Consider the following 114448-nt stretch of genomic DNA (forward strand, 5'->3'; position numbering starts at 1 on the left):
CCAGGCTGCGCTGGGCCCTGGGCCACGGCTGTTCTTCTCAGATGCGATTTCTGATGAGTCTCTGGGTTGGACGATTTGTCTTCTGCTGCACCGAGTTCCGGTGGCAGCGCTGGGAGGCGGCCTCCGTGCATCACCTGTGAGAGACTGCGGGACGGGGCCACCTGGGAGCCCTCCACTCCCAGACGAGGACCGCCCCGGAGCGGTGGACTGTGGAGCAGGGCGCACACGCCCAGGCAGGGAAGTGATGCCTCTGGTAGTCGGGGTGGCTCGCTGTGCGAGGAAGGCACGCACCACGAAGAGCGTGTGGAAAAGTCGCAGAAAGTCTGAAGACGCAGACGGGCAGCCTGGCTCCCTCCCCGCCCAAGAGCCGAGGATCTCTGCGGACCTCTTGGCGCATTTCCTTCTAGTCTTTTCTCCTCCGCTGTCTTTGCAGAGGGCAGATCATATGCGATGTGCGATTTTTGTCCTCAGCTGTTTTCTAAACTGAATGTTTCTTAAGCCTTTCCTTCTAACGTTAAAAACTCCCCACCTGTAGCTCTAGAACGCTCCCCCTACCCCCAGGAGGCCAGTTTCAGGAGGACAGGGGTTCTCATTTGTTCTGGTCCATCGCCAGCGCCTGGGGCCAGGAGCAGGGCTGGGCACATGGGTGGCGTCAGTAGGCGCGTGCTGCCGGGCTAGAGGACGGCAGGGCCGCCACCCCGCCACCCTGCCCCACGCACAGGGGCGCTGGCTCTGTGCTGTTGTCAGGAATGTTGACGGGAACAGGTCTGGGCCACGTCATTGTCCGCACTTGAATTAGGGGAAGAACTGAGCGTGTCTCTCTGTTCCAAACACCGGGGCCACTGCGGACCAGAGTAGGGGGCTGGGGCTCTGGCTCTGTCGCACGCTCTCCATTGCCCCGGGGAGCTCTTCTACTTCTCCAGGCCTCGGTTTCCCCCCAGGCGGGTGGGTGGCATCCCCCCGGTCCCTTCCAGCAGTGCAATGCTACCACAGTAGCCCTGGGAAGAGAAGGTAACTGAGCTGGCCACACAAGCTCTCACCTGGCCCTGCCCCCGTGTTAGGGACTGCATGGTGTCCCCCACAAATCCATATGTCGAAATACTAGCCCCCGGGACCTCCGAATGTGACTGTATTTGGAGAGAACGTTGTGGAGGTGATTAAGCTAAAATGAGGTCACTGGAATGGGCCCTGATCCCGCACGCCTGGGGTCCTTATAAGAGGAGATCAGGACCCAGACACACACAGAGGATGACCACGTGAGGGCACAGGGAGGAAAGGCCACCTACCCGCCAAGGAGAGAGGCCTCAGGAGGAACAGCCCTGCCTGCACCTTGACCTTGGACTTCCAGCCTCCAGGGCTGGGAGAAGCCAACTTTCCATTGCTCTAGCCCCTGTCTCGTTGCAGCCCTGGCAGGATAGTACAGCCCTCCACAAAGCCCTGACCCCTGGGGGATCCTGCCTCTGGGGCCTGCAGCCCCCCGGGAGCACAGCCGGCTTGGAGGAGCACGGGTCTTGCTCAGGGACCCGGTGCCCATTGGCGTCAGAGCTGGCACTGAAGCCCCTCCCAGCTTGGGTTCCTTCCTCTGCCCCTCTTTGTCCTATGGTGGCCACATGGGCTGCAATGCCATGAAGCCGCCACCACACTCATCCTCATCTACTAGGGACTCACAGCCTGCAGGCTGGCACTGTAGGCCAAGCTCAGGGCATTCCCTCCACACAACGGGGAAACTGAGGCAAGGGAGCCCGCAGCAAACGTGCCACACCTCGATCTGACTGGTGCAGAAGGCCGTCTCCTGCAATTTCCCTGCCCGCTCAAAATCAACATGCACAACACAAGGAGGCAGCCACCCGGGGCTGCAACACCACCAGAGCCTTCGCAAAGGCGTCCACGTCCTCGGACGGAGGGAAGACACTCCCGCAGCCCTGGCGGCACAAAGGCAAGGGGAGGGGGAGCGGGTTGCCTCGGGCCTTGCCTCTCCCCAGCCCATCTGGGCAGCTGGAGACCAAACCACATGATGACCAGCCACACCTGCTGGCACCGAGCTCCAGAATGATGCCGGCCTCCCATGGGGGTGGCCATCAGGGGACCTGCCCTTGTTGACAAGGGAAGCCCCGATTTGCCAGAGGTGCACAGCAGCCAGACAGTCACCAGGTGCAAGGGGCCACACCGCTCCCTGCCCCTGAAAGTGTGGTGAAAATCATCGCTGTGCAGATAATGGGCTGGCGCCAGGTCCGGGGCATGAGCAGCAGGTGCACAGGAGAGCATGCTCAGGGCCCGTCCCTACGGGCCGGGTACTCAGGGACGTAACCGTCTAGCACGTCCGTCACGAGCTGCTGAGGACCCACCACATGCAGAGTTCCTCCCTCACACCTCGTCCTCTCCAGGTAATGCAGCCAAGCCCAGGACCACCAGGGGGACACTGGGGTTCAAACCCCGGTCCCCTTGCTCTTTCCAACCATGACCCCCATGGCCTCAGGTGCCCACGTAGCCCTTCTCCAAGATTAAAAACAATGGGGGGCAGGGTTTCTTCCAGGGTTCTCTCTAATTACAGGAGCGCAGGAGGTATCAATTATGGTCCCAGAAATCCCCCAATTACCCTGCGTGCACCCTGCCATCATCCCCGCCTCCCATTAGAGAGATGTGTCTGGAGGTCCTGCCAAGTCTGGGGGTGCCCTGCTCCCAAGCTACCTCCAGATAACAGGTTGGTCATCTCAGAAATCCTCTTCCAGAGAATTCTGCCTCCCACTACCTGCCATTTGCTCTCAGCCACTGTCCCAACAGCCGGTGTGTCAGCCTCTGGTCCTAGGCTGGGAGGAGAAGGGCACGGTTTCCCTTTGGGGGAGGTGTTCCTGGAAACACAGCCCTCTCAGGACCAGAGCACACAGCAAGAACCCACTAAATGCACACTCCCTCTGCATCCCAACGCTGCTCCCCCCTCCCCCCCCCCCCCACGAGAAGCAGCTGTCCCCATTGGTTTTTGCACTGTGGCCAAGGGCCATACCGCAGTCTGTGGAGAGGCAGGCTCAGAGGAAAGAGCACAGGAGTCAGGAAGCATCAGGTTCAAGTCCCCACCCCGCTTTGGGAGCTGAGCAAGTGACTCAAGTGTGTGAGCCTGGGTCCCACCCTCAAAAATGGGGTGACGGCCCCTCCCTGCCAGGGAATGTAAGCGCAAGCCCTCCGCCCAGGGCCGGGACCCAGGCAGGAGGCTGTTAAAGCTGGGGCTCTCAGTCTGCTGTCCCGGCTCATCTGCCAAGGCCTCCCAGCTCCAAATCTCAGTTTCCCCAAGCCCCCTAAGCGCGGCTGGCTTGCGGAGAAGAGGGATTTTCCAGCGCCGCGCAGAGGCCGAGAGAGAGCTGGTGGGTGCGGCGCGGGAGGCAGCAGTGGGGATGCCCAGGGGTGAGGCCACAGAGACGAGCAGAGAGACGGGCGAGTCGGACACACCTGCAGGCTCTGTGCCCCAAAACCTGACGTGGGCGAGCCCAGGGTACTGGGATCGGTCTTAAGCCCCCGACCCAGGACCTACCTAGGCGTGCGAGAACCGCGCAAGGGCGGCGCCCCCTGCTGCAAAGCCCCCATGTCTTCGTCGCAGCTACGCGTCAAGATCGGCGGCGGCCCCGCATCCCTTGCGCGGATCCTGGCCGCCTCCTGCAGCCTACGATGCCCCCATGCCCCACTAAGAGCAGAGGAGTGGCGCCTTCCAGACCGCCAAGAACAGCCACTCCAGCCGGCGCGGTAGCAAGGGGGTGTCCAGCCCGTCCAGCAGAGCTACGTGACCGGGGCTCAGGACCAGGGGCTCGCGCCGGACACTCGAGACCACAGGACTGTGGGGCAAAAGTTGGGAGGAGCAGCGGGGCGATTTCCCCCTGTGTTGCAGGTGCAGCTCCCCCAACCCTTGCTGCGCTGCGACCCCGCTCGGGAATGTGCCGGTCCGCGGTCCCCACACTCACCTGCACTCATCTCAGCGGCAACTCGGAGTCAGCGGTCCCGGCGCTGCTGCAGCCCGACGCTCCTGCTCGCAGGACACGGGTCCGCGGGTCAGCGGCTCTGCTCACGGCAGAGCCAGCCCGCAGAGCCGCCGCAGCCTCCCGGCGCGCCAGCCCCGCCCCATCGTCCCCGCCCCATCGTCCCCGCCCCCAAGCTGCCCCGCCCCACCCCGCCCCCATCGCACTGCGGCGGGGCGCACCCTGGGAAGTGTAGGCGCCGCGCCCCTGTTATTCCGCCTTCATGCTTCAATCACCGCGCGGACGGACTACAAGTTCCGGCAGGCCGCCCGACCCGCGCATGCGTTAACAGGCAATGCCGCTGTGGCCTCCCCCAGCCGCTACGAGGTCTCTGCGGAGCTGTCACCGCGGCCTGACTGGTGGCCTGGCTGGCGGCCTGGCTGGCGCCAGCTCTTGATACCCCGGGGATGCCGAAGAGGACGTCTGAGGGAAAAGCGAACTTGGTGCAGCTCTTGTTGAGCCGTGGAGCTGTAAAGGTCCTTGAGCATCTTCTTGGCCAACCCTCTCCTTCCCCAGTTTGCAGGGGGGAAACTGAGGCGGCCGCAGGGCACAGCAGGATTTGCCCACTCCCCCTGGCGAGGCTTGAGCAGGCTGCGATTCCAGTGCAGGGCTCCTAAATCCAGGTCTAGGACCGTGCACCCCACATTCCTGGAATGCAGCGCTCATCTGGCTTGGTGCTCGGGAGGGAGCTTCCCCCACCTCCGCCCCCAGGACAGCCCCAGTCCCCAGCCCCCCTGCAGTGACCGATTGCCTTCTGTGACGTCAGGTGCCTAGCACAGGGCAAGGGTACAGGAAAAGGAAGGCCCCTGGGTGGGAGCAGGTGGACCCCACTGGGGCCTGTACTAACAACAGGGAGAGCAGAGGGCCTGGACTGGACCAGCATGTAGGGGGCAGAATCTCCAGGACCTGGCCCTGCTGTAGAGAGGGTGAGGCTGCTTGGAGATGCTATCAGCACAGGATGGAAGGCTGGGCACAGGAACTGTGGACACTGAATGGGACACCGAGACAGGAGATGTTCTTCTCTGGCCCCTCATGGCTCCTGGGGAGAGCTGAAGTCCTGCAGAAGCAGCCATGGTCAAGGCCAGCTGGCCCCAGCCCCACACACTCTGGAAACCTGGGAGGCCCTTTCGGTGGGTGGACCAACCGGCAGCTGCAGGGCCCCAATGTCTGCCTGCCCACTGGGGCCTTCTGCCCAGAGCACACGTGTGAAGAGACAGAAGGAGCACAGGGAGGAGCCAGATGCCCTGTTCCTGACGCAGCTGCCCCCTCAGCTGGGTGGCCGTCAGCGAGTCCCTTCCCCTCTGGACGTCAGGGTCCCATCTGAGCAGCGGCTGAGTGAAGGCAGAGCACCCTGGGGTCTGACCACCTGTGGGGAGCCTGGCTCCTCCACCTGCTCTTGCGGGGCACCTAACTGACCCCGTGTTCATCACTGGACATGATGGCCATTACCCCACCACCCCACCCCCATGTAGGATGGCTCTGAGCCAATGTGTGCTGTGCCCCAGCACGAGCTGACACCCACGAATGTCTTTGATGTCATGCTGTTCTTATTCTTATTCTCAGTGCCTCACACTGCGCTTGGTACATGGGAGGGGGGCTCCACAAACATTGGCTGACTAGAGGGAGAGAGCATGGAGGGGAGGGAGAGGGTGGGCACCCCTGCCATGCTTCACCCTCTGTAAGCAGCTCTCCATTCGGCTCCCCGACAGCCCTGCTCCCTCCCTAGCAGGAGCATCCTCCCTTCCATGTCTGCAAAGGCTCCTGTGACCCCATACCGCCCCCCCCCACAGTGGATGGTTCCCCACACAGCCTGACGATGGTGGCATGGAGATGCCACCACACCAACGGCCAAGGGAGGCACCCGGGTGTGGATGGAAACTTGCTCCTGAGTCCCTGCAAGTCAGAGGGTAGACAAGGGTGGCCCGGTTCCTGGCTGGTCCCAGAGCTCAGTCACCCTGGCCTCCCTAGAGAGCCCGCCCTGCCTCTCTGAGCAGGTGCCTTCCAACAGGGTCGGGCAGGGAGTCTCAGCAGTTCTCAGCCTGGAGGGACCTCAGGATCATGCAGTTCCAGCACATTCTTTCACAAGGGTAGAAACTAAGGCCCGAGGACGCCCTGCCCAGAGTCACCCAGCAGGTTAGTGAAAAGGGAGGGGCCTGCCCCAGATCCTGTAGGGGAGCTGCCACCCCTCTGCCCCCCTCACTCAGCTGGTTCCCCAGCCAGGCGAGCCCAGTGGGGGCAGGCCCCTCCCTGCACCCCTCCTGCAGAAGAGGCCCCCCGGGACAGGTTGGCTTGCTTTTTATCCCAGGTGTGACCTTGGGCGACTTGCTTACCCTCCCTGCACCTCAGTTTCCTTATTCTTCAAATCACAGTACCTGAGCCGTCGAGTTGTTAGCCAGATAAATGGGTGACAAAAGTAGAACACTTCCAAATGCCTGGCAAAAAGTCAGGTTCCACAAATGACATAATTATTGTTATTGAAACAGATCAGGTTGACTCAGGTGCTATCACCGGCCCTTGGAGACAGAGCCTTCTCTCACCTGTCTCCTCCGTCCACCCATCCATCCACCCACCCACCCACCATATCCTGAACACCGTTAGTGCACTGGGCCCTGGCCTGGGGAAGAAAACAGACAAGAATCTGTTTCACAAGCCACGTGATTGGTTGTAGAAAATGCTGCCAGCTGCTTTTCAGCGGGCGCTGAGGCGGGGTGTTAGAGGGCCTTCGAGCAACTCCTTGACACTGGAGACCCCAGCCAGGCTAACAGTCCTTTCGACCCTTATTACAAGTGCATCTAGAGGAAGCAGCGCCTCGGTGGGTACAGATGCTGGAGAGGCCACGGGCAGAGGGACCTTCCCTTGCCTGCCTGCTGCCCTCTCCTCCCGCCCAGCTCCCCCTCCTGCACACGGATGCCCTGCGTGACCCTGGTTGCCCCAGGAAGGCAGTGTTGGGGCGAGCCGTGCCCTGCCCTGCCCCTTCCACCTCTAGTGCTTATGGAAAATTCCCCTCAGGGGGATCCCCCATCTCATTTTGTTGGGGAGTCCTTTCAAGCCTCCCTCGGGAGGGAGTTCTGGGCAGGGGCGGCTCTCTTCCCCCTCTAAGGGTGACAGGCAAGTTTCACTTGGTTCAGTCCTTCCCACGACCCTGAAGTAGGGCCCTGGCCTCGCATCCGACAGGCTTGGAGATTCACTCCAGAGAAGCGCAGGAGGGGTGGACTGGGGCCCTAGAGGGATCCCCAGCCTGCAGCACTGGCCCCTAGCTAGTCCCGGGCACGGCCTGCTGCCTCTGCCACGTCCACTGCGGGGATTAGGAGGAACTGGGGGTGGCTCCCCCCACCCCTCTGCCCTGCCTGATGTGCGGACTTGTGCTTTGCTCCTTCTGACCTGGGCCCGGCAGCCAGTGATGTCAGTGACAGCAGGAAGTTAGAAGAATGGCAGAGCTCCACACCCCTCCTCAGTAGAATGTGCATTGTTCCGGGACCATGGGGGCAGGATACAGGGGCCACCTGCAGACCCCAGGCCCCTCCTCCAGCGGACTCTGCTCTTCTGCGGGAACCAGGTGACAAAGCTGGGGTCCATTTCTGGGAGTTCAGAGGTGATCATAAAACATAGAAACAGTACGTGCAACTGTGTGCCTCTGGGAACATCTTTAAGTCTAAAAAACAACCTGCTTTGCTTCAAAGCCCCACCACTCACGGCGTGTCTTCGCGGACCAGCTCCCTGCCCAGGCTGGGCCGGGCCAGGCTCCCTAAGAAATGGTCCCCGCGGACTCTTTCTGGGGGACCAACGACCCCCTGTGACAAGTACCGGCACCCGGCACTGCTCCATGGGCTTGCAGATTGCTTCACAGTTGGGGTCACTTGTCCTGGAAATGTTTGCTGCCCCTTCGGGAGGCTTGAAGGTTGTGGGAAGAGCAGGCGATGAGTGTGGGGTGGGGCAGGGGCCGCCGCAGTGCCCACCTGCCAGCAGCTGCTCAGGTGGGGGCTTAGGTGGGCTTCCTGGCCAGGGCTGGACCTGGGAGGGGTGGGGCCGGGGAGTTGCTTATAGGAAGCAGAGGAGCCTGGGTGCAGGAGTTTGGTTTGACCTTCGGTGGGGCCAGACTCACGCTCGGGAGGTGGGAGCCGAGGGTAAGCATGAAACTGCACCTGAGGAGCATGCCTAGGGCCACACCAGGGCCCCTGTGCCAGAGAACCTTCATCCCCACCCCCACCATCATCATCGTCATCGTCCCACTTTACAGATGTGGAAACTGAGGCTTTTACTGAACCTCGAACTATCGCCAAGTGCAGCGGCTGGGACGTACACCCAGGTCTTCCTGAAGAGAAGGGGGTGAGGACCTCTGCCCAGAGGGACCTGTCCAGCGGAACTGACCCTTGCCCTCTGTCCCCTGGGCTGTTGGGAATGCCCCACCCTCACCGGGACAGTTCAGCCTCACCCTCGACTTTGCTGCAGACCCTGCAGTCAGAGAAGACCCCCTGGCCCCCAGCTAAGCCATAGGCCACCTTTGCTCCCAAGGCTGACTGTTGCTGCCACATGACTCCATAGTCTTGTCACTTGTCCCCTGCCTGGCTCCCTCCCCAGATGTCAGGCCTCCAGGTAGGGCTGGGTCCATCTCATGATGGGGTCCCCAGCACATCCTGGGGTCCCCAGCACACCCCGGGGTCCCCAGCACATGTTGAAATCTTCAGCACAGAGAAGAGTAGCCAGTGAACTGCGGGTCGGCGTGTGCCCACTGCAGTCCCCTCCGATGCCCTGCACTCAGCAAACCAGAGGGAAGAGCCAGACCCCGGAGCCCCTTCCCAACACCCCTGACGCTGCCCTATGTCTGCGGAGCCTCCAGCAGATGGCTTCTCCTACGGAGTGACGGCAGGGCTGGGCTCCCCCGGGGCTGGTTGAGAAAGGGGCCACCCTGAGAAAGTCTGCCGGTCACAGGTGCATGGTGGCCACGGGAAACTGACAGCTCCCAGGGACCTGGATGACCCGGGGCACCTCTGGGCATTCTCTTGCCAACCTGCAGGCTTCTCTGTCCTTTCTTCCCCTCCAAAGACGTCCCAGAAATGTATTTACTTCACAGCCAAATGGAGAATCAAATGAAATATGATTTCATTGTGGGATCTTTCCAACCACTCAATAATTTAAAGCATGCCACACGAAACCAGGAGTAAAAATAACATGTGACTCACATCTCGGAGCCTCGCTCTCTGTGCGCTGGGCCACACACAAGGAGGACACAGCTGTTTCGGGCCCAAGCTCACCATCATCGCACACCCACGGCTGAGCGGGACTCTGCAGGCAGGTGAGCCCACGACACGTGCCAGAGTCGGGCAGCCGCACATCGATTCCCCATAGTGGCCGAGTCTGTGCCATCCTTTCCACTGCCTGGGTAACTCCGAGGGCTTGAGGACTCGACGACGTTTGGCCATCACCGAAAATCGAGAGATGGTTCGTTCCAAGTGATGCAGGGAAGCAGACAGAAAGTACGGCGCGACGCTGGCAGTGACTCGCGCTGGGAAGACTGGGCTTTGGCTGGTGCTCCGAGAGCCGTCCTTGTGAGGCATGCTGTGCGTGCGTGTCGGGGTGAGGGGGACAGAGAGGGAGGGGAGGTGAGGGCTCAGAGGCAAACATCTGCTCAGCCCAGGCCCCGTGCTGGGAGCAGGAGACAGGACCTCCTCTAGGCCCTCGGGAGTAACGACAGTGTCTCTGGGCCAGTATCCCAGGGCTTTGGAACCACCGAAGAGCAGAAATTTGTCCTCTCGCTGTTCTGGGGCCCAGACACCTGAAATCAAGGTCTCGGGGGGCAGAGGTCCTCGATAGCTCTGGGGAAGGATTATCCCTCTCCCACCAGCTTCTGGGGCCTCCCGGCCTTCCTGGGCCTGTGGCTGTGGCACTCCTGTCTCCGCCCTGCCCGCCCTCCCAGGGCCTTCTGTTCTGTGAGTTGCCGTGTTTTGCCGCGTATGCTGTGCCCGTTTGTGCCCAAATTTTCAAGGGAAAATTAAGGATGCACATTATACATGGGTGTTACTAATTCCTTATCTATATACTGTAAAATGAAAGATTTTTTTCCCCTGAAAGTTTGGGCCAAAGACATGGCTATGCATCACGCACAGTGAACCACGGTAATCCCCTCTTTGCACGAGGCCAGGGGTCCTCGGGTTCAGGGCCCGCCCGCCTCCGGCAGGGCCTCCTATGAACTAATTACACCTGCAAGGACCCTCTTTCCAAATAAGGCTGCATCCACAGGCCCCGGGGGTTGGGACCTGAGCATATCTTTTGGGGGGACACAACTCTACCCAGTACCATCCCCCACTGAGAGCCTGGGAGGGAAGATCGGGCAGAGGGCCTCCCAGGTGGAAAGAAGAAAGCTGGGGCCTGGAGAAGCTGGGTCACCCGGAACCAGCGCCCCAGAAGGCCAGGATGCACCGGGCTCTCCCAGCCACGTGGCGCCAGTTTCTTGTGTCCCCACTTATCCGTGACAATCTGGGGACAGGCCCAGCCGGGGACTCAGAGTCAGCGAGACCAGCTCTTGTCCTGAGCCTCACGCAGCGGGGACCGGACTCTCCCGACGCTGCTTGGCCAGGAAGTGATACTGGGATGGGCTTTCAGGAGACTGGTCGTGAGCCTCACCCGGGAAACCGGCCCTCCGCTTCTCCATCCCGCCCCCACCCTCATGTTCCCTGATGGGTGGCGAACAGCGCACTGGTCTTAGGAACCAGGGACCTCATTAAAGGACTAATACTGTGGACAGAAAAGGGGCCACACACTGACCCTGACACGCGCAGGGCAGGCCTGTGTGGCAGGTCTCACCAACCCAGAGACCAAGGTAACCGCGAGGAGGGTCTGAACACAGGAACCCTCACCGAGAGCATGTGGTGGTGAGTAGTCACATGCAGGCCTGTGGCTTCCTTGACAAAGGTCGGTCTTTACCTTTGAAACTGTCTGCAGTCTTGGTGCACCTAACAGAACACACCTACGCCTGTGTCTGTTCTCTTGTGCGTCTCAGATGACATTCCTTTGAAATGTCAGAGCAGCCTTGCCCAGGCCCCTCGCAGGCACAACCAGGGCACCAGAGCGGGGACCACGTTACCAATCCGCCGCCCACACACCATCCCCAGCTCTGTAAGTGGTAACTGCCCCGTGCCCACGCACGCAACAGACGTACGTCTTTCTCTCTCCAGTTACTTTCTCTCTAACCTCAGAGATCTCCCTGCTTTGCTTTCTCCTGCCCCGTTCACCTGCCACCCACGGATTTCAAGTAACCTCTTACGTCTCCTCCTGATTCTAGCGGATGAAATTACCTGCAAAACTGCCATTCTCCGGAGCATTTTCCCAATCCGTTGAGAATTTGTAATCCATTTCATCAGTTTGGCTCCAAAAAGCTCCGAAGACTTTTCTGAGGCTGGACATTCTGTCGTAGGCAACACTCTTACAGGATTAAGAATCGAGAGTCTAGCAAGTGGGGAGAGCAGGGGAACCCAGGTCACCACCCCCTGGGAAGGCCACACCCTTCTCCTCCATGGAGGGGGAGACTCAGGGAATGTGGCCCCAGGCGCTTCCACTGAGCTGGCCCACAGGCGCCTCACCCCACCCGGGACTAGAGCACGTTGTGGTCAATCTTCCTCTTCCCCACTAGAGGGCAGTGGTGGGCAGGAGCAGCTCCTCCAGGTCTGGAGGGAGCAGTGTGCACAGGGATACCAGGGCCCAGAAGGGGAGGGACTTGCTCAAAGTCACAGGGGAGAGCTGTCACCCATCCAGGCTCCTGGGGCTGTCACAATGCGGCTTCAGGGAGTGGGGGGAGACACACGGGAGCAGGTGACAACGCCCTAACACCTGGCAAACGGGGGGGGGGGGGGGGGGGGGCAGAGTCGGGGGGGCAGAGGCCCCAGGAGCCTGGGCTGGAAAGCTGGCTCAGAAACAGTTCCGCTGAGAGAGAATCTTGCATCCGCAAGATGGTTTCTATTATCACACTTTTTCCGATTACAAACATAAGCATCCTCTGGTTAGCAACGCAACGCACACAGAAAATACAGGAGGAGCACCGTGAGTGCCTGGTCCCTGCCCACCACGGCCCGGCTACCACGGCAGGCGGCGTGTGTTCTTCTTTCTGCCCGGCTGTCTTCCCCTAACGAGCGTGTTCAAGAGCAGAGGTGGGCTGCGAGCCTCCATGCTGCTGGGAAATCCCTTCCTCCCGCCGTGGAGACCAGTGGGGAGTGTTTTCACAGCCGATTCATCCTGACCCACCTCCTGCCCCTGGCCCGACCCGGGACATGGTGAGGACAGCCCCTGTGACCGAGTCAGAATCAAGTTCAATTCCTTGTGGCCTTGGGATATAGCCCAACCCCCTTTTCACACGTGAAGCTGTGGACGGGGCCACGCCTGGCCCTGTCTGGCCCGTTTCTGTCCCCTCGGGCGGCCGCTCCAGGACTGAGTCCGTCTGTTCAACGCAGAGCTGGTCCCGGGGGTCTGGGCCTGGCGACACTCACTCGTCTTCTAGGATCTTCTTGCTCCAGTGGCTTCACTCAGAGTGCTCCTGTGCGTCCCTCAGGGCCACCGTCCCCTTCACTGCGTCACTCACCCAGGCTCCTGTATGGGCGGGAAACTCTTCTTGAAAAGGGCCTCCATCGATCAGGCCCTGTCTTGGACGCAGGGTCACAGTCAGTGGGAGGAAGGTGGTCTTGTCTTTATTCTTTTAAAGCAACATTTCTAAAATGGTCTTTAAAAGGATCAGATGGCCCTGGCTTGTGTGGCTCAGTAGACTGAGTGCCAGCCTTCGAACCAAAGGGTCACCAGTTCGATTCCCAGTCAGGGCACATGCCTGGGTTGTGGGCCAAGGTCCCCAGTCAGGTGAACACCAGAGGCAACCACACATTGATGTTTCTCTCTCTCTATTTCCCCCTCCCTTCCCCTCTCTCTAAAAATAAATACATAAAATCTTTTTTAAAAAGGATAACACAATACGTCTAGGGTTAGGGTTTGTTTGTTTTGAAGTGAATTCTGGACTCCACAGCACCAGTCCCCAAGGCACGATGATGCACACATTGTCCACGGCCAGGACACCCTTGGGGCCAAAACAGGGGCCACGTGCGAAACCGGACAAGCCCGGAGGAGGCCCGCGTGGTGGGCCCTGCGAACTCAGAGCCCTAAAGTAACCACACAGGGTGGTCTGAAGTAAAAATTCTCTTTAAATCCTCACCCGAGGGTGTATATTTACTGATTTTATTTTATATTTTAAGATTTTATTTATTTATATTTAGAGAGAGGAGAAGGAAGGGAGAAAGAAAGGGAGAGAAACATTGATCGGTTGCTTCTTGTTCGTGCCCCAGCCGGGGGCCAAACCTGCAACCCAGGCACGTGCCCTGAGGGGGAATTGAGTTGGTGGCCCCTCTCTCTGCGGTATGACGCACAACCAGCTGAGCCACACTGGTCGGTCAGGGCAATATTTATTGATTTTAGAGAGTAAGGAAGGGAGAGAGGGGGTGGGGGAAGAGGGAGAGACAGACAGAGAGAGAGAAACATCAATCAGTTGCTTTGCATACGCGCCCCCCTCCCCCAGGGATCAAACCGACAACCCAGGAACGTGCCCTGAGGGGGGACCCAACCAACTGACCAGGGCTGACCTGAAAACTTCTTGACTGAAAACAAGTCACGGCGGGCAGTCCTGTCCTAGGCCCGCAGCGTCCTCGACAAAGGCCAGTCTGTGCCGTGACCGAGCCTGAGGCCTTGGGGCATCTGTGATGACAGAGCTCTAGAATGTCTCAGTGATCTCTTCTCCAGACCCCTCAGGGCACAGCCTCCCACCAGGGCAGAGACTGGCGGAGCCCCTCGCGTCACCTCGTCCCCCGCACACCCTCCCTGCGAGCCGGACAGGTTCACCGTTAACCGCCCTGTGCCCGCCCGCGGAGAAGAAGCACGTCTCTCCGTTCTACTCTTTATCTGGTCTCCGACGTTTCCCCGCTTTGCTTCCTCCCTCCTCCGTGATCTACCACCAGTAAGGGGGTTTCATGGGACCCCCTTACGTCTTCTCCTTTGGTTCTGGTGCATAAAATACGTGGTAAAACGGCCATTTTTCACAGTTTTCTCCCAATAGGTTTGAGAGTCTGCTTCCCGGCAGCTGTCATCAGTTTGCCCCGATCAACTCACAGAAATTCTCTGCGGTTTGGACGTTTCTCACGCGGACGCCTCGCGCCTCCTGCACGAACCCTAGCCCGGCAAAGCGGACAGCAGGCTGCCGTGGCCCTGAGGGCTTCTCACCTAAAGAGAAGGGGAGGCCAGGACCATGGTGGGGGGGCGGGTGCAGAGGCTCCTCTGTCACATTCACCCACAGTGAGCCCCAAGCCCAGCCCCTCCCAGCTGACAGATGGGGACGCCGTGGACTAGAGAGAGCTCTGCACTGTCTGTGATGGAGCTGTGATTAAAAATTCAGGGCTCCAGCCCTGGCTGCTGTGGCTCAGTGGCCAGGCACCCTCCTGAAGACCGAGGAGTCCCCGGTTCAATTCCTGGTCCAGGCCCAGGCCTGGGTTGCAGGCCAGGTCCCCAGTAGGGGGCATGCGAGAGGCAACCACACATTCATGTTTCTCTCCCTCTCTTTCTCCCTCCCTTCTCCTCTCTCTAAAAATAAATAAATAAAATCCTTTTTTTAAAAAAAGGAAGACACTTGCCTGAAGTTACACAGCCAGTGGGGGAGCAGTGGTCCTGTCCCTGGTGGTCCGTGGGTCTTTGGAGAGGCCAGGGAGGCGATGTGGGTCCCAGGCCCCAGGTGACTGCCCACCTGTGTGAGTCGTCAGTGGGAGAAGCACCTGCAGGACAGAGGGCTCAGACTCGCCTGACTGAGGCAGGTCTGTAAGAAACTAGTAAAATTCCCTCCCGAGCGGAGTGAGGAAACAGAAAAATGGCTCAACGGGAAGTTTTTTGGGGTATGTATTGGGGTGGGGGACAGCTGAGCAATTAGCAGCCAGGTAATAAATCGCAAGGCCCGTCCTCCCTGGAGGTGCCTGAGAGCAGACAATTTAAGTCCCCTTAGTCAGGGGCCCAGGGCCAGACAAACCCGCCAGACAAACCCGAGACAAAGGGAGCCCTAGCCGGAGCAGGGCCCCGAACGCCTATCCGCTCCTTGTAATGCGTCAGCATGTCCACCACTCACCCGGAAAGCTCATGAGTGTCCTGCTGAGACCCTCCCGGAGGCTCCCCCAAACTTCCTGTCCACGGGGAACAGATAAAACCCTCAGGGCAAAGGAGGCAGCAGCTCTTCTCCGAGCACACACACACCGCCCCCACCCCACTCTCCTCCGGAGTCGTCTTTGCTGCTTCTGTCCTCTGCTCTGGGGGCCCAGACACGACCTGCGCCAGGGAGCAGGGACAGGGGCAGCACGTCCCGGGCTGGCCCCGACCCTGGCCCCGGGGGCCCTGCCTTTGCGGCACTGATCTCAGCCTTAATAAACTCACTCTTGCTTTCACCTGCACTCTTGCCTCAACAGCTTCCCTGCGCAGCCAGGAACCTGGAGTCGCCTGTCCGAGCTGGGGCAGGGCCAGCCTCTGCCCCCCCGCCCCTGGTGTGGGAGTGTCCCGGTAACAGGCAGACCCCTTGGGGACGTGTCATGAGCCCAGATTCCTGGGCCTGTTACCCTAAGGACACCCCAGGGGAGCCACTGTGAGCGAGTTTAGGACGCAGTCTCTCTGGACGCCAGACGGAGAGCAGCACACGTCTGACCCACTGCGGGCGTCACGCTGGGTCCAGCATGAGGTGCCTGCTCAGGGAAAGTTCTCGAAACTCCAGCCAGCTGCCCTGTGGACCCCGCTGCAGGAGCCGGCCCAGGAGAGATGGCCAGCTCTCCTCAGCCCGGCTGGGGGAGGCCCTAGCTGCTGCCCAAGGGCCCAGTCGCCCTCCTCTAAGAGGCTGTGACCAGGGTGTGGCACCTGTGCCCAGGTGTGGCCAATCCGCAGCCCACTAGGTGGCCTTGGGGGCCCAGCCGGCCCCCCTGAGGCAGCTGGCTCCTCCCCGCCCTGCTCGGGAATGCTGGCTCCTCGGAAGTGCCGGCTCCGGAATGCCGGCCGGGAATGCTGACACTTCCCAATGGCCCCTGGCCGGACGATAAGGAGGAGAAAGGTCAACGAGGAGACTTGGCCCCTTCCTGGTGGGGCGGGTCAGCCAGGCGCAGCCAATGACCCCTCGGACTGCTCAGGCTGCCCAATTGGAGCCAGGAGGGCCAGGCTCGCTGAGAATGTGCTCCTTCCCGTCCCTGTTCCGTGCGGCACTTTGGGGACCCTCGGAGGGAGCCCTGAGGAGCCTCTCTCCCTTCCTCAGCAGCGTTTGCCCCTGGCAGGGTAAGTTCTAGATCACTGGTCTGGGTCTGCCCCTGGGGGGGCTGTCCCCACACTGCAGCCCTGAGCCCCACACTGGGTCACCTGTCAGAACAGGTGGGGTGCACCCCAAAACTGAACTGGCTGGGGAGCAGCAGGGCTTAGGTGGCCAAGAAAGGGCCAGCCTGCTGTCCCCACTTCTGAGAAGGGGCCGAGAGCCCGGCAGGTGGAGCTGGATGTTGTCGAGGTGTCAGCTGTAAGGTGGGGAGGTGCTGCGCCACGGGTCCCATCGAGAGAGGAGTGTCCCGCTGGGTCAGTGTGGTGTCCACACGTGGTCAGCAGAGGCTGCCCAGCAACCCTGCAGAGGGGCAGGAGCCCTGGGCTGGGGGCAAGCTAGGATCTGGCTTCCCCCTACCCCCGCTCCCTGGAGGTCTGCAGGGTGGGGAGGGGTCTCTGCTCCTCCTTCTCCTTCCCTGGCCCCCACCCAGGTCCCCCAGGGGCCAAAGTCCCAGAAGCCCTGGGAACTGCCCCTTCTTCCCTGGGTGTGGGCCTGAGAGTGGGTTTTGAGCAGGGTGTTCCCTGACCTGGAGGGGGTGAAAGGGAGGCTGGCTGTGGGTTCTGCAGGAGCTGGCTGGTTGGGGGGCAGCTCCATGGCCCCGGGCAAAGCCTTACCCCTCTGAGCCTCGGTTTCCCCACAGGCACAGGGAGCCTGCTGATCGTCCCTCCCTGCCCACAGGGCTGTGGGAATCGACTCCCCGCGGGGGCAGCCGAGGCAGAGCGCGGCTCACAGAACTTCATCTACCGCCCAGTCGTTTATTTGTATCAGACAGATGTGTGGGCACTCACTGTGCGCTTCGGGCTGTGATCTGACCTAATGGGTTTTGCTGCTCTGGTCTTTGCCACCTCGGCCACTGGGAGCTCTTCCAGGGGCTCCTTTGTCCCTTGACACCCCATCATTGCGGGATCTCACTTATTCTCCATCCGTTCACTTACTCACTCACTCACTCCTTACCTTTCCGGCGCGGCCCGCGGGGCTTGTCCTGTGCAGGTTCTGGCCAGTCCGAGAACCAGTCGCTGGCCCGGAGTCCTGACTTGGGCGGCGGGAGAACGGTCTTAGAGAACCTTCTCTGTGCCCTGGGCGTGCTCGCCGCTCCCTGGCGTCTTTCGTCTTAGGGCCTCTCAGCCGGCAGGGCCTGGACACAGAAGCGTGTGCACAACCTGGGCATGCACACGTGTCTGTAAGTGTGAAGTGCGGTCACTCGTGTCCACACGCATATCTACAAGTTAGTGTGTTGGGTTGGCCAAAAGAGTCTGCTTCGTTTTTTCCATAAAATAAAAGACACATTTTTCATTTTCACCAATAGCTTTATTGATCAGTCGACTATGTCCCGCTACTGGCTTCCAGTGGGGAGAGGCCGGGGGGGGGGGGGGCGGGGGGCTGCTGAACACCTTCCAGGGCATAGACGGCCCCGCAGCGAAGGGTTGTTTGACTGAAATGTCAACAGTACCAAGGAGCTTCGCAAACCACTTTTGACACGTTCGATCACTCAGAGCACCTTCTCCGTACGTAGCACAAATCTTTTCTTGTGCTTCAGGTGCGTTTCTACATTTCTTGAACTAATAAAGCATAATACGCCAAAAACGTTGCGTATTATCTTCCATCTCCAACATTAAAAGGGCTGCACAAAAATTCACCAATTTCGATAAGTTTCTTTTAATGCACACTGATAGGACAGCTGTCGCAGCACAATCTAACAAAATCGTTTTGAATGAAGTTAAGGACGGCTAAGCGCTGTTAGAGGCATCCCACGGAGAAAGCATAAGGGACTTTTTGGCCACCCCGGTAGATGTGCACCTACCCCAGGAATACGCACACATGTCTGTAAGTGTCCCAGCCCATGTACACACATATCCACGTGCACGCATGTAGCTAATGTGTCTTTATTTGTCACACGCGCACCTGCGTGAAGTGAGCCGTGAGTTCGCGCTGCTGTCTCCAGCCCCACCCCTCAGCTCAGGGGGCCCTCCAGCCTCTCTCCTTGGTTTCTTGTGCCGCCTCCCATTCCGACAGCAAGGTCTCGGGCTCCCGCCACCCGCCCTCCTCGCTGACGGGTTCACATCCAGCAGTCTAGAAGGGTACAGCAGTGAGGACTCAAGAACCCAGCCCCGCGGGGAGCCGCGCTGTCCGCTGCAGCCCAGGGCACGGGTGTGGTCCATCGTCCTCCATCCCCGACCCCCCCACATCCTGGGCTGCCCGGGGCACCCGCCCCCTCCCGGGAGGCTGCTGCGTGCACTTGTCCACCCTTTCCCTGTCTCGTCACCCTCTGTGTCCACCCTCGGGCTCCTCTGCTCCCCAGAAAGTGTTACTTCCATGGGTGCCGTGTGCTGCCAGGCTCGGTGTGGAGTGTCATGTGCCTCCCCGCACAGCGTCGGGCGAAGAGCTGCCCTGCCCTGCAGGGTCGTCCCCTGAGGGGCCAGCACAGGGCAGGGGTCCTAACCTGAGAGCCGGAAAGGGGGCCAGACATGCGGCCACCCTGCAGCTCGCTTCTCCCCACTTCCACACTGCCGCTCTTCCCCTGCTGGCTCCGCCTCCTCGTTCTCTATCACAGAGGCTCGCTCTGTGGGGCATGGCAGGAGTGTGGATGACTGACACCCCGGCTGTTCCCAAGGCGCTGCTGCTGTGAGGCGCATCCACACCCCGCCGCCCTGCCACCTGCAGAGTGACTTCCCAGAGGCGGGGCTGCTGGTCAAAGGGTGGACATATGTGTGGTTTGATGGCCGCTGGCTGGCGAGCTGCCCTTGGCCTGGCCCGGGCATGGTTCTCCGCTGCACCAGAGGGGTGCTGACATGCCAGGTGCGGCCAGGTGGGGTGGGCACATGGTCGTGGGTCAGTCTGTGCCTCTGGATGGGGGGATTGAGCATCATTGCACACACTTTAATAAGGCCACAGACAGGGGGCAGTGCCTGCACAGCTCTCCCATGGAGCCCCTGGTCCTCCCTCCCGGCGCGGCCTCGGGGTCGCCTGCGCAGGCTGGTCTAACTGAACTCCGCTGCCGGCAGGGGTTCAGCCCAGCCAGGTTCCAACCTGGAACCAGCAGCGGTCTTGTTTGTTAAAAATTAAAAGTAAAACGGTCAAGAACACCAGACAAATCCAATGGCAGTGCCCTGCACAGAAGGCCTGGCCAGGCTCCGCCCACTCCCTGAGGCCGGGAGGTCTGGGGACACGCCGCCTGGCCCAGAGCAGAGCAGAGCAGGGCCGGCAGGTTTAGGGCTGGGCGATGCTGCCAGCCCCGGCCCTGCCTCCCTGGATGATATGATAATGACGTCTCTCTGGTGCGGGACCCCAGCTCCACTCGGGGGTGCTGGGCCCAGGAGCTGCCAGGACAGGCACTCAGAACCAATGATCTTCCTCACGGTATCACCCCTGACACGTGCCACGTGCGGTCAGTGTGGGCATGTGGGATGCGGGGACTCCGGGGCTGTGCCGGGGGCGGGAGGGGGAGGACGTGCCTGTCCCGCAGTGGGTGCTCTGGCTATGTTCCCCTCCCCCCGTCACGTGACCTGTGAGGCCCACAGCTGGGCGGCTGGCGTGGAAAGGGCACAGGTGTGGACGCCAGTTTGACGCGGCTGCTGCTCCGGCCCGTCCAGCAGCCTCTGCCCCGTCCCCAGAGGGCAGAGTGCTGTGGCCAGGTCCCGCCCAGCAGGTCACAGCAGATGAGACCGGGAGAGGCCCTGGGGCCCGCTGCCCGCTGTGTGACTCCCTCTAAGCCAGCTGCCCCCTCCCTGGAGAGCCAGGAAGAGAGGGTGGGACCGGACCCTGGGGGCTGGAAAAGGGCTGTCATGGCGTGTGACTTTGCGTGATGGGAGGCATGCGTTGCCCAGGACTCCCCTTCTGCAGGGTCTGGTGCGCTCGGTTGGCCTGCTGCCCCCCTTGCTGGTGCTTCTGTTCATTAGCCATTCAGCAAACATGTGCCAAGCACCCCGTCCATGGCTTTCAGGGTGCTCTCGACTTCACCAGGGGGCAGCCTGGATAGAGACCCCAGTCACAACTTGGTGTGAGCGGGGCCCGGGGGTCAGGAGGGACTGGCTTGTCCTCCGTCTGCAAAGGCTGTGGAAGGAGGTGACGTGTGGGGAGACCTGTGGGAGGTAGGCAGGAGCTGAGGTCAGTGCCTGGAGGAGGTCACTAGGAAGGGGGATGTGCACAGGCCAGGGCTGTGGGGGACATGTGGAGGCCAGAGCCCAAGTGCCCCCACCGTGGCATTGGGCGGGGGCCCAGGTGCGAATAGGTTGTGGAAAGCGAAGGACCCAGAGCCGAGTGGCGGAGGGGCTGGCTCCTGAGGTTCAGGGAATGAATGGCGGGAGGGCTGGTCACGTCAGGGACGGGGTTGAGGCAGTTGTCCAGCCCCAGCCGAGGGGAGCGCCCAGGAGTGCGGGCTCAGCCCTCCCCTCCGAGGTGGCACCCTGAGTTGTCAGGGTGGACGTGGATGGCTCTGGAAGTCCCACCTGGCCACTGGGAGGTGGTCTGGAGGCAGGAGGCGGGGTTGGGAAGGAGGGTGTGGCCAGCTGGGCAGGGTGATGCCTGGGAGGCTGGCGGGAGAGGCCAGGGAAACGACCCTTGCACTGAGGGGCAGGGTGGGTGCTGGTGGCCCCGACAGGACAGTTTCAGGGATGGGGGTGAGGTGAGGCTGAGAAGGGGGCTGGTGAGGATATTGGGGGAAGGGAAGAGAGGGATGGGGCTGGGCCCTGGAACCTGCGGGCAGCGCTCTGAGGATTGACAGCATCCCCAGGTCCCCACACAGCCTGTGGGGACACTGAGGAGCCCTGTGGCAACTCCCCCCAGCCTTCCTGACCCCTGGGTTCCTCTATGACGGGTCCTGGGGTAGACAATAGGCACAGCCCCCAAGGCCTTCAGAGTGCGCGCTTGGTGGGGTTAATGTTTGCACAAGCCAAGTTCAACACCCCCCACCCCATGGCTGGACTCCAGAGAGAGTCCAGCATTCCAGCCGTGGGCGGGAGAATGTCCAAGTTCTGGGGAGTGAAGGTTGGTGGGGTCGGGGTTTCCCTGGGGCTCATTATTAGCTGGGGTGACGTCTCAGGCTCCCAAGGGAAGTGGCAGTTACAAAGCATGTGCCATGTCCCCTACTGTCTGCTCTGTGCACCCCCTCCTGGTCGCCCCATGACCTTGGGTCTGCTGGCTACAGTGTGAGAAGTGACAAGGAGGAGGGACCAGCCTGGGCCTTGTGTGGGGTAAGGGCCCTGAAAACAGCCTCTACTGCTTTTCTGACCAACTTCCTCCCTGTGCCCAAGCGCCTTGCACTGGGAGGCTCAGGAGGAACAGCCCTTCTACGGAAGCTCTGCCCCAGGTGGGGGCGCAGACACCCTGAGCACCCCCGATGAAGGAGCCCCCTACACAGACAGGCCCAGGCCCAGGCCCTCCTCCTGGCCACTGTGCAGCAGTTCCCCGCCAGGAGGGCCACACTGCCCGGTGGAGCCAGAGCAGGACAGAGGCCCAGGCCAGGCGGGGGTGGGCCCAGGCCGCAGGAACTGCCGACCGCTTCCTGCAGGCCTCGACCCAGCCTGGGGTGGCCGTGGGTCATCTGGGAGGCCTGTTGGTCCCGGTGCCCTTGTTTCGCAGAGAGCAGTTTCTGCAGTCATGGGGCCTAGTGCCCGCTCCTCGTTGATCCGCAGGGTTTCCGCCGCGAAGGCAAGAGTCGCAAATGCACAGAGGCCTGTCCTAGCCCTTCCCATGGGGTCAGGTTCCAGGCCAGCAGCTTCTGCCTCTGTCCCCGAGATGCATCCCCACTCAGGCTCTGGTGCCGAGGAACCCGCTGGAAAAGGCCTCTCCAGGCCAGTTCCTTAGACCCAGGGGGGCGGGGCTCAGGAATGTGCTCCTTGGAAGGTGGTATCTGTGTCCGTGTGTCTTTCTGGGAAGCTGCAGGAGGCCGGGTCACATCTGTGTGTCATGGATGTTGCACCAGAGACCAGGAAAGACAGGGGTGCTGCGGGGGCATGGAGCCAGGGCAGGGTGAGTACGCACACCCGGCGGGACCTGGGCCGCGCCGCCCCCTCACAGCCACCCTCCCCACGAAAGGGCCCAGTGACCCTGGGCGAGGGCCTGTCTCTGCCTGAGCCCCCCTTTGCCCCGTGTGAGCCTGTGGGGCTTTGCTCCCGTCACCTGTCTTCGGCTCTCAATCCCCTCCTTTCCACGCGTCAGTTCCAGGAATCACAGGTAACCAACTAACGCTGACCTGGGTTCACGGACACAGCTGTGACTAGCGGAGGAGGGGCAGCAGCGACTTCGTGATGTCCTGAGTCAGCTTCAGGCACAGGAGGGTCTGCAGCAGCCTGCCCGTGGACGCCTATCCTGCCCTCCTGGGACGTTCTCGTGACCTTGAACCCTACACACGCCTGTGTGCTGCCCGCTCCTGCTCTGGCAGGCGATCCTGAGATCCGCCTCCACCAAACCCACCCCACTCTCTACAGCAGCCGCCCCCACCATGGGCATGGCCCGCCCACTGACCACAGTGGGCTGTGTCTGCTCTCATGGCAGAGGCCCGCCCCCTGGCCCTTCACACAGAGCGTGAGCCCTGGGACAAGCCCCTCCCCCGCCCCCCCCACAGGCCTGCAGGTGGGGGTGCCTCACACCAGCCGTGGATAAGACCCTCAGGGGCAGGGGTCACCCAGGCCTCTACTCAGCTCCCACTGTCTGCTGTCACCTAGAAGTGGCTGTGGAGGCTCAGCCACTGACTGCTGGGAGCTGGGCGGGCCAGGTGAATGAGGGCAGGCTGGGCTGTCCCAGCCCCACCCCCTCCCTCTCCTAAGGCAACACAACCATGTCAGGGGCAGAGCTGCTGAGCTCGAGGGCACTTAGGGATCGCCAAGCCCAGTTCCACCATTGGAAATGGGGAAACTGAGGCCCAAGGAGTGACAGGCCCACCCAGAGGGGCACAAGGCCAGGCTGGGCTGGGGTTGAGAGCAGCCTCTCCCAGGTGGGGCTGTGGATCCACCCCAGGCTGCAGCCTCCAGGAGGGACCCGTGTTTGGAAAGCCCTTTGACCTGGAAGGCCCGTGTTCTTCCTCTGGAAGCCTGTGGGGGACGCACTGCGCAGAGTTGGGGCGCTCTGTACAGAGTGGAGGAGCACTGGGCATGGTTGGGGAAGCCTTGGGAAACCCCCGCTGGCCTCGGGCCACGGCCACAGCTGTGGAGACAAACAGGACGCGGGGTCTGGGCGGTGGGGACAATGGCCAGGAGAGGAAATGTGTCCAGACACTTTCATGGAGGTGGGGCCTGCCTGGGGCCTCTTTCCACACAGTTTCCAGCAAAACAAGGCAGCAGGAGCCAAGCCTGTCGTGTGCTGCACAAGGTGGGGTTCCGGTGCGCGGGCCGCAGCCTGGGGCCGCCTCGCAGACGGGCCCGAGGCCAAGGGCAGGCCTGCTGGAAGGAGGCCTTGTTGCCCTCACCCAGCTCCTCCCCGCAGCCTCCTGGGCCTCACGGGACAGCAGGCCAGGCCTGCACAGTTGGGGGGGCGTCCGGGCCCAGGGACTGGCCTTCCAGACCCACTCGTCTCTGCCCGTGCCCACAGAGCTCTGTCCCCTGGCCCGGGCAGGTGAGGGGGCGCAGAGGGGGCCCGGACACTGGCCTTTGTTACATGAACAGTAACTAAGTTTGGCTGCATCATGCGCTCTGTGCTTGGCCGGCTGCCGAATGCCCACATTTGCTGGCTCCCCATGACAGCCCAGAGCGAGGGCACAGGGAACCCCAGCCCCACCTGGGCATCCTCTGGGCACACAAATGCCAGTGTCGGGTGACCAGCACCGCAGTGCTGCTGTTCACACTGAACGCAGCGGCCACGGGCTGGGCCGGCTCCTGCCCTGTGTGCAGGTTGTGCTGGAGACAAGGGGACCCAGGGCTTTACCCCCGTGGGGAAGGCCAAGAAGGCGGCTGGAAGGCCCCGGGCACAGCAGAGGAGAGCAGGGCCTGCCAGGAGTGATGTTGGCCCACCTGTGCATCCCTGGGCACCTACCTCTGGACAGGGACAGCAGGCTGGCCCAGGAGAACGGCCCCACAGGGGAGCCCCCATGGTATGAGGAGGGTCCAGGAAGGTCCCACTGCCAGTGCTGTGCACGGGGTGGTGTGTCCCTATGTGAGGGGAAGCGGGGAGCTGGACAGAGGGCCCACCCACTGGAGCAGGCGGAGGGGAGGGGACATGGAACCACGGGTGTCTGTGAAGGAGGGTGTCGCGGGTCCATGTCCCAGAGGAGCTCCGAGATGGGCGCCTGGGCCTGCTTAGGGCTCCCGAGGCCCGAGGCGTGGGCAGCGGGAGGACACTGGTGTGGCTTCTCTTAGGCCTGGAGTTGAGCAGAGAAAGTCCAGGCGTGGAGGTGGTGGGGACCGGGCCGTGGTCAGGAGTGGCTGGACCTCACCCCGAAATAGCTTCACCTAGAGCAACGGTCCTCAACCCAGGTGACATTGCCACCCCCCACCGTGGACAAATGTCTGGACGTGTGTTTGGTTGGCACAGCTGGGGTAAGGCCACGGTGCTGCTGGAACCTGCCCGCGGCAGGCCCTCCCCATGACAGCGGTTGGAAGTGCAGGCCTTTGGGCTTCGGCGTCCCTCAGACGGGGCTCCAGCCCCTCTTCCAGTTGTCACTGGCCCTGGGCATGTCCCATGACCTTGCTGAGCCTCAGTTTTCCCGTCTGGCAAATAGGCACATTAGCACTTCACCTAGAGGCTCTCCCTGGTGTTACCAGGCCCTGTGTGAAGGTCCAGGTCACCCTCCCTTTCCTTTCTTTTCTTTTCTTTTCTTTTCTCTTTATTGACTGATTTTCACAGGAAGAAAGGAAGGGGGATAGAGAAACATTGGTTTGTTATTCCACGCATTTATGCATTCACTGGTCGCTTCCTGTGTGTGTCCTGACCGGGAATATATCCCACGACCTTCGTGTATCAGGACGACGCTCCAGCCAACCGAGCCGCCCAGCCAGGGTCACCCCCCTCATGTTGATTTCCAGGGCTGGGCAGGGACCAGGGAGCAGACTGAGGGAAGGCAGGGCGCAGGGCTGCAGGCCCACCCCAGCTCGGTTCCTGCTTTTGGTCTGAGCCAGCCGCAGACCCAGTGCGAGCTCCCAGGCGAGCAGGACAACATCCCCTGTTCTCACACCCAGGCCAGGGCTGAGGCCAGCCGCAGAGGAGGGAAGGAGTGCCGGGGGCTGGCCCCTGCCAGCCTGTCCCCAGTACCCTTGTTGCAGGGGGACCTGTGGGAGAGAGCTGCACCTGCTTCTGTACGGGTGAGGGTGAGTGCATGTGCACCTGAGAGCTCGTGCGTCTTCGTGCACGCGAGTGTGCCCTACGTGGAAGAGGAACAGAGCAGGGCTGAGGCTGGCAGGGAGGCCTGGCAGCTGGCTGACTTCCCCAATCCCCAGGGCGAGGCGGGAGCCTGGGCGTCCTCCGGCCTCCTCCCGGCACCTGGGGGCCGGGCAGCAGGCTGGCAGGAGGGCCTGGAGCTGGCCCAGGAAGCAGCTAATGATCAACCGGCTGTCTTCGCTGGGCCTGCCTCTCGCCACTGGCCCCAGGCGCAGGGAGGAAGTGGGGCAGGAAGCAGGGGGCGGTGGCCGCTGTGGAGCAGTCAATCTGGCTGAGGGCGGCCCTGCCTGCCCTGGCTGGCAGAGACAGCCTTCAGGGCCAGCCAGGGAGGAGCCAGGAGCAGCGACCTGACCTGGCGTCTGCTGTCCTGGGAGCCGCCTCTGAGGAGCAGGCGCAGGTATGGGGGTGCCGGGACAGGCAGATCACGGGGCCAAGTTGGTGGGGAGGGGGTGATGGTGGTGAGGACCGGCCCGGCAGGCGAGGCCAGCAGAGCAGGGCCTGGCCACAGCTGGATCGAAGAGTCTCGAGTCCTTCCCTTCCGGGGAGACGTTCCTGACCCTTTGGGGGTGGGGGAGCAGACCTGAAGTCTGGGGAGCCTGGGGGGTGTGGGCCTAGGCTGACAGGTCCCCAGAAACACTGCCTGTGTGCTCGCCAGTGACAATGTCACACCTGACAGAGAGCCATGCCCCCCCACCCCGTGACCTCTGCTGACCCCGCCCCCAAGGGCTCAGCCAGTGGGTCCCCAGCCGGCAACAAGGGGGTCCATCTCTGTGGAGGCTCATGTGGGATCTCTTGCTGGGTTGGCACCAAAAGGTCCCTGCCCTGGGTGGCACCATAGGTGTGGCCTGGCCACTCTGAGGCCACCACCTCTGGGCCTCTTTCAGCCTCAAAACAGGGTGAGTGCCTGGGCCAGGGAGGGGCACCCGCCAGGAAGGACACAGACACGGGGCTCCCAACCCCAGGTCCTGCCCTGGGCGTGTAGTCTGTGGACGCCACTGAGACCCAGTTCCCAGGGGCCCCTCCAGGAGCCCCAGACCCCTGCCCTGTCTGCGGGGATCCCCGACATTGAGCAATCTGAGGGGCTCCTAGAAGTGACGACCAGCAGAGCAATGTCAGGGTGTCCACGGTGCCGGCCCCGCATGAGGTGTCCTCCCAGAGTCCTGTCCAAGGAGCTGTGGCTGAACTCGTGGTCGGAGGCAGGGTGGGGGTCGAGGCGGTGCGTCCGGGTTAGGGCTAGTGCTCCGGGGCTGGACATGGGCCCACCTGGACCCAAACCTCGCCTTTCAAGTCCTGCAGAGCCTCGGGCTGACCACCACCCTGCCTGTGTTGGGGGCGGCGCCGGAGCTGGATGAGACTAAAGTCCTTTCATTCCGCTCCTGAGGGCGCCCTGATGCGGGTGAGGCTGACCCTGCCTGGCAGCAGGCAGAGTCAAGGCGCAGAGTCCCGGAGCTGCTGCGACCCGCTGTGACCGAGGCCCGCATGCCGGGTGACGGCAGCAATTCACTGCCACGGGCTGGAGGCAGACTTCTGACATCAAAGTGTCGGCAGGACCACCCCCTCCACAGGCCCCGGGGAGGCACCGTCCTGCCTCTTCCAGCCCTGGGAGGCCCCAGGCGGCCCTGGGCTCCAGGCCTTGTCAGTCCCGCCTGTCCTCTGCAGTCATGGGGCCACTCCCCGTGGGTGTCCCTCCCCTCGTTCTGAGGACACTGGGCACTGGGCTCGGGGCCCAGCCTCCTCCAGGGTGGCCGCATCTCACCTTCATCCACCAAGACCCTATTTCCAAAGGAGGTCAACTTCTGAGCTTCCGGGGGGACAGTGTGTGTTTGCCCCAGCACAGGGGGCAACCAGACAACCCTTGAGAGGGGCTTCCTGGGGACGTGGGCTAGGTCTGCATGGGCCCTCGATGTGTTTGTCCAGCACGAGCTCCGTGAGAGCTCCGGCCAGGCCCCCAAACCCGCTCAAGCCTGGACTGGCACCATGTCCTCCCCTTCTGTGGGGCCCCCACTTATTAAGCGCCAGCTGTAACCCCGGGGCACCATTCATTCAGTCCATCAACCCTCTTGCAGTGGTGGACGTTCTCATTGTCAACTGAGGCCTGGAGCCAAGAGGACCAAGGCCAGAGGAAGGAGAATCTCCGCAGGGTGCCCGAGGGCGACCCGGCCAGCTGCCCCTGGGAGCTCGGGACAGCCCCTCTGCAGTCAGAGTGGGCAGCCTGTGACCCAGCGAGGCCATTTTAGCAACCGAGGCGGGGGGGCGGGGAGGGAACACTTCCGCAGAGATGGCACCCACTTCCTCCTTGCTGGGAGGTCACCAGGGGCTCCATGCTTACAGTTGTCCTTGGTGGCCCCGCCTGCCTGGCAGGCCCCTCAGGGAGCCGGTGGGAGGGCCCCCGACACACACGTGGAGGGCTGGCCCTGCTCCCCGGGAGGCCAGAAGGATGACAGGCACGTGCCTGGGGCGGGTGTGATGGTGCCAGGTGCCTGTCTGGGTGAGAGAGCTGCTTACCCAGATGGGGCACCTGTTCCACCTCAGGGGGGATACCAGGCCTGGCTCCTGAAGGATGAGGCGGCAGAGAGGGAGGAGGACGAGGATGCAGGTGGGGACAGGCTTCAGGACTGCAGAGCCCACAAACAGGGGCTGAGCCAGCCAGGGACCCAAGGGCTCTGATGGGATGCCTTGTGGGCCACAGCGGGATCAAAGGCACACGCTCTCTGGTCGCAGCAACGCCCGCGGAGGGGGGATGTGCCACAGCCCGAGGCTGGGGGTCTGCCCGCTGTCTCTGTCACCCCGTGCCTGCATTCCCTGCCTGAAAGGGGGCTCTGTGTTCTCCTGGGTCCGCCAATTGTGACGAAGCCCCTAACCGGGGAGCAGGGTCTGCCCGCTGCAAAGGGCCTCTCGTCTCTGGCCCAGGAGGATGAGGCAGGTCCACTGGCTCTTGGTGGGGCTGAGGGTACTCCCGGGTGCAGAGAAGTATCGCTTCTGCCTCGGCCACTTCCACTTCCCTGCCCTCTGTCACCAGTTTCCTTCCGCCCGGGGCCTGGGGCCTGGCCCGTTTCCTGACCAACAGGACCCATTGGGAGACCCGGCCAGAGTCCAGGCCCCTCCCATTGGGGGGGACGAGCCCACAGAGCTGGTTGTTCCGGCAGCCCCGGGACCCCCAGGCATCCTAGCTCGCTGAGGCCGGTGGGACAGGGGATGATGTAGTCACCTCCCGGGGATGAGTATCTCGGGGGGGTCCTCGTGACGTTTCCGCCCGGCCAGCCTGCATGCAGGGGCCTCGTCCCCGGAGCACGGTGCCACGGGGTGAGGCAGGGACGTCACGGCTCCTATCCCCACGAGGCACCTTGCTCACACGCTATCTGGGCATTTGCAGTCACATCTGGGCGGAGAGGGTGTGGCAGGCTGTGGGCTGTTTCTGCGGATCCTCTAGTGACCCCTGCCTGCCAGGATGACTCCCCAGCTGGCCAGGCCACCATGTGAACTTTGGCATGTGGCTCCAACAGCCTGTTCCAGGAGGACCAGTGCTGGTCAGAGGGGGATGACCAGCAAGCAGACCCATGAAGGCTGAGTAGGGCGCTCGGGCACAAAGGGATGGAGGTGGGGGGCTCCTCTCCACTTAAGCCCAGCTCTGGCGGCAGGGTCCACACGTCCCAGCGGCCTGTCTTCATGGGGAGGTCATCACTGCTCACCACCACCCTCTCTCTCCACAGAAGGCAGCCCGGCATGCCGAGCGCTGGGCGCTGAGGCCGCCGTCTGTCCTGAAGGACCCAGCAGAGGTGGCCATGGAGGAGCCGGCCCCGATGGAGAGGGTGACTGTGGCGGGGCTCTTGGGCAGCAGCAGTGGCGACGAGGTCCAGAGAGAGGCTGTGAGCTCATCAGTCAGCTGGGAGCAAGCCGGACCTGAGGAGGCCCAGGCTGGGGGCAGAGATGGTGAGTGCAGGGAGCGGGGGGCGCCCCTGGTCCTCCCAGCCGGGGTCTGGAGCCCTGCCTGCTCTGTCGGGTGTCCACTGAGTCCCCTGCGGCCAACTGTGGCTTTCCAGGTGCCCGTCAGTAATGAGCACACTGCCGTGGAGAGAAGGGAAGGGCCTGGAAATGCTGAGCAGCTGCCCAGATGCGCTGAGGGCTCTGTTCAAACTGTGGGCTCCTCCCTCCGCCTGCGTAGTTCCGGGGACTCAGGGTGGGCGTCCCTTGGTCCCTGGCACAGACTAAGGCCCAGGCAGGGAAAGGGCGGGCAGCTGGACCACGACTAGGGCTTTTCCCTCACTCTCCCCTCTCTTCCGGTACGTGTTGTTCGTATGTGTCCTTGGCCCTCATCCTTCAGTGTATTTCCTAAAACTGGGACACGCTCGTACAGAAGCGCAGTGCAGGGGGGCCCGGGTGACGGCCCCCGGCCTCGCGCTGGCCCTGCCACCTGTCCCAGTGACATCCTCCGCCGTGGAGGAGCCTCGGCTCTGGGCGATACTTAGAAGGACACAGGCCAGTTGTTCTGCAGAAGGGCCCTCCCTCCGCGTGGACACAGCCAACGACGGTCCACTGTGGCAGCAGGTGTCTGGGGCAGGACTGCCCCCAAGGGCTGTGTCCCTCAGCACAGCGGGCATCCGCGGTGACGATGTGCCTGCATGCTGGGGGACGTCCACTTCGACCCCTTAGTTGAGGGACATTGAATGTTCCCGCCTCCCATGAGGTCATTATCTTCTTTTGTCACGGCGACGCAGCCTGTGGGGAGACACTCGGAGACGGTGTCCGTGCCTCATCCCTCCTGAGAGTCACACGGCGGTACTCCGTCACCCGTGCCTGGTTCCTGATGGAAATAATAACCGTGGTGATGGCGACTTGCTCACACTGTGTCTCTACTTCAGTTGGCTTTCTACCCTGTGGAGGTCCGTCCCCTCTCCCCGCCATCCAGTCCATTCATTCGCCTGTGGGCTCGTCGGTCTGGACTTCATTCTCTGGACCACATCACTTGCCATCATGGCATGTTTCATTGCCCACATGACCCCAGCTTTGGCCTTTTCACACGTCCCCACCACACTGTGAGCTCGCCCTGCACTTGGGCCCACAGGCCTGGCCTGCTCCCCGCCCCAGCCCCAGACGCCACTGAATTGGGGGATGGTGCTTCACCCCCAGAGCTGAAGGCCACCTGTTTTCCAGATCAGACAGGCCTCACCGAGTCCCTGCTGCGTGCACGGCTCTCGGGCAGGGCCTGGGGCACAGATCGAGGGGGCCCCGGTGAGGGCTCTGGCAGCACAAGGCGCAGGGCCGGTACACTGAGGTGCTCGAAAGGCGCCGATGGGAGGAGAGCAGAAATGGGCGCCCTTGAGTTACCCAGCCCAGGGCCGCCCGGCAGTGCCGTGTCCATGGCTCTGAGCAGAACGGCCAGGAGGCGGTGGGGCCCAGTGGCCCTGGAGGTCACACGGTCTGTGACAATCATAGGCTTTGTTCAGTCAGATCCCCCTTGACCCCAAGGCACCAGCCGCTCACCCCATTTTACAGATGGAGGAGGAGCAGGGCACAGAGCAAGCATGCTGGCCTGGGTGCGCACTGGGAGTGGCCTCGGGATGGGAGCTGCGGGAGGGGGATGGCAACAGAAGCCTGAGCTGCCACTCAGAGTCAAGAGCCCGCCCCTGCTCTTCCTCTGACCTTGAACTTTGGGCTATCTCGCTAGCCCTCACTGGGCAGTGAGCCATACCCCACGGCCTCACAAGGCCTGTGTCACCCCTGGCAACAGACTGAGGCAGCGGGATCAGGATGCAGCTTTGTCCGCCCAGACCCGAGTTCCTTCTGGGTTGTCACCTCTGCATGTGGTCAGCAGAATAGTGACTCTGGAGTAGTCCACACCCTTATCCCAGCCCCCACACGCATTGCTTCCTGTGGCAAAAGAGGCTGCAGACGGGATGATGTTTAGGGTCTCTCGATGGGGCCATTCTCTGGAGGTCGGAGTCTGGGGAAAACCACCGTGGGGGCGAGCCAGGAGCCCAGCGATGCTGGCGCTGCCAGGAGCTGAGATAGGCGAGGAGCTGAGATAGGCCAGGAGCTGAGGTAGGCCAGGAGCTGAGGTAGGCCAGGAGCCTGGAGAAGGAAGCAGCACTGCCGGCACCTGAGTTAGCCCACGAGACCCTCTTCACACTACAGAGCAGCGAGACAGTGCTGTGCCGCGGTGTTTTCTGAGGCCACCAGGTTTGCGGCGGTTTCTCACAACCTCCTGTCCTTGCTGGCTTCTGAGACCCTGGAGGAAGGGACTCCAGCACTTGTGGGGGTGTGGACACACCTCTTATGTCCCAGAAATAGCCAGGGGCTGGGGCCTGTGTAGGTGACAGAGGCCTGTTGTCACCTGAGTCACACAGACCTGCCCTGTTGTTCCAGGTGCCGCTCCTCCCCCCGGTGTCTCTCCTCCGCAGTCCGCCTCCCGGACCCCTCCCGGCCAGATGGGAGCGTACCCAACAGGTAGACATCCTCTGGTGCCCCGCCACACGGCAGGATTAAATCAGATGGGGGCGTGAATGGGGGATCCCTGGCCCCTTCCCTCTGTGGGGGCAAGAGAGGGGCTTGGTAAACGTGGAGGCTGCAGGTCCTGTGCCCACCCGGTTCCATCGCTGGAGTGGGGCCCAGGCCTCTGCATTCCATGGGGCAGAAGCCCGGGATCACCTGCATTTGCAACGGGCTTCCCCGGACAGTTCATCTGCTCAGAAAGGGGTGTGGCCCTAAAAGCCACATGCCGGGGACGGACACTCTGGGGAGGGTGACGGGGGACGAGGTAGAAACTGGACAAAACAGCCCCAGACAGAGGGGAGGGCCCTCCAGGAGGTGTGGGGGCGGATTTCTGCAGGGCGTGGGCGGTGGGCAGCCCTGGGCTGTAGGTGGGGAGTGGGGAGCAGAGTGCACTAAGAACCTGCCCCCGCCCCTGTCCCCTCCACTTTCCTTTTGGGTGGTCAGTGTCCTCTGTGGCCATCTGGGTTGACCAGGACAAGTTGGGCAAAAGGGCAGAGGATTTTGAGTTTGAAAACGCAACCCCGCCCTTCTGCGGGCATGGGAGGGGCCGAATCTTAGAATCAGTTGTGAAATACCACACCAGCTCCCTGCCAGGGAGAGGGCCTTACCCCAGATTCCAGAACTCCCCAGAACCTCTGCCGCTGGCCTGCCCCACGGGAGGGGGAGGGGTGTTTGCTCCACGGCCCTTTGCTGGAAAGTTCTAAGGCAGACGCAAGGCTTGTTCGAAGGGCGTGGGAATCTCTCCCTCACCCCTCCTCTCTTTCTCCTTCCCCCTCTATACACCCCCCACACACACCCAGAGCAGCCCCTGCTCCGGGCACTCACGTGTCACAGAGGCCTCCTCGCAGGACGGGGTGGGTGCATGGGTGGCGTCTGAACCAAGAGCTGCATCACAGGGCCGCCAGCCAGGCCTGGCATTGCCGGGACAGTCCATGGGGCTCACTGTGGACCCCCGGGGCCTGTGACGGAGGCAGGTGGGGGTGGCCTGAGCTGGGCTGGGGAAGGGAAAGGAGGGAAAGGGATGGGGGTCTGTCTGTGGGGCAAATGCTGCAGGTGGGGTGCCCCTGCCTGAGGCTGAGTCTCAGTGACTCAGGACACCTGCGGAAAGCTCACTTGGGGCCGTCCTGTCCTGGAACTGGGCCAGGAGTCCCCTTCCTCCCGTCACTCTGGGATGCAGGTGGCATGCACCTCATTCGCCATGGCTGGGGCTGGGGCTCAGGGGCACAGACCCCTGAGCAGGGCTTGCACTGGCAATGCCGGATGCGGGCCCTGAACCTGGGTACCCCGATGGTGCACTGGGGGCTCGAGAGGGAGGCAGGCTGCCTGACCTTGGCCTGCCCCCTCCAGACCTGACCTTGCAGCTGCTGGCCGTGCGGAGGAAGAGTGGGCTGCCCGACCCTGGTCTGCAGCAGGCCCTGCGGGCCCGGCTCCGCCTGCTGGAGAACGACAGCTGGGAGGTGGCCCTCACGCTCGGGGTGAGCCTGGCTCCTCTGGGGCCCTGGGGCACATGGGGGGACGCACCTGGGCGAGCACAGGGCTGGGGTCCTCAAGTGACCATGAGACAGGGAGGGACTGGGCCGATCAGACCACGTGGGAGGAGGGCCCGGGAAGCCCAGGCCTTCAAGGGCCAAGGCTGTGGCCAGGGAAGCTGCCCTCTGACCTTACCTTGTAGCTGCACTGTGACTTGTCTCCATCTGCTCTCCTGGGTGCCTGGCTCCTGGGACCACCCGTCATCCCAGCAGACCCAGCCACAGGAGGGCCACTGTGTCCCGCATGTCCGCCATTCCTTTCTCCCTCTGCCCTCCACCAGAGAGGGTCGCAGAAGTCTCTTTACGGGGAGTAAGAGACCCCGTGTGAGCTGATCTTCTTTGATTCTGAAGAGGCCCACCCCCTGTTGGCTTCCAGAGGATGGACAGTCTGTCTGGCAGGAGGCGGGGCTGGGCCTGGAGACCTGCCCTTGGCCTGGGTCCTGGGGCGGGACCCACAGCCACCCTCTGACCTTGCAGTCAGCCTGGTCTGACCTTGGCCCTGGCCCCTCAGCCTGTGAAGCCAGCTCCCTGGGCTGCTTATGGGGGGCTTAGAATTATTACCAAGGGAGCTGGGGGGAGGATCCGAACACAGCACCCCCGAGCCCGGTGCTCAGCAGTGGCCCCCCCACCCACTGATGACCCCAGGCAAGAGCACTGTGGTCCCGCACGGTGGCTCTGGACTGACCGGCCACCGAGCCATTACTGAAGGTCCAGGAAACAGGAAGGCTGAGAGCAGGCCTGAGCTGGTACCATGCCACGTTGCTCATGGGAGGGGCCGAGGCAGGTGGAGCAGGTGGTGCAGTGAGGGAAGGGATGGGGGTGTCTGCCCATGGCCATCCCAGGAGCCCTGGAGGGCGGGACGCAGTAGAGCACTGGGGAGCCGGGAGCGGTGGGGGGCGGCCTGAGTGCCGGAGGGGAGCAGCCTGGGCTGGGGAGCTCCTGCTGCTGCCAGGACTGTGTCTGATTCCTGCTTCTTCCCCGTAAGGAGCTCTCAGCCCGTCTGCTGTCCATCCACAGTGACCAGGACCGAATTGTGGTGACCTTTAAGACTTTCGAAGAAATCTGGAAGTTTTCCACCTACCACGCTCTTGGTAAAGCCGTGCCCTCCCAGAACCGGTGACGGGGATGCCCCTTACTAGACACTGATCACACACCAAGCATTTACGTTATGCATCGGTGGTTTAGGGTAGCTGAGTGCAGGGCGGTGTCTCGGGGGAGCTGGAGGGTCAGTGTGCGCCCCTGCTGTCACACAGGGGTGCGGCAGGCCGTGACGCTCCCCACGCTCTCCGCCTGTGCTGCCTGCAGGAGCTGCTCGGGCCAAGGGTCCGAACTCCTTCCCACGCAGCGCTGCCCAACTTCGCCTGACTGGCCCGACTGCCCTTTTCCTGGCCCTAGCACAGGCCAGGAAACTGTTATTTTACCCTCTACCATGGCGCTTGCTTTCTAGAACATTCCTTGTTCTATGGGGCGGTACCGGCAGGGTCTGCTGGGGAAATGTGCTCTGCTTCCCCCAGTCTGAGAGCTGGGGGTGTTTGAAATAACAATCAGGGGGACAACCCTTGCATGCCTGGAAGGGCACCCCTCCCACCCCGCACACATGACCTTGAGGATGGCCCTGGCCCCTCTCACAGACGAAGAGACTGAGGGTCCTAGAGGAAGTAGCCTTCCCAAGGCACAGGGAGGTCAAATAAGTGGTCCTCAGTCACCGCTGGTCCTCTTGCAGCTCAGACAGGTGGCCAGCCTAGGGTGGGGACGGCCCTGTGAGTCCCCAAGGCAGGGCAGGGAGTGCCACTGGGCTGGGCCAGGCCCCTCCCGGATCTGAGGTGACTGGGGCCTGCCTGCCCTCAGGCTTCACTCATCACTGCCTGGAAAACCTGCTCGTGGACCAAGCCTTCTGGCTGCTGTCCCCTGCTGAGGAGGAGGAGACGGCCATCCAGGTCCATGTGGACGAGGAGGCCTTGAGGCTGACGCACGAGAGCCTCCTTGTCCAGGAAGGTGAGCTCTGCGTGGGCAGCCACGACCTCTACCGGCTCCGTTCTGTGCTGGGTCCCCACGGGGTCTTGGGTGGCAGGAGGGCTCTGGAGGTGCCGGTGTACACGTGGAGACTGGAGGTCAGCTCCCAGAGAAATAGCAGGTTTTGCAAGGGCCACCCTCACCTGCGTCCTCCCTGTCCTACTGCATCCTACCCTGGCCATAGAGGAAGAGAGGTGGCCAGCCGTGGTCAAACTTGCCTGGGGCTGTCCAGGCAAGGAGGGCCCTTGACCCCTCACAGCACAGAAGGGGAGACTGAGGCCCCGAGAGTTTTCAGTTGAGTCAGGCTCCCAGAGAAAGTCCAGGCAGAGCCAGGACACCAGCCCAGGTCCAGCTTCCCAGTGGAGCCCCCTGCGGCTCCAGGGTCTGGGCAGCTGGTGTCTGTGGGTGCAGACACCCGGGCTGGGGGTCTCCTTTGGGTGCCGCCTATACACGAGCATCCTGAAGGGCAAATGGGTGGGTCCCGCCTGCAAAGCTGTAGCTGCCTCTCTGACCAGTCGCCTGAATGACCATGCTCTGCTGCTTTGAAGGGCCTTTCTTTGTCTGGTGTCCTGACCACTACCTGAGAGCCACGACTGTGCCCCAGGGTGCAGGGAGGGGCCCCCAGCCCCTCAGGTGGGCTTCAGGGGCTCCTCCAGGAGAGGCAGCCCTGGCAGCAGGCTCTTCGGTCCCCGGTACACCCGCCAAGGCAACGGCCGCGTCTGCAGGGGAACCTTTGATTCCGTTTCATCAGTAGGTATCGACCTTTGTTTCTCTGCTTCCTACTGTCCGGCCTCCAGGAGCCGCCCCTGGGCCATTGGGGTGGGGGGCGGGGCAGAGAACTGGGTGAGACCCCTCGAATCCCCATTCCCCCTCCTGCTGTCTCCCAGTCACCAGCATCAAAGGCAACAGGGCACTGACAGTCTCCAGCTGGCCGGTGCTGGACTGAGAGGCCCCGGATGTGCTGATGGGGCTCCTGTGTCAGAGCCTAGGGGGTTCTGGAAAGTGTTGAGGGAGCTGCACACACATGTGCCCCCAGCAGGGGAGCACATAGGCATCTACAAACGTCACCCAGGGCGGAGGGAGCCCGGGGGAGACCAGGACATGTCTCCTGGAAGCTCTGCTCCCATGCTGACCTGGGGATGTGAACTTGGCTTGGAGCTTCCTGGCAGCCAAAGCAAAGAGAGAAAGTTGACCTCCTGATGTTCAGTGTCCTGGAAATAACAGGCTGCGGGCGTCGAGGGCTGCCCCCCAGGGACCTGGGCCTGGGGAAGAGAAGGACGCTGGGCTGGGGAGCTGGCCAGGCCCTGGGGGCCAGCCAAGGCCATACACCTGGGCAGGTGTGAGTATGTGTGGCGGGGACAGGCGGTAGGACCTGCAGGAGGAGCTGCTGGGAGCTGCTAACTCACCCAGGCTCCGCACAGCCTCAGTCCGCCCCACCCCTGAAGCCCTGCAGCCAGGCCCTCCCTCTCTCCTCTCCAGGTGGGCTCTCCGGGTACCCTGGGACTCCTTCGAGGACTCCATGGGTGGACCTGTGATGTCGGACAGCCAGCAGATGGGTAAATGTTTCCACTGGCTTTTATCCCCTGGGAAGAAGGGGGTGAGGCGAGGAGGGGCGGACACCAGTATTCTGGAAGCTTCTGCACTCACCTGATGCTCCCCAAACCAGAAGATGTAGCCAGAACCCTGTCCAGTTCCCAAGGCGACAACCGAGGCGCAGAGAGGCCAGTGGGCTGGCGCCGACTCACCCCACCATCACTGCAAGGCCCGGCTGGGGCTCGGTCACTCTGCCTCTAAGTGTGGCTTCCATGGCCCACGTTCAACATGCCGGGGGACCCTGGGGCAGCGGGGCTGGAACGGGGTGGGCTGCGTCTGGATGCCCCAGGAGCACTAATAGAGGGCGGTGAGGCCAGGTCTTCTTTCGAGAAGCTGGCGGGGCTAGGACCCTGGGCTCCTGGTCCAATGCTTTTTGCTCTGCCCCAAGCTGGCTAGTGTTTGGGTGGCCTGTGTCCCTCTTATGTGGACATGAGACCCCATAGGAGGAGGAATGGGAGGGACCCATGTTTATAGCTGCTTGCACCCTGGGCAGGGTGGTATGGAGGGAGGGGCCCTGGCTCCAGTGAACGGGAAGTCTCTGGCCCTCAGTTCCTCATGCTCAGAGTGGGACCCTGTGGACGTCCAGCCCCTCGTGTGTGGTGGCCAAGCTTCACCGCAACACCGGACAGGTGCTGCCTGTCCCTGCTGAGGGCCACCATCTGCCTACCTAGCACCCAGCACTGACCGTGTGCCCTCCTCCTGCAGCCGTGGGCCTGGCCTCCGCGGTGGCCGACTGCCAGGGCTCGGGGCCTGAAGAGATGACCTTCCGCAGTGGTGACCTCATCGAGATCCTGGGCGCCCAGCTGCCCGGCCTGCCCTGGTTCCTGGGTCGGCACGTGTCCTCGGGCCAGGTCGGGTTTGTGCGGACGAGTCTCGTCAGTGTGCAGGGCCACGTGTCTGAGTGAGTGGCTGAGGCCCCGCCCCTTCCTGAGCTCTCCCTGCCCCGTGGGAACCTGCCACTGTGTACCTGCTTCCCAGGTGACAAACCTGGACTTGGTCCTGGACCACACCTCCCGAGTCTGCTCCCAGTCACTGCCCCAGGGCTGGAGTGGCACCTTCCAGTCTGGGCTCCTGCGTCCTTGCTCCCAGGCCACCCGGGTCTTTCTCTGAACTCCAGGGGCTGCCATAACAGCACCTCCAGCTCGGGGGCCACACCACAGACACACCTCCTCTCTCAGTTCTGAGGCCAGATGTCCCTCCAAAATCAAGGGGTGGGTGGGGCCATGCTCCCCCGCCCCACCCCAGAGGCTCCAGGGGAGATGCCTTCCTGCTCTCCAGGGGCTCCCTGTGGCCACACTTCCCCAGTCTCTAGCCCCTTCCCTGGCCCCTTCCCTTCTGTCTCTTGTAAGGACACCAGTCCCTGGACTCAGGGCCCCTGAGTCACCCACCATGATCACATCTGAAAAGACCCCATTTCCAAATAAGGCTCCCTTCTGAGGACATGTATTTGGGGGACATTGTTCAGTTCAGAGCATCATGCCACCCCCTTCATAAAGCCCTTCGAGGCTTCTGGGCCTGGCCTTCAAGGCCCCCATGACCCAGGCCTCAGGAACCCCCGATTTCAAAGGCCCCCATGCACCACCGGCTCAGCCTGAGTCCAGCTATGAGGTCGGCACATGCCCCCATCCGGACCCTCACGTTTTCCTGGCTCCCAGTGTCCCCGTCCCATCTCTAGTGGCTCATCCCTGCGGACTGACGTCTCTGGGGAGGCCACGCAGCTTAAACAGGTCCTGGACTTAGCAAGGGTCTGAGCTGGAGGCAGTGGCAGGGGCGGGGGGCGGAGCTGAGCAGTCTGTCCCCATCCCTTACCCCAGAAGGCGAGGTGCCTGGGGCCACTGGTCCTGTCTGCAGCAGGGGACCTTACCACCTTCCCTCATCCACACCACGAACAGTCACCAAACCCTCTCAGTTCCGGACCCTGCGCTTTACACTCTGTTTGGTGAGCCTGGGCGGCTCCTGTTCTCCCCCCACCACCGTCTCAGACTCGGGGAGCAAGAAGAGCATGTAGTGCCCGTGGGCCCTTTGCCCCGGCTGCCTGGACGCCCACGTTAGGACAGGCGCTGTCTCTTCTTTCTCCTTCCTTCTAGAGTCTTCTGAGCCCTTTGAGAGTGAGTCGCAAGCACGATGCTCTTTACCCCTAAACCAGGACACGGCTCATACAGCACAGTGCGGCGGGCAGGGGCAGGGGATTGCCGCCACCCACAGGCCCCATCCGGCTGGGCCAGTTTTCCCGCCTGCGCTCTCTGCAGCCAGAGAAAGCCCCAGTCGCCCTGCTCCCAGCTGCCCTGTCTCCTTAGCCTTGTCCCCTCCATGTGAAGCAGTTCCTCTGTCGCTCCTGTCCTTATGACACTGACATTTTCTGACATTTAGTTTGTCAAATGTCCACAAGCTACTCTGTCCACTTTACCTTCTCCAAATAGCTTCTTCCAAGTTTCAGAGTGCATTGCCAAGTTTCACATTCTGCAGATACTGTAGTCCTCTAAGTAGTAATGGCCTCCTCCTTCCCTCCCTCCCTGTTTCCCCATTTTCCCTCCCCCGACCTCACGGAGCCCACGTGCGTTTGTGTTGGGTGCTGTGGGAAGCAGTGCAGGGCGTGTGTGAGGAGCTTAACATGTGGAGGGAGCCACTCTGCCTGTGCCATCCCAGCCCACCTCACAGGGGAAGGGGCATTTGAGGTGGGGCTTTGCAGGATGCCTAGGAGCCCATCTTCCCTGGCCACCATGACTCGCTGTGTCTGTTGCAGTTGGTTCTGCTCCCAAGCGTCTGCTTCTGGCCCCTCGCCAGAGGCGCCCTCGCCACTGGGCACGGAGCGGGTGTGCAGGGACAGTCTATTGAGGGATGAAGTGGGGACAGGTCCTCCCGGGCAACCATCGCTTCGGAAACATGGATCTCAGACGCAGCGCTGCCCCTTCCCCAGGTTGGACAGCGCGCTTTTCCTGGGCGAGGAGGAACGGGCCTTCTTCAGCGAGGTGGGCCGCTTCTCCGAGGAGGACGCCGGGCGGCTGCTGAGGAAGCTGTCAGGCGCGGACGTCTGCTCAGCGTACAGCCTGGGTGGGTGCGCACATGCACGGCCTGGCCGCTGGGGTCGGGCGGCTCTCGTGTCACCTCACCCCACTCCCGAAGGAAGAGTGCCACCAACGATGAGAAGGAACAGGACAGAGGGGACGGTGCCAGAGCACCCTTGCAGATCCCTGCCTCGTCCCACGGGAGGGAGATAGACCCACGCGGGTGCCCACACCACGCATATATGTGTACACACAGACGCACACACATCCGCATGTGTATACACGCCTATACACACACACCTTCTCTGCCTGCTTGCAGACCCCGTCCACCAGCAGCAGCGGTGAACTCCCGATCACACAGTTCCATCTTTCTCTAAACAGGTGCACTTACACTCGGCCTCAGAGTGGCAAGGCTTGGCCGGCCCAGCCTGCCGATCCTTCTCTTCCCTAGGAAGCCCCGCTGGGACCCGCACTCGGGGGCCAGCCTCTCTCTCCCTGGGAGCTGGGTCCCCACGGCTGACCTAGGTCGCCCCTCACACGTCTCTGTACAGGTCCCTTCTTGTGGGCTTTCTCGTTCCTTTCCCATGGCAGTTCAGCGAATGCTGGTGTGGCCTGCTTCAGGGGTGGACATGGAGGCTTGGGGGGCGCTGCCCTGGGATGAAGGTCAGAGCACCCTGCTCCTGGGAGATCCCATGGTGTTCAGGGCAGCACACCCCCAGAGGGGCAGCAGCGGCAGCCACAGCCTCTCGTGCGGGGCCGGGGCTGGGCAGGGTTCTGGTTGCAGGTGGGCAGACCCTGCAAGGTGTGGCTCCCTCAGTGGTGGCCCCAGATCCCACTGCCCGTCACAAGCGCTGGACTTGGGGGTGTCACCGTCCTGGTTTCACCCTCTCTGCCCGACAGGGCCCTGGACCCAGAGGGCGCTGGCTGGTGGATGACTCGTCTCTTCTCTCCCTCTTCAGACACACTAGGGGAAGCCGAGGCCGAGCAGCCGGAACAACAAGGTGGGTCCTCCCCACACAGCATGGGACTCCTCAGGCTGCAGGGCTGGGCCTTGGGGACGACGCCAGGCAGAGGCCCAGAGCTGGCTGCCCGTGGGTGCCGGGCGCAGACATCACTGGTCCACAGGGGGTGCTGGCGGGTGGGGAGCCCCACCCTGGAGGCCGTATGAGGGGAAGGTGAAGCTCCCTCCGCCGCAGCAGCGAGCCCAGCAAACATGCCTGGTCCCCCGGCCCTGTCCCCAGGGAAGCTGGGTGTCCCCTCATCGTCTGGGCCCGGGCCTGGCCCTGGGCTCCTCTGCACAACCCAGAGCAGCTGCAGGTCCCTACGTTGTCTGCGTTAAAGGGTGAGCGAGCTCTGAATTTGGAGCCCTCAGCTGGAGAAGCCCCGGGAGAGTCTGCTCCATCCCCTGAGGGGCTGGTCCAGGGAGAACCCCTCCTTCTGCCTCCGAGCCTCCATCCCCCCAGCAGAGGGCTTCATGCCTGCCACGCCCCTAGGCACGCGTGCCCGGGCGCCCGTTTGCCTCACTGGACGAGGGTGCTTTCTCAGCAAGTCCAGTGTGCAGTGAAGTCAGACTTGCCACTGTCTAGTTCTTTATTCCTGGACTTTACGGACTAATAAGGGCATGGTTGTTTCCAAACAGTTTTTCATGCGAACTTGAAACAGAAGAGTCTTTGCCGGTTCTTTCCTCCACACAAATTCCCCTGGAAGCCCGTGTTTTCCCGTCAGGAAGTGGGCCGTGTTTGCTCCCCGACGCCGGGCAGGGCTCTGGGTCTGCCTCTTTCCAAAGCCAACAGCTGGGGCAGGCAGTGCGGGTAGCCAGGCGTCCCCAGATTCTCTAGCTCTTGCCCTTTCTTTCTTTTTTTAACCCTTTAGTAACCGCGGGCCTCTGATTCCCAAACCGGCCGAGCTGGGCGTTTGGAGCCGTCCCCAATCTTCCCTGTTGGAAATGGTCCCGTGCTAGAAAGGGGCTTCCCTCCACCTGGCTGTGCCTTTGTCAAGTCTGTGGAGTGGCTTTTGAGCTCAGGCTGGTCCATTCCTTCCTCTGATTGGCTCTCGATGGTGTCATGGGGACACCTGCCCCTGATTGGAGGCCCAGGGTGCTGACACAGCCACACGTAGGCAGTCAAAGTACTGAGGGATGTGCTGTTAAGTGGCTTGGAATCTTTCCAAAGGGAGAAGGGGTCTCTGAGTGGTCACGGAGCTAGGTCACCAGTCTCCTGAAACTGCTTTCACACAGGAAGAGTAAGAAGAGGAGGCTCCTTGGATACTTGGCCAAACTGACCTGTGTTCCTCCTATAACCATATGATTAAGCTCCCCCTGTGCACTGAGCTCCCACTGTGCGCTGAGCTCCCACTGGGTGCTGGGCTCCCACTGTGCCCTGAGCTCCCACTGTGCGCTGGGCTCCCACTGGGCGCTGGGCACTTGGCATTCCCTGGGAAGGCAGTATCTGCAAAGTGCTGTCGCAGGGACAATGTGTCCGGGGAGGGATGTCCCTTCCCCACCCTGGACTCAGATGAGACTCTAACCCATCTAGGGTTTTGTTGACTTGCAGAAATGCCTCCGCCTGGTCTGCACCCAGAGCCACGTGAGACCCTGCAGAAGGTGAAGAATGTTCTAGAACAACGAAAGTCCTGCCCCAGCTGCCCTGAGGAGCCAGTGTCCTGGGGTCTCCACACAGTGTCCAGCGGTGTGAGCTCACTGGACACCGAGGAGCCCTCCTTCTGCCTGGACGCTGAGGACAACTGGGCCGACCCGGAGGCCCTGGGCTCGCTGCTGCAGTTCCTGGACGCTCCCAGGTACGAGGCCCGCTTCCGGGGCCTGTACGACCTCTCCCTGCCGGCGCTGAGCACCATGTTCTGCGGCTTCACCGATGAGGAGGAGCTGGCCGGGCGCATGGCACAGGCCCGGGGAGTGGCCAAGAAGGCGGACTTCCCCATGGCCCTGGCCAGGCTCTGCTTCCTCCTGGGGCGGCTCTGTGTGCGGAGGCTCAAGCTGTCCCAGGCCCGGGTGTACTTCGAGGAAGCCCTGGGAGCCCTAGGGGGCCATTTCGGTGACCTCTTCCTGGTGGTGGCCCTGTATGCCAACCTGGCCACCATCCACCTGAAGCAGAAGAACAGGGAGAAGTGCAGGCAGCTGGTGCCCAGAGCCACTGCCCTGCTCATGGGGACAGCCGGCCACGTCTGCAGCACCGGGGCAGAGGCAGAGCTCCTGAGACACGCCCTGCGCAGGGCCATCAGCCACCAGAGCCCGCAGGCCGAGGCCCGGGCCTGCTTCTTGCTGGTCAAGCACCACGTGCATCTCAAGCAGTCTGAGGCGGCCCTGCCCTTCCTGGAGAGGCTGCTGCTCCTGCATGGGGCCTTGGGGACCCCGGAGGCCCTGTGGCCGGCAGACTGCTACCTGCTGCTGGCAGACGTCTACAGCCGGAAGTGCCTGCCCCACCTGGCCCTGAGCTGCGTCAAGGTGGCCTCACTGCGGACGCGGGGCTCGCTGGCCAGCTCGCTCAGGAGTGTGGACCTGGTCCTGCAGAACACCCCACAGCCGCCCCGCCTCCCTGCCCAGATCTCTCACTACCTCAGGCAGGCGCTGGCCGCCCCGGACTCCAGCTCAGGGCCAGCACGCTGCGGCACCCTCTGCGCCAGCCTGGCCCAGCTGCATAGCCACCACGGGCAGCACGGCAGGGCCATCTCTGCCATGCTGCAGGCCGTGGAGGCCGATGCTGAGGCAGGCGGCGGCCTGCTCGTGGACCGCCTGGTGGCCCTCGCCCGGCTGCATGTGCTCCACCGGCAGAGCTCAGTGGCCCTGCACATCCTGGAGTCTGTACTGGACGCAGCAGTGGCCAGCACGGACCAGGAGGGTGTGATCGCCAACATGGCAGCCATCGCCCTGAAGAGGATGGGCAGGACCCGGCAGGCAGCCGAGGGCTACTTCCGAGCCCTGCGCATCGCCAAGGGCCAGGGCCAGCTGAGGAACCAGGCGGTGGTCCTGGCCAACGTCGGGGCCCTCTGCCTGCAGGCTGGGGCCAGCGGGCTGGCCCAGTACTACCTCCGGGAAGCCGTGCGGCTCTTCTCGAGGCTGCCTGGCAGGGAGTGTGGCCGGGACTTCACCCAGGTGCTCCTGCAGCTGGGACAGCTGCACACCCGCCGGGCCCTTGCCTGGCAGGGCAAGTGCTATTACGAGTGGGCCTTTCTGGTCGCCGTGGAGACGGACCACGTGGAGAGTAAGTGCCACCCGGCCATGCTCTGGCTTCCTGGAAAGGGGACATCTTTGCTTCTCACGTCTGCTCAGAGCGCACCCGGGCTGCAACTCACCGTGGGGGTGGTTTTCCACCCCCGAGAATGCTGAGGGGTGGAAGCTGCCGCTCTGTGCAGGTGCTGGAGGGTGTTCCCACACTGGGCCAGGCCCCGCTGCGGGGCCACTGGCTCGGCTTGGTCTGCTTGGGGCTTCCTGCCCTGAGCTCCGGAAGCCCCAAGGCCTGGGGTATTCCTACAGTCGGGGCAGATGGGGGAGGGTCACGTTGGACATAGCCCAGGCGGGTGGGGGTGCTGAGCACAGAGACCTGCGTGGGCCCTGAATGTATGGGTGAGTTAGCAGGGGCATCCTCTGGGCCTCCAACAGTGCCGTGCACCAGACGCCTCCCGGGTGTGGTGACCCCAGGGCCGAGGAGCATTAGCTCTACAAACAGCCCCCCTGGTGAGTAAGTGCACCAGGCTCTGGGCAGGGCCCCCTGCAAACAGGCCCCAGGGGGCTCTGATGGGGAAGAGACCCAGGTCACAAAACCACATAGTAGGTTCTTGGTGTGGGGATGGGCAGCTCCTGGCCCCAACTCATGGATCAGGGAAGCCTGTTTAGTCTGGGACCTGAGGGTTAAGGAGGGTTTAACTTGGGGGCTGGCAGAAGGGGCAGCCAGTGCAAAGGCCCTGGGGTACATGAGCTGGGCTAGGCACTGAGGTGGTGGGAACCTCGACTAGGGGCAGGAGAGCCCAGGCTGTGGTTCGGTACGTTCCCTGAGAGCACTGGGGAGCACTCACTGAGGCTGTCAGGGGCCCCCTGAACCTCCAGGAAGAACCATGAGCCGAGCCGGGGGATGGGGGACCTGTGGCCTCAGGCGGGTCTGGGCAGTGCCTCAGGTCATTCAGGGATCTCAGTTGGGAATGAGAAGCCGGGGGGCCTGCAGGACCATGTTGCTCCCTGCCCCCACCCTGGTACTGAATAGCAAGGAGACAAGGGCTGGGAGATTCCCAGGGTCACCCCCTGCTGCCCCGAGCCACGGTTTAGGCTGCTTCAGTCGTCGGCGCCCCCTCTCTCTGGTCCTCTGATGAATCGTGTGCGCGATGCACAGCAGTCCGTCACCACCCTCCCTTTCCGTGAGGCTGTGACCCAGGAGACGGTTCAAGTCCGACCTCTGCAGTTCGCACCCCCTCTTTTTCCCTCGGTCAGTCTGGCTAAAGATTCGTCCGTGTTGTTAATCTTGTCGAAGAACCAGCTCTTGGCTTCACTGATTTTTCTCTGTTATTTTTCTATTGTCTATTTTTTAAATTATGTCCTTGAATCTTTTTAACACTTTTTTAATTTATCGATTTGAGAGAGAGACATTGATTGGTTGTTCCACTTATGTATGCATTCATTAGTTGGTTCCTGTATGTGTCCTGACTGGGGATCGAACCTGGAACTTTGGCACATCAGGACGACGCTCTAACCAAGTGAGCCACCTGGTCAGGGCTATGGATCATTTTTAACAGAGAAAGCCCTCAACTGTCCCCAGGCGCCCTGCTTTCAGACAAGGCAACTACAGCTGTGGTTGGGAGCCCAGCATCTGGATGGAGTGTTGGTGCCGGAATGCCGAAACGGGATTGGCATCCCCCTCCCCTGAGTGTGGGGACTTGGCCTTGGGCTCAGCCAGCCCACCTGCTCCATCGGGGTGCTGGTATCCAGCCCCCTCAGCGTCAGCTCAGCATGACGCGCTGTCCTGGCCGGGGGGAGCTCTGTGAAGCAGGTGCAGATGCACTGGTGGGAGAGCCTGGCCAGGACCCCAGGCCCGGGGCTCATAAGAATGGCCGTGCTGTCTCTGCAGCACCCCTCATGCAGCCAGCCTGGCCCTGGCCAGACCTCCCGCATGTTCCTCAGCCTGTCTGGGCTCCTGTTCCCAACCTGCCAGGACCCCGGCTCACAGAGGTGTGGGAGAGGCGGGCACGCAGCGGGGGCCCTTAGTTGCTGTGATAAATGATTGTGACCTCTTCCTGGTGTCTCCCCCGCCCAGGCCAGCTGCATGCCGTCCAGCGGCTGTGTCAATTCTACAGCGAGGTCAAGCCCAGGGCGGCCCAGTGTGTCGTGTACCACGAGTTCCAGCTTGCGCTGGCCCGGAGGGTGGCCAACAAGGCGCTGGAGGGGAAGCTCCTGGCGACCATCAGCCAGCTCTACCTGTCCCTGGGCACTGAGCGGTGAGGCTTGGCTCCTCGGAGCAGCAAGGGTGGTGAGGATGCTGGGCCAGCCTCCCCGGGTCCTTAGTGCCTGACAAGCCCTGAGTTGGCAGGCCTGGGGTCATATGGATTGACAATGACACAGGAGTCCCCTGTTACCTGTCCTCGGTCTCCACTTGCACAGCCTCCCAGGGTAGGCTGAGCGTGTTCTGGGCTGTTCTTCCTGCCATGGTGGCTTCCGTAAGCTGATGTCTGCCTGCTCTGAGCCTGCTCCTACTGGCCCAGTTCCAATGTAAGGACAGCAGCCACCTCTGTTTGGAGGAGTCTCATGCACAGAAGCACAGAAGTCGGTTGCCCCATCGCCTTGCACTGGTGCAGGGCTTCAGGGTCACGTGTCCCTTGTGAAGCCCACACTGAGCTTCCTGATCAGATGGGGTGATGGATGGCTGGAGCCACACAGCCCGCAGGGCCTGGCAAAGCCCTTTGGTGTGGGGACTCTCAGAGAGAGGGAGGAGTCAGGCTTCCTCAGGGCTCGGCAGGGCCAGTCCTGGGCCTTGGTTTCATGGCATGGCCCATGGCCCAATGCCCTGGACCTGTGCTTCTCAAAGTGGGGTCCCCAGACAGCAGCATCCGCATCACTGGCCCCACCCCAGAATTAGTAGAGCGGGAGCAGAGCCCTGACACCTGTGATTATGGCCTGTGGGTGACTGCGGCTCCCTCCAGGCTGAGCCTCCAGCCTGGACAATCTCTGAATTCCGCCCTGTTTCCTGCTGTGCCAGGAGAGGTCCGGGCGGGCGCCTGTGGGCAGGAGGCGGGCAGAGACAGAGCAGCTCGCCCCTCCCACCCAGTGCCCCTCCCGCCCACGTGGCTGACGTTTCCCTCTGAAGAGCCTCCTTCATCTTTGCAGGACGCACTACACACCCTGTGTGCACCAGGCTCTCCAGTCAGCCTAGGGAGGGCAGGCTCCACTCTCACTCTCCAAGCTCCAGGTCCCCCAGCACCAGCCCAGCCCTGTCCTCTCCCACATGGTGGCTGGCCTGGGGGTGCTTGCTCTGACGCTTGTGTCTGATTCCAGGGCCTACAAGTCGGCGCTGGACTACACCAAGCGCAGTCTGGGAATATTCATTGACCTCCAGGAGAAGGAGAAGGAGGCGTATGCCTGGCTGCAGGCTGGGAAAATCTACTACCTCCTCCAGCAGAACGAGCTGGTGGACTTGTACATCCAGGTGAGAGGGGCTGGTGCAAGTGTGGGCACATGAACACTCAGTCATCCCTAAGCCACTGCTGAGCTGCATGCCAGGTGTCCATGCCACCTCCCCGCTCTCCCTAGACCCTGCCCCCCCCAGCATCTTCCACAGAAGTCTCAGCTCCCGGGGGCTAGAGGTATGTGCCCTCAGAGGCCCCCACCGTGTTGGTACGCAGCAAAAGCTCCACACATGTGCACACAGTGTGCCCACACAGTGTGCCCACACAGCTGGCTCATGTGGCGCATCTCCTTTAAACGTGACGTGACTTGGGACAAACTGGGAGGCTCACCATCCTTGTGAGTTTTTCCCTTTTTGAGTACCTGCTCTGTGCCTCCCCAGGCCAGGGGCTGAGGCTCCCAGGTCCGCCCACAGTTTCTAGCTGAGGAGGAAAGGCTCCTCGAACAGGGCTGACTCGGGGTCCCCGGGGCTGCGGCAGGATGAGGGGGTGCAGAAAGTAGCAGGAGGGTGTGCTCTTGTCCACCTGGGGTCACTGAGGCTGGCTCGAGTTGCAGCGAGCGGGGGCCTGTGGGGGCCCAGCAGCAGGGCTCACAGGCACAAAGGCCCAGAGGTGCACGGGAGGGCGGCAAGTCCGGGATAGACAGCAGCTGGGTGTGGCTGGATTGCAGGGGGGGGAAAGGGGGGTGCCGCCCTCTCGTTTCCTCCACAGCACTTGTCGAGCAGCCGCTACACACCCGGTGCTGTGCCAGGCCCCAGACGTGGTGGAGAAGCCGGTAGCTGTAGTCCTCTGGTAGAGAGATGGACAAACATGTGCCATCGGGTGTCGCTAAGGGACACAGAGGAAAAACAGTGGGCAGGTGCCCAACAAGGCCAGAGCGGAGGGTGCCGTGGTCTGGGCGCGACCGCGGGATTCGGGAGCCAGCTCTGTGCCAGGCTCCACACCTGCCGGCTCTGGGCCCTTAACAGGACAAGCATCCTCATGGGACACAGGCTGAAAGGCTCTCCCTCACACCAGTGGGTGACAATGAGCACGAAGTACACAGAACTAGTCGCTCCTGAAGGGTGTGAGGGACGAGGCCCCCGATACACAAGTGCTCCAGAGAGGCTGGGAGGTGGCTGCGAGGTCCCCACCACGTGGGCAGGCCCCTGCCCTGCTCACTCCCTGAGGGTCTCATGAGAGGTACCGCATCCCCACAGGTGGCGCAGGACGCGGCCCTGTACACGGGGGACCCCAACCTGGGGCTGGAGCTGTTTGAGGCGGCCGGAGACATCTTCTTCAACGGGACCTGGGAGCGGGAGAAAGCCGTGTCCTTCTACAGGGTGAGGGGCCCGGGGACGGTGCGGGGGAGGATCGGTGGGCTTCCTGGGCGGGCCGAGGCACAGGTGCTGCAGGGCAGGGGCCTCCCAGAAGGCAACATTGTCTGGGATGGTCAGGACCCCCTGGCTCCCACCCACAGGGACAGAGGAAGGAAGGGCTGTGAGGGCCATAGGCAGATTTAGGCTTGCAGTACGCACCCCGGTTACCTCCAACAACCCTGGAATGCAAGCCCATCCCACTTTACAGATGAGGAAGGTGAAGCTCCGGGATGCACAGGGCACGTCGAAGGACACAGTATATCAGTGAGAGGATGGGTCCCCAGGGAGGACGGCTTCTCTCCTCCCGTCTGCCCAGCTCCTGGCAGGCAGCTCAGCCCCTGGGTTCGGATAGAAGTGGCGTTTGCAGAGCACAGAGGGGTGCTGGACCCCCAAGTCCAGTCCTCACTGCCCAGGAGAGGAGCGGCCAGTCTGAGGGATGCAGTGTAGACAGGTGGGCTGCTGGTCACACCCAGCTTGCTCACAGCCCTGGGAGTGTTAGGACCTCTCCTAGCTGACCTTCCCATTGTGGGACAGTGGGACAGTGAGAACGGGCAGCTCCCACACTCTGTTTGGGGTTCTGAGGGGGGTCCTGGGTGTGGGTTGGCCACTGTAGGAGGAAGCCTGACCTCCCCACCTGTGTGGACAGGAACGGGCGCTGCCACTGGCTGTGACCACAGGGAACCAGGAGGCAGAGCTTCGGCTGTGCAACAAGCTGGTGGCGCTGCTGGTGGAACTGGGGACGCCGCAGGAGGGCCTGGAGTTCGCCCACGTGGCCCTGGCTCTCAGCATCTCCCTGGGTGAGCCCCATGCCCCTGGGCCCGGCCTCTGCATCTGAGATTAGGAGGGCTGGAGCTGAAGGTGACAGGGAGATGGGGCGGGACTGGCCATCTGTCTGTCCATCTATCCATGGACTGCCCTCTCCGTGTGGGTGGGCAGCGAGGAGCTGCAGCCCGCCTCCCAGCCCCTGCCTGGGCCTTGTTCCCTGCACAGCTGGATGTGACCAGCTCGGTGGCTCCTTGGCCTCTCCCCTTGCCAACCAGGAGGCCGGCCACTGTGCCCTGAATCCCAGACACTCCAGGCTTCTCACCAGCCCTGAGCCTGCCAGGGCACGTGCTGGCCCTTCCCCATACTCAGCCAGCCCCTGCTGTCCTCTGGCTGGCAAAATCCCAGTCCCCTTTCCAGAAGTCGGTCCCTTGGTGCTGGGCATCCCTCTGTCCCAGCACCTGACTGTACTGTCCCAGGCTTTCTGTCCTCCCCCAGGGTTGGGGAGCCCCGAGAGCGCTGGGTGTGAAGCAGGGTTTGTGTGCAGGCCCCAGAGTGCTCACCTGGAGGGGGAGGTGGATGTAGCTAGTCTGATGACTTCCTGAGGATGGGGCGGGGGCTGTGGCTGATACACCAGGAGGGTCAGATGTCATGTTTGAGGTGGACCAGAGCCCTGGCACCGGTGGGTGCAGACTGCATGGCTTTTGGGGTCTCCTAGTCCCAAATAGCAACAAAGGCACCCCATCCAGGAGGCTATGTGCAGGCTCTGAGGTGAGGCCTCCAAGTCCTCAACGTCACCACCCCCCGCAGTGGGCGGTGGGCGGGCATTATCGGGCCCATTTCCCAGATGGGAAGAGTGAGTCTCAGAACCGGAGGTGACGGGCACAAGCTATGAGACAACACCGGCTCAGGAGCTCCTGACGGGCCTGTGCTCCCGCGGGCCTGTGCTCCTGCCGCCCTGTGCAGCGTGTCCTCACGAGTGACCCTCCCCTGCGTCCCCAGGGAACCATCTGAATGAGCGAGTGGCCTACCACCGGCTGGCCGCCCTGCACCACCGGCTGGGCCACGGCGAGCTGGCCGAGCACTTCTACCTCAAGGCGCTCTCGCTCTGCCGCTCGCCGCTGGAGTTCGACGAGGAGACTCTGTACTACGTCAAAGTGTACCTGGCGCTCGGAGACATCATCTTCCACGAGCTGAAGGTGGGCGCGGGAGGGGTGTCGGGAAGGGAGCGGGGCTCCGGCAATCGGGGCATGGGGGGCCATCTCCTGCCTCAGGTGGGATCTTCATCAGACCCCAGAGGCCCGGGGCCAGGTCCTCTGTCTGGTGAGTCCCAGGCCCCAGGGGCTGTAGGTCTAGCTGTGAGGAGCGGAGTGGTCAGCAGACTCTCAGAGCTCCCAGCAGGGCCAGGCCCTGCCCTTCAGAGCTCAGGGTCAGTGGAGGCAGCTGACAAGGGAACAGAAGGCGGCAGCCATTGGGTAAAGGACAAAAGGAAGTATAACCAGGGGGACCTCCTGGAGGAGGCGACATAACGCTGAGTCTGGACGGTCAAACAGGAGTTAGCCACAGACAAGTGGGAGGGAAGAAGGACTTCCAGGGAGTGAAGGAGGGGGGTCACCATTATTCCTATGAAGCAAGATGCAACCCAAATCCTGGCACCTCTTCCAGGAAGCCTGCCAGTCTGTGCAGAGCTCTTCCTGGGATCTTCTGACACTTCAAATCCTCACGTCGCCTGGGTAAGGTGGCTACAATCATCCCGCTTCACAGGAGGAATTTTGGCTGAGACTTTCCCCAGGGTTCTAGGCAGGGACACTACTCCAGGCAGCCTGGCCCGTGGCGGGCCCTTCAGAGCTGGTGGCCTTGACTGTGTGATAGCGACACCTGATGGTCAGGAATGGTCACTGCAGCCTCCCGCTGTGTTGGAGCCAGGCTGTTCTGGGGGACCAACCCTATGGACAGTGGGAGTCCCCACTGCAGTAGAGGTCCGGGCTCTGTGTGACCCGGCCTCTGAGCCTTCCAGGCTGGGGTTGAAGACAGGAGCAGGGGCGGGGGCTGGGCATCTTGACTTGGGACCTTGGGTTGGAGGCAAAGATGTCTCTGAAATGGGAGCAGGGGTCCAGGGGAAGTCACGCCCCATCAAAATCACAAGGAAAGCTTCCAGAGGTGACACTGTGCGGGGCTCTGTATGTGGAAGGGCCCAGCCATGCTAGCCTCAGTGCAGACACGGGCTGGAGGGACGAGAACCATGATGGCCCTGGGCTGGGGTGGGCCCTGCAGGGGGCTCTGGGAACAGCGGCCAGATCCCACCTTAGCCCAGGGGGAAGCCACATGGGTCTGTGGTTGGCGGGGGCAACCTGGGCTGTGTGGGGAAGAGACGCCGGCAGGAGGGGCCAGGGGAGTGGGCTACAGGGTGTGAGGCCCTGGCTCCAGAGAGGGAAGGGGGTGCTGCAGTAGGATCGGGGTGCGGAGTCAGGAGGGACCTGGGGCGGCCAGGCCCATGCAGACCTATGGGTGCGACCCTGGACATCAGGCAGCCCCTCTAGAGCAGGTGGGCTCCTCCCAGGAAAACACCGGGGGCTGAGTCCAGGGGCACCTCTGTTGCTGGCCTCGAGGGGGTCCAGCCTGCCGCAGGCCGCAGCCAGTGTGTGTGGGTGGAGATGACGAGGGGATGGTGTGGGAGCAGCTCAGGGGACAGGGACTCCGCTGTCCCCTACTCCCACCCAGGGTCAGTTCACCTGCAGTCCATGCTAAATGTCATGCCTGCCCTTCAGGACCCGTTCGACGCTGCCGGGTACTACCAGCTGGCACTGGCGGCGGCCGTGGACCTGGGCAACAAGAAGGCCCAGATGAAAATCTACACGCGCCTGGCCACCATCTACCACAACTTCCTGCTGGACCGCGAGAAGTCCCTCTTCTTCTACCAGAAGGCCCGGACCTTTGCCTCCGAGCTCAACATCCGCAGGGTCAGCCCGGCCCCGCAGCGGTGCTGGGGGCGGGCACCCTGGCTGGCCTCCGGCCACCCACCCTGAGGGCTCTGTCCTCACAGGAGTGGGGTCTGGTGGCTCATTTTCTGGGAAACGAGGGGCGGGGCCAAGCAGCAATAAATGTTTTTGCAGTCACCTCGGCAAGTCTGCAGGCCTCCTGGGGAGCACCCAGGGCCAGGCCCTGTCCAGGGGGCCACACTGTGGCTGCACCCCGCCCTCAGATATAAGTGGGGAGGCCATGAGTCCAACGTACCCAGGCCAGGTCCCCTGCCAGCCACTTATGGTGTGGCCTTGGGCAAGTCACGCCCCTTCGCCCTTCCTGGAGCCCTCGCTGTGCTCTGCCTTTAACCTTCAGACCTCCCTGTGAGGTCAGGGCAGTTTCGGGCCCCTTTTACAGCTGAAGAAACAGAGGACCAGAGAGGGCAGGTGCCTTGCCCACGGTCACACAGCACATAGGTAGGTGCCAAGCTCCAGAGCTCAGCGTGGTAAGCAGGTTAGCACTGCAGAGCCCTGCCTGCCTGGAGGGATGTGCGGGGTCTGCTGCCTACCCCAGCCCCACCCACCTGCTCCCACCAGCCCAGGGCAGGAACCCCGGCATTCCTCACCGACATCCTCCCCCGACTTACAGGCAGGGAACCCAAGGCCCAGGGAGGCGTGTCCAGGGCACTATTCCCAGCTCCTGGTTTTCTTTAACTTATTTTGTGAATGAGGAAGCATTCACACAACATAAAACCAACCATTTCAAGTGGCCGGTTCAGTGGCATTCTTCTCACTCGCGATGCTGCGTGTCCACTACCTCTGTCTAACGTGGGCCTCCCCCCAAGGAGGCCTGCACCCATGAAGCAGTCGCTTCTCGCGCCCTCCCCCCAGAGCCTCATTTCACAAAAGGGGAGACCAAGGCCGGGAGAGGGGCTCGCCCGTGGGGCAGAGTGCTGGTTTTGTCCTGGGTCTGGGTCTGCACCCGGGGGAGGTGGCAGAGCCCAGGCCCCTCCGTGGCAGGGGGAGCAGGAGAGATCCATCGTTATTCCTCTGGTCCTAGGGTACCTGGAGCCCCAGAACCCAGCCCAGAGCCACAGGCCTCCCACCAGGGGGCAGCAGAGAGCTTTCCAGAACCCACACCGGGGCGAAGGAGCACTCCCAGCAGAGCTGCTGACAAAGCATCTAACCCTGACCCCAGTCCACCTTCTCTGGGGCTGGGCTGAAAGTGGGGAGGAGGCCTGTCACAGTAACCCCAGGAACACAGGCCCCTGAGGCCTGTGACCGGCCAGCCAGTGCCCCAGGCCTGGGTCTGCAGCCACTCGGAGTGGGGTGGGACCCGCGGCAGGTCACCTGCAGACCACCTGCCTTGGACAGTGTAGTCTTGGCATCCCTGCCCTCCCCGTCTGGCCACAAGCTTTCGTCCCCAGCCCACTGGGGGCACTGGCCTCCTGGGACCCCGGTGCTTTCCTAGAGGTCCAGAGAGGAGGTTCAGTTGTCCACGCCCTGGGGTCAGATCTGAGCACCCCAGTTGCAGGCTGGGGGATCCGTGGGGATGGAGTTTATTTTCCTGAGTGCCAGCTGGTGACGGCTGACACAAGGCGGCAGACCCTGTGTCAGGTTGAAGCGAGGAGCTGAGCGGCCGGCTCAGCGCAGATCTGGGATAATCGCGGCCTGTTTCCTACAGCGATATTTATTTCTGCGGGCAGGGCGCCAGCAACCACAGGCTGCAGAACACGGAGCCCAGGGCTGCCTCCCTCGGGCCGAGTTGCTTAACCACTTAGACCCTCCGTCTCTTCTTTGCCCATCTCCAGAGACAAGCCGCACCTCCAGGCTCTGAGGATGAAGAGACCCGGTGTTCTGGGCACAGTGAGGGCGCACAGCACTGGGCAGCCAGCCTCTCGTCTGTGGCTGAGGTGAAGGGCGGGCAGGTAGAGGCCGGGGCTTGACGGGTTGGGCCCAGGCTCGTGGCTCAGTCCTGCTTTGCCCCTCCTGAGGCCAGGACCCTGGACAGCAGCCCCGGAGCCCCCTTTCCAGCAGAGTGGCTGTGAGGTGGGCACATGCCTGGCACCGGGTAGGCTCTCAGCCCTGTGCACTGACGGGCACCAAGTCCAGAGCCCAACTGGGCAGGATTTAGGAGGAGGCGCCAGTGTCTCGGCTCAGTCACCTTCCCACACTGGCTCACCGCGCACCTACTACGTGCAAGCTCATCGATGACTGCAAACCAGGGGCACAGGAGGGCCCTGTGGGGAACTCCTGGGGGAGCCCCTAAGGCTGGGCATAAAATCACACTTGTTGTCGGGGGCCCGTGGAAGCTCTGTCACACACCTCCCCCAGCATCAGGGAAGCACCCTGCCTGGGGCCCCACGGAAGGCACCCCTTCCTGTGCCACGTGCCTGCCCTCCGGGCACCTCGGTTTTCTCGTCTGTAAGACGGAGTAGCGGTCCCTGACAGAATGTTAAGAAGAGGAGCTCCTGGCCTTTGCCCCCAGGGTTGTTAGACTCACAGGCCGCTGTGAAGGCAGGAACGAAAACGCTGGCGTGTTTTGACCCAGATGGAAGGCAGACACTACCTGGGCTGTTTATAACCCTCCCTGGAGCGCTGGTGGGACAGAACACTTGCGTTCCCGCAGGTGGGGAGGGGAGAGGATTTGCAGGCGTGATTGCGGTCTCGCACCAGTTGCCTGTTACTCAAACGAGATATCATCCAGGTGGGCCTGGCCTGGTCAGGTGAGCCTTCCAGGAGGGACCAGGCTTCCTGGCAGGGAGAGCAGGCAGTCACAGACCTCCCACAGCCTTCAAGAAGCCCACAGCCACGGGGCAAACTTCCTTTGGGGGTACCCCATGGCAAGAGGCTGAGTGGTGCGGCCTGTGGCTCCCAACACCACACGGGCCTCAGTCCTGCAACAGCAGGAGTAAAATCTGCTAGCCACCAGGAGGCCTGACTCTCAGGGGACATCACAGCCCAGACGGCCCTTGGTCACAGCCTGCCGGGACTATGAGCAGAGAGTGGGGCCCAGACTCCTGACCCACAAAAACCGAGATAATAAATGGGTGTTGTTTTCAGCTGTGAAGTTGGGGATCCTTTGTTACAAAGCACAGGTAACAAACACCTAGGCTGAGCCCAGGTGTCCCTGTGGCCTGGAGCCCCACCTGGAAGGGCCAACAGTCCTCAGCACACCTGGCGGCCCTCCCAGACGGCCTCCATCCTCACCTGCCCGCCTGCCTGCCCGCACCCCAGGCTCCTCGTGCAAATGCATAGCCTCGAGGTTGAACTTGCATCCAGAGAGTTGAGGAAGGAGGAGGGCAAAGGTCCAGGAGGTGGGCCACAGGCTCCCAGCCACCCTCCAGCTCGGCTGTGGGGCCTCCACTGGGCCCAGGGGTTCTTGTCCCTAGCAGTCCAGGGCCCCAGGGCCTGAGGGGCTCTGGGCTCTCCCCCCGGGGGCCGCCATTGTTGGCTGCAAGCCTGGCCCTTGTCCACCCTCCGCTGTGCTCCCGAGGCCAGCCGTCACCGCCCAACCAGAACCAGAAACGATTTCACAACCCCGGCCTTTGTGCTGGGTTTGCAGGCGCCCTGGGAAGAGGGAATGCAGGGCCTGGGGTGTCTCCTGGAAACGGGCGTCCCTCCCAGAACAAACAGCGTGGGCTCGTCTGCAGGCTGAGGGAACCTCTCTGGGGACCTATCCATTTGGGGGCCTGTGAGGCTGGGGGAGGGCAGAGGTGGGTTTCCAGAGAAACGGAGGGAGGGAGGCCTGCCCCCGAGCGGGTGAGGGGCAGCCGGGGGGCAGTTTCAGGGACTCTGCTCTCCGTTCACCAGCCACCCCACCAGCTCCCTCCCACCCTGCGCTGGCCCTGCCCATGTTTCCAGGGGACCGCAGGCTAGCAGGGAGGACCTGAGGAGTGACGACCCCACACACTGTGGGCGTCCCCGCCCAGCTGAAGCAGACACGCCCATTCCCAACACAGGCAGCCCCAGGGCCCAGTGTGAGGCTGGCCGGGCCCTGACCTGGTCCCGACCACACCACATCTGCTTTCCAGGAGACACCCCAAGGCCCGGCCAGGGACGGGGAAGGCGGGGGGGCATGGAAGGGGGTCCTCCCCTCCTCACCTCTGCCTGGCCGGTGGGGACAGCCCTTCGTGCCTCGCCCCAGGCTCCAGCCAGCACCTGGGGCAGATCAAGAGAACCCCCAGAGCCCTGTGCGTGGGCTGGACGCACGCAGGACCAGGCCTCCGCGGCCTTTTGTCCCCACCTGCAGGGGATGGACACTCGGCGGGGGGCACAGCCCGCCCACCTAGTAAGGGCCGCCCACCACACCGCACAGTGGGGCCACAGGAACCAACCGTCCCTGAGTTCCAGGCCAAGGTCAGCAGCTTCCACGCTTCCAGTCGACGTCCCCCTGGAGGCCGGGTCCCAGAAAACACAACAAACCGAGGAAAAAGAAACAGACTCGAAGGAGTGTCACAGAAACAAGTGGACGTTACTCACAGACGAAATGACTATTTACACAGAAAAGCCCAGGAAGGCTCGGGCTTGTAGGACGAGGCGCGGCCGAGCTCGCCGGGAAGGGCGAGAGAACGTCGACCTATCGGCGAGCGGCTGGGAAGGGCGGCAGCTCTAAAGCTCGCACAACTGAGCACATCACAAAAGATCTGAGATACCCCGAAACAAATCTAACCAAACACTTACCTGTGCTCACGGGCACACAAACTCAGTGGTAAGTAAAGATGTCAGTTCTCTTCAAGGTGACGTGCGGCCCCCTGGCAGTGCCAAAGACAACACCCCACAGGGTTTATGTGAGACTTCGCAAGCAGATCCTAGAATTACGTGGCAGAACGAGCGGTCGGAAGCAGCTGCTCTGGAGCCAAGCGTAATGGAATAAACACCCTGTACTACTCCGGCTTCCCAGGCAGTGGACTTCGCACACGACGTACCAGCATGCTGCTAGAAGCTCTCACTCCCTGACAGCTGCTTTGCCAGCGTGGGGCAACCGTTCCAGTTCCTGCTCGGACTAGAAACGGCCATGACCAGGACGTCGGGTGACACGGCTCGCCCAGCTGCAGGACGGTGGGGTTCCCGACCAGCGCCAGGGGCTGACATTACAGCCCCTCGACAGGACCAGCGAGGACCCAGCCTGCAGGCCCACAGCCCCTGCCCTGGGCTCTTTGTTCTGCTTTCCCTCCCCCTCCTTCGAAAAGCCCCTGCCTGCCCTGAGAGGGGAAGGCAGGCTTTGAGAAGCGGGTCCCTCGCCTTCTGGGTGGCCAGCACCTGAAGAAACCACTTTCCTTTACATCAGCACCTTCATCTCCAGGATTGGCTTTTCAAAGCGGTGGGCAGCCGGACCTGTGCTCAGTTGTAAGAGGAAGAATTGGGGCGGGGTCTCTGCCCTATCAGACACGATGGTTTAATATAAAGTCATTTCATAAATACTGGGTAGGGCTGGGACAGGGAACAATAGCTCTGCCTAGGAAATGACCGGCAGCCGCGGACTGAATTAGCTGAGGTGTGGACCCCTGATATGGCTCGAGGATCCTTTAGCTGCCTGTGTGGGGGTACTCGGTGGCCCCGTAGGAAATGGGGTCCCTGCCTCGCAACCTCCTCAAAGTGCCATTGCTCTCAGATGAAAAAGCACAGTATGGAAAGCGGAAACCATGTGAATTTCTAACACACAAAAAAGGGAGAGTATTTCATGAGCCGGGGTGGGGAGGGATGTCCCCGGTGACCAGACACCACAGAGGGGAGGACCGAGGGACCTGGTACATGAAGATTACAAAGCAGGGTGCGTGGGAGACGCTGGGGCGGAGCGAGACCAGGCGCAAGCTGGGAGAGGGGCCCCACACATGTATCCAGAGCAGCGGCAAGGCAACCTCGTGTGTGAAGAGCTGGGGAGCAGGCGGGGCGCCTGGGGCTGGGGGACTGGGCGCGGTCGCTGCCTCCCTGGGACACCTGGGCAGGTGTAACCCGGGAGGCCGGGAAAGGGCTTTGAGCCCGTGTGGAGGAAGATTTGGAGAGTTTCTGCACGGAACAGGATGTTCTCTTCTCTCGGAAATCCCTAAAGCTCCCCTTTCCTGGGCCCTTTTTTTTCTTTTTTTCTTTTTTTTTTGCCGTGAGTTACTGTCGAGTATAATTCCCACTGAAGATGGGCCGAGCAGTGAGCTGTTGGGTTTCCTGCCGCGGAGGACTTGGCCAGGCTGCGTGCTTGACAAATGCATGTCTTTGCATTCCTAGTCCGGGCCACCGCGCACGTGCCGGCTGGGCCACCAGGGCTGTGCGTGTCTGGGACACAGCGTGGCAAAGGCCCAGGGAGGGCACGTGGGCTGGGGTGGGCAGAGCCAGATCTCTCTTGTGGCTGCCAGCTGCCCCCAACCTGTGCCCAGGGTGGTGTGTTGTCCACGGGCGCACTGGGGTCGTCAGGCTGGAGTCGGAGCCTGGACATTGTCCAGCAGAGGCTGGTACCCATCACTGGTGCCTCCTCGTCACCTGAGTGTGTGTTGACACTTTGCTTATCTTGTTAATGGTTTATTTATGTGACGATGGCCCTCGGTCCTCGGCCTGCAGCTGGGGACAGAACTGCCTTTCGGAGCCAGAGAACCAGCAGCAAGTGCCACTTGCCTGAGGCCAGACCGAGAGTCCACCTGGAACTCCGGAGGCTGGGTGGCCCTGAGGGCAGCTGGAGGGTCCAACCGGGGTGGGAACGGCCCCTGCGTCCTCACTGTCTGTCCCCGTGGGACCCGGACCGGGGACTATCGCCTGTTTGAGACGCCCAGAGCGGCTTCTGTTTTCCTGGCAGGATGCTTTTCCACTTCTTATTTTGAAACAATCACTGGTTTAGAAGAAGTCGCAGAGATCATACAGGGAGGCCCAGCGTGCACTGCGCTCAGCTTCCCCCCCACGTGGCCCCTGGGACCTGCCATGGGCTCGGCGTGTGAGTGGCCCCGTGCCGTTTCATCCCATGTGCAGATTCTCGCCACCCCCCACTGCCGTCAAGGTGCAAACTGCTCCCCGGCGCCACCCTCCCGGTCACAGCCGCCTCTCGGCGCTCGCCCCGGGCACCCAGTCTGTTCTCACGTCGGCTCCGCTCGGCCCACAGTGGCCGCGTAAGAGGAATTGTGCGGCGTGTGCACTTTTCTAACCAACATGATGTCTTCGAAATCCCGCAGGTGGCTGCCTGTGACAGCAGTCTCTTCCTTGGGGTGACGGTGTTGTCCGTGGTCTCTGTGCCACAGCTGGCCTGGCCGTCCCTTTAGGACGCCCGGCTCTGGGCTGGCAGAAAGTGGCCGCGAGCGTTTGCACAGGTCTCTCTGAGGACAGGGTCTCCGTTACTGTGGGATGGATGAGCAGGGGTGTCACACGCGTGTGGGGGTTTGTTCGGGGGCCGTGAGGTTGCCAGATCCTTCCTCACAGCAGCCGCACCCTTTCTCACTCCCGCCGGGTTTTGGCCAATGCACGTTACTGTCCTTGGTTGACAAAAAATCAGGTATGTTTTCATCCCTTGTGTGTATATTGCAATGGCTCCCAAAGTTTACGAGGTAAACGTGTATTTGTAATATACAGTTCATGATCAGAAAAAAATAAACTGCAAAAATAATTTGAGAAAATGAGAAAATCCTCATGGAGTCATGTTTTCAACACGATTCAACACAAAGATGCTGCGAGGTCTGTCAGTCCGATCTTACCTAGGAAAAACACACACACACCCACTCACACCCACACATACCCACTCACCCACTCTCTCACACCCACACACCCTCACACTCACACACATACCCACACACGCACACCCACTCACACCCACACATACCCACTCACACTCTCTCACACCCACACACCCTCACACACACTCTCTCACACCCTCACACACACCCTCACGCTCACACCCACCAACACACACACTATCTCACACCCTCACACCCTCACACTCTCACACTCTCACACACCCCTCACACACAGGCACACTCTCTCACACCCACTCACACTCACACACTCACACCGCCCCCCAAGACGCAGACCAGGACAGCCGCCCTGGCGTCAGCAGGGCTGGCGCGGACGGTGGGGACTGGGGTCAGCGTGCGTCTCCTGTGGCTGCTGAGACAAACTACTACGAATGCGGTGACTAAAGCAACAGAAATCCATTCTCTCAGCATCTTGGAGGCCAGAAGTCTGAGCTCAAGGTGTCTGTACAGCCACTCCCTCCGGAGGCCCTGGGGAGGGTCCTTCCCTTCTCTCCCAGCTCCTGGTGGCCCTGACATTGCTGGGCTGTGGCCGCATCGTTCCGGGCTCCGCCTCCACCTTCAGGAGGCCTCCTCCTCCCCCGCTGTGTGCCTCATACGGACACTTGTTGTTACATCAGGGGCCCCCTCGACAGTCCAGTGTAGCATCGTGTTGAGGCTCTGGAGTGAGGCCGTGCTCACAGGACTCTGGGGGTTAGGACGTGGACATGCCTTTTTCCGGGCCACCATTTAACCTACACGGGGGTGACCTTTCACCCAATTCTTCCACATGCTCTTTGCTACTTTCTAAATCATCTACAGTGATATTTTATTATTAGACACAATCAATAATGATAATCATGCTATTGATTAACACGTTTTATAAAAATGTTATTTTTCCCAAATTGAGACATAAACAGGGGGAGATCGTTGACAAGGAGGGGACAGCCGGACCCTCCTGGGTGTGTGGAAGTCCCCGTCCCCACCCCTAACCCTGAGCAGGGCTGCACGCTGCCTACCTGAGTGAGTGACCACGTCAGCACGTCAGGGCGACGTCGTCACACAGGCACTCTCCAGGTGAGCTGGGGGCCCTGTGGCTCCGGCAGGATGGGGACGGGGCAGGTGACATGGGACCTTGGGGAGCAGCAGGCAGAGCCGTGGCTCTTGCCCCTTGAGCTCTGTCCAGGGCGTGCTGGGCGGGCTGCCTGCTGCTACTCATGGCCCCAAGGGATGAGCTCCGCACTGTCACCCCCTCTTCACAGGCAAGGAAATGGAACCCCGCCCAGCTGGGTCTGTCCCCCAGGACTCGCAGCTGGGGGTGGCAGAGCCGTGACCAGGACAGGGCTCAGGGCTCAGGGCTCAGCTTCAGTGCAGACTTTGGCTGAATGTAGACTGGGAATCACGAATCACGTTCCCTTGGCTGTCCCAGGTGAATGCAGTGCTCCCGGACCCCATCTCCTTGAGGGCAGGGCTTGTGTCTAATTCGTTCCTGTGTCACCAGTGTCCTCCTTGGGGCTGGGGCCTGATGAGGCCAGCGGGAGCGTGCCCGTGGAGCAGGGTGGGGTGGCTGTGGGGCTGAGCCCCAGCCCGGGCCCCTAGGTGCTGCTCGCTGGGTCTGCGACCTGGGCCCACTTCGTGCCATCCTGGCCTCCAATTCCCCTTCTGCACCAAGAGGGGGCGCTCTGTCCGTCACCGCCACACTCTGCTCCTCTGACGATAAACAGAAAAGCCAGTTGTCTCCCCTGGGACCCGGCCTTCGGGGAGCAGAAGTCAGCACCGAGCCCCCAGGTTCCCAGGCCCCTGCCTGGCCCCCGCCAGAGACTACAAGACCTCCCCTCATCCCCGTCTACTCCTCTTCCTTCCAGAAAGAATCCCAGGACCACAGGTCTGGGAAGAGCTTTCATCCTGGCCTGGGAATGGCCTTGGGGACCAGGACATCCGCTGGATGAGGCGGTGACTGGGGTTGGATGCAGACACACAACCCCCCACGGGCTGCAGAGCAACTGCCCATGTGTGCAGGCCCTGCCACACACGCAATGCACACATGCACACACACAACACACACGTGTGGGCAGGCCTCACAACACACAATGCACACATGTCTGAGGCCCGGTCACTCTCCCGCCCCCGCTCCGGGGTCCCACAGAGCACAGGGTGCTCCTGGATGGGGCAGGGTGGGGTACCCTGAAACTGCCCTTGGTTTTGTTCACGTGACCACATGACTTTCCTCCCAGCCACCGAACCACACTGCTTGTACCCGAGTGACCGTCCCCTGGCCCTAACCATGGTGAGCAGGCCACGTGCTGGGGATGGGCCCCAGGGGCCTGGCCGTGTTCCTGGAAACCTTGGCCCATGACGCCATCCTTCTAGTGGATTCCATGGAAGACGCCTCCCCATGGCGTGGCTGTGCACGCTGCTCACGGAACACGACCCTGGGCTCCTGGCAAGGCCAAGATGCTCCTGGTGCCTGAGGCGTGACCCACCTAGGACACCCTGCGGGCCCGGGAGGCGGACGTGGGTCGGAAACACGTGGGTATCCGGCCATTGACATCAGCACGGACACGCTTGAGGGCCTTACGCTGAGTGAAATGGGTCCAAGAAAGAGAGTGCGGGCCGGCGTCTCTTATGTGGGGGACCTGAAAAGGCCAAACCTGTGGGAACAGACAGTGACGTGCTGGTGAGCAAGGGCCGGGGCGGGGGGCAGGTGTTGGTCCACAGGCACAAACGCCCAGGTACAAGATGAGTACGTTCTGGGGACATGACGGGGATGTGACACGCCACATGTCGGTCACAAGAATGACGCTCTGCTATGTAAGTAAAAGCTCTTAAGGAGCAAATCTTAAACGTTGTCGCCCCAAAAAGACTCGGTAATGATGTGACGAGACAGAGGTGTCAGCTATGGCGGCAACTGTATCACAAGACAGGCACGTGTCAGATCGACGCCGCATACACCGTGGGGTCACACAAGGCCGCAGGTCAGCTGCACCGCAGCGACGCTGGGGAAAAAGGACAAAACAAAGTGTGAGCTGCGCCAGCCCTGCATCTGGGACGCAGACATCGTCCCGGGAGAGGGGCTGACTGAGCTGTGGAGGAGCTTCAGCAAAATGCAGGTTTGGTTTGTGACAAGGGGGCTGGTTTCAGTCCGGGCGGTGGTGGCCCAGGGAAATGCAGGTGACACCTGCCACATGGGCGCTGAGGGAAAGCCCAGGGCCAGTGTGAGTCCAGGGGCCATGCCTGGCCCAGGGCCTGGGGAGGAGGCGGGGCTCCACCAAGCACTGAAAGATGAGAGCCTTCGATGGAGGGCGGGGAAGAGGGAGGGCACCGGGAGAGCAGGCCTGAGGGAGGAGGGGGCAGAAACACTGCTGCCGCTGCTGCTGCCGGGAGCCTGCAAGGTGGGGAAGTAGAGGGCTGGGGGTGGGGGAACCCCAGGAAATGATGGGGACAGGCCTGGGCTGCACCCTGGCAGGCAGAGGAGCCCCTTCCGCAGGCTTCCGTGGGCAGAAGGGGAGCGGGAAGGGGCATGCCTCGGGGGTGAGGTCACCAGGGCCGCTGGGGCCAGAGCCGGAGGGGAAGTGCTGTGTCAGCACCAAGCCACCTCAGAGGCTGGGGTGACACTGAGGCCTCTCTGGAGCAGGGCACCACGGCGGCCGCTTGGCCCAAGCTTCCTGCCCGTTGTGCCAGAAAATTACAGCGCGGGGTCCTGGCCACGCGCTGGGTGGGAGCGCGCCTCAGGCTCTTTCGTCCCCCGCCCCCCCACCGCCCCTGTGTCATGCTGGGCAGCGGTTCTGTCCCACACCTCTCCCTGCCACACTGAAGGCCAGAGGGGCAGCAGATCTGCAGCTCCACGTGCTGAGCTGACTGGGCCCTGAAAGGGTGGGGCTGGCCACTGTGCAGTGGAGGGTGGGGCCAGAGCTGAGTGGGGGTCAGTGGCCCCAGCCAGGCTATGTCCCCAGCGGTATGCAGCAGTGGGCTTGTCCCTGTTGTGGCTCTTTTTCCCGTCAGGCCAGCCGGTCCCCTGGCGGCGGCCGAGACAAGTGCACAAGAGGGCAGCAGCCTGGTGGGCCCATTCTCCGGAGGAGGAGACAGGACCAGGGTGGCGGGAGGCTCTGCTGACACCATCACACGGTGGACATGGCGGACCCTGAGTGATCAGGGTGTGGAGCTGGCTACACACATCCCAGAGCACCAGGTGTCGGCCACACCCAGGCCTCCTGCACGGACACCCAGCACCAACCAGACGCTTCCCTGACAGGTGCCACCCAGAGTGGCCTGTGGCCTCCCCAGTCCTGGGTGTTTAGTGTGGCCAGGCTCTGGGCTCCGCGGCACAGGCAGCACCCGGGGAGGGGCTTCCTGGGTGGAGGGAGATGCTCAGGCTCTGGAGCGAGAGAGAACCGGATGCGAATCCCAGCTACATGGTCCTGGGTGAGTCCCTTCCCTTCTTAGTCTCAGATCCCCACCTGTAAAATGGGGGCCTTGTGCTGTGCGCCCAGCACACAGTCGGTGCTCTATAAATGGTAGGTTATGGACCCCACCACTCGGAGCTGGCTTCTACTGGTGAATCTATGTCTACTCCCAGGGTCTGGCTGGGCATGGCCCCTGTACGCCCGTCTAAGCTGTAGGTAACCGCAGGAAACCCGAGTCACACTGACTTCAACATCTTAGGGGATTTGCTGGCTCCATCGACTCAGTTCTGAGATGTCAGCTTCAGGAACAGCATGATCCAGGTGCAGATCCAGCCTGCAGGGCCTTATAAATTCTCTCCTTCTCTTCTTATAGTTCCTCTCCTAGGGTCCACAGAGGGCTGCCATTCACAGCTTTCCTGGCTCCCACACCCAGGGAAAGAGTCTTTCTGGGCAGGATGGGGAGACACTGCTCCAGCAAAGGTCTTGTATGGAATTGGCTCTCATGGGTTAAAGAATGCACCACTAAACCAATCACTGAGGAAGGGGGGCGGGATAGGCTGATGGGCTCAGCCAATCAGTATTTACCCCAGGCTGGCTCTGGGTTCAGTGCCACTGAGCTTCATGATCAAGGACAGGAAACCAGGCCCCTGTTGATGGGGAGAATGGGGAGCAGTTCCCGCAAGGCCCTGGGCCCTGCCTCCAGAGCTGGACACTGCCACGGGGTGGGTTCTGGGGGTCTGCCCAGGGGTCTGCCCTGGGTCCAGGCTGAGAGGGCAGACGTGGGTGAGAGCTGCGGACAGGCAGCGATGTTTGAAGAAGAGAGTGGGCAGGCTTCTCTGGGGTGTGGGGGGGGCGTGAAGGAGGGGCTCCCACCCCCACGGGGCACAAGCATCTGGAAGACGCTCGGTGGGGCCTGCGGGCTCCTGTGGGGCCCCTTGGCTGAAACGGCTCACTTTGTGACTGACCGTGTGACGCCAGCCTTTGATATTCCCACCCCATGCCACCCCCCCCAACCGGGCCGGCTGTGTGACCTTGGGCAAGTCACGTCACCTCTCTGAGCCTCGGTGTCCTTCCCTGTGGTGTGGGCTGGCTGGAGCCCCTCCGCAGGAACGCAGCAGGGATGACACCGCTCCCGGGCTCAGAGAGCGCCCTGCAGACCCCTGTCCATGATACCAGGTGGCCAGAGCGCCTGCGCTGGGGCAGCCACCCCCCAGCTCTGGAGAGGACAAGGGGGGCCCTCAAGGAGCACAGATGGCAGCTCCTCGGGTAGGAGCCAGGCCGAGCAGCACCCAGGACAGCGGGCAGTCAGCAGGGGTGGGGCAGGCCGCACGGCCAGACAGGGTGGACGGGACCAGTCCTCCCTGAGTGGAGAGGCCATTCTGGTCCAGGAGAAGGCTCACACCCGTCTCGGGTCAGGGATGGGGCGGGGTGGGGTGATTTCTAAGAAGGGCTTGGGCTGAAGTCACTCACAGCTAAGGGTTGTCGTCTATGAGAAAGAGAGAAGACCAGCCCCCGCTCTGCCAGCCGGGCGGCCCCGAAGGCGTCCCTTCCATCCGCCAGGGCCCCTCATGCCGCTGCCCATGCTCCCTGTCCTGTCCACTCTCTGCGTCCGGGCCTCCACGCCTGCATTGCCTCGTGGTTTCCACGAGGGTCTGGTTTCGTCAGCGGGTGCAGCGTCTCTCCAGGGGCTTGGGGTTGGCAGGACTCGTTCCCTTTTGGCTGCAGGACTGAGGTTCTGTTTTCTTGCAGGCGGTCGGCTGGGTTCCCCCAGCTCCTACCAGTGTCCCCCAGGTCCTTGCCCCGTGTCCCCTCCATGGGCCCCTCACACTTCCAAGTTCTCTACAATTTGAGCCTCTGACTCCAGGAAGAGCCCAGCCCTGTGCTGCGGCCTTGGGCACATCACCCCACCTCTCGGTGCCTGGGCAACCGCACCTGCAAAATGGGGGTCATAATAGCACCTGCTCCCGGGGTCCCCAGAGCGGGTGAGTGCTAGCCGCTGCTGTAACCGCCTCCCTGCTCTGCAGGCCAGGCGGGGTGAGTAGGGCAGTCCCTTGTCAGTTTGGGGTGCCAAGGGGAGGCTGCAGACAGAGCATGTCCCACGTCACCACCCCGCCCCACCCCAGTCAGAGCAGGGCCCACCCTCTGAGTCACCCACTCGTGTTAGAAGACTCGTCTTATCGCAGACAGGGGTGTGGCTGGGGATGGCCTTCCAGGTCCCCAAAGTGAGGTAAGCTCTGACCTCATCTGATGGGAAGCCCAGGCCTGGACAAGGGGCCAGTTAAAACGTGGAGCCTGCCCCCGCGTTTGGAGAGCGCGGCCCGAGAACCAGGTGCAGCCCCACTGTCCAGCTCCAGGCAGAGGAGGGGGTGCCCCTGGCGGGGGTCGGGGGGAGAAGGCCCTGGTCCACCCCCAGGTCCTGGCTGCACGGGCTCAGTTCCATTCCAAGCACCGTAACACAGGTGCCAGCCCTGGGTTAAAGGGACACCGCCTCTCGGCAATCATCTGGACGGGCATCAGGCATGGTCATGACGGCAGGGGCGGGGCCACTCCTGACAGCCAGACCCCCTACTTGCCGCTGCAGGACCCTGAGCCCAGCGGACAGCAGCCCCAGGCCCAAGAATTCAGGGCGTTCCCCTGCGGGCACTACCCACGAGCTCAAACAGGCAGAGTCTGCAGGGGACACCCCTGCCTCTGGACACCACTGGACACCACTGCGACGCTGGCTTGTGGGAAATGCCTGGGCCCACGGGGTCCTCCAGCACCAGGCCAGAGGGTAATGACGCGGTCCCCTTGGGCACGCCGTGTTGGAGAGTCCCTCGGCGAAGCATGAGGGTCCTCATGGACAGGGCTCTGATGCCCTCTGTCCCCACAGCCCTCGCCACTCCTCCAGAGCCCCCGGCCCTGCTGCGTGGTGTGGGTGGGCCCCAGCCCATCCCGTGCGGGAGGTTCATGGAGCTTTCCACCTGTGGTAACTAACGTGTGTTGGCGGAGGGATGGGGGGAACTGGCGTGGGGAAGGCATTCTCATGAGAGTGAGGGAGGCCACATCTCACCAAACTTAGCATCGCAAGCCCTTGCTCCTGAGTTAGTGTCTAGGTCATTCCACCTAGCTTGGGCACTACTGTCAAAGTAGGTGCTCCCTGCCTGCCTCCCCCAGGAATAGCTGAGTCTCCAGCTGACTCACTGAGCTTCCGGCAGGATCCCCATTCTGTCTTGTCCCCGGTCCCCACGGAGGACTCTCCCACCAGACTCCAGGTGGAGGGTGCTGTCAGCACATCCCACAGTCCTGTTCCTGAGGCTCCCTGAGGAGCCTTCCTCCCCTCCTGATAACACACATCAGCCTGCTCTGAAGCATTTGGCTTGTTTTCATCACATAGGCATCCTGTTTCCCTTTTCACCCTGGCTGCCAGGAGCCTCAGAGTAAGGTTTATGAACGCATACTCAAAGGTAGCATCATGTGACAAGGATGTGTATATTAACCTCACCTCTGGCTTCTCATTATGTTCCTACCACTCCATTCAGCCCCACTTGAGTTCTCGCCTCTCCTTTTCAGCTTGTTCTTGTTTGTGAGAGCCTTAACTATTTGGGGGTGACAAGGGGAGTGAATGCAAACAAGCAAGTGGTAAGTGTATGTGAGCGGAACAAGCCTCCCAGTGGTGGTTGAAGAAAGGACTGTTATAACTCTCGAGATAGGGCCAGGTGCTGTGCCAGGACCCGCTAGCAGCCCCCACATCCCCGCAGGCCCTGACTGGAGGAGCAGCCTCCACCCTCCAGAAACCATCACCTGGGCGCACGCTGGGCTCCTAGGATCGCTCACTCACGCGAGGCCCAGATCCCAGGTAGCAGGAGTAGAGTCCCCTGCGGAGTAGGGTTGGCAGAGCCAGAGGCAGGGAAGCAAGGGAGCAGCAGGGGGCGCTGCATCCCTTGGATCCCATGGCTGCCCTGGTTCTGGAACTCTATTTGAAGCCACACAGAGCACTCCAGGCCTTGGGCCAGTCAGCGCTCACTGTGCCTCTGTGAGCTGGCAGCCCAGGCCGGGAAAAACAAAGGGGACTCCAGGGGACTGCTCCAGGCTCCAAGTGGAGAAGGGAAGCTCCTGGGTGTCCCTTCACTCGGCCCCAGCTTCCCCTCTGTCCAAGGAACAAACATCCCCTTCACAGGGCGGTGGCGAAGATCAGGCCAGAGCCCGGCCTTGACGGGCAGGAAGACCCAGGCCTGAGTCCCAACCTGCCACCTGCGGCGCCTTCACCTTCCGTAGCCCCCTCCAGGGATCGCAGCCCCCACGCCCCGGGGGCCAGGGCCTGTGAGTGAGATGACGCACACAGAGCCCCCCGAACTGCGCAGGGCCCGCGAAGCGGCAGGCGTTGTCAATCCTGAAGGACACAGGGCCCGCGAGCTCCGGTCGGCAGAGAAGCCAGCCCTGGTGCCTCTCTGAGACTGTTTCCCCATCTACACAAGAAAGGCTCAGAAGAAGTGTCAACTCTGGACCCTGTCACTTAGGGTTATTCCAAGGAAAGGCCCGAGGCTCTCCCCATCTCCAAAGCAAAATGCACCTCCAGATTTCTGACACAGAAACCCATGTCCTATTGCCCCTCGTCCGGCGGAAGCCCCAGCCCGCTTTGTGCCCCACCCACCTGTGGCCAGCACACTCACAGCTACACCAGTCCTGCATCCGTGGGTGCTCACACCCCGGCCTCCAACACACCTGTCTGATCCCTCGGCAGGCACGCCCCGTCCTTCAAGGGCCCCACGGACCCTCCTCACTCCCCCAGACCCGACCCCCAGCTCTCTCCCCCTCCTCCGAGCCCAAGGTTCCTAACCTGTGTGCCCATGAACTTGGGCGAAAACAAACATCTTGATTCTCAGCAGCACCTCCCCCTGAAGCTGGTCCTTCAGTGGTGAACCAGCTTGGAGCCACAGTGCACCCGCGACCCCCGTCCCCCCGGGGAGTACCGGTATCCCGGTACCACACTGGTCACCAGGGCCGATGCCCTTCTGCTCCTGGCTGCTGGGAAGTCTCACCGCTGGGGGCTGCTAATAAGGTGTTCGGAGAAGCCCAGGGGCACATCTCAGGTTCATTTGTTGTTTTACTAAGTGCATTTCAATCGCATTGTTTCCTTTTGTAAGGCTGTGAGGTTTGCTTCCTGCATTTAAAAAACACCATTCTTCTCCCCAGACTTCACCCACGGCCCAGGGCTCCCTGCCGGCAGCCATGGGAGTCTCCTCCCTCTCAACCACTCCTTGGTGCCTGTTGTCATTCGCTTCTGCCTCTGGAGCCTTTGACTGGGTGGTGACCAGCTCCTGGTAGTGGCTTTCGAATCCTTGTCACCAGGCTCTGGGCCCCTCAGGGCAAGGTGCTGAGTCTAAAGTAGGCCTTCAGAGGCTGTGGACAAAATAAAGAGAATGGAATAGCTTCCGGTTTCTGTTGGCCGTGTGCCCAGCATGAAGTGCTTGCAAGCACTGCACCCCACCGTCTACTCCGTGGGGTCCCCCCACCTCTGCAGTCCAGTGAGATGGCAGAGAAGGGAAGAGAGGCACAGAACTGGGAGCCCTGACACACTGGTCCTGAGCCTGGGAGAGGGCACCCTCCGGGTTCTAAGGACACGGGAGTCAGGTAGGGGGCAGGCGCTTCCTGACGCTTTGTCCCTGAGGCTGTGGGTGGGGGCCTGAGGGACCTCCATCACTGCTGCTGTGGGTTGCTTAGGCCCCATGTGAGGAGGCCTGCGGGGAGTTGGGGGGCAAAGGTGGAGGTACAGGCTGGGGAGGAGGAGGAGCTGGAGGGTCTGGACATGTCCATTTCTATGGGGAGGGGGAGCAGCTCAGGCCGCCGGAACCCTAGACACGGACATGGCCGGCGCGCAGGGATTCCAGGGGAGCCCAAAACCTGCACCCTGGTGGTTCCCTCTGCCCGCAGCTCCCACGCCTCCAGGTCACCAGCCCGTCCATTAAGGGTTTCCCAGACCAGGCAGGCCTAGTTCTGCTGCTGCCTTCCGCTGCTGCTGCTGCTGCTGCCACCGAGTGGGTCCAGGCCCGGAAGGCCGGGCGGGGGCGGTTTGGGCCGGGGCGGGGCTGGCGGAGGGGGCGGGCCCGCCTGAGTTTTGCCTTTAAGCGCGGTCAGGCCCACTGCCCACAGACTGTCGGCCTGGAGGGAGCAGGCGCCTCTCCTGTCCTCGAGACCCTGTCGGTCATGTCCCTGCGGTCCCGGCATCCGCCCGCCTGAGCCCGCTGGCGCAAGCGGCGGTGCGCCCGTCCCCGGCCCCAACGCAGGCGCCCGGCCCCTGGCCCCGACGCGGCCTCCGTGTCCTCGCCGGCCCCAGGCGTGTCCTCCACGTCCCCGTCCGCCGCCGGCCCGTCCGCTATGCTGGCGCGGGCGCTGCTGCTGGCCGCGCTGGCCGAGCTGGCGCTGCCCCGGGAGCCCCCGGCGGCGCCGTGCCCTGCGCGCTGTGATGTGTCGCGGTGCCCGAGCCCCCGCTGCCCGGGCGGCTACGTGCCGGATCTCTGCAACTGCTGCCTGGTGTGCGCCGCCAGCGAGGGCGAACCTTGCGGCGGCCCCCTGGATTCGCCCTGCGGGGAGAGCCTGGAGTGCGCGCGGGGCGTGTGTCGCTGCCGCTGGACACACGCAGTGTGCGGCACAGACGGGCACACCTATGCCAATGTGTGTGCACTGCAGGCCGCCAGCCGGCGGTCGCTGCAGGTCTCCGGGTCGCCGGTGCGCCAGCTGCAGAAGGGGGCCTGCCCGTTGGGTAAGTGCTCTGGCTGGGGTAGACCACAGGTAGGGGCAGGGGAGGGGACTTGGAGCCTTCTCCTGGGGAAACTGAGGCTCAGAGCTAGGGTAGAGCCTCAAGGTCTAGCCAGATGGGGAAACTGAGGCCCAGAGGGGTTAAACGGCTGTCTCCAAGGTCACCGAAGTCCTCAAAAGTGAGCCCTGGTGGCTGCTCTGCAGACTGCCCCGCGGGCCCTGCCTTGGTTCGTGCCTCCCCGCCTCCCCGTGGCCGGCTTATCCCTGCTCTGCCAAGGTGCTCGGCGAAGAGCAATCTTTCCGGCCTTAACCTCCCGGCTGGGTGCCCTCTCCAGGAGAACTCGGTGCTTGCTTTCTCTTTAGCTGCACTGAAAAGGCATGTCTCCCGTGGGCCATCCGGGAATGGTGAGCGGAGCGAGCATGCGGGCTCTGCACTGCGTGGGACTCCGTGGGCAGAGGCTTGGGGAGCTCGCAGCCCCTGCAGACCCCGAGTGGCCTCCCCTGACCTGGATTTGGCCCTGGTTGGCTTCTTGCCACACAGGTTGACCCTGTGCATGGAAGAAAATGCTGGGAAATCCTGCTGTCCCCGTATTTGTTTAGGCTGCCCCTTAGGAAGGCAGGCTCCAGCGCGGGGTCAACAGGTATTTGCGGATGCCCTGTGTTGGGCCCCGAGGTCACAGGTCAGGCTTGTGTGGGCCCTCAGCCAGCAGCTTCAGGGGGACGGGGCAGCCTTCAGGGATAGGGGGCATCTCAGCCTGGGACAGGAAGCTGGTGGGGAAGGCTGTGTGGGAAGAGGGGGTCACACAGGCCAGTTCGGGGAGGCTGGCTGTGCATGGTGGGTGGGTGGGAGGAGCAAATAGCCCCGAGCACCTGGCGTGTGGGGGATGTGTGTGTGCCCGAGCGTGTTGCACGTGTGCGCGTGCTTGCCTGTGGCTGCCTGCGTGTGACGCCCGAGGCAAGGCAAGTTGGCAGGGACGGGGTGACCAGTGGCCACAGCATTGTGCCGATGGCTCAGACTTCGTTCCTTAAGCCAGGCTTCCGAGCCTGGTGCTTGGAAAACCAGTGTCCTGGCACCCAAGAAGATTGGAAAAGGGAGCCCTTTCCCTGCAGTGGGGAGTCCCGCTTGCTTCTGTCAGAGGTTCTGGGAAAACCTGCAGGGAGAAAATACGCATGTGCGCACAGACAACAACACATATGTGAGCGCAGATGACAGAAACCCAGGGTTTCGCAAGGGAATTTCCACAGAGAGCACTGCTCTCCCGGGAGAGCATGCCTGACCTCCTCCTGGCACACCGGGGTTCTGGGGAGCCCAGTCTGGGAAGCGTTAGATGGCGCTGGCTCTGACCGTTCGGGGGAGCCATTGCTGGCCCTCAGGAGGAGAGCGTGGTGCCCCTGGCTGTCACGGAGAGGGGTGCTGGGCTTTGAATGGTGCTGCAGGCTCATCGGGGGTGGCCCATCTGCTTCGGGGCTTGGTACTGGTGGGCCTATCTCGGGCCATGCCGACGGGTCTGTGAGGTGGAGGTCTCAGGGTGGGCATCTGTCCACCGCAGCTTGGTTGTGTAGGTGGGAACCCCCAAGCCCCAAGCCCCCCCCCATGCGGTGGACCTATTAAAATGAGACTCCAGTCCCAGGGGCAGGTGGGAGGGTGGAGGTGGTCTAGGCATCTGAAACCCTCCTTGGTCAACTGTGTTTAGCCCTTGTGATGTACCCTCTCTGTGGCCAGGCTGGCCCTGGGCGGTGACAAGGTCCCTCCACGAGGCAGACGCTGTGCCCTGGAGAATCTCCAAGGATGGGAAGAGGGAAGTAGCCTGCTGACCACAGACGGTCCACAGATGGCTCAGCAGGCAGTAGGGAGTGGCTGGGCAGGGGCACCGTGGGCTGGGCACCCGGGGCACCTCCTACTCGTAAGGGCTTTGGACAAGTCTCAGGGCCTCAATCCCCCTGCCTGGAAAGCGGGGGTGCGCGTAGCGCGTACCAGGGGAGTTGTCGCGTCAGTGGGCCGCCTGTGACGTCATGTACTAGTGCCACTGTCCCGGCTCCTGCCTCCCCCAGTGCGTCCCAGCTGCAGGGTCGGGGTGCCTTGGTACTGCGCTGCGGGAGGTGAGTGGGGCTCGCCAGACAAAGGGAGCGGAGGATGGAGGAGACTGAGGCAAGGCGAGGCCTCGAGGCAGGTTGGGGAGCTGGCGGTCTGGGGTCCTGGGAGTCCTGGGATCGCCACTGGGCTCCGAAGCTCGGATTTCCGCAGAAGCCAGTCCTCTTGGGGTCTTTGCCAGGCAGTTTCTCACCAGCACTGTCTCGTTTGCCTCTGCGAATCTGGTCCTTCCTACCCCGCAGATGTGCCCATGGAGGAGGGAGAGGGCAAGTGACTTGTCTGAGGTCAGTCGGCCAGGAAGTGACTGCGCCGGGCGGGCCTCTGGTCTGGCTGGCTTTGAAAGCCACACTCTCCAGGGTCCCAGGCTTTCTCCTTCCGCTGGGAGGCAGCAGGGCCCCCGGCGCCTGGGGTGAGGCCAGGCTGGGTCTCCAGCTCCATTCCCTTCAGCTTCCACAGCGTGTCACCGGCAGGTCCCCCCTCTGCCCTCTGGAGGGACTGGCCAGAGGTTGCTGGGCGGTGTCCCCACATCGCAGGGGTGGGCTAAGTCTCTGCCCACCCCCAGCTCGTGCACACGGAAGTCCCACCAGCTGCCCCTCTCCTGTGCCCCAGTGCTGAAGACAGGGTCCGGAACTGGAGTCCTGTGTTGCAGCTGCCCTGGTCCTCCGCCAAGAGGGCCACCCTGTGAAGCTTAGGTCCGAAGCCTTGTCACCTTTGACCCTCCATTCCTCCCTATTACTTAGCTCGCCCCCACGGGTGAGGCTTTAGCTCCACCTTGACACGTGCCCCCAGCCGGGCATCGCTCCTGTTGCCCTGGCGATGCTGGCCTCTACTTTCATCCCTGCCTCTCCCCTCCTCCCGAGGAGCACTTCTGCACACAGCCGCCGGGACAACTTGGCTAAATCTGCCCTGCCTGTCACCGGCAGGACCCCCTCACGAGCTCCCCAACACCCACCCTGACCCCTGAGTCCCTTGCCATCTGGCCCCTCCCACCCTGAACACCACCTCATCCTCTGTGCTCCGGGCTGCCTCCCACCTCAGGACCTTTGCACATGCTGCACCCACTGCCCAGAGTTCCCGTTCCCTCCCCTTCAGGTGGCCGAGTCCTCATCTTGCCTTGACCCGGATGTCCCTCCACCCCTAAGCCTCCTTCCCCGACCACCACGCCTAGCCACCCCCTCCTTTAGCCACATGAGTGCGCCCTGGGCCCCGATTTACACCCTCACACCACCTGCCGACGCGGCACCGTCTCTCCGTCTCACCAGCTTCTGGGCCTCGCAGGGCAGGCGGCCGGTCTGTTTGTTCCCTGCCGGGCCGGGCCCAGTGCCTGGTGCCCAGTAGGTGCTGTGGGTCCTCATGTGCTGTGGGGATCTCCTCCAATTCTCCCGACCATCCTTGCATACCCCTAGCATCGGGGGGGCTCACTGCCTCTCCTGGAGGCAGTGCCACGCCCTGGTGTGGAGGAATGCCACTCCGGCGGGATAGTAAAAGCCAAAGTAAAGACTTGCACAGAGAAGAGGCCCCCTTTCCGCCCCAGAGCCGAGGGCCCTCGAGGCCACTCTGCCTCACCTGCCTGCAGACGGGCCTGGGAGTGAGCCCTGAATTCAGAATGTGGAGCCCTGGGGCAGTTTAAGACGTGGCATTTAACAATCAGCTTTTATCCTGCAACCCAGCGTGGTCCCTGCCTCGGCTCTCAGTTTTGTTATTTAAGAGTTTCGGTTGGCTTTCGATTTTTAATCTTCTTAGCAAGTCAGCAAGAGGACGCCTCCCACCCCCACCCCGCTTCTCTCCCTCGGGACAGCAGAGCTGGGCTGCCCACACCAAGGCCACTGGGGGGGCAGGAGGCCGGCCGGAGAGGAGCGGACGGCCCAGGGCAGCTGCTGCCCCCGCCAGGGCTCCGCCGGCCTAAGCAGCCCCCTCACCCGCTGCATTCCATCTGACCTCCACATGCCAGTCTGGAGGGGCAGCCGGGATCCCCAGGCCCCGCTCGGGGTCTGCCTGCCTGTGCACCTCCCTGCAGCGAGGCTCAGATCGCCCCTTCCTCCCGAAAGCCCAGCCGCAGCTCCCTCTGCCTTCTGCACCAAGCACAGACTTCTGCTGCTGCCCGCGGGCTTGCTGCCCTCTGGCCTTGGCTTCCTGCCCACCGTCCCCACCCCTAGCAGAGCCCCAAGAAACCCCCAGCCCCAAACTGTGAGGGACACACGTGACGAGGTGTGGGGCCCAGGCGAGCGGTGGGTCAGTGACGGAGCAGGTGGGGGCCCCACAGGGTGGCGAGGGGGCAGGAATGCTGGGCACGGGCAGGTGCGGGTGGAGGAGCGGGGAGGTGGCAGGGTAGGGGCCAGGAAGGTTCACGGGGCACAGGCATGCACAGAGGGTACAGGGACCCAGCCAGCCAGAGAGCAGGGCCCAGGGAGGGGCGCTGACGAGGCCTGCTGGCCGCTGGGGGGTGGGGTGGGCAGGTCCAGGGGCATTAGGGTTTCAGGACTGACAAGGGTTGGGGGTCAGAGGCAGTGCCAGGGTGGAGGGACGGTGGGGCCCCTGGCAGAGTGCACTTGGCGAGGCGAGGGCAAGAGTCAGGTCAGGTCCAGGTGGGGGTGCCCGCGGGGGTTAGGGCTCCAGAAGGAGGGCCTGGCTGAGGTGTGGGGCCGCCTGCGTGTTGGTGGCCGTGGTGCCGTGTGTGTGCGTGCCTATGTTCGGGACGGGGCACCAGGCCCAAACCCTCACCAGCCTGAGGGGGCGGGGCACTCTATGACCTGCGCAGCCCCAGCGGCCCCACCTGCCCAACCCAAACCCAAGTCCCCATCCTGGCCTTCAAGTGTGCGCAGGAGGTGACCTGGCGGAGACGCCTGGGGACAATCGCGCATATTCAGACTGAGAGCGGCATGCTGACTGAGCCAGAGCCCGTGTGCCCGGCCTGGCACACACCCCTTGGCCATCCCCCGGCTCGCCGGCTGTGGGGGCCCTGGGTCCCTATGGACTGGACAGGAGAGTGGGCAGGCTGCTGGCCGGGCAGCCCGATGTCCTGACAGAAGGCTGAGCACCACCTCTTCCTGTGACCCGCTTCGAGGGAGAGCAGCCACCAGGTTTACCGGGGCCAAGGGCGAAACGCGGGCCTCGTCTCCCACGCAGGTCACACACGCCCGTGCAGGAGCTCTTGTGCAGCCCTCTGCAAGAATAAACTCAGCTCGGGGCGGTGAGCGGCCCCGGGGACCTCGAGCCCGGGCCCCTGATCCCCGTCCAGCACTCTGCCCACAGGGTGGGCCCTGGGCCCCTGAGGCAGTGGCCTTGCTTGCTTTCAGGGAGGGTTTTGAACAATCGAGTCAGAGAACAAAGCCGCAGACCACTCGTCCTCTGTGCAGCGAAGGTGTGCCCAGGATGTGTGTGTCCCCAAACACCAACACCAGCTGCCATGTGGGGAGCAGGTGGCCCCGGAGCCGTGTGGTGCCCCACTGCCGGCGGTGTGCCGGGGCCCATTGGCAGGGCCAGCGCTGGGACCCGGCTCTGCTCCCGAAGTCCAGCCACTCAGGGACTCATCCTAGCCCCGCCGCTGCCTGTGGCCAGCCCCTGCAGGTCTCCTAGGCTCTCCATTCCTCCGCTTCCTCATCTGTGACATGGGGATGACAGCGGTCCCCCTCACTGGCTCCAGGACAGCCTGGGACAAGGTGAATGAAGAGTGCTTTGCATGGGGTAGCATCTAACAGACATGACTGCCAGCGTACCTGGAGGTGGACAAGCTTCTGATATAGATGGAGTTGTGAGTGTGAGGGGAGGGGCTGGCCCGAGGGTGTTCCCCTGGCCTCGCCCAGAGGAGTCAGCGGGTGGGCCCATCAGGATAGGGGGCGCATCCTGTAGAAGGGGGGTCTGGGACGGACCCCACCTTGGCTTCAGTGGTGTGGTGGACACTGTGGGTGGCCTGGAGCCCTGCTTCATCTGCGAGGGAGCAGGTGGGCAGACAGACTTTGATAAAGCAGAGCGGCCTCCTCCTCGGGGCTGGATGCAGCCCAGGCAGAACCTACACCTGGAGCCGCCAGGCTGGCCCCGAGCCGGGACCTTGAAGCTGAGCTGCCCCCAGGGGCCAGGCAGGACCAGAAGAGCCTGGGGCAGGGGACAAGGGACCTGGCTGTGGGCTCTGGGTCAGTCTCCTGTCTTCTCGGAGCCTCTTAGCCTGGACTGACCACCGACAGGCTAAGGCCTCCCGCCCTGCGGAGGGACGGCGAGGGCTTGCTGCAGCCCTGCACTCGCTGAGTACAGCCGCTGTGGGCGTGGCCGGCGGTGGGGGAGCCAGGGCTGGGTCCTAGGGCCTGGGACCGGGTCCCCCGCCCCCCACCACCCTGTGGGGTCTGAAGCTGCTGTCCTTGGCTGGAGGGAGAAGGTTCACTGGGGACAGGCAAGTTTTCAAGAGAAAGAAAAACACAGAGCCTGTCTGGGAGCTAATTAGACTGGGGAGGGAGCTCCTGGGGCTTTACCACCTGGCTTTGTGGGGGGCAGGGCCTGGGGGTAGGTGCTGGGGGCCCTGGGGGGCCCTGATGCCCTGTCCCTGGAGGACATCCACACACATACCCCTGCTCATTCACTTGTCACTCATTCTCTCGCTGCCCCTACTGTGGGTTAGGGACACCCAGGCCACGGGAACAGATGGAGGAGCCAGCTGTGGGGAGAGGGGAGAGATGAGCCACCGAGCCTTCTGAGTCACCGCAAGCTCCCGAGAGGAAGGGTGTTGTCCTGGGCCTCGAGGGATGAGGGCAGAGGCCGAGGCCAGGGCCACTCCAGAGCATGTGAGCTCAGGGAAGCAGGGCCAGAGGGCGGGGGACAGTGGCAGCAGGCGAGGCAGCAGCTCTGCAGGGGACCTGGACCCCCAGGGGCTTGAGGACACTGCTGAGAAGTGGCCGCCTGGCCTGCAGGCTGTGGTCACTATCACGGGCAGATGGGCATGGCCCGGGACCTCGTATTTACCCGCAGCCGGCCCCTCTGTCCCCAGGCCGTGACATGAGTTTCTGGGTGCCGGGGCGGGGGGCGGGTGTCCTGGGCTGTGCAGTGCATGGCCTGCTCAGCGGCACCTGCGGGGGTGCAGGCCTCGGTTTCCCCATCTGTCCATGGCTGCGGGGACTGTCCAGAGCCGGCACACAGCAAGTCGCCTCAGGGTCAGCGCTGTCCCCAAGCCCTCCTGGCGGCCCTGCTGGCTGTGCGGCTGGGCAGGTGGAATCCCAGCCCCGTCTCTCCCTGCTTCCCTGCAGGGCCCTTACTTTCCCCGAAGGCGCCTCAGGACACCTGGCCTGACAGCTTTCCTCTGACAGTCCCCCCACCCACCCCCCGCCCCCGGCTGAAACGCCCACGGCCTGCGGATTAGTTTATTTCTGAAAAACAAAACATGGGAGCAGCTGAGTCTGGTCCAGACTGACTGGCTGTTGACTTCAGAGCTTTGGCTCGAGGGCGGGGTGGGGTGGGGGGGTCCAACCCCCCAAATAAACAAACAGTCTGCTTCCCAGCCAGGGGCCCAAGGTTTTCATGTGGAAAGTGGCAGTGGGAACCGAGTCCTCCCTTCCCACTGATTCAGGGGTGATTCATCCGTGTGGGGGAGAAGGACCAGGAACCAGGTCCTCCCCCAGCCCTCCCCGCACCCCTCCCCCACCACCATCAGCTTAAAGGGACAGGGTCCTGCTGAGTCCCTGTCACCAGCCAGCTGACCAAGGAGCCCGAGGGGGTGCTTCAGGTCCTGGGGTCTGGGAGGGCGCAGGCTGCAGTTGGTGGGACCTAGGGCCAGTGCCAGGCTTGTCCCCACCCCCACCGAGCTTTGCCTCCAGCCTCAGTGTCCTGGGATGGAACCTGGCCATGACACTGCCCTTGGGAGGCTGCTCCTGCAGCAGCTGCTGGCCCTGTGGTGGTGTTTGCAGACCTGCTGCGTGCTGGGTCTGAGGGGTCAAGGGCAGCAGCCCGCCCTCCCTGCCCCGCCCCCTCCCTCCCATCCTTCCGAAGTGCAGTGTTTCCAGGCCCCGCCTGCCTGTGCTGGTTCCCCGGAAAGCAGACCCTGAAGGAGCTGGTTCCCCGGGTGGGAGGTGCATGCGCCAGCGTCTCCCTGGAGCTGCTGCAGCCCATCCCTGGGGACAGGGTGCCACAGCGCCCGGCCTTTTCTGCTTCCGCCCCAGCCCTCCACCAGGCTCTACTCTCTCCTTGCTGTTTTTTTAGATATGTCTGCAGTATTTGCCTGTGGTACAACATTTGGAAGGTCCGTGAAAGACAAAATCACTCCTAACTCCCCTGCCCCTAAATAGCGACCCTGAACTATTTCGATGTGTTTCCTGCCAGCCTTTTACTTCTGGGTATTGGATGGAGGGTGATTTTTTTAAAAGCCATCACACGGAAGATTGAGGGCCGCCTGTTCTAAGTGGTCTGTGGAGAGACCACATCAGAAGAACAGTGTCCGGCTGAGGCCACCATGCCGCCCAGGGCTGTGGCAGCTCAAGGTCAGGGCCTCAGCGGCCGTGGCACTGTGTGGCCTGCATGGCCTCCCTGGGCCCTGAGGACCTGGGCCGGGCCAGCGGGGGTGGACAGACATGCCTTAGGGGCTTCCAGCCCCCCGTGTGGGAGCCAGTGAGGGCCAGGATGAGGCCGTGTGGGGACGAACGTGGCCTTCTCTGATCGGATGTGTGATTCTCTCGTGTTAGCCACGCAAGGCCCAGTTCCAGGTCAGCCACATCCACACACAGCTGCCTTCGCGCGTGATGCTGGGTCTTCATGTGCACCGTTCCGCTGCCCAGTGCGCATTCAAGGCCTGGGTCAGGGCTCCCCTGGGCCTCCTTCTGCTCATTCACTGGCCACACTGTGCTGTGTGCGGCCAGTCACAGGCTGTACTGGCGCAAGGTGTGTGCGCAGAAGGCACTCGGCACCCACGGGTGGAGTACCCTGCACACGGGAACCAATGCTGTGGGGGAGGCACTGTGCTGGGAGCCCGAGCAGGGAGACACGCACTCTGACTGGGAGACGTCTGCCGGAGGGCTGTCTGGAGGGGGTGGGATTTGAACTGTGCCCGGAACAAGCTGGAGCACCTTAGGAGAGAGAAGTGGGGAGCGGTCCCTGCAGGTGGAGGCAGAGTGGTGGGTGAGAGAGCAGAAACTCAGGCGACACAGTGGGAGTGGGGGTGATGCCTGGCCTCACCCCCCCGGGACTGCCTGCCCCCACACAACAGGGGGGCATGAGCCTCAGGCTGGGGTAAGTCAAGCCCTGGTATGTATGGGAGAGTTGCAGACCTTGCCAAATCTCCCCCAAGCCCTGCCAGCCTGGATCTGGGGTCCTCCAGGACCCTGGGCCATGGGGATGGCCTGGTGGGGGACAGACCTGGACAGGGAGCAGGGGCTGGCTGGCTCCCTTCCTTCTGCCTGGAGTCTTGGGGGCCAGTACAGGTTCCCAGGGCCCCGGGCAGGGCAGACAGAGCTGGGCTGCCTGACAGGTGGACTCACCCCGGAATGTCCGGGAGGATGAGCTGCCCCGCATGGAGCAGCTGTGCCGAGCACCTGTGTGTGCTGGGAGCCCAGAGCCCTGGCAAGGAGAGGACCCTGCTGCTGGGCTGGTTAGTAACCTGCTTCCGACCTTACCCCACCCCACCCAGGGGTCTGCCTGTAGGAGGAGGGCTCTGGACACCGTGGCCCCTCACTGCCCACCTCAGGATGGTCAAGGAGCTGGCCGGTGGCTGGCAGCAGCCCCGTCTCCCAGCCAGGCTCTGGCTGCCCCAGACAGGCGGCCTTCGATTTCAGGCTGACGGAGGCTCTGTGGCCAGCGCCTGCGGGCTGCTCGAGGCAGCATCCCAGGGTCAGTGGGCGGGCCCTCCTTGCCACCCCTGGCTGCGAGACCGAGGCCAGCGCTCCAGTGGGCCCTAAGTCCCAGATCACACTTCGTGGACAGTCGGGGCCCCTAAGGAAGGGAGCCTGGCTCTCCTCTCACTAGATGTGTCCTCGGGCCAAAGGGTTCCTCTCGCTGAGCCTCGGTTTCCCCACTTGGAAGATGGAGGGCCACCCCTGCTGCCTGTGAACAGTCGAGACATTCGTCAGGACGTGGGGAAGGACGGCGTGTGCCGTTGCTGGGCGCGACTGTGGGCCCGGGCCAGCTCCCGCGGCTGCACTCCACGTCACCCCCTCTCCCTTGGGACAACTCGGAGAGCCAGGCTTTCTCGCGACCCTGACACTTGGTCACTGCCAGGGGTCGACGAGAGGCAGCAGCTGCCACACTGGACTTGACGGGTGGCCCCGCTTTGCTCACCAACGTCAGGGAGCAGGGTGGGTGGTGGCGTTCCCGGCGGGGAGCTTCACAGTGCAAGTCGCAGAACTTGCCAAATTCCACGGGTTGGGGCGGGGGCTCTTCCGTCCCATTTTTAGATGAAGAGCCAAGCCTCAGAGAGGGTAAGTGATTTGCCCAAAGCCGCACAGCTGGAAAGTGGCCGTGCCAGCCAGGCCGGGGCATGCGGGGTGCACAGCCCAAGGCTCATTCCAGGCCGTGGGACCACTGCCGGGGTTCCAGGTAGCGCCCATCGCTGGCAGGGTCCTGGGGGACCTTGGCACAGGCCTGAGCAGGGGGAATAAGGGTCTGGGCCTTGTGCCAACAACGTGCCTCCAGCCTGTGGTCCCAGTAGGCGGCAGGCCTGTTGCTGACGGCAGCAGAAATCTGAGCCGGGGAAGGTTCCAGAGAAGTTTGTGAACAGCTTGGCAAGTCAGGCTGGGGTGGGGCCAAGTGAAATGCAGATGGGGGCCCCCGCAGGCCCCCACAGTTCAGCCAGGGAAGCTCAGGAGGGAGGACCCCAGGGCAGGGGTGGGGCCGCTTCCTGGTGCCGGGCTTGCTGTGTGTGTGACGGAAGCACTGGGGCCCACGGGGACCCCAGATCCAGCCTGAGTTGCCTGTCACTGCCGTGCCGCCCAGGGCAAGTGTGTTAACCTCTCTGAACCTCCTGGAGGTCAGCTCCGGGCCAGCCTCCAGGGAGGCGATGTCAAGGAGCTTGGCATTAATAGTTCTTGGGGAGAGTGAGCCCCATTCCCAATGTCTGGGTATCACTGTGCTGCTGAGCGTGGGGTGTCCCCGAAAGGCTGCGAACCCAGGGGGGTCTCGGGAGCGAGCTTCCTCCCCTCCCCCAGGCAGGTTTTGGGCAGGGTCTGGGACTCACTAAGGCACTGGGTTCTTCCTGCCAGTGCAGGTCTCCACAAGCTGAGCAGCCCACGGTACAAGTTCAACTTCATCGCCGACGTGGTGGAGAAGATTGCGCCAGCCGTGGTCCACATCGAGCTCTTCCTCAGGTGTGTGGAGTCCCCTCCCTGTCCAAGGTGTCCACTCCATTGGCTGGAGCCCAGACTGGACTCCATGCTGGCGCTGGGGGCAGTAGGAGCCAGAGTGGGCTGGGGTCAGGCGAACCCTGCCTGGACCCCCGGACGTGGGCAGCAACCTCGCCCCCCACAGAGCTATAGGTGCTGGCTGGTGCGCAGTGGCTGGCGGCTGCTGTTCTTTTCATCGTGCATGCAACCGACTTTATTGAGCAGCTGCTACCTGTCTGCATTCCAGAGGGGCCGTGGAGGAAAGCTTAGTGAAGGAGCGCAGTCCCTGGCCCCGGCACAGGGTCCTCTGCTTGCTGGGTCCGAGCATGCCCCGTGGGAGCCCTGGGCACTGGGTGTCACAGAGAGGTGCCCCCATCTCTGGGGGGCAGGCATGGTGCCCACCGGCAGCAGTGCTCCACAGGGTCGAGCAGACAGGAGGCAGGAGCCCGGCCCCATCAAAGCAGCAGTCCCCTCGGACACCTCCTGTGTACCCCCATCGCAGCGGCTGCTTTGCCCACATTTCTCAGACAGCCCTAGGGCAGGGACACCCCGTAGATGAGAGAGTGCCAGGCACCTGTGGGACTCACCCTGAGAGCCAGGCCTAGGCCACCCCCCGGTGCCTGCGCCCCAAGACCCTTCCACTCTGGCCCACAGCAGCTTCCCACGCCCCCCAGAGGTAGGCCGTCGTGTCCCCGTCTCCTGCCTGTGGGATCAGGGCCCGGGCCCTTCCTTGGGCTCACAGAGCTGCCAACTGCCTGGGGGCTGTGACTCGGGGTTCCTGGGCCTCAGAGCCGGGCCCCGCCCTCTGTCCCACTTTGACCCCCTCTGTGGCCTTTCTGTGGGTCCCAGACCCTGAGATGTGTCATTGAGGAAATTACCACTGGACGTGCTAAGTGGCACTTGTGCTAGGTCCCTGGCCCTGCAGGTGGTTTGGACGGGGGCAGCGCTCGTCTCTGTAGAAGGCCCCGGGCCCTGGGCCCTGAGCCAGCTCCTTGCTGACTGCAGCCCAGCCCAGCGGGCGGCGGCGGCTCCACGTCAGCCTCAGAGGCTGGCGTCCTAGGATTGAGGGTCAGATCCCAGACACAGACAAGATCCCAGACAAGGCGAGATGGTCACGGAGTAGGGGAGTCTCCACTGTGACCCCAATCGGTGTGAGGAAGCCCCTGGGCCACCTCAGGCCCTTCTGCAGACAAACAGCAAGCCCTGTGCACGCCAGCCAGCCAGGCGCCAGCGGCCGGTTCTCAGGTGTGGCCTCACCCAGGGCACACACGGAGCTGGGTGGACACAGGCTACAGTCGCCTGAGAGGGGCCAAGTCCCCAGGATGCCAGGTTCACACCCCTGCTCCGCCCTTTGCCGGCCTGGCCCCAGCAAGTGGCTCATGTCTCTGGGCCTCAGTTTCCCCACCTGTGAACTAGAGACCTACCTACCTGGTAGGGCACCTACCAGGAGCATCGAGTGGCTTTGTCCCTGGTTCACAGGGAATGCTTGGTGGCGCTAGATGTGGTCACTGGTCCCGCCCAGCCCAGAGACTCACTTCTCTGAGAAATCTCCCCGCTTTCCCTCGCACTGTTTTCTCACTCATTTCTGCAAAGCGGCCTCTCGCCCCCAGCCCCTGCTGCCCCGCCCTGGAGGAGGCCCTGCACTCCGCCCGGCATCCTGCCTCCCTCCACTCTGGGACGAGGCTGTGGCTCCTACTCACAGGTCTGGGCATCGTTGCTGGTCGGTGAGGACCAACCTCGAACCCATGCCAGCTGCCTTGCCCCTCGATCCCTGTTGCTCTGCCACGTCCCTTGGTCCTCACACCCCTGTGTCCTCAGAAGCATGAGGAGGTGCGACATTCCCTGAGCGGAGCCTGCCACCTGCACTGTTTGGCCAGCCCCTTTGGGTTCCCAGGCAGCTGGCCGAGGGCAGGGGCTGCGGGGAGGTGGGAGTGCACCCCACACCCCAGTGCTTGCCCTCACTCCTCAATCAGAGCTTGGGGACACTGACATGCCCTGGGGACCTGCTCGTGACCATCCCTGCTGCCAATAATGTGCTGCAGGCCCCGGGACCCCACCCCGAGAGCAGAGTGGGGACTGCTATGACCTGGTTCCAGACTAGGAGACCAGGCCTCAGAGAGGTGTGGTGACCCGCCCGCAGGCAGGCGGGTAAGTGGGTGCCACACCTGTGATCAGCATCCCGGTCGGCCTGGCTCCACCGTCCTGTTGTCGGGGCGGTGAGTGTCGGCTGCGTCACCACAGGTCTGACACGATGGCCTCGCGTCTCCCCCGGCAAATTGCAGGTCCGACATTACTGCCCCTCCCGGAGGCTGTAAAATGGGACAGCCTTAGTGACCTGGCCAAGGCCATGGCCAGGAAGCAGAAGAGTCAGCGTTTGGACTTGGGCATGGGGGAACCCCGCATGGGCTCAGCCGTCACCATGTCCCCTCCCACAGGCACCCGCTGTTCGGCCGCAACGTGCCCCTGTCCAGCGGCTCCGGCTTCATCATGTCGGAGGCCGGACTGATCCTCACCAACGCCCACGTGGTGTCCAGCTCCAACGCCGTCTCGGGCAGGCAGCAGCTCAAGGTGCAGCTGCAGAACGGGGACACCTACGAGGCCACCGTCAAAGACATAGACAAGAGGTCGGACATCGCAACCATCAAGATCTACTCCCACGTGAGTGGGCGGCGGGGGCCGCGGGGCTGGGCGACCCTCCCGGATGCCACAGTGTAGGTACTGGGCGGCCCGACCGTACCACTGACAGCTGGGGGGACCGGGGCCTGCACAGCTGCAGGTCAGATCAGATGAGCGCGAGGCTGCTGGCCGCTGCGCACAGGTGCCGCCACACGGGGGCGCTCCGAGGCCCGGGGCCCACTGCAGGGGTGCAGCTGTGCGGTGGGTGTGACGGAGGCTGGTCGGGAGCCCTTGGGACGTACATGCTGTCCCTCCACCTCCACCCTGGTCCCCCAGCTGCTGTGAAGACGGCGGTGAGGCCCCTGTGACCTGGGCACGGCCGTCTGCAGTGCCTCCTCACGCAGCTTTTTATCTGGAGAGAACACCAGACCCACAAAAGCTGCGGAAGTAGTGCTGAGAGGGCCTCGTGGCCCCTGGGTCCCCCAGGGGTGACATGGGACATAAGGGCTGCAACACCAGCCCTGGGAAACTGACGTGGCCACAGGCGGCAGAGCGTCAGCCTGCGCTGATTTCGCCTGTGCCGGCGTGGGCGCTTCAGCCCTTCCTGACAGGCGTGGGGCACCCACTCCAGCCCCCTTCCCCCCACGTCAGAGCTCCTGGCCCCGTGGCGGAGACAGACAGGCCCCGCTGCCCCACGCAGGGTGGGTGGGTGCCCTGTGCACCTCCCTGTGATGGACCCTGTGGTCCATCCTAAGAGGCCCTGCAGTCATGGGCAGGGCTGAGCCTCCGGTCCTCAGGTGCCAGCCTGGGTCCCTTCCAATCACCATAGGTCAGCGGGAGGCCAGCCTGGCCTTGGTCCACACTGGGGACTTGCCTTGGCCTTCGCCCTGATGGCTCTACCCAGCTGCTCTGGGACCGCCCCGCGGGGGCCCAGCCGTGGTCTGGCTGTGGTCTCTCCACCGAAGACACTCCACTGAGCCTCCCTCCTGTGCCGTCCCTCCTCCCTGCTCCAGAAAAAGCTCCCAGCACTGCTGCTGGGCCGCTCGGCAGACCTGCGACCGGGGGAGTTCGTGGTGGCCATCGGCAGCCCCTTCGCCCTGCAGAACACGGTGACCACGGGCATCGTCAGCACGGCCCAGCGGGACGGCAGGGAGCTGGGCCTCCGGGACTCAGACATGGACTATGTCCAGACGGACGCCATCATCAACGTGAGTCAGCTGTCCCGGCGGTCCACCGTCCCAGGGCCCACCCCATCACTGCTGAGTCCACTTGCTAGAAAGTCAGGTGGGGCAGGTCTGCCCCAGAGTTGGAGGCAGGGACAGCCCTCCAGGATGTGGAGGTGCAGCCACGCCCCTGGGTTATCTTGGCCCAAATGACGCCCCCAGGTCACATTTTTTATTGGTAGTAGTGTACTGGGTGGCCCGTGTATTGGGTGGCCCGTGTACTGGGTGGCCCGTGTATTAGGTGGCCCATGTGCACTCACAAAGCCCTCTGGCCAGACCTGGAGAGGTGGCCGTGGTTGGGACACTCGACCCAGACTGTCAGCCTTTGCCGAGGCTCCCGAGGCTGCAGGGTGGGAATCCTGGCCTGGCTTGCCCCTGCCCCAGTGGCTGAGACTGGCGGGAGCCTGGCGGTTCATGTGGAGAGCGCTGCCCAGGTCTGACCCGAGCCTCAGCCCACCGTCCACTTGGCCTCTGCCGGCCTCAGCTGTCTTATCTGTGAGACGGCAGGAGGTGACAAGGCCTCTCCGTGCCGCTGGGAATAAGATCTGGCCACATCCCTGGCCGTTAGAATGAGTTGGAGGAAAAAGCTTCAGGGTGCTCAGTTGGGGCTCAGGGCTCGGCTGACGCTTCGTTTCCTCCCCCTGCAGTACGGGAACTCCGGCGGACCACTGGTGAACCTGGTAAGTGTCCCCAGGGTGGGCCTCTAGTTTTCCAGGGCTCAGCTCACAGGGAGGGGGCGGCTTCGAGGCAGAGATGATGGTCAAGAAAGCAGCTGAGTGGGAGGCCGGGAGGACATGACCCAGCTGCGTGCTGCCCTGTACCCCCCTGGCCCCCCAGGAACGCAGTGACTGTCAGAGGAATCAGGGTGACGGGGGGCAGCAGCCAGGCTAGGGCCACGTGCCCATCAGGGACCTGGGGCTGTGGAGACACAGGGTGGGGCCAGTCACCCCTCTGGACCTCCCGTCCTTGAGCTTACATGCAAAATGAGGGGTGTCCTCATCCTTACTCGTGCCCCTCAGGTCCCCTCCCCCAGGTCTCTCCTGGGCCCACCCCGAAGGCAGGCTCGTTCTCATCCCAGGTGAGATCCAGAGTGAGTCAGGAAGCTGGGTTCATAGCCCCTGGGCCCCGGAACGGTCACCCTGCAGCCCCCACCGGGGGAGCTCCCACTGCGGGGCAGGAAGGGTGTCAGACATGGATACACCCAAGCACAATGTGAGGAGCAGAGCGGAGAGAATGCTCTGGAGGGACGCCCGGCAGGGAGGCCTTGCAGCTGGCGTGGGACTGGGGGGCTTCCTGGAGGCAGAGGCATCTAACCTGGGCTGTGAAGATCCAGGAGGAAGATACTGAGGAAGAGGGCACAGCATGGGCATGGGGTGGGGTCCCAGTCAGGTGCTGTTGCTGGAGAGGCAGAGTGGGAGGGATCGGATGACTGGACGGTGGGGGTTCACGCTGCACCCCGAGAAGCCCTGCAGGCTTCTAGCAGGACGCGTCCCACTGGTGTTTGAAAAAGCTCCAGCAGGTAGACTTTTGGTGGGAGGCCAGGGCATGGTGAGGATGGGCAAACAGGGCCAGTGAGAGACCCCTGGGTCCTCCCTCCTTGAGAGCTCAGGGGGCCAGGCAGACGAAGTGTGCCTTGATCCAAAGGCTGCCCCCAAACGTGGCCCCTGGGGAGCAGGCCAGGAAGCCGCCACCAGGATGGGCAGGAGTGTGGTCCAGGGGCACGTGTGCCAGGCTGTGGGGAGCAGCCTTCCCAGGGGCGCGTGGTCACTGGTGGCCAGGGCAGATCCAGCCCAAGGCACCGGCTGGGAGGTCAGGGGGGTCAGGGTGGGGTGCCAGTTCCAAACAGATGGCCCTACAAGAGAGGGGGGCGCTACAGAGCTTCCCAGGCCCCACGTGCCTCCACCCAGCTCCTAGAGGGAAGGGACAGAGGCGGCCTTGGTCTACACAGTCCTTGTCACTTCCCTCTCTGGGCTCCAGCCCCTCAGAACACTGCCTGGGGGTGTCTGGGGTCAGTGGCCCTGCTTCCAAGGGGTGGCCAACAAGCTCCAGCAAGGGAGGAGGGGTCAGGTGTGGAGGAAAACGGTGGGAGAGTCGGGGGTCCCTGACCCAGGTGTAAGCGCGAGAGCGCCCTTCCAGAACAGCTTCTGTGCTGTCCCGGAGAATCCTCAGGCAGGGGCACGCCAGCCAGGTCAGCTCTGGACACCACGCTGTGCAGCTGGGGGGCAGCGGCTGCCTGCGCTGCCATTGTGACCGTCCGCTGTGCTCTCCCCACACCCAGGACGGCGAGGTCATCGGCATCAACACCCTCAAGGTCACAGCCGGCATCTCCTTTGCCATCCCCTCAGACCGCATCATGCAGTTCCTCACCGAGTTCCAGGACAAGCAAGTCAAAGGTAGAGAGCACCCCCAGGGGCTGGCTGAGGCCAGGGGCGTGGAACCAGGGCTTGGGCCTCCCACCCTCCCATGGGCGCCCGCCTGTCCTTCAGCCCGTGCTGTGTGCCCTTGCTCACTTCTGAGTCTCAGCCCCTCTCAGATCTTCTTCCCCTTCTCACTTCATGGCCACATCCACCACCTGCCCCACTAGACAGACTGGGGATCTCTGACCACACCTCCCACCTCCAGCTGCTTGGCTCCCAGTGTCTGTGCTGCTCCATAGTTGTTAGAACCTGGTGCTTCCTTCCTTCCACCTATCCACCCATCCACCCATCCACCCATCCACCCATCCACCCATCCTTCCATCCACCCATCCTTCCATCCACCCATCCACCCATCCACCCATCCTTCCATCCACCCATCCACCCATCCACCATCCATCCATCCATCCACCCATCCATCCATCCACCCACCCACCCATCCACCCATCCATCCATCCATCCACCCATCCACCCATCCATCCACCCACCATCCACCCATCATCCATCCACCATCCATCCATCCATCCACCCATCCACCCACCATCCATCCATCCATCCATCCATCCACCCATCCATCCACCATCGACCCATCCATCCATCCACCATCCATCCATCCATCCACCCACCATCCATCCACCCATCATCCATCCACCATCCATCCATCTATCCACCCATCCACCCACCATCCATCCATCCGTCCATCCACCCATCCATCCATCCCCATCCACCCTTCCTACCATCCATAAGTACTTCTTTCCACCCTCTGGCCGGGCAGACTGCCAGGCAGGGTAACCTGTACTCCAGGAGAGGGGAGCCCAAGCCCCTGATCCTTAGAAGTCATCTTCCTCTCAGCCTCCGCACGGGGGTGGCCGGCCCACCCTGGGCACTCATTATGGCCATGAGCCTCCACCTGGAAGAGGCCTGGATGGGCGCCAGGGACTCTCCGTAGTGAGGGCACGCCCAGAGGAGGGTCGCATTTCTGGTCTCAGGACCTTTCCTGGTGGCCTCCACCTTCCCACCTTTCTTTTCAGACCAAGCGATCTTCCCCCTCCCGCCATTTTATCTCATGCCCACCTCCTGGCCCACACCTGACTCAGCCCAGATACTCACACCATCATGTTGCTTCCCTGTCTCCTCCCAGCCCTCTCAGCAGCAATTCATTGAGAGCAGGGGGGCTCCCGCATGCTCGCCCCGCCCATCCCTCCACCAGCCAAGCACACAGTGCCCGGTACAGACAGGACCGGTGCCGTGAGGACTGGTCACGTGAAGAACTGCTGTCGAGGACTCTGTCTGGTCATCAGGGTCCCTCATGTGAAGATGGCCTGGAGCCAGAGCAGACCCAGAAGCTGGGGGCTTCTATTGGTCAGAGGCACCCTCTAGCCCCTGAGCCCTTTTCCCCTTGGCTACTCAGAAGCTCAGAATGTGACCCAGGGCTGCATCTTTGTCGCCATCGTAGCCTTGATTCTTCCTCTAGTAACTGAGCCTTCCTGTGGAATTATCTTCCCGTGGTGCCTTTGACCTCGGCCACCTTCCCGGAGGCCAGCAGAGCTGCACTTCGCACAGAGCGGGTGGGGAGGCCCCTGTCTCGTTGAACATGGGATGAGAGTGGCCTCTCTCTTCTCGCCTCTGCTCCTCTTCACTCTCAGACAGGACCTGCCAGGAGCCGGGCTCGCTCTCTTGTTGCATGGGGACTGTCTCTGTCAGCGCCGACCTCCACCCAGACCCCCAGGAGACTCGCCCCTGTCCTCAGAGCTGGCCCCTCTGGCAGGACATGTGGGCTGGCCAGAGAGCCCAATAGACCTTAGCTGAATGACCAAGTCTATCGTTTACCATCCTCTGGTGTTCACTGTTGCTTTTCTAGAAATAAAAACATCAAATTATCTAAATCCAGTTAATCTAAAGTTCTTGAAAACCAGCCTTCTTTCCATTAAATCAGGGAGACGTTAGTTAAGGTTCACCTCTTATTCCTGTTCATGGGTTGGGGTGCAGGAGTCTCTGGGGGGCTTTCCTGGTCAGAGGGGACGCCCTGCTGGTTTGGGGGCTATAGCATTGCCTGGGCCTAGGGCCCCAGGGCTCCTTGGGGGTTCAGCCAGCCTTAGGACTGGGGAGTTGGAGTTCATGGGACTGGATGCTGAGGAGTGTCTGCCCTCGGTGACAGTGGGGGACGGCCCCTCAGGGGTCACCTCCAGCCAGAGGAGGGGCAGAGGAGGCAGGAGCCGGGCCAGGGAGGGGGAGGGGCCCGTGCTCTGGACCCAGCGCTTGGGTCCACTGGGCTCCAGCCTCGACCACTTCTGAAGCATTCATGCCCTTGGGGTGAGAGCAAAGCTGACCAGGGGCCAGTGCCCTGTCCGGAGCAGGATGGTGGGCCGAGGCCTCCACCCAGGACTGGTCCCCTTTCCTCTGAGGACCCATCCAGTATCACGGCTCTACCTGCCACCTAGAAAGTGACGCCCCCGGCCCCAAATGTCTGTCTCCGTGGGGCCCTCTCCCCCAGCTCTGGCCTGGGATGTGTATAGCTCTGGAGGTCTCCACTCCAGGCACGCCCCCTTCTCAGTCTCCGCTCCATCCTCCCGCATCCCCCATACCCGTACTCAGTCCCCCGGCCTGTGGGCCTGTCCCTCCGGCACCAGCTGTCACAGTTTCCAGTCCCACCACCCAGTCACGCCACCAGGCTGCCTGCCTCCTCTCCGCTCCAGTGCCACTGTGCCTCCCCCCGCAGACCCTCCCCCGGCCCCAGGACTCCTTGCAGTTCTCTGTGGGAACCCCTCTAGGCTCCACCTCACTGTGGGGGGGACCCTGAAGCCACCTCTGGCCCAGACCTACCTCAGGCCTCCACCCTCCCTGACCTCATCTCCCACCGGGCTCCATCCATAATTCTGGTGACTCGTCTGTTTAAATAGTTTGTCCGTGTAAAAAAATTAGTGTTGTTGGTATTCTTAGGATGTCTTGAGAGTTCTTCGTGCACTCTGGATGGGAGCCTTTATCAGGGGCATGACTGCAGATTTTCCGTCTGGTCTATGGCTTGTCTCCTCCTCTTCCCCGCCTTCAAGGGTGGCAGTTCTGTCCATGTGGACCGCGTCTCATTTGCCGCGTGTTTAAATGGACTGTTCTGGGGTGGTATGCAGGGAATCTTTGCTCCCTGACGGTCAGAGGATTTTCTCCCGTGTGTTCTCCTGGACGTTTCCCTCTCCGGGGTTTTCAGGTTTGGACTGTGATGACTTTTGAATTCATTTTGCAAAGCACGGATCAGCGTTCTTTTTCTGCTCCGGGTATTCCATTGTCCCAGCGCCATCTGCTGAAGAGATTACCCGTTCTCCACCTGATCACCGTTGCAACTGGGTTGTGTTCCAGGTGTCTGTCTGTCCCTCCTTACGCCAGCTTTGGCCGTCCTGGTGGCTGAAGCTGCATGATCAGCCCTGACAGCGGGTGGGTCCGCCCCACCGTGTGCTCCGGAGTTGTTTCGGTTCTTCTAATCCTTCGATTTCCACTTGGATTTTATTTGTTTTTTTTTTTAAGATATTTTATTTATTTATAGACAGAGGGGAATGGAAGGAGAAAGAGAGGGAGAGAAACATCAATGTGTGGTTGCCTCTCGCGCGCCCCTTACTGGGAACCTGGCCCACAACCCAGGCACGTGACCTGACTGGGAATCAAACCAGAGACCCTTTGGTTCTCAGGCCAGCACTCAATCCACTGAGCCACACCAGCCGGGACTCCATATAGATTTTAGAATCAGTTTGTCAATTTCCACCCCAAAACCATGCTGATAGTTTGATTGGGGTTCTGTTGAATATAAATTACCTAAATCCAGTTCATCTGAAGTTCTTTAAAACAAGCCTTCTTTCCGTTAAATCGAGGAGACGTTAGTTAAGGTTTACCTCTTGTTCCTGTCTGGGGGGTTGGGGTGCAGGAGTCTCTGGGGGGCCTTCACGGTCAGAGGGGCCACCCTGCTGGTTTGGGGGCTGTAGTACTGCCTGGTCCTGGGGCCCCAGGAAGGTCTGGGGGTTCAGCCAGCCTTAGGACTGGGGAGTTGGAGCTCATGGGACTGGGTGCTGACGGGTGTCTGCCCTTGGTGACAGTGGGGGATGGTCCCTCAGGGTTCGCCTCTGGCCCGGGGAAGGGAAACCTGCATCTCCGATGGGCTTGAGTTGGGGAGAATTGGCATGGTGGCCACGTCACACCCTCTGATGCTCGGACCCAGGCTGTCTTCCCTCGGTTCCTGTGTCCCCTGGTGGTTCTCGGCGACATTCTCCAGTTCTCCGTGTACCAGAACTAGGCTGCCTCAGCTTGAGTCCCAGACATTTCACAGTCTGAGTCTATAGTAAAGGGAATATTCCTTTAAATTTCAGTTTCTGATTGTCTGTTACTAGAATGCACAAATAAAATGGATTTTTGTACGTTGGTCCCAAGAGACCCCACCCCCTGGTAACTCACTCGTTCTAGTAGCTTTTTGTAGATTCGACGGCTTTGCTACACAGGTGACTATCCAGTCTGTGAATAAAGACGGTTTCACTTCTTCCTGTCCGATCCGCATGCCGGCTGATTTCTTTTAGTCACGTGGCCCCACCAGCATCCAAAAACGTAACTGGGACCTGACACGGTCTTCCTGGGGGCCGTCACACCCGCAGGGGAAGGACTCAGTCTCTCAAGCCTGGCCCTTGTCTTCAGGTGCCAGTCACAAGTCCTGGTTGTCACCTGTGCCCCAGGCTGACCGGCTCCCACGACTCCCTCCTGGACTTTGACCATTTGCCAGAGCAGCTCTCGGAAGTCAGGAAAGCAGTTTACTCACTAGGTCAGCTGTCTACTATAAAAGGATACAACTCGGGAACCGCCCAATGGAAGGGCGGGGGAGGGCAGGGGGAGGGAGCATGGAGCGCCCACGCCCTCCGGGGGCATGGCCCGCCCAGCACCTCCATGTGCTCACTGACCCAGAAGCTCCCCAACCTGTCCTTTTGGGTCTTATGGAGACCCCATTACATGGGCCTGATTGGTTAACTCGCTGGCCAGTGGTGATTCCTTCAACCTCCCGCCCCTCTCCCCTCCCTAGAGGTCAGGGGTGTGGCTGGAAGCTCCACCCCTCTAATCACAGGGTTGGTTCTCCTGACAACGAGCCCCCTTCCTAGGGCCTTCTCAAAACTCCCTCACTGACGAGAACTCAGACGTGGTTGGAAGGGACTCATTATGGATAACAAACCCATTGTGTTTTATAGCCCTGGGGCTAATTTCAGGAGCTGGGAGCCAAAGCTGCCCCAGGTCACTGAGGAAATTACAAAAGTTTTAGGAGCGACCCTTGAAGCTGGGGAGCCATGGTCAGAGACCAAACTACACCTTTCTTACTATATACGTGGCAATATCATGAAGTACTCACTCGTTTTCAGTTCTCGAGGGAAGTTTGTTCAGAAGTGACGCTATTTCTTTCCGAAACATTTGGTACAATTCTCCTGTGGGACTGTCTGGGCCTGATGTTTCTCTGTGGGAAGATTCTTAACTATAATTCAATCTCTTCAGTAGACTTAGGGCTCGCGCGGTTATCTATTTCTTCTCGAGGGAGCTTTGGTTATTTGGAACTCTTAAGTCTGTGCATTTTGTCTTAGTTGTCAAACTTATCGGTATGAAGTGGTTTGGAATAGTCTCTAATTGTAGGATCGGTAGCGATGTCGCCTTTCCCACTCCTGATACTGAAAATTGCACTTTTCTCTTTTCCTGACCAGTTTGCGTAACGGCTCATCAATTTTATTGATCTCAAAGAATCAGCTTTTGGTTTTCACTTATTTTCTGTGTTGTATTTCTGTTTCCTGTCCCACTGACTTCTACATTTTATTATTTCCCTTCTTCTGCTTACTTTGGGTTTCATCTGATCTCTCTCTAGTTTTCAAGATGAAAGCTGAGGCCATTGATTTGGGACTTTTCTTCTCTCCTAATTGCGGCAGTTTAGTGCTATGATTTTCCTCTAAGTACTGCTTTACCTGCATTCCACAAATTTTGATAAGTTGTATTTTCACTTTCATTTAATTTAAAATATTTTCTAACTTCCCTTTTGGTTCTTTTTTGAATATGAGTTATTTAGAAGTGTGTAATAAGTTATTAGGAACCTTTCTAATACTGATTTCTCATTTAATTCCATTGTGGTCAGAGAGCATACTTCTATAATATGGAATTTTGAAAATATACTGAAGTTTGTCCTGTGCTTCTGAATATGTACATGTCATCTCTGGGTCCAGGACCCCAGCTACGTCACAGGCTAGGGTGGCTGGGGGAGCAGGAGGAGGCCTCTCCGAGGGTTGTGTGTGTGATGCTCCCACCAGAGGGCCTGGCACCCAGTCAGTGCCTGCTGGGCATGTGGATTAACATTGCTATTTGGGGGGCACGCAGGGGACGTGACAAGTTCAGATCTGAGCAAGGGAAGTTTGGGGAGCCTACGGGATGGAGGCTGGAGAGGAGAGCCCTACTGGCCCCCGGGGATCGGGCGTGGAGCGCAGAGGGAGAGCCCATGTCGGAGCTGATGTGGTTGGATGGTGCGGGGGGGGAGTGAAGCCACCAGAGTGAGCCAGGACATCTGCTGGCCTCAGAGCAGCCACGAGAGGCAGCCCTGGGTGCCTGAGCTCACGGGGCCAGCTAACTGCGGCAGGACGCGTCTGAGCCCCCTGCTCCTGTGGGGGAATGTCTGTCCCTGTCACCCCGCCCGCCCCTCGTGGCGGCTCTAACCAAGCCGTGTTCCCTCTCCAGACTGGAAGAAGCGCTTCATTGGCATACGGATGAGGACCATCACGCCCAGGCGAGTCTGAACACCACTCCGCCCTGCTGCCCCCACGGCGGCCCCAGACACCAGCCGGTCATGTCCGGCCACCTTCGGGTGCTCCAGGGGGCCTGGTGCACTCGGGCTCCGGGCCTTGCTCAGTCCGGTCCCTCTGCCTGCAGCGCCGCCGCCCCCTTGGCCTGGTGGGCGCCTTCAGGTGCCCCCTCCTCTGGAAAGCCTCCTAGGTCTAATTTCCTGTGACTACTGTAGCAAATTCCCATACACCTGGCTTAAAACCACAGAAAACTCATTTTCTCTCAGTTCTGAAAGCCTGAAGTTCAAAATTGAGGCATTGGCAGCTCCATGCTTCCCCCAAGGCTCCAGGGGAGCGCCCTTCCCACCTCTCCCAGCTCCCAGTGGCTCCTGGGGCTCCTGGGGTCGTAGCTGCATCACCCCAGTCTCTGCCTCTGGCTTCACGTGGCCCCTTCCCTCCCTGTGCGTCCACTTCCAAACACCCCTCTTCTGTCTCTTAGAAAAACACCAGCCATTGGATCTGTGGCCCAATGTAAGCCAGGATGGTCTCATTTGGGGACCCTCAGCCAATTACATCTGCACAGACCCTACTTCCAACCACGTCACATTCAGAGGTTCTGGGTAGACATGAATTTTAGGGGGCACTATTCCCCCCGCACCTGCTCAGGCAGGCGCAGGGGCTGCCTGTTAGTGGGCAGAGCATGCTTCCCCCCACCCCAGGCATTGCGCTGGTCCCATGGGGGCTGGAGTTGCCTGTTGGTGGCCCCCATACCACCATGCCCATGAGCTCCTTGGGAGTGAGGACTGTGGCCCGCGCTGCACACCCAGTACCAGGCTACAGCAGAGTGGGTGCCTGGATGTCCTGAAGAAGGAAATGAGGAAGGGACGGGGGAGGAAGGGAGCCAGGGAGGGAGGAAAATGTGCAGCTCAAGGCAGCTGGAGAAGAAAGGCGTCAACGTGGTGGGGGCTCTGGGGAGAATGAGGTGTGCTCAGCTACAACACCCTCACACCCGTGCAGGGCCTGAGACGGCCGTCCCTCCTGTTTCAGCAGCAGCGGCAAACTCAGGGAGTAAATCTGCCGGTAGTCCCTGATCGGGACAGCACGCCAGCCTCCCTTTCACTTGTGTTCTTTCTCTCTCTCTCTTCCGTCTATCCTTCCATCACACCAGTGACATCTGTCCAGTCTTCTGTCTGTCCGGCTCACTCCCCGTGTTTGTTCATCCCTGCTTCCATCTCTCCATTTATCTTTCCCTCCTCTGTCCCCCTTCCCTTCCCCTTTCCCTACCTTCCTTCCCTCCTTCCTTCCTCCCTCCCTCCCCCCTCCCCCCCCTTTCCATTCTTCCTTCCATCTGGTCAACCATCCCTCTACCTTTCCTTCCTTTCTCACTCACCCTCCAGTCCCTCCTCCCATCCATCCACCACTCTCCTCTCTCCACACTTATAATCTTCCACCTTCACTAAGGTCTCTCTCGAGAAGCCCACGTGGAGTAGGGGTCACAGGTGGGCCAATGGCAATGCAGAATGGCCAGCGGCAGGGCAGGGCAGGCCAGGGCAGTGTGGGGGCCCCGAGGAGGCTCCTCGTCTGGCCCGCTGGTGTGGCGTGGAGGGGCCACTCTGTGCCTTTGAAGCTCAGAGGAAGGGCCTTAACCGCAGGCTATCTTTCCAGTCTGGTGGAAGAGCTGAAGGCCAGCAACCCAGACTTCCCGGACGTCAGCAGTGGCATTTATGTGCAAGAGGTCGCTCCGAATTCACCGTCTGAGAGGTGAGCTCCACCGGGGGAAGCAGGGAGGCTGCATGGGAGGCGGTTGGACGCCACGGGGGGCGTGGGATTCTGGCCTGGCCTTTCAGGGGCAGGCTGCAGAGATGACATGTCCCACAGAGCACTGGCCGTGCCCTTCTGTGGCTTGAATGTCCCCTGTCCTTAGGGGACACAGAGCAGTGGAGCCTCCCACACCTCCCATGCTGAGAACCAGCCTGGCTCTCATTAGCCCGGTGGCTGGCCTAGGTCTGTTCTCTCATCTGCAAAACGGGCACTCTCCGGCCTGTTCTCTCCGCCCTGAGAGGTGTCACAGCTGAGCGCTGGAGAAAGGTTGAGCACGCAGCACTGTGAGTGGAGGCCCATGGGCAGCGAGGTCTCTGTGCGCAGACAGGGGCAGTCCAGGCCCCAGAGGAGGGCTCTGAGCAAGCCCCTCCCCTCCTTTGGCCTAGTTCCCTGTCGGGCCGTCAGTGGGCGCCTAGGACCTGTGGTCCTACACTCTCATTCCGGGAGCTGGAGGCAGTCACGCGGGGGTCAGGGGCTGCTTGGAGGGGTGACAGCGGGGTGTGGGCGTGGACAGGAGCCCGGTAGGCAGGCCCCCACCCCATGAACCCTCATCCCAGTAGGGCCCCCCCCGATGGTTTCACGCACTGTGCTGCTCCAAGAGGTCATGCTGGAAGAGCCGGCCCCTCACCTCCTTCTTTTTTTAAAAAATTTTTTAAAAAGATTTTATTTACTTATTTTTAGAGAGAGGGGGAGGGAGGGAGAAAGAGAGGGAAGAAACATCAATGTGTGGTTGCCTCTCACACACCCCCTACTGGGGACCTGGCCCAAAATCCAAGCATGTGCCCTGACTGGGAATCGAACTGGCAACCCTTTGGTTGGCAGGCCGGTGCTCAGTCCACTGAGCCACACCAGCCAGGGCCCTCTGTCCCTCTGTGGTGAGCACGGGAGCGTGCCACCCCGGCCTGCTGCCGGCCTGCACGAACACTGTTGAACTACAGACCCATGAGGCACAGGGGTGGCGTCCCCAAATCCAGCCCTTTACTCTTATGCTCCACTGAACTCAGCGGGGCAGTTACGGAGAGCGGCCATGTGCTGGGCACCCCAAGAGCTGGGTGCTGCTCTCACCCCACTTCACACACAGGGACAGTGAGGCTTAGAGAAGTCACCCTCATGGCCACGAAGCCAGCACTCTCGACCTGACACCGAAACACCCTGCCACCTTTCCAGCCTCCCCTCCCGGGGTTGGGCAAGGTCATCTCGAGTCGGGAACAGAGGGAGGCAGCCCAGCACACTCTGCCTCTTCTGCCGAAGCCTTAGCAACTGTGACGGCTTTGGGACCGACTCCCTGGACCTCGTGTCATTTGCAAAGCATGTTCCCACACCAGGCTGGAAACCAAGGCTCCACGGGGTAGCGCACCAGGCCCGAGGCAGTCCAGCTGGGCGGGCTGCAGCCGGAACTTGAACCTGGCCTTCTGAGGGAGGGAAGGAGTAGATGTGTCTGTCTTTCATCTGGAGGGCGAGCCTTGCAGTCAGGCACCGGTCTGGCCTGTTCGTTGAAAGGATTCCCTTAAATAACTGGTGTTGGAAAACCCCATGGTGCCTGGGCGGGGGCCTGGGCCTAGCGGGGCTGTGCGGTGACCTCATGTCTCTCCTGTCTGCAGAGGGGGCATCCAAGATGGCGACATCATCGTCAAGGTCAACGGGCGTCCGCTGACAGATTCAAGCGAGCTGCAGGAGGCCGTGCTGACTGAGTCCCCGCTGCTGCTGGAGGTGCGGCGGGGGAACGATGACCTGCTCTTTAACATCGCACCCGAGGTGGTCCTGTGAAGCTGGGGCCGCCTCCCCACCGCCGAGCGCCCGAGCCTGCGGCCGAAGACAGGTGCCAGCTGAGGGGTTCCGTCCGGAGCCAGTGCCTTGGCGGAACCAGGACGAGGGACCGAGGTCGGTCCTCAGAAGAGCCAGCAGCCTCCTCTTGCCCCCCAGGGACAGAGCCACAGTCTGGGCTTGGCCAGGGGTCCAAATCTCAGCCTCAGGGAGTGATAGCCCCCGCATCACGGTCCCCGTGGGGGCAGCCCGAGGTCCCCTGCGCACAAGCGCTCCCAAGAGCCACCTTCCAAGCTCTTGGCATAATGTATGAGTCCGATTCTTGGAAAGACGCCTCTGTAGTCCCCGGAAGTCTACCCTCTCTCCCACCTTTCTGCGTTTGCACCGCATACCTCTGTCTGGCCTGAGCACCCTGCTCCCAAGCCTCCCTGGCTTGGCAGGCCTGGCTTGGAGCAGGCACTGAAGGGACGTCCCCTGGCTGCCCAGCAGAGCCCTGGCTAAGGGTGCGGTCTCCTCCCCTGTGGGAGAGAAGCCGGCAGGAGCCTCGTGGGCCAACACTCCCTGGAAGGCTGCTTGTCCTCCTGGAGGTGACCTGGAGCGGTGGGCAGAGGAAGCTGGTACCTGGGGGGGCGGGGCTGCCAGGACGGAGCCCCCAGGAGCGGCAGCAGGCACCTGCTCCGGCCCGGGGTATATCTGTGCGCTTCGCTGTACAATCGACCCCCACATGGCTTGTATTGTGTTTCTCTACTGTATGAAAATTAAAGTTTACAAGCACATGGTCCTCAGCCAACGGGGACATTTGGGGCCCCCACCCTGCTGGCCTCCACTTCTCTGGGGACTCAGAGCCAGCATCGGTAGGCACGGGCACCCCCTGTGGTCTTGCTGTCTCCCTGCTACGGGAGGGACGGAGGCCGCTGAGCGCCCGGCAGGTGCGAGGCGTGCTGGGAATGGTGTGTGCCTGACCACCGGTCCCCGCTGCGCTGTGTGTGACCCGCGGGTGACGAAGCTTTCCCTGTACTCTGGGTCACCTGTACCCAGAAACACCCACGGATAGGAAATGAGGCAGAAAGAGGCAAAGCAGGTGCTGGGGTGGGGGCTGGGGGTGAACCGCAGATGACCCATGGTGGAGCTAATCTCAAGGGATGGACTCAGAAGGCCCTGGTGGCGGTCAGGGTCCCGCTGGGTAGCTTGGAGGGACTCGAAGGAGATTCCTGGAGATGCTGGGTGCGGCCATTGTGTGCACTGCAGCCAGCCAGGTGGGGGAAACCGGACGGACCGCAGCCTGAAAGCACCGGGAACTGTCCTGAGCACATAGTGGGGCGCTGTGCTCCGGTTTTGCACCCTTGGCTCAGAGTGTCAGGGAGCCGAGCACTGCTCCCCCACCCAGGCTGCCCCAGGCCCAGCTGGGGGTGGGGGGCTGGACACAGGGGTGGCCCTGCAAGACAGCTCCCAACGCCCACCAGGCCACAATGCCTGCCTCCCACTGGCCAGCCTGCCCCCCACCCCCTACTGCCAGCGTCTTCTGGAAAAGCCGGAGCCTGGCCCAGAGCCTGGTCCCACCCACGTGGTGGGCTGCCTCTCTCCCGGTCACTCTCATCCCTCTGATCCCACCGAGTGCAGGCCAACCCAACGGGCAGTGAGCCATTCCGACCCCTCCCACTTTGCTTCCGCCCACCTCCCATGTAGAACAGTGTGATGCCCAAGTCCGTCCACCCCGGGCCTCCGCCCTCACTCCAACCGAGGGGCCTCTGCTCTCTCCACACACAGTGGCCATGTGTCCATCTCCGGCCACCTCAGCCAGGTGCCACGTGGTCCCAGGTGCCTAGAGGCCTGACAGGAAGGAGCCTGGGGGTTTTGGGGCAGGGGTTCAGTCAAGGCCAGCGTGGACACGTGCTCGGGAGAGGGTGAGCTGGGGGCGGGGCATCAAGAGCCAAGCCGTGGACTTGCCCAGAGCCAGGCCTCGGACAGGGGTCTGCCAGTCCAAGGTCAAGAAGGGTCCCGCCTAGGTCCTGGCATCCTGCGCTCCTGGCCCCCAATGCGGGGGCGAGAGTGAGCTCTGGTGGCTCCTCATGGGGGCAGCGATCTGATCGAGATGACCACTCACCTTCCAGAGCCCCAGCTCACACCCATCACGCTGGGGCTAGGGCTTCAGCATATCCATGGGGGGCAGGGGGGGCGGCAATATTCAGTCCCTAGCACTGAGGCAGGGAGGAGAGAGAAGCCGGCTGAGGGACCTGGCACGGAGCCGGTGGCGTCTGGGGCAGCTGCAGGGGAAGCCCGAGACCCTCCCAGGAGCTGTGCTGACAGCAAGACAGGAGGCCAAGGCACGATCGCTCCTCCCTGCTCTCGGCAGCCCTGGATCCCAGGGCTGGAGAGAACCCTCAGGCCCGGGGAACAGGGATGCAGGCTCAGAGGAGTCACACTGCAGAGAGCCCAGAACTGTCCCTTGCACACACAGGTGACCTTGGGGTGCTGGGGGTGTGGCAGGGCATCACAGCCCTGCTGCCCAGGTCCTGAGGCAAAAAGAGCAGAGACACCAGGAAGGGCCAGCGCCTGCCCAGTGAGTGCCCATCACTCACGCACCCGCCTTGGGGCCTTCACTTCGCTGACTTCGCTCTGATATCTGGAGCCTGGGATGGGGGAGACCCATTCAGGGGTGGTGAGGAGGGACACCGGCTGAGACCCATCTCCTCTCTAAAGTGCCAAGAAGGTGCCTGCTTTGCTGCAGTATGCACCAAATTAAATGGCCCTGACTCAGGGTCTGGCCCCACAAGGGCCCAAAACATCACATCCTCTCGCTCCCTGTCACCAGCCCCCTGATGGCCATCCTCATCGCCCTTGTGGCCTCAGGTGGCCCACTTGGGAAGCAGAGGTGGGACGTAGGTATGGCTGAGCGCTGGAGTGAGTGGGCCGGGCTGTGCTCTCGGCTCTGGGCCTCCCTGGCTGACCCCTGTTGGGACCTCAGCCTCGTCTTCTGTGTCCAGGGAGGCCAGCGGTCACTCCAGGTGGAGGGGCCCCTCGCCGAAAATGGAGGCTGCCCTGGTAGACCCAGGCTCTGTGGGGATCAAGGCCTGTCCTCTGGCAGCCAGCAGCCCTGTCTGCCCCCCCCCCCCACCCGGCCGGTGGCACTGGCCCCCAGCTGCTGCTCCAGCTGTGCTCGGTGAAAAACAACTTTTTCAGAGCCTGCCAGCTGCCACCGTTGTGCAGTCCTCGGGCTTTTAACATGCCCCCGCCCCCCACCACACCCACCCCACGGCCCTGCCTGTTCTAGAAGCTGTAAATGGGGTGCTGACTGGGGAACACCTGCAAGAAGCCCCCCGCTGCAGCCTCAGGTCCCTCCATAGGCACCTGGAATCCTACCAGGACAGGGCCTGGAAGAGTTGGACCAGGACCCCAAAAGCCCCATCGGGCAGAGGCAGAGACTAAGCCCAGAGAGAAGGCCTGGGGGTCACATGTGAGCTGGTGGCAGGCGTCCAGGGGAGAGGGGCTGGGCCGGAGCGCACAGCTGCGGCCACAGCTGCGGCAGCACAAACATCCGCTGCCGCGGGCGTGAGGCGGGCCAGGAGCTCCGGGGCTGTCCTTTGAGCAGCAGGCTCGCGGGTCACGACCCCCCGGGATGAGTGGCTTCAGAACACGGTGGCCGAAGGTGGAAATTCTGCAAGGGTCAGCTTTGAGGGAGGAGGCCCTGGCGCCTGGCGCTGCTCCTCGAGCAGGGCTCGGGGACCGGGGCTGCAGGCCCGCCAGCCCGCACCTGCCCAGCTGTGTCCACACACCGCGTCTCTCCTACAGGACTGCCCCACCACTGCCCTGCAGCCAGCAGGCTGTTCCTCTGCCCCACCTGCAGCCCCGTGCAGCCCCCAGAGTGTGCGGACTCTGCACGAGGCCTTTGCGGATCCACCGTGGCTCTGTTCCTCCCCTCTGTGCTCCTCTCTCCCATCCACCTTGTGTAAGCCACTGCCTCCACCTGCACCCTCCACCCCCTGCACCTGCTTCATTCCCACTGAGTGTGTTCTCTGCGGCTGGGCTGAAAAACGGCCCCAAGGAGTCCCCATCAGGAGTCCCCATCATGACCCCCGAACCTAGGACGGTAGGACAGTCACCTCACACCATCAAAGGGCGCCTGCCGCTGGGATCAGTGACCCTGGACTCTCCGCGTGGCCCCGTGGAACTGCAGGTCCTTGTCAGCGGGAGGCAGGAGGGCCGGGTGACCAGGAAAGTGATGGGTCGGGTGCTAGGAGGAAGGGACTGAGGCGTGCAGGGCTCTGGAAGCTGAGAAAGGAGGCTCTCATCCTGAAGCTGCATCCGTCACTCACATTCGGACGCGCAGTGCGACTCAGACTGCTGCTGGCCTGTGGCAGGAAGGAGAGGCCGGTGTGGCTCCCTCGGCTGGACTCAGGTGTCTGGCTGTGCCCGGACATTCACTGAAAAGGCAGTTCTCTCAAAGGCAGTTCTCTCCTCCTTCATCCAAGCAGAGCTCCCAGGCACGTGCGTGTCTGTGTCTGCGCCTGTCTGTCCCAGCCTCCTCTCTGCCTTCGCCCAGCGCCACCCGGGCTTCACGGCTTTGCTGTATGATATTTGTCATTTTGTACAATGACACCACCCATGTCACACACTTCCTGCGAGCGTGCCTCTCGGGCCCTGGCTCTGCTTTTCTGCATCCATTTTGGAATCTGTTTATCAAGCTCCACCTCTCATGGATTTGGTTAGAATGGCACTGATCTCTAGATGAGGTTTTTTAAGAGATTTTTTATTTATTTCTTTTTAGAGAGGGAGACAGAGAGAGAGAAACATCAGTGTGTGGTTGCCTCTCACACACCCCTTACTGGGGACCCAGCCCACAACCCAGGCATGTGCCCTGACTGGGAATCGAACCGGCGCCCCTTTTGTTCACGGTCTGGTGCTCAATCCACTGCGCCACACCAGGCCTATAGATCAGGTGGAGAGAGGTGGCCTATTTATGATATCCAGGCTTCCAATACGTGAACCTGGTATTCCCCCACTCATGTCAATTTTCATTCATTTCTCCAACAACGTTCTACAGATTTTTGTGTAGACAGTTTATATTTGATACTGTAAACAGTAACCTTTAAATACTTTTTATTTTCTCTCTATTAATATTATTTCTTCTTAGTTTTTAATGATTTTTTTTATCCTGACCTCATACCTGGCAGTCTTCCAAAGTCCCTTGTTAACTCGAACATTGTGTCGACAGATTCTCTCAGATTTGCTACGTAATCAGTCGCAACATCTATAAAGTAGTGAGTTTTATTTCTTCCTTTCCAACCCTAACATCTTTTCCCTTTTCTGGTCTTCTTGCACTGGCTCGAGCCCTTTGTTCAACGGCAAGTGCGATTACCGGTAACAGACACCCTGGTCTTGCTCTTGATCTCAAAGGAAAGTTTTCAGCATCTCACTATTAAATAAAACATTCGAGGTACGTTTTTCATCATGACCCTTTACTGGCATAAGAAAGTTCCCTTTTATCCACGTTTGCTGAGCATTTTTTATGCATGAATGTTGCATTTTAACAGGAGCAATGAGGAATTATTTCCTCCTGGGGTAAAATCCCTTGATATTGAAATATTCTATCAGCCTGGCATCATTGGACAAAACCTAATTTTACTCTGATGTATCATCCTACTTAAATATTTTTACCAGTATGTTGCTTGAGGTTTTGGTGTTTGTAAATGCAACCGGTCTGCAATCTTTCTTTTGTCTGATGTTTGCGTTAGAGTTTGCTCCGAGCCTCTCCAGACCTCACTTCAGGACCTGGGCAGTGTTTACGCTTCCCCTGTCCTGGGGGGGGGGGGTGCAAGACTGGAGGGGGTCCTCCCATAAAAGGCAGAAGGGCTGCTGCGTGCCAGCCAGCAGGCCTGGCCCCGGAAGAGCCCCCTTGCGAGGGGAGCGAGGGGAGCGAGGGGAGCGAGGGGAGCAAGCGCACCACACTCCTGCGGGTGTGTTTTGTACTGTATTTGGTAGGAGGCATCAGCACGTCGGGCCATCCAGGGGCTGGGCCGTGATCTGGCCTCCACCCTCAGGAAGTCACCGCCTCTGCCTGAGGTCCATGTCACCCATGGCTAGGGGCATTCTCTCTGTTGATGTCTCGGAGCCGGCCTGCTCGTGGATGGGGTCCAAGGTGGCCATTATCTTGACAAAATGTTTGCATTTAGAGCTGAATTGGGTCTAAAAATAGTTCTGGGAGAGGGGGCTGCTGAGGCTGGTATGCTGCGTGGCCAGGGCGGGCCGGGGCTCAGGACGGGCCCAGCTGACAATGAGGGAGCAGGTCCGAGACCCTGCCGGCTGGACCATGGCCCACCGCCTGACCACACTGCCCGTCACCCCTGCTCTGGGGAGGCTCCTGGAGCTCTCGGCTGGGGGGCTCCTTGCCCCTCCCGCTGTCAGATTACCGGCCTGTCCCCCCCCACGGGACAGGGCTGGCTGGTCTGAGTCGCCTTCGCCTTCCTAGCAGTTGGCCTATAGGCCTAGTGAGACTGCGAGTTTGGGCCTTTCTGGGATCGCACCTCATCTCTGCCATCCCCGCTCTGTGACCTCAGGCAACGCACTCCCCCTCTCTGGGCCTGGCAGTCTGCACGCACCTGGCCAGCAGAGCAGCAGTCGCTCCGAGGAGGGGCGGTTGTGAGGCTCAGAGTTCCCAGGCGCAGCCCCCCCCATTCTCGCTGCCCTCGGACACCTGTGCCCCCCGAGCAGCTATTTCCCCTGAGCCACCCAGGCACGAGACCCGTCCATCAGAGAGGTTTCATTAGGACAGAACACGTCAGGTAAGTTAAAATTAAAATTCTGCCCAGCACTTAACAGGTGTCCCCAAAATATTGGCAGCCATCATCACTATCACCATCACCTTCATCATCATCACCATGACCACCATCACCTTTATCACCACCATCACCATCACCTTCATCACCACCATTGTCACCACTATACCAGTGCACAGCAGCATCAACATGTCACCACCACCGCAGGGCCGTGAAGCACAGGCTCACATCCAAGAGAAGGGGCAGCCTCCCTAACTGTCACACCCCCGGGGCCTCTCTCTGCTTACTCAGTCCCTGCCCTGGGCTCAGGCCTTGACCTTGGGCTTCTGGACCCCAGGAGACAGCCAACTCTGGGATCGCGTCTCGACCTCCTCGCCCCGAGAAAGGCTCCACTGGGCTCTGTGCTCAGCCTGAGGCGGGTGGTGGAGTGTTGGTGTCTCACCATGCCCTCCGGTCCTCAGAAAGGCAGTGAGACCTGGGGAAGTGCTCTGAGCCAGACAGGTGTGGCCTGGCGTCCCGACTCCCCGGCCCACGGCTGGGAGACCCTGTTGGTCCGTTTACCACTCATCGGTCAAACGGGCACGCAGCCTTTTCTCCACAGGGCTGTAGGAAGCATCTCCAGGGCGCCCATGGTCACGTGGCCCAGTGCCGCCGCTCTGTGGTGGGGGAGTGGACCACCACCCCAGGGTGAATCCGAGCCCTGAACAGCGCACACCACCCAGCCCCCACGGCCGATGGAGGAGGACTTCAGACACATTGTCGCCTCTCCCGGACTGGCCAGCTGCCATGGCCGTGGCCCCACAGCTGGCAGATCGGCTGTGTGAGGCAGCATCTGTGCCCGGCCTGGGGCTGGGGCCGAGGCCATGTGAGGAGGGCGGAGCTGAAGCAGGCAGTGCAGAACGAACACCCGGGGCAGCAGCCAGGGAGGGGCTGCCAGGTGCCAGTCCCACCCCTCCCCACCAGGACCTCAGCAGGACTGAAACCGGGGCCGGCCTCCTGCCCGGGGGCCTGAGGGCAGCACTCCCGGGGCCCTGCCAGTTGGACAGTTTGGGGGAGCGTGGAAAGATGAGGTCACGGGGTCGGAAGGTGTCACTTGTTTATGGTAACACCCGAGCCACAGCTGCTGCGTGGAGGGTCACACAGACTGCGTACGGTCCGTGGCTAGGTGGCCCCCGGGAGGAGAGGGCAGCCCAGGGTGCCCTAGGGGGGGTGGCTCCGCAGGGAGGACGCCGTTGTCATGGGCGCATCTGCACAAGGCTCTGGACAGCAAGGGTGTGACAGGGGGTCCCATGGGAGCAGCTGGGCTTGAGCCACGTGGCTGCAAGGGAGCTCACACAGAAGTCAAACGCTGGGCCCCGCCGGCGGGCACCCCGATGCAGGGCAAAGCTGGCGCAGGGGAAGCGGAGAACTGTGCTCGGGGAGCAGGCAGAAAGGGGCAGGAACGGGTTCAGAATTCCCACAAAGGTGCCTGTGCTCGAGGCCCTGGTGGAGTGGGACCCACAGGCCACTGGGGAAGGGACATTCCCGAGAACAGAGACCGAAAGGTGACCCAGGGTGGGAGATCGGCGCCTCTGAGGCAGGAAGCCCTCGCCCAGCATCTGGCCAGGTGCCCAGGGACCTCCCAGACACCTGTCCACCTGCCCACCCGCCCTGTCCCATTCACCGGGAGAGCACTCTGGACACAGCTGGCTCCCTCGGTCCCTTCCAGTGGCCCCAGGGCCTCTGGGGACAAACCAGCTTCTCATCCCAGCAGGCATTCTGGTCCCTGCCCGTCCCTGCCTCAGACGCTACCGCCCAACCACGCCTGACCGCCCAACCACGGAAAAGAAACTTCCTTGGCCCAGCACCCATGGCCCAGCCGGACCCTCCTCCACCCCCTTTCCGGAAGGCCCAGGTTCCCTGGCTGGACTCTGGCGAGGTGACAGGACTTACTGGGCTGTGATGGTCCCCAGAGGGCTGTGAGGAGGGATGCTGCCAACTGGAAGGGGGCCGGGGCAGGGGAAGTGACAAGTCCTAACGAGAACCAGAGGGAGCTGGCCGCCCAGCCCTTCCTGGCGGGTCCCCTGCATCCCAGAATGCCGTGGGGCCGGGGGGCCGGGGGTGGCTGAGGCCCCTGTCTGTCGTGAGCCTCTGGGCCCGCTCACGGCCCAGTCCTATGCCAGACAGTTCAACAGTGAAGTGCGGGCCTACTGTGCACCATGACGTGCTCATCTAACTGCATCTCGTTATTGATTTAATTTTCAAAATAGGTCTCTTCCCTTCAGTTTACCGATGAGGAAGCTGAGGCCCAGGGTCCAGCCTCGAACCTTGGTTGGCATGGCTGGGAAGGCTGCCTTGCTATCTTAACCTCCTAAGCAGTGCCCGAATCCAGGACAGTCCCACTCCCAGTGGACAGGAGCAGGGGACAGAGTCTGCTCCCCTTGGACGCTTACCTGCAGCTTCCGGGGCCTCAGATGCCCCGTGCGGCCCCCACTCCCCCTCAAGTTGGGAAGGGGTGCATGGTCCACTGGAGCTGGCTGAGAGAGAGGGTCCTACAGACCTGGGAGGGGCTGACCCAGGGCCAGCAGGGCCCGGCGTGCACTGGAGAGAGCCCCCTGCCCCAGGGTGGGTGGAAGGGCACAGCGCCCCAGCGGAGGGAGGACAGTTCCGGAAGCTGCAGGCCCACGGCGTGCCAGGCGCTCGGCGTGCACACACACGTGGGTTCTCACAGCACAGACCCGATAGGCGTGACACCCCTGGCAGTGGTGAGCTGGGGGTGTCTGCCATCCCCCTCACACTGTAAGGCCCCCCCATCTCCATACAGGATGGATTTGAGGGGCAACAAAGGTTTGCCCCGGGACTTTGTTGTCCAACCAGCTGCTGTCTGGCAAAACCGAGACTCGCTTTTCCTGTTTGCAGGCACACGGGGAGGGCCAAGAGAGACCATTCAAAGCCTTAGTTTATTTCCATCTTAATTTTTGAGTAGGTAAACGGAAGGGAAAGTCGCATCTCAAGAATTAGGGACCAGGACGGCTTGGCCGTGACAAGGGCTAGACCGGCCGCTACAGGAGGTGGCCGTGCCTCCGCAGTTAGCTTCTGCCCACACTTTTCTGTAGGAAAAGGATTTTCAAACTACAATTCTATATCCAGTGCTCTAAACTGAATGTGTGCCCCAAATTCATAGTTTGAAACCTTGCCCCCCCATGTGACGGTATTTCGGGGTGAAAGGTCAGGAGGGCGGAGCCCCAGGGCTGGGATAATTGTCACTGTCCTGGTCCGTCTGGGGTGTACAGGAGGGGCGGGGAGTGTGGAGCAGAATCAGAAATCAGCACATCTACAGACAGACAGATGAAACAACAGAGGGACTGATAACTGCGGGGGGTTGGGGGGGAGATAAGGCAGGAAAAGGCCTCTCAGCGCATGACTGGGCTCTGCTGCAGCTGCGTCTGGAGGGGGCGCTGGGCAGGGTGGGGTGGGGGACGGAGAGCGCTCACCCTCCCCTCTGTGAGGGACACCAGTAGGTAGGCACCACGCTGAGGAGCAAGCAGCAACAGTACAAAAATGTTACTTCGGACCACAGACACAAATACGGGAAGACTTGGGTTAAAAAAAGGAAACAGGAAGTGAAGGCTTTCCCTGGGGAAGAGTAAGTGGAGTGGGTGGGCGGGGGCCAGGGGACGACGGGTGTTTGCAGCAAGCCGGGGGACGTCACTCCTCAGAGGACGTGCACACACAACTTTGATTTAAACAGAGACGTAGAGCAAGTTTCCCTGGGAGCCTCGGGTACAGGAGGGCTCGGAGCGTGGCCAGAGGGACCTTGGCCGGGCAGGGCCAGGGCCTGCCTGGCCTGGAGGGGGAGGGAGGAGGAGGAACAGGAGAAGTGACCTTAGAGACCAGGTAGGCAGGTGTGGGGTGCCCACCGTCCTGCGCCCCTCTGGGAGGACACACTTGGCTGGGTGTCCTGAGGTTGGGGGGTGGGGATCGCAGCAGCAGCAACCCTGCGGGGTGGGCCCTCGGACAGAGCACCTTCTGCACCTCGGTCTCCTCCCCTAGGTCCCAGCTGGGGAGCCGGGGTCAGCCCGTGTGCAGGCCCTGGTGGGCCCTGCTGCTCAGCGCTGCTTCCGGCCAATTTGGCCACCTCTCCGCTCCCCCCCCCACCCCGCCCCCGCTGTGCTGGGCCCTGGCTCTGCCTCTGCCACGAGGACGTGTGAAGCCAGCACTGATTTCTTCCCCCCGTTCGGAATATGTGGGAGCGAGGGCCAAGACTCATTTGTATTCTGAGAAAAATACAGCGTTCTGGTCCCTCTGCACCAGTGTGGGAACAAACACCACCCCCACCCCGAGTGAGGGCCGGGCGGGGCCGCCCATCTGTCCTGTGGGCTTCGGGCTGGTTCCCTCCCCCTCCCGGCAGATCCTGCAGTTCTGACAACAGCTGTGAACACTTCGCTCTCCCCCACGAGCCCGCGGCCAGCACGCAGGGTTCATTCAGTCCGCCAGTGGCTGGATCTGCCTGAGCCCCGTGGGCCGGACAGACGTGGGTGTGGAGGGGCCGCGTGGGGGCTTCACCTGGGTCCCGGGCCTGTCTGTGGAGCTGGCTCTGCACTCGCCTCCCACCAGCCTCCAGCTCAAACCTACTGCTGCCTGGGGCTCTCGGCTCGGGACCCTGTCAGCGCAGTGCCCCCCATGCGATGGACAGCCGGGACTCCTTTCTCCCTGGTACCACCTGCACTCCGCCAGCCAGTCCTGAAGGCACACAGCCCCTCCCCCCGCCAGATCTAGAACCTTCTTACCACCTGAGATGCTCGGAACCACCATCGGCTGCAAGGGCCCTGCCGGGGCTGCCGCCTGTCTCCCTGCCTCTGCCCGGCTGCCCTGGGCCCCGCCGAGCCCTACCTGCCACACAGCATGGGGCTCTGTCCTCGTCCCCTGCTTCCCAAGAGTTAATCTCCGTCCCCGCCCCCCCCCCCCAGGATGTCAGCGCTACGGGAGCTTCCCCATCCTGGGACGGCACCCAGAGCAGGGCTGGAGCTTAATGAGCACGGGAGGGCTGAGGGACAGCACACTGATTCACATACTGAACGGCTGCTGCTAGAACAGGTCAGAGAGCGCAGGCGCAGGGCCGGGCTGGCCCGAGGGGGAGCATGCAAGAGGGGGTGCTGACCTCAGGGCTCAGCAGGGCTCCCTAGAGGAGGAGTGGCTTGGTCACTTCAGCCTGGCTGAGCAGTTCAGGGACGCTGCAGGTCAGGGACTCCCCTTAGGGGTTCATTAAGAGGGCCTCACCCTCCTGCTGATTGGGACGCAGACTTTAAGGAGCATCAGCCGAGGCCCAGGGCCCTGGATGCTCATCACTGTGCCCCAGGCAGCCAGTCCATTAAGGCCTTCACCCGACAATTGCCAACTGGACATCTGTCACACACGCGAGGCTCTAGAGACCCAGAGAGCCACAGAGCTGTGGCCCAGCCACATCGCAAATGAGCTAGTCCGTGGGACAGAATCAGAGCCACAGGGCGGAGGCAGAGTCGGGGTTGGTCTGGGAACAGCCCCCAGGAGAGGAGACGCTGGGAGGACAGTGAGGGGAACAGTGTTGGAGGCAGAGGGAACAGCCCGTGCGAAGGCGCTGAGCAGGAGCCCCAGCTGCCCCCGTGTCCTGGAAGGGCCCCGGCAGGATCCTGGGAGGATGGCGTTGGGCCCTTCGCACAGCTCAGTCAATCCGGGTGGGGGCTGGGGCTCGTTCTGTGCTGAGACTTCCCAGCACAGCGGCTCGTGTTCGTGTATCTGACAGCGGCCTGGCAAGCGTGCCTCCGAAATCCGCTTTGTGTTTTGGTTTGTTTTTCTTTTTAAGGAAAAACAGCTGCAGGGCCAAGAGAGAATGGATGTTTTCAAGAAACTGCTGATGCGACAAACCGGCTTTCAAAGTCAGGGCCAGGTCCCCAAGCAGTGCCCCCCCACAGGCCGGCCGCCACGGCCCCACGCACCAGCAGGCTAGGCTGCGCTGCCTGTCCGGGGGTCAGCAGCAGGGCCACAAGCTCTGCCCCCTTGGGCCTCAGACTTGGGCTGGCCCTCACAGTGTGTCTCCCTCCCTGCTCTCGGGCGCCCAGCCCCCCGGGCCGGCCTGAGTGTCCGCAGGCGTGGGGCCCACCCTCTGTGTTCCCAGAGGTCCAGGCTGCCCCACTCTCCTCGCAGGACCCCTTTCCAGGATGGTAGCAGAAGCAAGTGAGCCCTCACTGGACATCTGATGAGAGCCCTGCTCTGAGGGTGGCGCTGTCCCATTTTACAGGGAAGGAAACTGAGGCACCACATGTTGCATCGCTTGCCTGAGACCCCGGGAGGGGACCGGGCGCTCTGGCACCAGCATGCATGTTCTCTCCCCTTCTGGATATCGGCGTCCAGCTGGAAAGGGGGGAGAGGCAGTGGGTTCGGGGAAGGGTGCTGGCCCAGAAGCCTGAGGATGATGAGATGGCAGCCCCTGCCGCCCCCCAAGTGCAGGACTTGGGGCTGCCAGTGCCTCTGGTAAAGCAGTAAGAAAGGGCCACATGGGGGCCTTGGGGGCAGAGGCAGCAGGATGTCCAGAGAGGGTCCAGTCTGAAGCCTGAGGGTGTGACTGGGCTGGGAGGGTGCGGGACATGGGGGAGGCCCACAGAGACCAGCACGTGAAGGAGCCGAGCCCCCTGGGCAGGTGTGACAGGTGCTGGCTCAGAGGGGCGGGGAGGGGCAGGGCCCTCGCAAGAGGAGTGCACCTGCAGCCTCGGCAGGACCAGGTTCCAGGGCCGAGGGCGACCCCTGGGTGTCTGGCTGGGGTCTCGGGGAGGAGGGTGAGGATGGGGACAAGGCTCCCCAGGACCCAACCACAGCTACAGGCAGGGGAGAGGGTGACCCAGCAGCCTGGAACTTGGAGAGCCGTTCCAGGCGCCTGCTGTTTCCCTGGTTGGTTTTCTCCTCCCTGGAGTCCCCGCGGTGTGCGGCCAGGAGCTGTCAGGACAGGCAGGTGGGGGGGGGGGCGGGGCAGAGAGTCCACCGCTTTCTCAAAACCTCCCCAGAAACCCCGCCCCACCAGGCGCGGGAGGCAGAGGGCACTGTTGGCCACGGTGGCCACAACCAGGGCCCTGGGGGCAGGGCCCGGACAGGCAGATGTGGATGACCCATGACCTTCGCACAGGGCAGCACGACGCCCGGATCTCGGCGAAAGGGACAGGGAGTCCCACGTTTGGGATGAGGCAGCGAGGAGACGGCCGGCCAACAGGGTGGGCAGGACGCCATGCCTGTGTCCCTCCTGTCCCCCCAAAGGGCTGTGTCCCCTGGCTGGACTGGTGGGTGTCACAGTTTCTGAGGAAAGCAGTCTCAGTGGCATGTGCCCCCGTGGGCCAGCCGGATGGGGTGGGGTACTCTGGGGGGAGGGTGGGAGTGGCCACACACAGAGCTCGCCCCTCCTAGGCATCCTCGTGCTTGTGGCTGCTGACAGAAAGCTGAGGAGGGGGCGGAGAGGCAAGGGTCCTGCAGGGGAGCAGCCAGACCTGCGGGTCTCCCATCCCCCAGTGCCCACCCTGGGAGCGGGGAGCCCTCCTGGAATGGCCTGTCCTCCCTGGGGATCTGACTAACTGGTTCTAAACCTCGGCTCCTTGTGCATCCCAGCGGCTCACCTGCTTGAAGACAGGTGAACACACCCTGGGGACCGCCTACTGACAGCCACACTTCCTCCTGCTTTGTGTCCCTAACACAGTCACGCCATCCATCTACCATCCATCCATCCACCCACCACCCAGTATCCGTGCCTCCCTGCAGTGCTCGCCAAGCACTCCCTCGTGCGTGGCCTCGTCCTGGAAGCTGGGAGCACAGAAAGGTCTCCGGCCTGACCTCAGTGAGCCTCCAGGCCCGTGGGAAGA

The 114448-nt window shown here is 62.2% G+C and overlaps 3 protein-coding genes and 1 long non-coding RNA gene across 14 annotated transcripts in view; 2 read left to right on the forward strand and 2 right to left on the reverse strand.

Annotated features, from left to right (window-relative positions):
- The window catches only part of ABLIM2 (actin binding LIM protein family member 2), a 100067-nt gene extending 96047 nt beyond the window's left edge, over positions 1-4020 (reverse strand). Inside the window, exon 1 of the transcript XR_011651146.1 lies at positions 3948-4020. The gene's annotated coding sequence lies outside the window, so the exon portion shown is untranslated. The remainder of the gene's footprint in view (positions 1-3947) is intronic.
- Positions 4021-11899: 7879 nt separating this feature from the next.
- LOC139440862 (uncharacterized) lies at positions 11900-16091 on the reverse strand. Of its 3 annotated transcripts, none has more exons than XR_011651163.1 (5): positions 15909-16091; positions 14654-14791; positions 14136-14246; positions 13613-13724; positions 11900-12578 (listed from the first exon to the last, which is right to left on the reverse strand). It is a non-coding gene; the product is annotated as an uncharacterized lncRNA (long non-coding RNA). The 3 variants fall into 3 exon arrangements; XR_011651161.1 differs by lacking the exon at positions 11900-12578 and adding an exon at positions 12591-13415 and having other exon boundaries at positions 15909-16089; XR_011651162.1 differs by lacking the exon at positions 13613-13724 and having other exon boundaries at positions 15909-16085.
- Positions 16092-16192: 101 nt separating this feature from the next.
- Positions 16193-53754, forward strand: SH3TC1 (SH3 domain and tetratricopeptide repeats 1). Of its 8 annotated transcripts, none has more exons than XM_053922936.1 (19): positions 16202-16316; positions 22225-22317; positions 29367-29586; positions 32020-32100; positions 33493-33620; positions 34660-34765; positions 35523-35669; positions 36236-36437; positions 37167-37243; positions 37986-38131; positions 40198-40331; positions 41186-41286; positions 42838-44502; positions 46543-46723; positions 47778-47928; positions 49105-49227; positions 49910-50060; positions 51028-51224; positions 52794-53754. In XM_053922936.1, exons 2-19 carry the CDS (start codon positions 22255-22257, stop codon positions 53049-53051), a joined length of 4131 nt encoding a protein of 1376 aa, XP_053778911.1. In that variant the 5' UTR covers positions 16202-16316; positions 22225-22254; the 3' UTR covers positions 53052-53754. The 8 variants fall into 8 exon arrangements, with proteins under 8 accessions (XP_053778914.1, XP_053778911.1, XP_053778913.1 ...); XM_053922940.1 differs by lacking the exon at positions 16202-16316 and adding an exon at positions 22507-22872; XM_053922939.1 differs by lacking the exon at positions 22225-22317 and having other exon boundaries at positions 16193-16316.
- A 17467-nt stretch (positions 53755-71221) lies between these two features.
- On the forward strand, positions 71222-100601 carry HTRA3 (HtrA serine peptidase 3). Of its 2 annotated transcripts, XM_024573521.4 has the most exons (9): positions 71222-71833; positions 83094-83193; positions 85644-85866; positions 86838-87032; positions 87695-87727; positions 89326-89440; positions 96188-96236; positions 97897-97992; positions 99654-100601. In XM_024573521.4, the coding sequence occupies exons 1-9, from the start codon at positions 71449-71451 to the stop codon at positions 99817-99819; spliced, it is 1362 nt and encodes a 453-aa protein (XP_024429289.3). In that variant the 5' UTR covers positions 71222-71448; the 3' UTR covers positions 99820-100601. The 2 variants fall into 2 exon arrangements, with proteins under 2 accessions (XP_024429289.3, XP_045038991.2); XM_045183056.2 differs by lacking the exons at positions 96188-96236; positions 97897-97992; positions 99654-100601 and adding an exon at positions 90603-92136.
- The last annotated feature ends 13847 nt before the right edge of the window (positions 100602-114448 follow it).

Source organism: Desmodus rotundus, chromosome 4, assembly GCF_022682495.2.
Source record: "Desmodus rotundus isolate HL8 chromosome 4, HLdesRot8A.1, whole genome shotgun sequence".
Classification (NCBI taxonomy): Eukaryota; Metazoa; Chordata; class Mammalia; order Chiroptera; family Phyllostomidae; genus Desmodus; species Desmodus rotundus.

Bases quoted from the DNA above. Each gene is read 5' to 3' on its own strand.
- HTRA3 (XM_024573521.4), top strand. From the start codon at position 71,449: ATGCTGGCGCGGGCGCTGCTGCTGGCCGCGCTGGCCGAGCTGGCGCTG. The intron at 71,834-83,093 runs GTAAGTGCTCTG...CTGCCAGTGCAG, and splicing joins GAAGGGGGCCTGCCCGTTGG to GTCTCCACAAGCTGAGCAGC. The intron at 87,033-87,694 runs GTGAGTCAGCTG...CTCCCCCTGCAG, and splicing joins AGACGGACGCCATCATCAAC to TACGGGAACTCCGGCGGACC.
- SH3TC1 (XM_053922936.1), top strand. From the start codon at position 22,255: ATGGATGTTGCACCAGAGACCAGGAAAGACAGGGGTGCTGCGGGGGCA. The intron at 22,318-29,366 runs GTGAGTACGCAC...CTCTCTCCACAG, and splicing joins GGGCATGGAGCCAGGGCAGG to AAGGCAGCCCGGCATGCCGA. The intron at 37,244-37,985 runs GTAAATGTTTCC...CTCCTCCTGCAG, and splicing joins GTCGGACAGCCAGCAGATGG to CCGTGGGCCTGGCCTCCGCG.